The 144,179-nt window shown below is 39.1% G+C and overlaps 8 protein-coding genes across 12 annotated transcripts; 5 read left to right on the top strand and 3 right to left on the bottom strand.

The window, feature by feature from the left end:
* Nucleotides 1–21,378: 21,378 nt before the first annotated feature.
* anapc1 (anaphase promoting complex subunit 1) lies at nt 21,379–58,938 on the bottom strand. Of its 2 annotated transcripts, none has more exons than XM_026309471.1 (53): nt 58,763–58,938; nt 57,557–57,796; nt 57,140–57,304; nt 56,995–57,037; nt 56,798–56,895; nt 55,587–55,669; nt 55,295–55,368; nt 55,061–55,206; nt 54,816–54,973; nt 54,515–54,646; nt 53,848–54,063; nt 53,458–53,553; nt 53,192–53,282; nt 52,716–52,781; nt 52,463–52,600; nt 52,027–52,170; nt 51,573–51,633; nt 50,013–50,068; nt 49,657–49,788; nt 49,483–49,557; nt 48,482–48,598; nt 47,568–47,737; nt 45,734–45,825; nt 45,237–45,385; nt 43,444–43,522; nt 43,140–43,176; nt 42,819–42,892; nt 42,552–42,730; nt 42,314–42,400; nt 41,906–42,045; nt 41,567–41,685; nt 40,823–40,953; nt 40,305–40,445; nt 38,506–38,658; nt 38,089–38,170; nt 37,551–37,642; nt 36,802–36,936; nt 36,482–36,564; nt 35,527–35,605; nt 35,277–35,351; nt 34,303–34,355; nt 34,008–34,155; nt 33,663–33,856; nt 31,026–31,112; nt 30,781–30,898; nt 29,027–29,104; nt 28,824–28,891; nt 28,499–28,637; nt 27,715–27,801; nt 25,524–25,619; nt 25,069–25,258; nt 22,715–22,846; nt 21,379–22,440 (listed from the first exon to the last, which is right to left on the bottom strand). In XM_026309471.1, the coding sequence occupies exons 2-53, from the start codon at nt 57,770–57,772 to the stop codon at nt 22,298–22,300; spliced, it is 5,937 nt and encodes a 1,978-aa protein (XP_026165256.1). In that variant the 5' UTR covers nt 57,773–57,796; nt 58,763–58,938; the 3' UTR covers nt 21,379–22,297. The 2 variants fall into 2 exon arrangements, with proteins under 2 accessions (XP_026165256.1, XP_026165257.1); XM_026309472.1 differs by having other exon boundaries at nt 56,998–57,037.
* Nucleotides 58,939–69,131: 10,193 nt separating this feature from the next.
* vip (vasoactive intestinal peptide) lies at nt 69,132–73,082 on the top strand. Its single transcript, XM_026309681.1, has 6 exons — nt 69,132–69,241; nt 70,065–70,169; nt 70,711–70,815; nt 71,336–71,461; nt 72,020–72,131; nt 72,599–73,082. Coding segments are annotated over exons 1-6 (459 nt in total). The 5' UTR covers nt 69,132–69,239; the 3' UTR covers nt 72,608–73,082.
* Nucleotides 73,083–80,865: 7,783 nt separating this feature from the next.
* Nucleotides 80,866–84,438, bottom strand: fbxo5 (F-box protein 5). The gene is made up of 6 exons (XM_026309453.1): nt 84,315–84,438; nt 82,980–83,605; nt 82,638–82,808; nt 82,340–82,430; nt 81,758–81,988; nt 80,866–81,594 (listed from the first exon to the last, which is right to left on the bottom strand). The coding sequence occupies exons 2-6, from the start codon at nt 83,579–83,581 to the stop codon at nt 81,334–81,336; spliced, it is 1,356 nt and encodes a 451-aa protein (XP_026165238.1). The 5' UTR covers nt 83,582–83,605; nt 84,315–84,438; the 3' UTR covers nt 80,866–81,333.
* A 1,451-nt stretch (nt 84,439–85,889) lies between these two features.
* On the top strand, nt 85,890–89,937 carry mtrf1l (mitochondrial translational release factor 1-like). Its single transcript, XM_026308529.1, has 8 exons — nt 85,890–86,772; nt 87,321–87,400; nt 87,565–87,669; nt 87,975–88,053; nt 88,278–88,441; nt 88,711–88,828; nt 89,037–89,173; nt 89,443–89,937. Exons 1-8 carry the CDS (start codon nt 86,376–86,378, stop codon nt 89,653–89,655), a joined length of 1,293 nt encoding a protein of 430 aa, XP_026164314.1. The 5' UTR covers nt 85,890–86,375; the 3' UTR covers nt 89,656–89,937.
* Nucleotides 89,938–90,523: 586 nt separating this feature from the next.
* desi2 (desumoylating isopeptidase 2) lies at nt 90,524–101,960 on the top strand. The gene is made up of 5 exons (XM_026309000.1): nt 90,524–91,050; nt 97,128–97,200; nt 97,365–97,458; nt 98,453–98,594; nt 99,184–101,960. Exons 1-5 carry the CDS (start codon nt 91,003–91,005, stop codon nt 99,454–99,456), a joined length of 630 nt encoding a protein of 209 aa, XP_026164785.1. The 5' UTR covers nt 90,524–91,002; the 3' UTR covers nt 99,457–101,960.
* A 1,456-nt stretch (nt 101,961–103,416) lies between these two features.
* LOC113131583 (cytochrome P450 3A56-like) lies at nt 103,417–108,927 on the bottom strand. Its single transcript, XM_026308999.1, has 13 exons — nt 108,767–108,927; nt 108,554–108,647; nt 108,406–108,458; nt 107,680–107,779; nt 106,895–107,008; nt 106,243–106,328; nt 106,005–106,147; nt 105,774–105,898; nt 105,196–105,280; nt 104,536–104,696; nt 104,183–104,409; nt 103,890–104,052; nt 103,417–103,793 (listed from the first exon to the last, which is right to left on the bottom strand). Exons 1-13 carry the CDS (start codon nt 108,835–108,837, stop codon nt 103,719–103,721), a joined length of 1,497 nt encoding a protein of 498 aa, XP_026164784.1. The 5' UTR covers nt 108,838–108,927; the 3' UTR covers nt 103,417–103,718.
* Nucleotides 108,928–109,724: 797 nt separating this feature from the next.
* On the top strand, nt 109,725–113,163 carry mrpl57 (mitochondrial ribosomal protein L57). 3 transcript variants are annotated; one of them, XM_026309431.1, is made up of 3 exons: nt 109,725–109,858; nt 110,313–110,392; nt 111,704–113,163. In XM_026309431.1, exon 3 carries the CDS (start codon nt 111,719–111,721, stop codon nt 112,028–112,030), a length of 312 nt encoding a protein of 103 aa, XP_026165216.1. In that variant the 5' UTR covers nt 109,725–109,858; nt 110,313–110,392; nt 111,704–111,718; the 3' UTR covers nt 112,031–113,163. The 3 variants fall into 3 exon arrangements, with proteins under 3 accessions (XP_026165216.1, XP_026165217.1, XP_026165218.1); XM_026309432.1 differs by having other exon boundaries at nt 109,730–109,858; nt 110,318–110,392; XM_026309433.1 differs by lacking the exon at nt 110,313–110,392 and having other exon boundaries at nt 109,742–109,858.
* A 745-nt stretch (nt 113,164–113,908) lies between these two features.
* On the top strand, nt 113,909–143,312 carry kcnh1a (potassium voltage-gated channel, subfamily H (eag-related), member 1a). 2 transcript variants are annotated; one of them, XM_026309397.1, is made up of 13 exons: nt 113,909–114,103; nt 118,459–118,582; nt 123,431–123,537; nt 123,865–123,993; nt 124,866–124,984; nt 125,384–125,776; nt 128,745–128,771; nt 131,059–131,225; nt 132,516–132,787; nt 136,047–136,246; nt 136,939–137,191; nt 139,602–139,798; nt 142,237–143,312. In XM_026309397.1, the coding sequence occupies exons 1-13, from the start codon at nt 114,031–114,033 to the stop codon at nt 143,116–143,118; spliced, it is 2,943 nt and encodes a 980-aa protein (XP_026165182.1). In that variant the 5' UTR covers nt 113,909–114,030; the 3' UTR covers nt 143,119–143,312. The 2 variants fall into 2 exon arrangements, with proteins under 2 accessions (XP_026165182.1, XP_026165181.1); XM_026309396.1 differs by lacking the exon at nt 128,745–128,771.
* Nucleotides 143,313–144,179: the final 867 nt, after the last annotated feature.

The following is a 144,179-nucleotide window of genomic DNA, read 5'->3' as shown; positions in this document are numbered from 1 at the left end:
TCCATAACTGACATTACTGAGTTAGTTTCCTGACCTCACAACATTTTTCTACTTATGCTTCTATTAAAGGTTCTAGTGTTTACAAATCTTTACTTGTATCTACAGTGGCTGTTAGCTGGGCTAGCAAAGCCATTGTTGCTACATAGCAGCCATGTTAACTTTTAAGTGCTCACTTTATTCTAAGGGTAAAGTCCTTGGCCACTAGGGGGCAGAAAAAACAAGCTGCAAGCATCGACTTATCACATGTTTTTAAGTTGATATGACCAATTTATGAGCAAACATTGTTTATTCACCCATCTAGCAGTTGAAGAGCTACTTTACAGGTGTGGTTCCGGTCACAAGTCCAGTAATTATATTTTTAGTTGACCCACCTCTATGGGAAACTGCTGGCTCTTTAGCTGCTAAATGCTCCAGTATGTTCACCAACTACTTTCCTGCTGTATCTGTCTGCTGTTTGGTGCTGACCAGATAGTGTGTAGTACATTTTTAGAGTTTTTGCACTGAAAATAGCCATATGCTGCAGCAAAACAAAGCTGCTAGGAGTGGTCAGAAATATTTTGGTTTACCACAGTTTTTGTCCAGTTGCAGACTGGACAGCTAAACGACGAGCTGAAACTCAACATAATGCTCCATAAAGCTGAGGGGACCTAGATAATCACAGGATCATTCTCCCTAAGTTCAATACTACAAGCGACATTTTCAGCTTATACACGCTTATTCTACAAATCCTGATTATAAAGCACAGAGTTCATTTAGAGTAACTCTGAATAAGAAAAACTTACACCATATAGATACCTCACCCTGAAAATTCTACCCTGGTAGTTTGCATATTTTTCACAGACTCATTTCTAGTCTCATTTCTTTTTCCCCCTTTAGGTCTTCATGCTAAGCTAAGCTAACTCCAGTTCTGACCTTATGATACAAATATGAGGTTAATTTCAATTATCTTGTCTAACTTTCGGGAAGAAAGTAAAAGATTTTCCCAAAACATCTCATTATAAATTATTATAGTACCTCAACAAACCAAGGCCTTGTTACAGCACATGGGGTCTCAAGTGCTTAAGTTTACTGAAATTCGGCAAAGCAGCATCAGAGTCACATGGTGTGGCAAAAGTGAGATCAAAACTGGAAATAAGGCTGATTGTGAAAGTGCGGGTTTTCATAACCTTGTGCCACAGAGTTCAGGCTTCGCAACCAATGACCTATACATCATTACAGATGAATATGCTTGAATATTAGTCTGAATCTGACTAGGTCTGGCCCTACTACATACTCTACGTTCAGGGCACTTAGAGGCTATAATTTCTTTTAATTCATTTTCACTCAAATCGAAAGCGTTTCGTTCTATATCATTGGCTTTATCTAGTTTTTTTTTTTTTTTTGTAAATCAGAGCACGTGAAGCATCTGCAGCCTCAGCCTGACCAGCACTTTCTGTCTGACATTAACTTGTCATTTTGAAATACATACAGATGCAGCAGTAATGAGACAAACAAAGTGAAAACCAAATTGCAGCGTCATCCTGAGAAGCTATCGTATCAGTCTTGTCTTGAGATGTCATGGCTGCCAGACATAACTGTACACCCATGCACATTGATACAGTTTGAAATGCATCAGAGCAGGTTGCAGCCTCACATGCGACAGACCCCAAAATCTCCACATCACCAAAAACTGTGAAAGCCAGATTTGACCACAGCATAAATCTGCTTTTCTCTGGGATTACTGCGACACAAATGAATTCCAGCTTAGTCTCCTATCCAGCGGAAATCATGGGAACTCAGAGCCAGCTTTGTAAATACACACATCCTCCTCTGCAGTTCCCATGCTTTTCACAACACACCCATCTACACAAACCCTCCTATACACAAAGACAGGCATTTCATGCACATCACAGTATGTGCAGTCATACTGGCAGAAGCAGAAATGGGGAACATATACAGATCACTGCACCAGATGCTACTATATTTCAGCTGCCTTAATTATAACACATATACTATATATTGTTGATGCACAGGATATGACAGTTCTGCACTGATACTGATGCACTGCAGACTATGTTTCCAGTAAAAGATAATTTAGTCAGAAGCTACTCTACATTATCAGTAACAGCTCAGTCACACATCAGCTATAGCATTCTTAAAAATACAGCATGCTGTAAAATATGATTAAAAATAATGGAATAAGATACAGTGTTAAGTGTCACACCCAGTGGCTCCTCCTGCAACTACTTCAGCAGAGTTGCCAACAACCGATAAGCTACAGTACATATACAGGTTTTCACAACAATGACAGGTACATATTTGGCAATTTAAATTCATAGAAACTAGAAGTCTACAGCCTTGGGACTAAGCATGTACTCAAGCACAGTGCTGCCCTGAACTAAATGCTAATTTAGTATGCTCAGAGGATCAGGAAAGGCCTCAAGATCCATCCTCTAAGGATCATGCATGTCTGTACGCATACCTGTGATGTACAGAAGTTTTTGGATGTGAAAAGTAATAAAAATAATGATATAATCTCAGCCTCCCTGTGCCTGCGTGGGTTTACTCCGGTTACTCCGGTTTCCTCCCACAGTTCAAAAACATGTATGTCAGGTTGATTGGTGAATCTAAATTGCCCATAGGAGTGAGCGTGAGTGTGAGGTTGTTTGTCTCTATGTGGCCCTGTGATGGACTGGGGACCTGTCCAGGGTGGACCCCTGCCTTTCACCCGAGAGAGAGCTGGGATAGGCTCCAGCTGATCCCCATGACCCTGGATTGCAGGAAAAAGCGGGTATAGAAGATGGATGGATGGATATAATCTCAGTTATGTTTTACAATCAGAAGCCACTAGAAAAGTCATGGAACCAATAAATACCTACAATTGAAGTAAAGTATTTGGCTAGTACACCTTGTACAGCAATTTAATCATTTGATTATGATCTTATATGTCCTCAGTGACATTTTATCTTTCAGTGAAAATAATGTAATAATTGCAACAGCATTTACATAGAAACTGAACCCTTGTCAACGTTATCAAGATGTTTTCCTTATGAAGTGTGACCATATAGTTTTATTGGATATTGTTTAGCCACAGCCGTAAGGACAGAAAATGTAAAAATATTAATTAAAAAATAAAAATAAAGGTCTTTATTGAATCAGTGGTAACCGTGTATTCATTTATCAGAAATATTCCTAGGGGCTCCAACGTTCAAGGTCATGAAATGTATCTGTATGCAGTTCTATCTCACAGTAGTAGGGTCGTCATGTTTGACTTTCTGTCAGGCCATACAGATCTGTTTCAGCCTTATTACTGCCTGGTTATTTCACCGACATGTGGCTATGCAAACTCAGCACACAGAGAGAAATAGAGAAAGTGAGACTTTGAGAAATGCCAGGTCAGCAACAAGCTCACTGGGGGAGGATTGTGGGAGATTGAGTCTATAGATGAGTCAAGAAGAGCCATTACACATAACACAAGAATGAATAGCACAACATTCTATCTTTAGCATTTGTGCGGGAATCAAACCCTCCACCTTTACACATTGCTATGGGTTCAGTGTCAGTCCCTAAATACTGTACTACTGTACTTTGTTTTATATTATTTGAGGTAAATCTCCAACAAACTGCATCAATATACTTTAGATCCATGAGTGAATAAACCTGGTTTCTTATAACCCAAACAGCTGCTAAATGCATGAACAGTTCAAATGTCCCATTGTAATTTTAAATAAATTTAAGATTTAAAAGGACAAGAATGCAACTGATATTGAGTCTTCTAAGGAAATGAGCAGTGTTTTCCTTCTTTAAAATGACATATAATTACTTTGACTACTTAGTCATTACCTAGTAGGCTCTATCTTTTCTGCAGAAACCCTGTGTTCTGCCTGTACGTTCAGGACATTTAAATCAGCCTTTTGACAGGAGTAGGAAAATATTACTTCAGATTGTATCTTGTGACAACAGCAACTTCCCTTTATTACTGCAACACAGCATTTCTCATTAGAGCCGTTTTTCAGTTTGATCCAAATGCTAATAAATAATACTTTGGTATTCATGCTGGGCTGATAATATACAATAAAGTTGAGCTAAGTCAGCAACTATGCATGATTTTGAATCAAGTGATATCAATATGAGCAGAAAGCATCTAAACCTTCGGTGTTGGTTCTCACTACAACCTCTTTCTCATTTTGTCTCATTTGTTATAAAAAGACTCAGCACCCCCTTTTCTCTGACCCAGTTCAGGTACATTATTCAAATTGATAGTTTATTTTTAAAATTGTGTCTAAAATTGCTTAGCACCAGCTTCTCAGTAATAAAAATACAGAGATTGACTTTACTAGTCTCTGGTCTGGTCCTCTTAGATAACTGTATATCTTTCTGAATGTGAAAAACCGTTTACTTCAGCAGAATATTTCCATCACTCCGTCTCGCCACCAGTTTTTCCATCTCATTGAAACAAAACTTCCACCTCTGTCCTCTAAAATATGAACTGGTTGCTGCTGTGCTGACGTAGAGTGGAACAACTTGTTAGGTTATGTTTTACCATGGAAACACTGTTGATCAGGAGGACTCAGATTTAACAGCAAGTGGGAATGCACTAGCACCCACACATCAATTTACTGCATCACTCTTTTCCTGTTAACATCATGCACATGTTCAAGAGTGGGCAAAATAAAATAATGCATAAATCCTGAAGTAAAGACCAATTTGATGTAGGTGTTTCAGCTTCTTTTCTTGTTTTTTTTTAAGTTGGGATGATTTCTGAGCCTCTCCATTGGCACACAGCACCATGACCAGAAATGTGCTGGCACCAGATGATTCTGCAAAATGCCAGATTATGTTAGACAATGTTTTTTGTCTTTGCAGGGAAAATCAAATCCATCCATCCATTATCTATACCCACTTATTCTTAATTAGGGTCATGGGGATCTGCTGGAGCATATCCCAGCTCTCTTGGAGTGAAAGGCAGGGGTACACCCTGGACAGGTCACCAGTGGAGAACAAAATCAAAAAATAAAAGTTTTTAATAAATAATAAAAATAATAAAATAATAAAAGAGAAGAATCATGATATTATAGACAATGACCAGTCTTGTAAATGAATGTCAGCACATGATTCTCCACATTCTTGTGGCCTTCCAACCATTCTTATGGTTGAAGCAATGTAGCGCGGATGATGTGTCATTCAACAGCATCTGACGGCAAAAGTGTTTCTATGAAAAACCTCGAAGGCAGACATGGGGTTCCTGCTCGTTTCTACAAATGAACAGCGACGGAAGCGGTGTGTGTAACGAATTAAAAAAAAGAAGTAAAAATCCTGTATATGCCTCATAAATCATGGCATAGAGTGGGTGTGATTGTTGGATTGTCAAGTTTCAGAAAACTACATAAATTGTCTGCGCAGCTCCGTCAACAGAATGGATTTTTTTATGCTATCTGTTCATCTGAGGAGCCTGCTGAAACTTCCTGCACTGCCACTGGATCCATAAACTTGTCTATATGAGTGTATTTCTGATGATTCTGGGCTTTAGATCACAATAAATGTGACAGTTTTCTGCCACCTGACGTTTAAGCAGCATTTACAGTAAATCACTGTTACAAAGGCACCTACACAAGTGAGTAAGAAGAAGTTAAATGGACAATATGTCTCAGCTTTAGTAGAATTGTAAAGTCATCATTTGCACAAGAGAATTTGCTCAACTAAATAAGCCAAAGAGAACAACAGAAAGGCTGAACAGTAGCTGCCTGTTTGGATATAAACGGCTAACAAAATGTAATATGAAAAGTGGAACATCATCAGGTATAAAACATATTTTTGGAAAAAGACGCCACTTGGGAAAACTGACATAATAATGTTCAACAAAATACATGTAGTGTTTATCTTAGTTTGTCTACCCCTGCAAAATGAATCCCCTGTCTCACCTCCTGGTCTCTCCTCCCACACACCGGCTCCTCCAGCCTTTGCTTTCTCCTCCTTCTCCATCCAGTCTGGGAGCTTGCAGTCATGAACCATGAGTCAGAGGATCTGATTCACTTCCTCATGAGTCTAAACACTATTAGTTTCCAGATGGTACACTGAGACGCTATTGTGTTTCTGATTAGCCAACTGAGACATATGGACAGACCGGGTGGGAGATGAGTGAAGTATTTTTCGCTCTGTTATCCCGTCTCTGTGTGGCAGTGTGTGTGTGTGTGTGTGTGTGTTTTTCCCAATGTCTGCATCTTAGGGGTCTGAATATCAGTGTGGGAGGTTTTTGCATGTGTTTCCAGGTTTGTGTGTGTGTGTGTGTGGTCCAGTGAGCTGAGAGTGTGTGTGACAGAAAGCAAGAAATGTGTGTGATCCCACCATGAATAATGTCTGAGTGGGACCACCTGGGTTGATGCTGTAGTAGGGATGTCTTTGTCTCCGCTGAGGGTCCAGGAGTGACTCAGTCTCATTGAAATGAAATGTTATTAAGAGTAACACACTAATCTGACATACTCAATCAGTATCAGTGCCAGTCCTGACCTCATCAAACTGAGAAGCAGTTAGACATGTGCTGGGTGGAAAATAGTCTTTCATCCATCCATCATCTATACCCACTTATTCCTAACCAGGGTCACAGGAATCTGCTGGAGCCTATCCCAGCTCTCTCAGAAAGGGAGGAGTACATCCTGGACAGGTCACCAGTCCATCACAGAGACTGGAAAGTATTTTTTCATCTAATTTTCAAGCAAAAAAGCAAAACTGTATTTTCATGGTTCCAAGTTCTTAAATCTGAGTAATTACTATTTTTAATTAGTACTTTCTTGAATTACCGTGAATTGAAATCTTTGACTTCAGGCCTGTTGGGTCAGACATTTGAGACACATGTAGGTTGAACTTTAGGGCCCTACTCCACCTCTAACCCAGCTAATTAGGCAGTTAGCAAGTGCTTAGCTTTCATCATTCATTTGAGTTAAAGTTGCTAAACTGACATCAGTTCAGTTTCAAATGGGAATCAAAGAGATTACAGCCGACTGAGCACACGCCCATTTATCAGATATGACCAGTTTGTCATTCCTCATGCTGTATAATTATATTGGATATTATGTGTTGTAATTATATTATGTGTTGATTCAGTGATTGTTTCCAAAATGATGAATATAAAATTCTATTAAGGCAATCATTTTACAGTGCTGGCAACATGGCAGCCATGGTAACATATATCTGTAATCGACAGCAGTGGTTCATGTGGCATTTAAGTGTTTATATCTATATAACTGCTTAACATTAACTGAACAGTAAAATTGGTAAACGCTGCACTAACACAGAAAAACATCAGCTCCTCAGCCTCGTTCCTGTGAACATGCTGGTATGCTAATTTTAGCACTTAGACTATTCATCTCTTTTGTTCTGTGAAAACTGGATAATTGTTGGAGTAACTGACATGAACAACTGCTCCACTACACAGGAATAATATAGGGGGTGCTAGTTTGAGGTAGATTTTGGGTGTAATGTTCTTTTAAAGAATATTTAAAACCCTGAATGGAGGCTGACTATCCCTGTGATCCTCTGATCACTGAGCTGATCTACTGTGTGAACCAAAAACTGTCTTCTTCCCACTGCTCTCCTCCATTGTTGTCTGTAGGTATGCTGATCAATACCACCAGCTGACACCCACCAACTAATCAATGCCTCTCATTCCCCATGGGGCGGGTTTCAAATGCCCCATTGAAATGACAGAGGGTGAAAGAATCCACTGATGGTGGCGATGCTGCAGGGCACAAACACACAGAGGTTTAATTCCAGAAACAGGGGCAGTGGAAAACACTGCCATCAAAAAAAATGAAAGGAATCAATAAAGAGATAATTCACATTCCTGTCTCGAAGCCCAGTGTTTCTCAAGGTAAATCATGATTTTAAGCTTTTAAGAACAAAGATTAATTACAAAACAAGCAATTCATACTATATTCACATAATATATGAAAAATAGCAGGAGACAAAACCAAAAGTGAAGAGCAAACTGACTAATATTGAAAAAAGGCATTTTTAAAAGTATTAAGGGGTACTTTAGGGTTTGAAAGGTTTCATATTCAACAGTCTAACAGAAGGTGGAGGCAGAGTGGTCCTGTAGGTTTTGAGACTGAAGGTTTGACTGACCATAGCAGCTCATGGTCACAGTGAAGTGTAGGCCCACAACTAATGATCATTGCCATCAGTGATTTTTCTTGATTATTTTAGGATCAATCAAGTACTGTTAAGTTATGTCAGGAAAAAATGTTAAAAAGAACCATTACAGATTTCAAGGTGAACATTAAAATTTCTCCACTGTTCCTTGTGCAAGGCAGTGCACCATCAAATTTCAGCAGCCAGTATGGTTGTTCATTGTAATGCATTAGACTTATACAATAAATATACCTAGTTTAATATTACTGCTCGGCTGCAGCAGCAGAGCCCACAGTGTGTTCATGAATATTAAAGCAGGTGAGGATTGGGACACTAAATGTAATGTCTGTGCTTTTCCACTAAGTGGCGATATACACCAGAGTATAGCACAGGGTCATGATATTGGCTTCACAGTCAATTCAAAAGAAAATCTGGTGTACTGAATACTGTGTAGAATCAAATAAATATATATATAATTTTATATATATATATAAAAATATATATATACATACATATACACGCATACATATTTTATAAAGAGTATTTTGTGACTCAGATCATGTTCATCACAAAAAAAAGAAAAAAAACATTATCCCTGTTTCTAAGGATTGAATTACAGGATCAAGTTTTCCAATACATCAATGCTTTAAACAGGTATATTTGTCTTGTTCATTAATATATATCATTGCTTTGACCCTTGACCCTTTTCTTCCTACATGGTCACAGGAAATTCACTGTAGCATTAGCTCCATGAAACAAAAAGCAGATATGTAAATGCATGTGAGCTATAACCCATTTTGCATGAAAAGATAAGCAATTGATACACAAAAACTCGCTTTTCTTTTTCTGAATAGAGTTTCAGGCTCTGCCATCACCACTTCCTCTGCTGTGAAGCCACTGGGTGCAGTTCATTACTGGAAACCAGTAGCTCTGACTAAAAACCCCACAGTAGTAGTGTACAGACAAATTTCACAGTATGAGACGGTTAACCCCTCAGTGGCACCTACACAAGAACTGTCACATATTCTCCATCCTCCCATCTGCACCCCGAAGCAGCATCTTACTGGAAACCAGCAGTTTTAACTGTTTAACTGTAAACCAGCGTGGTCACCCAACAAATCTGCACATAAAAATCTAGATGTGTCATGTGCATGAGTGAACTGTACAACTCTGACAGGTGCAATTCACTGTCACTTCAGGAAGAGGTGTTGTTTCAAAGTTCAAGTAGTGATACCAGACATGAGAAAGTTGCCTGATAAGATACGAAAAATACTGCTGCTCAAGCCACTGTGGTTTCTCTCACTACTGTCCAACTGCTGTACAAAGCTTGTTGTAGGGGTCTAACGTAATAAGACAATAAAACAAGCAACATTAGTTATTACTAGTCCTTTCTGCTTGGACGGGCCTAAAATATGTCATGTCATCACTGCTTTCAGTAATGAAACTGCAATTACAACTCAAATCGCATGCAGAGTCAAAAAATAAAAAATAAAAAGTTGGCATAATTTAACAAAAAACACATCAAAAACAATGGCTGCACACATGCACGGCATCCTGTGTCTTTCTGCTTTCCCCACCAGTCTAAGCTGCAGCTTTGAAAGAAATTAAAAAAGTCATGTCAAGTCAAATTTTATTCACACAGCCCAATGTCACAAATCACAAATTTGCCTTGAGGGGCTTTACTATGTGTACAGCTTAGCACACCATCTGCCCCTAAACCCACAAATCAGATAAGAAATAGAGTCATGTTCTTTATATTTGCTGAGCGTTAATTCTTCAAAAATATTTCACCTCATGTGTGATCTTATCACAGCCCAGGCCCAACTTCAACACCACCCCCAGTTTTTTGTTTGCATCCATATCATGATGAGTGAAAGTTTTTCTGACATAAATAAGCATCAAAATAACAATGAAATTAACCAATGACAGGATGGATCAAAGACAAAAATCACAACCAGTGACAGATGCCCGAGTGAGCTACACATTTGCAAGCAATGAAGTGATAAGATTTTAGAAAATATTATGTAAAATAGCACAGGAAAAAGGAAATGCTGCCAACAAGTTAGGCTCAGTTTGCTTCCACTGTACTTTCACTTTACCTTCAAAATAAAAGGATAAAGAGGTTAGAGCAGGCCACAGGAGCAACAGGTATGCACACACACTGCACCCACTCACAGTGTGCATTAACACAAAGTTCACACACACACAAGCTTTAAAACACAAGCAAGTGAATAACAATGCACATCCTTTTACGCTCCTCCACACACTTACGCAAAGTCATCACTGAACCAATGAGCTTGACCTGGAAAGACTTCACAACACATATTGTTGTTTCCATGTTTTTAACCTAAAAGGCTTAAAAAAAAACACACACACACAACCCTATTGGCTAGTCTGAAATATCTGTGAAGCTGCCAACAGGGCCACTGCTATTAGTTCCTGAAAAGCTGAGATGTTAGAGATAAGACCTTTTATTGCCTGACAGGGCTATTATGTCAAAATCGAGGCTTGGCAGTGACAGAAGAGGAAGTGTGCTGTGTGACGCAAGTGCTTGCATTACATGCACTGTGGTGATGCACATACTGCAATTACTCTATTCTCTTCATTATTTGTGCATGTCTGCTGGCTAATTGTCTTCTGATTGTACCGCACCATTATGACAGATGTGTATTTGACTTTAGGCAGAACCAGGCCAGCTGTTCCACTTGCTTTATGCTAAGCTAGGCTAATCATGCCTGGTTCTGGCTCCACACCTAAAGTGCTTATAATCTACATTTTTATATCAAACTACCGCCTGTGTTGCATCTCAGGCGTCTCTTTACACAGTTTTTTTAAAACAAGTTTCAACTCACTGTTCAGCTCTCGGATGCACAACTTCACTGTTTTATTCTTCACTTTTTAGTTGCGTAACAAGTGCATATCCTTAAAAATAAAAATCCACATTGTGTCTCTGAATGCACTGTGGTTCAGAAAAGGTTTCACAAGACCAAAGGTGGTAAAAAGGGAGGAACACACAGAGGAACAGGGTAACCCCTGAAGTGAGAGCAGAAAATGGAGCAGCAGCTATAAGATTTTTGAATGGTGTGGAAACAGAAGCCTTCTTGAGTCAAATCTGAGGAAAAGTGAACCAAACGTGTTGTGTTAGTAATTCATTTCTACGCTGACCATAACTAGATACATTCATTCAGGGTGCACTGCAGCAAATAAGGATTACAGATGTGATAGTGAGGTGACTCAAGCTAATTTCAGTACTGCATGTGTGTGTGTGATGTAAAAGCTGCCCACTCATTTGTTTTTGTCACTGCACAAATAGACACAAGGTTTACTTTCATTTGAATGAGCCCTCTGTGGTTTGCATCTCTCTCTGCAACATGAAGAGCAGAAGTAGCCTCGAAACACATCTGCTGACTGCATGCTCAGAGAAGTGAAGCAACCCAACTACCGTACAGTCTGAGGAGGCAACATCTGAAGCCTTGAAACCTTTTTCTGTCATTGGCTGCGTGACAGCTGCAAGCTTGGTCGCCTTCTTAGAAACAACCTGGTCTAAGAAAATGCTTCACATATTTTTTACATTCTTTGATGGTCTGAGGTTGTTGGTGCTGGGGAACTTAAAGATGCAACAATATTTTTGTTAACAATGGATCAAATCACTGTAGTAACAAACTCTTATACCCTGGCTCTGCAATTTGAATTAGCTCTATGTTTCAGCATCTTTCATCTGTCCCAAAATAGCAAACAAAGCTGGCAGCTGGCACAAAACTGGCACATTTGGCAGCTAAAGGGTGAATACTTCCCTCATGAGTTGGTAGAGACCAAAACAGAGCTAAAACATAAGTGGATACTAATATACAATTACCAATTCATAGTCTTTGAGAAATTGCTTCAGAAAGCTGCAAGTTGCTCTCAATCTCTGCTGGATTCTTTGCTTTCAAGAGCTTCTGAGTTTGAATTTCTCCTGCTCTGTGGATGCAACATTGACTCAGGTTGTTTAAGTTCAACCTGCTTTCACTTCTAGATTAAACCGATGAACAAATGGTAAATTTAATGCGAATCTCACTCTAACCTAAATAACGCCTGACTGTGACAGATGAGGCTGAACTTTAACTGAACCCGACACCTTTGACTCTCAGCTTTCTCCGCTTCTGCCTGAATCTCCATAGCAACAGCTCTTGTGTACATTTCCTCTGATTTGTCTACATGAATGCACAGCACACAGAGCAGCCTATAATCAGCCAGTTCCTGCTTTGACTTTATTTCCATGCTCACCGGCTCACTACACAATACACTGCCTATACTGGAGAAGGCATTCTTTACTTCTGTTTGTTCATGGTTACAACGAAGATGTGACTTCACCATGGTTAATACATTCTTAGAGGGCTTATGGCTTCATGTTCCAGACACAGCCACAGCTATAACGAAAGAAACGTGTGTGTGTGTGTTTGACAACTGAGCAAGAATTAGAAAAGTATAATGTGTCACACAAGTGAATATAAATACGCTGCACAGGGCTAACAGGTGTTGACACAAAGTGAAAATGTCCACTAAGAGAAAGACATGATTCTCGATGTCTGACTCTTGGCAACAGCAAAAATATTTTTCAATTGCCAGTCTGTTGCTCAAAGGTCCTGCACACCCACACAGCTTTTATCATTTATTGTGCCTGATTAGCAAACTTTGGAACAGGGTGGAGCTACTCAGGGAATCAGATGAGGTTACCAAACTTTATTGTTCCAAATGTTTAATTGTATCCTATGTTAAATGGCCTTTTTCCATTGAAAACATGTTGAAATGTCACTTTAGGAAAAACAACAGGGGTAAATAATAGCCTGATTGATGGATGAACTCCAATTAGCCTCTTCAGCTTCAGGATGCCACCAATGCTGACATATGTGATGGACACACTGTCAAATGGTTGTGTACCTCCAGCACTTACAGAGCAGATTTACTGGAGCTGCATTTCAAACCACCTGTAGAATCTGAGCCCAATATTCGCTCTCTTTAAACTCTGTTTTTGGTCTCACCCACATCCTGAGGAAAACAGGTGATAATCTCCATTATTTTCACCAACTGTGTCTGTCCTGTGCTTGGTGCTGAGACAGTAAGGAGACAATAAGGCAGAGATTCAGGAGATAACTGAGATTTATCTCCACAAGCAACGACTTTCACACTTTTTTCACCGGATATTTGAATCAGAGAGCCACCATTATGTTATTGATTATATCGGTGCTTTTTCTACTACAAGTGTCTGCACTTTGAGGACCTAAGAGGTGCAGGTGCACCATTAATGTGTAAAAACTATCATAAATAACATGCTCATGGGCATTCAAAGAATCACCAATAAAAGCATAACTTATTTTAGTCCAGCGACTATTTTGGAGTAACACTGGCCCCTACACGGGACTATGATCCAAGTATCACAGCATGATTAGAAAATACATCTTAAATAATCATTTTGTAGCCATTGCCATAAGTTAAACTTTGCTGGGGATGCAAAATGGTGCAGGTGACAAGAGGAAGCTTGTGCTGCTGAGATCACTAGGAAGCAGAATGAGGAAATGACTTAGCTACTGCCACACACACACACACACACACACACACACACACACACACCCTCACACCCTCACACACACACACACACACACCTGATATGAAAAAAAAAAAAGGCATCTTTTCATAAGGATGTAAAGGTTGTATAAATAACTCAGGCAAACACAACCCTTCCTATTGTCTCACTCACACACTCACACACTCACACACTCACACACTCACACACTCACACACTCACACACTCACACACTCACACACTCACACACTCACACACTCACCTCTGTCTCCCTCTCAAACACACTCACTCAATATTCAGCCCATATCCGGGTTGACAGCTCTATACTTCAGTCTCCAGCCACATGAATGGAGGAAACAGGGACAGGGAAACCCCATGTCACTCGTTATGAAACTCTCACATATTCACACCATACCACAATACAACTCCATCCTTACTTGTGCCATTACCCATTCTCTACTCCAGTTAGTATAGAAACAATGTGGGGACATGACAACATGCAAAAGGAAATATTAAAAAAGAAAGCTAAGTGAAGTGAGCAATATTATGTCAAGAAACTTCCTGAAATCTTCTGCAAAAGACAAAAACAGAACTAAGACATTTCTCAGTTGGTGGAAATTGTATATTTACAGCAGGTTGACTCATTATGAGGAAAATACTCTCTCCAGTATGGTGACAAGTTCAAATACTGTTGGCAATATCACAGTGAAAAGAAAGAGACAAAGACTGAAGAAACTTCATCTTAACTTACTCTATGTGGTGATGTTAATTTTTGCCACCTGCTATTACCAAAGTAATTTAAACATAATGAGAAATTAGTCATGAACAATGGAAAAACAAGAACACACCATCAACCCAAAAGGAACTTAGACTAGTTTGGAAAAAGACAAAGTCCACAAACTACATTTTCTCTGACTTTTATATAATTACTGTGCAGTTTAAGTTTAAGACACTCACAAAACCAGGTTAAGTAGAAACTGGCGGAGGGAGAGAGTGTGATGCAGCTGAAAGTGCCAGAGTTATGTTATCTTATCAACTTCTAGGTTTCTATTTAGTGTTTCACTGGAGGTTCTAGCAATTTAAACCTTTGGTTGTCTGCTTTTCTCTTTCTTATCTTGATGCAGGAGCACTGAGTAGATTAGCTTTATTCTAGACAACTCAAAGAATTATCTATCAGTGCGTTGTCTCATGTTTTTTTTAAACAAAAGCACAATAAGTTGTGTTTTTTAAGTCTTTATTCTGAGGCCCCTGTGCATTAGGCTGCCTGATCGTTCCCAACAGCACCTGAACGCAGCATCCCAGTGATTTCTCTGGCTAAAGCAAAAAGCTTGAAGTGACGCCCAGTTCATTCTGGTGAGCGTCTTTCCAGGAGGTGACGCTCACCAACCAAAATTCACACGGCGATAAGGATCGGACTATAAAAAGATCAGTGAACTCACAGGAATGTTTTCTGCGGGTCGATGACAACCGGCTGCAGCTCGTCTGTTGTGCATTCCAGACCAGGCTACAGCGCACAGGGAAAGGCAAACAGGGCGCAGCCAAGTCAAAGAAAAACCGTTTCAGGTCAAGTCATTCAATAACTTTTTTAAAAAATACAAAAGGAAGAGGAAGACCGGGTTACTATCTGTGTCTGACACCGCATACTTCCTTCTATCTTTGCACAAACCGCCCATTACGCATGAGCGAGCTGTGCACGGCCCCATAACCCCTCTGAACACGTTCAGACCAGTTAACATTTCTACTGTGTCTAGATTTCTGCAACAACTTTTGAAATATCGTTATGATGTTGCATAGATTCGACCTCAGTGAGTGCGGAGTTATATCAGTCACCAACTTCCTCATTCGGGCTTTGAAGGGAGCGCTGCTCTGAAGTGGAGACCTGCTCCTGGTTTTTTGCCTTTAATGCAAAAGGAAAAATGAAGTGTCGCACTTACCCCCCACATCACTGGCGGTCAGGCGCGCAGTTTGCACCTCTTTTCTTTTTCTTTTTCATCTCAGCCAACATTTGCGAGGCGCGTATTTGCACCAGTTTGACCTGACACACTTTCGCTCACTTTCAGACTTTTACACTGCGAACTAAAACTCATCCTGAACACGCAGCAAACCATGTGCGCGCTTTCTCTGGCTGTCTCCCGTCGCCAACTTTCTGAATTGCCGCAGCAGAGCCGTCTCCTGCAGCTCCACCATTCATACTGATGTGGCTGCGGGACTTGCACTGTAATACGTTTTCGTACTTTTTGGTCACGCCCCCCGGCCCTGCCCTCCCCTGCTGCACCAAGGGAAACCTCGTCTTGAATGGGCTTCTCTGTTTCTCCCCACTGTTAAACTACATCACACACGTAGAGACATATTGTAATGTCCATAGACGCATTCGCTCATTTAACAACAATAGGTAATGGTACAAACACACCTGACCACACTGACCTTTATAAACAATGGGCACCAGTGTTAACTCGCCATGGATCGTCATAGTGGAAAACACACACATTAACTGGTGTCACTGAGAGCAGGAGGAAATAAAAGTGCAGTAAAAGCGTCATTCAGTTCTCTATAGGCAGCCCACATATTCCCAAATGAGAACAAACCTCTAGTGTGATGAACCCTTCATGTGATCATTCTCCCACATCTGGGAGTTTAAACAGTGTGTAAATCAGGCCTAATTATTTTGAAGATAAAATGATGTTTAAGATATTTGTCAATAATGTGAAGAGTGTGAAAGTGTCAAGGATAACACACAGTGAATTTCCATTTTGGTCCTGTTTGAATAGTTAAAACTCAGCACATTTTCATTTTCATGAACACACACATGCAGAGGAAGTAAAAGCAGAAGTTGTGGCAAGGACCTGGGTGGCTTCCCTGCAGCTTGTTCCGGTAAGCTCTTGATGCCTTGCTCAAAAGTAGAAATGGTCGATTAATAGAGGGGGAAATTGTCCATTTCACTGCTATGCATGTTGGGAAGGGTCAGTCTTTGCCTGTAATTGTTCTCATGTCAAGTCTCAGTGAGATGGATGTGATGAGTTTCTGTTATGGACACACTTCTGTATTTAACAGTCAACTGAGATGAACCCTGCCCAGGTCTTGCAAAAATGCTAGTGAGAAATTTCCTGTTAACATTTACATAATTTCTCTGTAAATGCAACATGTGTGGAAACACTAGCTCTGATATAAACGTGGACGTTAGATGAGGAGGAAGTACAGATGTGGTGTCACGGTGGGGGACTCCTCAAATTACAGATGTTTCAGTGCATTTGTTAAATTGACCCAGATGTTGTCTGCTGCATTTATACCAATAATCTGTGGGTTTTTTGGACTGAAATAGTAAATTGAGTTACACAGTGATACCAGCTCTTATTACTTACATCTACACTTGTAGATGACACAAGGTTGTAAGTAGACACTGCTTATATAGGAATTTAACAAGTTGCTATAACCAGTTGAAATATGGGGAAAGTGATGAAAAAGACATGTGCTTGTTATTTAGCAAGATTTCAAACTTCACACTGCATGGATGTATTACTAAATGGGCTTACTGTGCACAGGCCCAGGGGCCTGAACGGTTAGGTGAACATGGGGCCAAAGCCTGTGCATGGAGTGGCTCAGCTAAGGGAACCAAAATGACCGCAAAGAGAAGCAAAATGGTGGCAAACAGAGGCAAAACACCCAGACATCACAAAATGACCAAAATATTAAAAGAACAAAGGAACTGCAAAGAAATAGGCCTTTGACCTGTCTGTGCTGATTGAGGCTATTTTCTCATAATGCACCCAGCTTCACCACTTCACCCTCAGTTCTGTCTCCTTGGTGGCCCACAGTCTGTAGTTGTACTAAGCAGAGTGCTTTGACTCAGTGTCAAACTGTTGATGTAGGGGTTAAAATTAAATGCATGTCTGTGTGTGAAGTTAAGATGTGAGAAAGGAGCAGGACTGAAAGGCGTGTTCACTGTGGCAGGCTTAGATTGGCTTATTGTGGAAACAAACACAACAGGATTTATACAGACAGGCAGTGCTCTTTTTCCCACAGGCTCAGTACAGACAGACAGTCATTACAAATAATGGACTCAGTCAATGCTGTTTTCCCAGCACATGACTCTGGGACATTAATTCACAGACTTATGTTCTGTTATGTTCTGTTAGGCATTTAAATATTGATCCACAGTGACTTACAATGAATGCAACAACAGAAATCCTTTGCATCACCAGTATTTCTGCTTTACAATTGTGATTTTCTATTGGCAGGAAAGCTCATGTGATCAATAGAGAAACTGACTAAACCCAGACAGGTAGTGTGACTACATAGCTTTTCACCTTTTGGCAAGAGCTGTGGTTCCGCTGGTTATGCTATGAAGTTTCTGTCTGTGTATTTTTTGGTGCAGTGTGTGAAGCTAGAAGACAGGAAGTACACTCTGCTTCCAGCAAAAAGAAGAAGTATTGATTCAAAATCCACATATACCAAAGTACCATCCTAATGTTTTGGGACTTGTAGAAACAAAATGAATCATTTACATAGTTAATATGAGGAAGATGTCATGCTTCTGGAGATCCAGGTGCAGCAGGTTAGCAGGCCAGCCCTTAGAGTAGCAGTCAGTCAGTGTGTAAGTTCATGCCTAGTCAGAACGGCCTAACCTTGGCAAGCCCATTCTGGTGTCACTCCCACGTTAGATTAAAAGAGTCAGTATTAACTGTCCAAATGCAAATGAACAGCAGCAGTGTTTGGCTATCAGCAATAATGCTTTTGTCCCAAGAAGGTGAGATTAAACTTGGTGTAGTCTGTACTGGGAGAGGTGAACGCTAAGACAAGGAAAGGGGTGAAATAAAGCAGAGAGCCTGAGACTAACTGTGGCAAGTGGAAATTTTGATGTGCTGGTACTAAAATCCAGCTAAAAATCATAGAGTTGCTGAGCTGTCAACATCTGTTGCTTCAATTAGTGAAACTCTTACCACCAGTTTTACCAGATGTTGCTCCTTCTTTGATAGTTGCAGTATATGTTGGGCTGTGGGCCCCTGCACATTTACTGCTTCAATTCAGGCTCTAGAAAACATGAAGACACATTTGATGAGGCCTCTTCTCCACCCCGACTGTCAGAAAGTCAGTCACTGGTGTCTTAAGAGTCACGATAGTATCAAACATGTTTTCGGTCTGATTGATATCTTCTAATTCAGAAAGCAACAGCTACGAAGACCAGATAAAACCAACTTCAGTCAACTTTCAGTTTCACTCTCCAGTGAATTTCCATCCATCCTGAGTGTCAGTTGGATACGAAAACAGTCAAATACTCCTCTGTGTGTGTGGTTTAGAGACGGAAATGTGAGGGATAGGATTTGAACATATGTTTCATGAATAAGCTCAAAACACACACAAACCAGTATCTTGTAATAAGCTGCAGTTGCTAAATTACTGTCAGAAACATGGATGTGGCTTCAGAGTATGTGTCTCATTGTCAACACAAGGCATTACTTAACTGGAAAAATGCTCTTCCGCAGCAGTTAGTCCTTTACTGAAGACAGAGTGTGGCCCTGGAGACAAATACTCCTTTAAATGGCCTTCACTGGAGGCTGATCATCTTAAAGACACCCATGGGCTGTCCCAGTTCCTGTTGGCTCTGAACTTACAGTCTGCTGGATAATGTCATGTGACATTTCCCTGGATTGTTTGTTAATACATATAGAATGGAACACCATGTGTTCCACGAATCTACATCGCAAGGCTCTGAATTCCTGCTTATGTTACAAATAACCCGTCTGACTCTGGATATCCAATCAAACATCATACAAACAACACACCTGTTTTATTTTCTCTCAAGATAATGCTTTATCCATATCTGCAAATATATTTATTAATATGGCTTTTTACATTTTGGAGTTGTCCCACACTGCATGACACACTTAATGAAATGTGGAACATGCAAACCATAGACACTCCTTAAATGGATGTGAAAGCTCCACAATCCCATAAAAACACCCACAGAAAACAAATGAATATTCCTGTTTCCCACACTGTACCCTGGTCATATGAACTCAACTTTCTGTCACCATTTTTATTTCGGTTCTGTACAGTGTAACTGCAGGGACACGCACACCTCGGTTGTCACATGCAACAAGAAAATGAAGCAGTGGTGCTCAGGTGGACACAACACTCTGAGGAAGACACTTCAGAGATAACCACAAATGTCTTCTTGTTACAAAACAACACTCCAAGACAACACAGTTGTGGCTGTGAATGTTTGCCCATGTAAAGAATACTAGTCATGTCTGGTTGCTACTTTTGGGCCTTTTCAAGGTTAAAGTGTTGAGAAAACTCTTTGTGTAGCACTTTGTTCAGCAGGAAGCTCAATGATGTTTAATGTGGGTGGATCAGTCAGTTCAGAGCTTAACAGATGCTTCAAATCCTGTTTGGTCCACCCAAACCATGGGAATTAGACTTGGCATGAGGAAGACTAGACTTACAACCAGCAGAAAGGACTCTTCTTATTATTAAGACCTGCTGCAACTAATGACAAACTACCATTTCCAAAGTTTGGGTTACCATTTGTAGGCAAAGTTAGAGGATGCAAATACGGTTTAACTATTTACTCCAGCTGCGAGCTCTTAGAAATCATTAATTTAATCTCTCTGTACACATTAAAAAAATACAGACACTTCTTACCATGGTAAAAGATAGATATGAGTGTGTGGAGTTGCTCTGTGTGTTGCAGCTCTGTGAGGAGGGTGTGGGCTGCTTGTTTGTTCGGATGTTTTTCATTTTCTCTGGAATGTTCTCAGAGCTGTTCGCTAAATACGATCTGAGACTCGGAGCTGAACACACACAGCATATCCTCCCACACACTAACTACATGGAATTAGGGTTTTCATTATCGACTGGGCATCAGCAAGTCAGAGTCTGACACAGTGGAACCTTCACAGACACATTTGCACTGCACACCCACTTCATACTAGTGGAGCACTCAGAGCCTCAGCTGTGCCATAAAAACACTGATAATGCAACATGAAGAACAGATCAGTGTTTTTGCCAATTCTGATTTGTTGTCCTAGTAGATAGTTCTGCTTCAAGCTTTGAAATTATAATTCCCATAATTCTTTGTAATTGTTTTTTGTAAACTGGAGTTTAGCTGTAGTTCATTTATCTCTACTACACCACTTAAGGAGGCATGCTTCATAGTTTGAAATCCCATTGGACAGGCATCGGCATGAGAAATGGTTACTTTGTGATGACCATCTGGGATTTCCACCATCAGATAATTCAGGCATTTATGCAGCGTTAACACACTGACAGAAAAGTCCCACAGAACTCCGTCTAAAGGTTGTTCTCAAAACAATTTTCACAGGCAACTGTGTGAGAAGCTGCCTCAGCTGTGTGAACATTCTCCAGAAAAACCCTGATACCATGGACAATATCAGGTTTTATTAGCTTACTCCTCTACAACAGAGCAGAAACTCAGCTGAGAGTTAGTATTTTGAAAACCTTGGTCATTAAAATGTGTGACCCATGACTACTGTAAAAACTGGTCTCTCATCTCTAGTATCCCGACTGAAAAACAGTGTTGTTCTGTGCCTGACAGGCCTGTTGAGTCTTCACCAAATGTTTTTCCTGTTTTTTATTGTTACTGTTTTGCAAAATCTTTTTGATGTTAATTCACAATAAGTAAAATAGAAGAAACTGCTTAATCATAGGAGATCATTGCACCATGGCTGTCATACTGAAAGAGAAAGCAGTTTAAAGACATCATTGGGTTTATTCATCAATGAAAGACAAAAACAGCCAACATTTTCCCACTAAGTGCAAAAAAAAGTCTTATCTGTGGAGGACATTTCCTTTTGACAAAAATACCACTGGAATATTAGGGGATCTCTTTCATGTGGGGAACCACCTGAAACAAACCCACAATCCTTTTTGATCCTTGACTCACTTCAAAAGACCTTCATCCTGACCACAGGGATGCAATGCTGCTGCTACAACAATAGGATCTGTGTTAAACAAAACAGATGGACAATGCAGGACAAAGGCTGTACCACTTTAGCCAATAGGAGAGTAGAGAAAAACAGGAACAGGAAATGCACAAGTGCTTTCTGAGAGATTTTCTGCCTAAGAAGGAAATATTAGTAAACGGCAGCATTCCTAAAGTCTGCAGGTACAATTTTATTGTTTTGTTCAGATCTTCTTGTCCTCACAGCACAGTGCTCTGAACTCAGTTAGGCCCTCACAGGCAGCATGGACACTGGTGCAACTACAGTTTATTTTGTACAGACCAGTTGTTTGTCTTTCTCACTGAAAAAAAAACATCTGTTGCTGGACTTAGCACCCACCAAAAGAACAGGTCTCCTTTCTGGAGTTGCTGTACAACAAAAATGGCACATGTGCTGCATCATCGCTGCAGCTGAGACTTGCTTTTATATTACAAAATTCGAATATGTTATTTCTTTTTCTAGTGGCAGAGAAGGAAAGTCTGTATTCTTCCTCTCAGATGCAGGGCAACGATGCAGAAGGACACATTCTGTCCGTCTTGAGGCACTCTCCTGCAGGTATTGCAGGTAGAAATCTGTCCAAGCTGTGCTCGCTGAGATAGTGTAAGGCTCTGAACTGCATCTCTGCTCGGTTACTAGTCAGTTCACTAGTCATTTCTGAGCATCAGGATCACAGTGCTTGCAAAGGAAAGCCAGGCAGGTTCAGTGGTCCAGATGCAGAGCCCAGAAGGACGGGTACCAAGCTCAGCAGGTCTCTGAGAGGGATGCCCAGCCCGCTGCTGCGTGACAATAAATCCCCAAGTGAGCTGCAGCCTGGAGGGACAGAGGATAAAACTTAAACATCCCCGTTACAAGAAAAACAGTGTCACACAAAAGCACCATCTGAATAAAACTGTGCATTGTTCCATCTGAGGAGACTAAAATTTGACTGGAATCCCCTGGTGGAGAAGGTACAATATGTCTTTCTGAAATGTGCTGAAACATAAAGCAGCACCTCAGAAGTGCAGTTAAGTCAAGTACTTGAGTAAATGTACTTAGTTTCCAGCACATCAATGTGCACAGATAAAGCTGTGCTGTTCAGGCTCACCCTCCAGCTGTGTGTGTGTATTCCTGAGGAAGGGGATTGAACGGTACACCAGGATACAGGCCAACATGATGGACTGGGTGGCCTTAGGGAGGGCCTCGCCCCTCATGTAGGACCTCAACACTGAGCTGTTGTCTGGAGAAGAAAAACATACATGCATTTTTATTTACAGCAGGGTTTTTCTGTAACAGGTTACCTACAGCTCTCATTAATATAAACTTTTTATTTTTTTTACCTGGCAACACACTGAAGCCTAGTGTTCTGTGTATGAGACACATTTAAGACAGAATTCAACAACCTAAGCTGGCCAGCCTTTCTCTGGCTGATCATAAGATAAAAACAAGCAGATAGGTTAGTGTTGACAGACGTCCAGATGCAAAAAGCTTATCTTAACACAAGTCACGAGGAACTGAGAAGCAATGGGCTTCTTGAGAAGTGCCAGTCATGGAAACACAGTTCTTTTTACAAGAGATGTATATTCCAGATTTAAGACATTTGTTTTTTTAAACATAGCTTTCTCCTCCTAAATATTGTCTATAAAATGTCCATTCAAATCCTTCTTTAATGTTTGACCTTTTTTCTTAAAAAAACGCGTAAAACACTGAGGCTCTCAAAAGAGTTGCAGAATTTCTGTTGTTGCAGTTTGACAGTCTACTTCAGATTTTATGGTTTTTTAATGGCCTCAGGGTCTTTATGTAGGTCTCTGTCCCATATCATCCTCTGTGATAACACCTGAGAATATTTTCTCACCTGATATCTCTGAGTCTCACATCCCATCGACTGCCGCTCAGATTATTCTCAGCCCATTTTCGGGAGACATTTTTCCAACTTCACATCTTTCCCTCTTTATTTCTGTCACAGTATGACGCTGCTCTAATGACATGTTGTTGCCAGATGTGGAGCACTCTTAAAGGGTGCCAGATTCCTATCTTTCAAATCAGGTGTGTTTATATTAACATTAAACTTTACTCTGTATTACCTGTGAAGGGGTCGTCTATTACAGCTCTTCTCTCGTCCATTGGAATTTGATGTGAAAAGGTAACGACAATGGATGTGACACCGAGATACACTAGGTGCAATGCATCCTGGATGTTGTAGGCTTTTTTTTTTTTTTTTTTTACCAAACATCCTGTTCCCACATGAGGTCCAATGTGTGATATTATGATGTAGCCTATTTGCACATCTCTGACAGGCCAAAACCTCTACAGACTTCATTCTGCACTCTTCACTGCCTGTCATGCACTTTGAATTTTTTATGTAATTTCAAAAACATTAGGTAATCTGCATGACTTTGTGTATATTTTAGTGTCCAGCTTGTACACAGCAGCACTGACTTTAAGAATAGAGTAGTAGTAGAAACAAAAATCTTCAAATCAAGGATGGATCTAGATGCACATTTCATTCATGGGTGAGTTCCAGAGAACAGTAACATTCCTGATGCTTGAGGTCAACTTAGTTTGGTTTTACTTTGAAATGTCTCCCACAGCCAATAGGCTTCATGAAACATGAAAACGAAGGCACGTTCGAACTGCTTACTGTCTCGTCCAACTACTTCACCTGCTTCCCACGCCTCTCAGTGTGTGTGTGTGTGTGTGTGTGTGTGTGTGTGTATGCATGTACAAGCACTGTTCTGTTGGAATGTGTGGTTGTTTAACTTCCAATCTATGACATAGTGTGCTACACCCTGTGCAGGGTGTGCAAAATGACAAGCAGTAACATATCTAGCCTGTAACACTGCTGCTCAACCGAACCAAACTAAAACTTGGTCTCTTGTAAAGTAAAATTTCATTATATGAAGAAGTGATTCTTCTTTAACCTACTCAGTTTGTTCTCAGAACAAATTTAAATATAGTTGGCATCTGTCCCCTGAGTTTCTAATTCATCATTAAATGACTAGTGGCACCGGATTAACTTTACTGCATATGTCAAGCTGGCTTCCATCCAGGCAACAGAAATGCAGAAACTGGTTGATTCCTAAACTGGAACAAGATAACTTTACTGTCTTCAAAAAACACTGTCTTTAAGATGGATTTATATCTTCTGTAGATATCTGTTGGGGTGAATTCTAACAGCTGAGAGTCATTTATGATCAGCCCATATGATTTAAATATATTCCCACCTAAAACTCACATTCTCAGATTTACTCTATCATGGAAGCGAAATGACTAGTAGACTCAGCTTCTTTCTAACCTCCTTAACTTGAATTATCTTTTGATCTGTACTTTGATAAACAAAAGAGCATTTGTGCAGCCCTAGACATAGTATCATTTTTACTGGACAAATACCTTAAACTGTTGCTAGCTAATCATTTACATTATTATGCATCCAAACACTATGCTCCAGCCATCCATCATCACCTGTGAGCCAGCTGTCCAGTGCAACATCCACCATGTTTTTCATGATGGGCAGAAACTCAGAGGTCAGCAGGGCGTTGTGGCGGTTAGTGGTGTCCTGCAGCACCCTGCTGTCCCACAGCTCCACCACCAGTCGCAGCTGCCACAAAGGGAAGGTCTGCAGCAGGTCACCCTGACGAAGAGCGCCCACCACCTAAGAAACACAGGTGAGGACACGGGACAACATTTCTTATATTCCTTTTGTCACGTTCATCCTGTAATGTCTGTATTTTTCGCCTAGAAACAAGTGTGTAATGCTGAACGCGAGGAGCAACATTCTGTCCACAACTCTAATAATAAAACACAAGAGCAACCAGAGCCATCTAAATCTATTGCTTAACAAGTCAATATATTGAAAATAACAGATGTTTACATACATTAAATTCTACCCTGTCATTTACTAATTGCACGTGTGTTACCTGATTGATAGCGATATATGTGGGCAGCATCTCTGGACACTCCTGTGTCACACATTCATACAACATGGCTGAGAATAATCCCAAAGTGTCACCTCTCTGCAAAAACACACAACACAAAGTTATTGATTATGATCAGAGTTTGCTTTACTGATTTATGTCTTTTTATATTTTGTGTTCCAATATTGATGATGGGGAAATTTGGAAACATTTTCCACTTCTTCATTTAAGCAGATATTATTAGTCCAAGGCAGCAGAAGTCATAAGTTAGAATTCAAACATCCTGGTTTCATTTTCCCCCCAAATTATACATTAGGGTATTTGGCATTTAAATGAGAAAACTCTCTGGGTAACAGAGAGCATATTTAACTTTGTGCTTTTCAAACAACTTCCCTATATACAAAGACTTTCAAATGATTTGAAAGGTTAACTTAATGTAAACAGTAAATAACAGAAACCTGAGAAATTGTGAGTGATTTTAAAACTGTAAACATTAATCAGAGACTAGTATTCATCTGAATCAGATGTATCAATCAAACACTTTCAAGACCATCTGGGTCTAGGAGACATTTAGCGTCAGAGAGGATGCATGTACATTCAGATCTAGACATGGAGCTAGTTCACACCACATTATATAACCAGAGAGTAACAACGCCTTAGTTTAAACACAAAGACATTTCCTCACATAATTAAAAAGGAGAGGCAGAGTGGGTGTGATTGAACTGATAAAAACAGCAAAGAAATCTCATACATTACTGTACGTGAACATACAAAAACACAGAGTCCAGCCAACAATTCATATCTGCTTTTACTTCCCGTTCCTCTCTACTGGAGGATGGCACGGTTGTTTATGGAATTAGTGTCATAAGATCGTACAATGATTGTGTTTATTACAGAAACATGCAGCATTGTATGCTTGTGCACACTGTAATATTCCAATGTTATTTAGAGCAGCAAAGCATTTCATTTTAAAATAGCTGATACTGTATGTTCACCAAACATATGACTATGCTCTGGCAACAATAAAAGGCTTCCTAAGCTCACATTTAATACTCAAAACAGTCATGTGTTCCACATATTTGTGATGTAATATTGGCAGGTATGCAGGGTGCATGCAAATGTGTTTACAAAACAGCAAACATGTCTGAGTGTTTTTCCTGCTGGCTGGAAGAAAAATATTTGGAGTGGCCTTTCAACAGAACGGAAAGTTTCTCCAGTGATAGCCAGACCAACCACTAACCCAAAACTGATGTTGTTCAAAGTGTAAATAACACTCCCTGGCTCTAAAAACATTCGCTGACCTTTTTTGACTTTCCATTATTAAAACCAGAACACCTCCAAGACCTACAAACTTCATTCCTGGTGTTATTTTAAAGGAGAGAACAATTTGCTTTTGTTTGTAATTGGTGCTGTCAATCAATTAAAAAAATTAATCATGTTAATCACAGTCATGAATTGTGATTAATCAAAATTATTCGCAAATTTAAAATAATGGGATTTACCCGTAAATGTGTTGAAGTAAAGAAATGCATGATAAACTAGTTTAAGGAAACAGATCCAAACTTCCATCTGGAAGCTTTTTATAACTAAACTTGCTGTTCAGCAGACCAGGCGTCGTGTCTTCTGCCATCACATTAAATAGTGTAGCATTCACTGTAACTTACCCTTATCACACAACGATAGAAGTTGGGGTCAAACCTTATCAAACTAATTTGCGTTAAAAAAATATTAATAAAGTGCATAGTATCTAAAGTACTAAGTACATTTTCTGATACTCTCATACATGCTGAGAAAATTCACCAAACTCCCCAGTGGTTTCCTGCCCATAACAAACAAATAATCCATGCTTTTACAGAAATGCCAGGGAAATGATGAGTCAGATTCAACCTACTGTTTTGACGTTCAGAGTTATCAGGGCCCAGAGGAGGAGAATCGAGTCATGAGACTGGACACGACACTGGAGTAACTTTTCCTTGACACTGAGATGTATAATGAATCATTATCTCTGAAGTGTTTTAATGTGGTTTCTGGCATCAAGCTCAGTGTTGGTCAAACTGACTAATGCTGTGGGGGAGCAGTACCTTAAGGCTTACCCTAAAGCCTTATATTATGTCATTTATATCAATAAAGCAAATAGCTAATACCAGAAAAATAAGTGTGTACCCACATATTTTTTCTGCGTGTTAACACTCACGTGTTTCATTCCCTCAGATGTTTTACAGAAGTACTCGGCAAATGAGACCAAGGCAGGCTCAGAGGTGAATGCAGAGATGTTTTCAGGCTGCAAATACAATAGGGTTGTAAAATTATTTAGATTAATGGACACATGAATAAGTATAAAGAACCCTTAAAGAATACAAAAAATAAGTAAACATAAAAGTCAGAGGGATGCACTGAAGATAAGGAAAATGCAGTCAAAAAAAGAAGCAAAGAAGAAGAAATGAATGCACATCAGGGAAAATATGAAGGGGAGGAAGGAAAGTGAGGACAAACAGAATAAATAATATGTGTTATGGTTTTTGCCACTGTCTGGACCTGTGGGTGTTTCTGACAAGATACACTGAGGTTGTCAGGAAACACAGCTACTTGCTGAACCTGTGGTGACAACCAGCCACTAGGGAGCAGGTCAATTAATTTCTACACCAGAGGAATATACAGACCCCTTCAGGCTCCGGCAGTTTCATCAATTTAAGGTAAATCTACAGTACATTAAAGTGTGGGGTCTGACTGTCTGTTGTTGTTCTACCGGTTTGTTTTTAGTCAAAAACAAGTTTTTAGTCACAACAAGTCCAAATAAAAACATTAAAGATGATATACACTGGGTCTGGTCTCTGACCATATCGGAAAATTTCCAGCAGCTACAACAGAGTCTGCAGAAAATGGTTCAGTGATCTAAAGCATTAACTACAGCTGCCATAATGATCCTACAGTTATATCAATGGCTCTCTGAAGCTGTCTGTGCCATGTCCTGCGTTCACCTTGAAGGCTCGTACTCCAGAGTTGTGGTGGTTGATGGTGGAGGCCAGCAGGCTCTTCCAGCCCTGGGGGTCATCTTTGTAGGGCAGCTGGCCGGCCCGTAGTTTCACATACAGGACGCCATCTCTACACAAGATGGACCTGTGGGACATGTACAGAAAAGGCTTTCAGATTAATCAGATTAATGCATGAAATCAAAGATTTTCATTAGATACACTAACCCATGTGGTTCCTGATCATTTTTACACACAGTGTATTTAATCTTTTCATTTAATTCCCTTTAAAGCCCTGCTTCAGTTTTGAAGATGACTAAGTTCCTATACTTACTTCAGATGGTGTGTTTCTTTGCTGAGGTCTATGGACAGTTCCCAGTAACGTGGCCCCTTTACCTTTACCTTCAATAAATACACAAAACAATTATCTTATCAGAGTGTGTGTGACTTACTGTTAAGACTGTTTGCATTTATCAATATTCTAAACTCAGCAGAAATGGAAGTACTCATTCAGCATTGGACAGTTTAGTATCATACCCGTTTGAGAAGGTGCAGCTCAGGAAGCATGGTGGGAGCCATCAGTTCTACTGTTGTCTCATCGTACCACTTGGTCTCCTGACACAATAGCAAAACATGTCATTACAACATATACAAGGACAATGGGTCACATGCACAGTTTCACACTCACAGCTTCAGGTTAAAGCTTAAGATCTGTAAGCACCTTATAGCTGCATAAGGTGTCTGCACAAGCTGTGGCTAATACTGAGAGAAGCAACTTTAATGAGTGTGCAGATCATTAGCAGAGTTCAGACATGAGCTGTACAGGCACAAATCCCTTTCATAAGCTTTGATATAGATTCTAAAAGGCCTGAATACTTTCTGATGCCACTGTATACAGAGCAGCAACAAAACCTCAGAGAGTGAGATATATATATTAAAAAAAAAATCACTTCTCCTATAACTCAGGAGATATTTACTGCATCTATAATGAAAACTAGAGTTCTGCAACAAGTCCTTTCAGATGTTTGAAAAAGCCAGGTCACTGACTCAAGGAAAATAATAGCTGAGTAAACGTGAACACTAGAAAATATCTAGTTATTCCTGCTTTACGTGGAAACAGACGTGACACAGCACACATAATCCAAATGACATACTGCAGACAAAATGAATGGACACACTGTGGTCTTGAGGTTTTGTGGACTGTACCATGGTGGCACCTCTCCAGGACTGTCCAAACAAAACGAAAGCAGAACTACAGGCTGGTTTCACTTTTTGTTTTTAGATGTGAAAAAACTAGTTCTGCTCAGCAGTTCTGACCACCTTTACTCAGGGTTACACCTGCCTTGCATATTTGGCCATCTACCAGGCCTGATGTCAGGTGTTTGTTGATATTTCCTGTATTATCTTTGGCAGAGTCAACACGACCGACAATCATTTTATGCTTTTTAAAGTCTTTAATGAACTGAACCCATTGTCCTACATGATTGTGCTCTATATGTTTTTGTAATTAAATTTATACCATGTATTTTCTAGAAATTTTCAATTCACGAAATTGTTTCCTACTGCCATTTATGCTCAGAAGGTTAAAAACCATGTCGTATTATATATTTTATTAAAATGTCATAAATGTTAATGTCTAGCTCTTATCCCATGTATGTGTTTACAGAATCCCAGAAGACAAATATGTAATAATATGACTACATCAATGTAGATTTTTTTTTTTTTACTAAATACTTAAATAGTGAATTATGTTCATCTGATAGCAAAGAGACAGCTAGGCTGGCTGAATGATTTGAGTAAATAGCAGAAATGACATCTAAAGTGTTTGATCTGTGAGGCTGTGGATGCCATCCAGCTGATGACAAACGCTGATGAAAACTGAAACATGGTGGTTTGGTGGACTGGCACTTTTTTTTTTCTTGCACCTCAAAATGAACTGAAATCTGCACATATTGTACATTACACCTCACGGCAATGTGTGTGTCTGCATGTAACAACAGCTTGCCAAGAGGAAGTGTAGCAGCAACCTTTTTTACCAGTACGTGAAACACAGAAGAAAAACAGGAGAGAGAGAGCAAGTCTGTGGCTGTGGGACAGTGAAATGTTAACTGTTAACTGTAGTTTGAGTTTGGGGACTTGAAGCCTCCATGTTCAGTCATGATGAAGCAATAACACAGTCTGTACGTAGGAACAACCACTGAAATCCTAAAAGATTGTAGGCCTGGTAGCTCCTCCTTCATTTCTCAGGTTTGTCACTGCTTGTGTCCATGAGGCCAACCTTGTTAACCTACCCTGTAGGTGACCTCTAAGAGGGCATAGCAGGGCTTCAGTGAGTCCACATCCACAGGGACCAGCAGGCGTGGCTCTGCCGCCAGCACTGCCAGGTGTCGCAGGGCCTGCAGGTGATAGCTGCAACAACATCAAACATACAGGTCAGGTGCACTATAGAAGCTCCCACCGCCAGATGGGATGGTTTGTGTTGTATTGTGCAGCACGTGTCTGTGTGTGCATACACTTCTATGTATGCTGGTCTCACCGGTTGTCAGTGCTGTGAGCAGGGAAGTGTGGGTACAGGGCACACAGCAGAGCAGCGATGGCTGAATTGGAGGTGCTCAGGGTGTACCTAACATAAGAGAACATCAAACAACATCACAAATCCTGAGCAGAGATTCCTCTCATTCACACATATACCATTAAACTCCCATTACCTGCCATAAAAACAGCAAAGACTGCACAAACAAAATATCAAACAATGCTCACACACACGCACACTGACGGGTATGAAAACCATATTTAGGGCAAGAGAATAAAAATAAAATGACAGTGTTCATGATCACAATAAGCACAGGAATGTCTTTCTCATCTTAGACATACAACACAATACAAATTACAAAAAATACTTGTACGTTTTGTAAGGCATTCTGCTCCAAATTAAACATTTCTTTAGAAATCCTGTTTTGTGTTAGTGAAACCAGCTGTACATTGTGATCTAGTTAACTTCATCACAGAGCCTCTTAAACATAATAGTTGGCAGTTAAACATGTACTTTGGCTAATGGGAATCAAACATTTGGACCAGAAAATAAAAGGCTGTTTGCACATGGAAAGTTACTTGGGAGAGCACTTGTTAACGGGCAGCTGAGGTAAATGAAGTTGCTCTTCACTTAAATGGCTGCTTTAAGATTCTCTTTTAAACAAGTTTACAATTCAGAAGACATTGTCTGATGAGAAAAGGCACATTTTAGATAAAATAAGGGCAAATTGAACATCATTAATGGCTGACAAACCTATCATTGGTACAGTACTGGTATCCAGTAGATAGACTCATTTTGACAACTGCATTCACAAGTTGCTCAGTGAGAATTTGTGATAACAGTTTCCTTCCAAAAACACAGTATCTGTTGGTGGTCACTTACAGAAAACTGTACTACCAATAAGACAATAACAGATACTATAACAGGATGATGGAGGCATCAAAAGAAGGAATACTGACCAGTAACAACCAGTTCAACAGCCAGACTCACTTTCATTTGAGATGTTTTACTAATTACTACTACCCATAAAGATGTGTGAAGTTAAACTTTATTACACCTTGAGGGGAAATCTGTCCCCTACATTTAACCCATGCTAACTATATTAGGAGCAGTGGGAAGCATCCAGGGATCAGTTTTGATCAAGCCTGTTCATAATACCTCACATGGTTGTATTTGGTTTGGGAGAAACCCAAAGCACTCTTAGGAAACCCATGCAAACACGTGGAGAACACGTCCCTGTCGATGTAGACCTACAGTATGCTGTAATGATCTTTAGTCTGAAAGTCCTTTGTGACTAAAAAAGTAACTTTCACTTCAGCTTCCTCCAAAAACACTGAATAAATGGGAAGAGAAACTAACTGAGCAACCAGAGAGGGAGAGAGACAGGGAGGAAGGAAGCGTGAGATAAAGAATAAAAAAAGCCACACAACACATTTGCAAGAAGGAAAAATAGGCAAGAAAACGAATCACGTCATTGTTGCAATATTGAATTTAATAGAAAGCAATATGTATTAAAAAGAGAAAAATGTAAGTAGATGACAAAGCAAAAGGGACAGAATGAAGATAATACAGCAATGAAATAGCAAAACTCTGCTCTATAGCAAACATACATCTGCTCCACAGTAGCACACTCACTGTAACAATCTACAGTGCATGACATTCCAACTCAGGCCCTGCAGTTGCGTGGGCTTTCAAGTGGCAGGTCTAAAATAAAATGTGACCAGAATAAAATCCAGACGTTCATCTGACTGTGGCTGCAAGTGGAAAAACATTTGCAAAATGCAATGAGAGGGTGGAAGCTGGTGTTTCTCTTGAAAATACACAGACCAAGGTCAGTGGTTGGAGGAATCTGGCTTTGGGTGTGTTCGTGTCATTCATTAAGCACAACACAGCACTCAAAACTGACTTGTGTGTATTTGTGTGGCAAACCCACAGGCAATGAGTGTGTTATTGATGTACCAGGTCCCTTCTGTTCTATACCCTTAAAGTTTGCCTTGTCACTTGGCTATTTCTGCATTTTGATATTACATACACACATAATGCTCAGGGTGGAAAACTGTCATGTCAACAATATTCCAGCAGTTAGGCACAGTTGACAAAATTCTGCATTGCTTAAATGAGTAGTTACACTCAGTGTTTCACTCTGTGTCGGCCTACAGCACAATTTACAAAATCCGCTGGTTTTAGTGTGGTTAGGAAGTGAGGAATGGTTTTAATGGGGCAGGTGTGTCCATGAATCAGATATTTGTCCATTTGCAGCAGCAGTAACACGGGAGATGTAATTGGGCAGGGATTAGAGTGGGTTGCAGAACAGAAAGTTTAAGTTAGTTGACAGTACCTGCCTTTTACCCTGAACTTCCAAAGTAGAAATAATGACATGGATTAAATAAAAACAATTATAAATGATTATCTAGAATGGTTCTTTTTCTCTGTGTTTTTCTCTACAGACAGAGTAGTATATTTTATTAGTTAATTTTGGTGGACTGATATTTTACCTCATCTTTCTGCCACTACTTTAGTGTTTTTGACTCCAGCACTACAAGGGTATTTACATTTCTGCTGTGGAAAAAAGATACATAGCAGTGCCTAAAGAAAGAGAGAGTGAGAGAGAGAAAGTGTGTGTGTGTGTGTGTGTCTCACCTGCCCCCTCCCAGGAACAGAAGGCCCAGTGCCATGTGATGAGCCATGTGGAAACCGTAGTTCATCTCACCACCTGTTCGTTTATGAAAAAAACGACAGAGCTGCAGGACCTTCAGGTTCCCTGTACCGGACATCACCATGGACATGGCCAGCAGAATCATGGATAGCCCAGTCTGCAGGTTGTAATAACCAGTCTGCCATGTGAACCAGCACCCATATTGACAAAGACAAAAAGAGAGTGCAGAAAGGAAATCTAAGAAAACATTGCCTTAATGATGCAACGCAGCATTTTTCAGTGTGACAAACCCACAGTACAAATATAAACATACATATAAAAAAACTTACCACAGCAGCTGTACCAGAGAAGGACATGATCTTCATGAAAGTCCTGGCAAACTCATACAAGCAATCGAAGGCTTCAGAGTTTGCAGAGCCAGCAAAGCGTAAGCCCAGTGCCATACAGGCCCCAGCTGTAATGTAGTCTTGAGCTTGGCTGAGAAATTCAAATAACATTGTGGAGAACATCATACAACAACCACTGTGGTGGTGGTGACAGAAATCAGTCACAGATTAAGTTAAATTCTCCCCAAAAGATACAGAGTAGAAAGGGAAGGGCTTGTATTTTGTCCAAAATACTTACACCATTGTCTCCATGTTAAAGTCTTCTGAAGGGTCAAAAGTCCCCCGCATGATCTGCAAACAGTAATGTAGAAATCAAAATACAGCAGTAGGCAGCCAGGTTTTAAAAGTACACTAGTTTCCACAGACAGTATGAGGCAACTGGCAGTTTGAGCATTAACATTTAAATCAACAAGACAAGATGCTGTATATGAAAGAGAAACTAATAATCTAGGGCTAAATTATTTAATTAGTCCTGGTAAAGACAGGCTAAAGTAAGAAAGTGAGCTGTGCCTAAATGTTATAAATTCAACAATTATAGGTTCGCTTTTTATGGACCAATTTAAAACTCACTATGGTGCAGGTTTCAACCTGATTACATTGGCAGAGTATTCTGAATGGTATAGTTGACACATTTATAACCAATAGTCTTTACATTACCCTACAGCACCATAAAATTAAGAGTGGGTAAATACACCTGGCATACAGACTTCACTCTGTTCAACAGAAAGAGTTTTCCAATATTGAACCAACACCCTTTCTTGGCAGGACACCAATGAGACAATGATCTTTACAGCACTGTAACTGGAGCATCCGGAGATTCACTGCCTGGCTCTACTATAAGATAGTGCTTAGGTTGCTTCCACATTCCACGTAGTTCAGATAACATGCCAAAAATTCTTCAGTAGATTTTATGCTGATAAAGAAACAATTTTCATGTTTATCCTGAGTGGCTATTTCTGCTCAGGCTAATTACCTAGTTCTTTGTATGTATCAGAAGAGAGCTACTACAGAATGAGTGTGTATGACAGTAAACTGGAAAAAGCTGGATTATTCTGCTACAGCAGTCAGAGAAATGACGTAAATCCACAGAAATGAACCAAACCTCACAAGTGGGTACTGTTTTCAAGTCATAGCGGCTTGTTGCCATGTCTGCAGCATCACAGCTCCAAATATGCCAGCTCAGTATGCTGGTGTGGATGTGCATTTTCTCACCTGCGGTATGTTACTCTTGACCCACTCAGTATTAGGGAGGATTTCATCCCACATGATAATACACCGAGCCAGAGTCTGAGATGGTGGAGGGAGAAAGAAGCAGGAAAGAGATGGGTAAACGAGATTAAAGACAGGTGGGAAAAAAAAAGATCTCTCTCTCTCTCTCTCACACACACACACACACACACGTGCACACACACGCGCGCACACACACACACACACACACACACAACTACTCCCACAAACTAACCCTCAGCAGCAGAAACTCTGGCTTGATGAAATCCAGTAGGAACCATGTGTCTGGAGGCTTCAGCCAATCAGCAATCGACCTAATAGAAAGAACCACGAAGAGATAAGGAGGTGTTAATACCCTCATTCAACAATTCTTCAACTGAGAGACAGTCTGCATCAGATGAGCCCTGAAAAAGACAGGAACCTCTTGACCAATTGTAGAATGCTACGAGATGGAGATGTGTTGTTAGGGGAGGTCTGGACTCACTGAGCAGTGAGATTTTCCATTAGGCAGCGGTGGATGTTCTGTTTGATGGGGGGGACGCTCAGTTTTCCATAAAAATGAAATACTGCCTCTGAGGTAGTATAAGCTACTTTGAATTTGTGTAATTATTATACAATAATTATACAACTATAGGTTTGTTTATATTTGTAGGCAGATCACATGTTCCCATTAGTTAGTGAGGACTAACTTACTGCAGTTACTGCAGCTTCTGTTAATACTTTGGCAAAAAATGACTCATGACTATATACAGACGTATGCTTTGTGTTGCATTACTAAACCTGAATATAATTGACAGGTTATTCGCATTAAATAAACAGTGACTGGCTTCATTTATGGAAGAATGAATGTACTGTTGATGTTAGTGTCACACAAATATTTTCATTGGAGGAAACTATTTTGTCCATGGGCAGCTAGTTGCCTGCTACTCTAATAGACTGTTCCAAGCCTGTGCAGGGGAGAGGTATAGTACATCCAGGCAACAGTAAGTGAAAAGGGATACAAATGAACAAGTACATTAGAGAATAATTACTGAACAAGACACATATGTTCCTATTACTTAAAAGAAGCACTTGTGATGACAAGCAAATAATAATAATAAAAATGCCCCACTGCACAAAGAGTGCAAGAGTTCTTTTGTTTGCTTCTATGTTTGAAAAGATGGGTGGACAGTTGTTTTGTCTTTTCTTACTTGTTGTTGGTCTTGAGGTAGATCATGGCGAGGGCCAGTGTGGCCCCTGGACACGTCACATCCACATTGATTGTGTCGCCCTCCTGGAACAACCATCGAAGGTGTTTGAAGAAGTGCCACAAACAAATCTTATAATAGTTTATTTGTTAAACAAAAACAGTGTTGGTCAAACCAGTGTATCTGTCTGACTCAACAAGGTAGGATTTATATAATAAAACCTTTTACTGTTAAATTCTCTATTGACAGTGCTACAGTACAGAGAATTATTACATGCGAGGATGAACTAAAACAGTATAAAAACAAAGGGATTTGCCATCTACCTTGATTTGGTAGCTGGGGGACTTGTGTCTCTCCCGGTTGGCCCCAGCCTGAGCTCTGCGGTGGCCCCCCACCATGTACTGATACAACTGCTCAGGAACATTCAGGTCTGTCATCCCAATGAGGTTACTGCCATGCTGAAAGGAGAGAGGGGGAAGGGAGGACAGGTAAGGGAATGAGAGAGGAAGATTGGGATGATGAAAAGATGAGATGTGTAGGAAGATGAATAAGACAAAACAGAATGTGAGGAATGACAAACAGGTAGCAGTGAATAAAAGTGTGTGGAGATGGGAGAGAAATAAGAAAAATAATGGTGTAAACATCTGTGGGAAAACCTGATTTTCCTCTTTCTCTGCATGTGTGGACAAAGTATATGGCAACACCTTTACAGGAGTTATGTCTTCCAGAGACTTGCAGTATTTATTTAGTAATATTGAGCTGACATTTTCCCATTTAGATTTCACACTCGAGGAAAAACACTTCAGTTATGATTAGAAAAACAGTTAGAGGTGACTCTATTAGAAATATGAGATGGATCAGTCATTTATATATGGTTACAGTACTACCATAATATATAATCATAAAGAAAAAAATAGTTTTCCTTTCTGTGACCAACGATTTCTCGAAAACTGCCTGACTCATTCTGATATAAACCCCACCCACCTGGAACTTCCAGCAGGTTAGAACAACACAAAGATTTTTCTGCAAATATTTGTTTGACCAGCAGAGTGTTTTTATTAGTGTGACTTACTCCCAGACAGACCATGCCCAGGGCCAGTCCAGCAGCTAGTGAATAGGACTCCCTGTCTGTACAGTACTCCATCTCCGGACCAGGGGGTCGGCCTATAAGACGCAGACAAGGTTTTACCATCTTTCCATGCCAAGAAAATGCAAGAAACACAGTCAAAGCAACTACAGGTCAAGAGTGGGAACACTGTGGTACAGAGGGTCAACCACTTCTAAATGGAAATACAGTTACTGCTCTGGATGTCAACCAACAGAGCTTGAATATAACTTTAAAACCAGGGGATTTCAAAGTCAGAATCCAGAGCAAACAACAAAACCAGTTGTATGAGAGTCTCCTTTTAAGTTATATCGGTTGCATTTGACAGAATTATAGAATGTCTCTGATTATATTTAATATTAATGCTATTTGTGGAACTTTAGTGCTCCTGTTATAAACCAATAATTAATCCTGGTTTTGTTTTAAAATTCCATTGTGTTTTTGCTAATTTTTTGTCTTTTCTACACACAAACACACACAGAGACACGGACACATACACACACACCTATTTCAGACAGCAACACTTCAGCATTGTGTCTGTGTCCTGTTCCCTGGTACACCAGCCCAATGCCAATTACAGCAGCAACCTGCAGAACAGACAACATGATAATTTAATCCTTATTGTTCTTTTTTTATACATTTTGGTGGATATTTGTGATCTACTTGGCCACAGTAATACATAGAGTAGGTGTATAGTTACTCATATAATTACGTACTGCAATTTGTGATTGCACTGGTACACTGACCTATTCTCATATCGTATCTTATTATCAACCTTCACTTAACTAGTTTAAAACAATTCTTTCATTTGTTTTCCTTGCACAAGTAGCTGGAGCAGAAAACATGAAAGCTTTTCTCTTCTCTGTCTGTGCATTAGGCGCAGACAGCAGATATGTCTTGTGTTCTGCAGACTCTCTCTTACCTGAACATTGTGAGGTACATCCAGCTCAGTAGAGGTGGGTGGGAGCAGGGCAGGGATGTGAATACTAAGCAGGCGGGTAATTGACATATCCATGGTGCCCAGTTTGGCTGAAGACACTCCTAGTAGGAGCCCAATACTGGTCATTTCATGGCCCTAACAGAGTGACAGCAACAGAATCATGGAATCATAGATATCAAAGTGATCGCCAGACAGATGTCAATAATAAAAAAACATAACTTACTATGACAAAAACTGTGAAAGATGTGATCTGAGAAACTATTAAAAAATTATAAATTATAACAGTCTTTTCTTTAAATAACACTCAGTTTTAGTGAAACTTATTCAGTTTACATCAGGCCATACAACATGATGTGTGTCCATGTGTCCTAGATGCCTGCTGCAGCAAAACAAATGACTTCCAGTGTAATCAGCTCTAAAAAGTCCAATCAGCTTCTGCACCAGCTAACCATGACTGACAGCTTTCATTAGTCCACTGTAGATCCCCTGTGTGTGTGTGTGTGTGTGTAATAATAACCACAAAGCTAGACCACCACTGAATAAGTCATTGATATATTCTAATCTTGTGTGTGACATGAATATTGGACATTTTGCTCTTTTTAATTTAATTTCTTTCCAATGAAAATTTATTTTAAAAGATAAAACTTTTTCAGTAGGAACCGTCCTTTGTACCCAACATTTTTCAGTTGATTTATTGGGGGAAAAAAATAATACATGGGCTCACTTTGTCGTGGTTAAAAGGTACAACATCAAGGTAATCACAGTGGGATACAGGATGCAGTCACCCACACCTCCACATTCTTGCCGAAACTACAACAGACCCAATTCTTATGAACTGATCTAAAGTATTTCTTTTTGCAAGAAAAGAAACTAACAGAAAACCACCAGCAATAAAGTGGCTTCACTGTCAACCAAATTCATCACATCTACATCTTTCGGTTGCTACACAAATCCTATTGTACTGTGCACCTTTTATATGGACTATAAATCAACAATGAGCAACTATTTCCAATTTTCTGTGCATTAACAACCGAACTGGGTGATTGAGGCTGCACATAAAGCAAAAATCTGAAGCTTTTTTTCCCTGAGATGCTTGATAGAAGTTCGATTTTCTGACTTTAACAGCTTTCACTGCATTTACAGAGAAATGATTAAGAAAGCTCTTTCATCTATGTGAACCGCTGCTTCACTTCACATGCTGAATCAAAATAGGAACTGAAAATGATTAAATATCAAACCCAGTGTGGACACTTTGTGTGGATTTGCTGCAAGGGTTCCTCCTTATCTTTAACCACATCTTTATACTGACTCTTTAATTGAAAATATAAAATACATGTTGGCTTGCAGCATCCTGTTGTTTTTCTCACTTGAAAGTGGGAAGGACTCATCTCGTTTCAAAGTTCTCAGAGGCCAGAGTTTCATTTTGACTGGTTGCCAGATTCTGATGCAACTTTATGTCTCTCATTTACAGTCATCTAGAGAACAGTGTGTGTGTGCGCGTGTGTGTGTGTGTGTGTGTGTGCGTTAATGGGAATGATTGGGAGGTACCTTTGTTGTAAGCCATATTTAAGTTCATTTTTGTTTTCCTTTCTTGCAATTTTTTGTACCACGGGAAGAAAACTGTAATTTAGAGGACTGTCTACCGTAAACATTAAGGCAGAAAGTACTAATTAAATCCAAAATACAGTAAGAGCCCTGTGTATAGTTCAACAGTTATAAATAAAATGTGTATTTACTTTGCTTGTGCTCTAAATATCACCTTTGTGTGCATGTGTGTGTACCTTGGTGAGGTAGTCATGTATGTTGAGCGTAGCCAGCTTGGTCAGGTGTCCATTGAGGCCCAGGGCCATAAGGAAACCTGCATACTCATTAGCCAGCTCAGGGCTCTTTGGCTTGTTGTAGGCAATCCAGGCTGAGTCCACCTTAAACAAAAAGAAAGCATCATTATTTTTACAAGAACAAAGAAGATTTGTTTACTGCATAAGAAAAAGTTTACACTTGTAATTTGAGGAAGCATGAACGAGCTCAATGTGTAGATTTCATGTGAATATGTTTATTAATTTTAATATTAGTTACAATTTCAGCACATTGGTGATGCTAAGGGAGCAATCACCTAAGCATTAAGGATGCTGCTCTTGAATACTGTGAGTAACCACAGCAAAGCGTGTTTAGCAACACGGATTTCAGAATCACGTGAAGAACCAACCAAAGCAGTGTAGTAAAAATCACATGCTCCTTTGGATTTATGTATAGATGAACAGAGGAAGAGGAAGTAGTGCAGCTCTAGTTTCTCACTGACCTGTGAAGCAGGAGCTATTTTTAATCCAGCAGCTACTCCATTATGAAAGCTAGGCCAGCTGGTCATATTGGGAGGAACATCAATGTTCCCACTGTTCAGATCTACCATAGTGTTCCTGGGGGGGGCACGACCTGGGGTAAAAAACACTTCATTAAAAGGAAAATCTAAAAATATAGAAGTATAGGAACTCAATGTAAAGAAAAAAGATTTACTTTGAGAAAGAAAGAAACATAAGTGTACATAATATAAAATATTTAAAGTAAGAATGCCTGGGTAAATATCAAAATTTTCCACAAGATGTCCTTGTTTATTAATGATTTTGCATATTTCAGTACATGCACGCATCAGAATTATGAGGTATGATTCATCCTTCATTCATCATCACCATTCAATCATCCCTATTTTTTTCACTGTAATTTATTGTAATTTAAGTGTTAAGTGAATGGTTGATTATATTTACTTTTTATCTTTAAAGCCTCCCCTATACCCTCTGTTTGCTTTAGTGAAACACTTAATTTTCTTAACACTTTCTCTCATGTCACTCAGAACCTTTTGTGCTGTGTTGTATGTTATTGTTGTAAAATATATCAATTTTGGCATGGAACACACATTTTAAAATTTTACAGTATCTTGTTTATTTAATGAAGTTGCTCCGTGCATCAACACAGGTGAGTGAGTGCATATTGTGAACGTGAGAAATGATGGATGCGATGCATGATTTTTGCCTTTCAAACTCAACATTACCTGTCAGGTTGAGTTTGGGGACGTGTAAAGGCTCAGTCGGTACAGGGTGATAGGAAAAGAGAGTAAAAAGTCCTCTGCCAACTGGGAGAGCCATTGTCCTTTGACACAGCTGCAGGAGTCTGATAAAGATACAGGAACATGGACAAAAAGAGAACAGGGTATGAAAACATTACAGATTCTCATCCAAAATGTATCTAATTTATATAAACCTATAAACACCACCAGAAGACAAACAATATGATGCACACATCCTGTGAAACTTCAGTGTTGCTGTCTGTCTGAGACTTCACTGTATGTTCAGGACCAAAGACAATAAAGAAAAACACACATTTTACTCACTTGTTCTCTTTCTCCTCTATGTACTCGTGGTCGGAAACCTCTGGTAGTTGGACAACACTCACTCGAACCGGCCTGGAGCTCTGGAGCAGCCTCCTCACCTCCTGGACCCTCAGATCCTGACTCCAGATCAGTCCTGTGACCTGGAGAAGAGAGAGAAGGCATGAACATCAATATTTTCCACAGCTGAGGTGTCCGTGAGCAAAACAGCTCATCAAAAAATTAAAAAATAAAAATAAATCAAGAATTAAAAATAATCAGGTTATAATTGTCTGGATCATTAATATACAAGATTTATCCTTGTGTAAACAGGTAACCTTCTCAAGATTGTTTGCAAGGGAAACCTGGCCAACAAAGGATCTTTGCAGAGGTGACAATCCAATAATGCAAGAGATAGTGTTAGTTTGTTACCTCTTGAATTATGTCCGACATCCCGTCTTCCTCCTCATCTGCTTCTGTTGTCGCTGGCGGCTCCAGGGACAGGCCTGAACCAACAGACTAAAGATGCACACAAATGATACACACATTCACAACAATGTGATCATTAAGTAAATTCACTTTTCCACTGAGTTTTACAGTTGTAGTAAAATTGTGGTTTTATCCTAATTAGTTATTTAGAAAAAAGCTCTGAATTTTAGGTCACACTCACTCCTTTGCTCTTGGCCAGGGTCATCTTGTGTGCTTGTCTGGTCAGATCCTGTCGCCCAATCAGCAGACAGACGTCCTCTGACCAATCTGAACACGGCTGCTCCCGGCAGCGGTAGACTGCCTCTCTGATGGGCAAAGCCACACCAAAAGGAACTGACTCCAGGTCCTTCAGGGTGAAACCTAAACCAGAGATATGAGTGTTTTCTTAATAGCTTAGACAAAAAGCTGTGTCCAGACTCAAACCTTCCTCTGGACCTGCTTGTTTTACCTTCTGAGGTGAGCCAGACCACCAGCTTCTCAGCCAGGCTCTCATTGGAAAACCTGACCTTCACACTGCTCCGTCTACAATAAACACACACATAATATAAGTAAGATACATTAGTTAATCTGATGAAAATGAAATATGCAATAAATACAGAACATAATAGAAAGAATACATGCAAATGTTTTTGAATACCATCTCGATTCTTTTAAGAATAGCTAAAAAATATTAAAGCTTCATTTAAATTTAAAAAAAAAAAATTAAACTTGAGTTTCTATAAAAATCACAAAAAACACAGTCATAAAGGTCTTCTCACTGCTGAAGTACCTTCTGTACTGTGGTTCACTGGCACAGGGCTTCTGGCCTGAGAAAGACAAGGTGACAGAGGAGAACGAGGTCAACAAGTTGACTGATTTGTTCTTCTATTCAGTGAGATTTAAATTTCTTATCTAGTTTTCACAACTCTTTAATGAAACTACTTAACTGTCTACTATGCTGGTTGCCAATACGCTCACGAACACACATACTGTATATGCACACACCCAGACACAATCTAGAGATTCAATAAGACACACACACAGTCCTGGTACACAATCCAACACTAGTAAAATGATCACAAAGGAAAACAAACCTGCAGAGAACTTGACCAGATACTTTGGCACATTTTTTGAAGTTGCATTATCATCTCCAAGGATGTAGAGAGCATAACTCTGAGAGAATAAGACAAAGAACCAACGTGAGAGAGAGAAGAAATAAAAAAGCAGGAATCATTTCTATGTCAAATCCTTAATTTCATAACATGTAGCATAATCTCAAAGGTTCATCAACACAATTTTTAGAACAAAAACATTTTAATGAGAAAAATCCCCAAGGACTGATTTAAAACACACCTGCAGCTCTTGTGTGAATAGTAATGATCTAATGTGAAGTGTGCCATGATCATACTGGTGTGTTTGTTTTTTATTTTTTCTTTGGAAAATGTCACCAGCTGCTAGTGATTGTCTTGGATACAATTTCAAGAGCTTCCAGTTTGGGGACTTGACAATCATTTTTGTGCTTTTCATGGATGATGTGGTTCGGTTGGCTTCAGCAACTTAAGCATGCACTGGGGCGGTTTGCAGACAAGTGTGAAACTGGGATGACAGTCCAAGTCTAAGGCTGTGATTCTTTGCCAGAAAACAGTGTATTGCTATACTAAAATCCTAAAAAGAGCTGTTTTCAGAATATCAGTTTTATATTAATGTAAATTGAATAAGTTGGGCTTTTGACATTTATTTTATTGGTGAGATAAAATAAAATCTACATATAGTACTTAAAATATCTGACAGAGGAAGTAGATCTGTAGATTAATCTTCTTTTAACATGATACATCACTGATATGATCCACCCAAATTTTGACTCGCAGCCACATTTAGTGAACTGCAAGCTGCAATGTCAGCAGGTCAGACCTGCAGGCCAGTGCAGCCTGCGCCACCTATAGGTCTAAAAAACAGCAGCAGAGGTTTAAACTGCAGATGTACCAGTGTGAATATATCTGATGTGTATGGTAGAACAGGCACAGCTGTTTGCTCTGCAGGCAGTTTCACAAAGATATTTTGGACTGGCATGAAGTGTTAAACCAGTCTTCATTTTTCTTATTGATAGGATTGTTTTTAAATGCTGCCTTTTCATTGATGAGTGAAGGCTGAATTCATCAGACATCTTCATCCATAGCAGGACATAATTCATTTTTATGTTTAAAAAAAATTTGTCACAGAAAACACAAAACTGAACTTCTCACCCTATCACCAACATACACACCACTTACTCTGATAGGAAGTGAAAAATTAACTTTAGAAAGACAGAACTTTACAATGTTAGACATCACCACAACTCGCTAAAAAAATCTGGACCTGTGTGGATGTCGTGGAAAGTATGGCTCATTTTCCTTTGTGCTGATCTATGATGGAAACTTTTGGACTGTGTGCGTCTAATCAAATGTTTAAGCTTGCCTCAAAAGTCTGAAAAAAGGCCAGAGAGAGTCTTTATTTATAAGTTGCTCTGTTTTCTCCAGCACTATATAGTAAATATTTGTGAGTGACTTATGCTTTAGTAGTGGACAATAGTGGTTTGAAAATCTGTTGTGGGAGTTGCTTGGACAGAGAAATACATCTTGGCACATTGATTTGGATTACTCCATATATACACCTATAATTTTAGTCTGCATTTAGTACACAAAAGAAGACAAAAAAAAGCCTAGTTTTTGGAACTGAAATGGTTTTTTGGATTTTCCTGTAACAATAACGAAAAAAAAAAGAAAACAAAAAACACACACACACGAAACTAACACCTAATTTCATAACAAACTACAAAAATCAATAATCGCAAACCCACTGGAGAATGAGAATTTAAACTTATAAAATACAGAGGAGGATTTGATCGTACCAGAACCATCAGCCTGGTCCTCTGACAGATGCCTAACAGGTATGGGAAAGGCGGGACCTCCTCCCCTCTCAGGCACCTACTGAGCCAGCTAAAAACACACGGAGGCTTCCCCTTCAGGAAGGAGGGACACTGCATCTGACCAATCAGAGCTGAGAAAGTAAAGGCACGGTGGATGGAGAAAACAATGTCCAGTGAGGGAGCAGAGAAGGACAAAAGAAAGGAGAGGGATGACGGCATGTGTAAAAAAACATGATATGGATTGTGAAGATGGAACAAGAAAGGAAAGGAAGGGAGAAGGGTAGGAAGAATATGTGAAAAAATAATGAATTAGAGTTGAGAGTCCTGTTATTCCATCCAAACACTGCGTACATTCACTATTTGAGAGAATCCTTCCATATGAAGGTAGCAGCAGACTATCTTGTCTTGTCTATTCCAAAACATGTCAACTTCTTGACTTGACTTAGTCTGACTTTTATACACTACTAATGTGGACTTACCCTGGTCTATGATGCAGTTCTCAGTGAAGCTACTAATTAACGAAGGGTATTCCCGCCAATACAAATCCACATATTCTTCCAACTGAAGATCCCTGTAGACACAAACAAAATTTTAAAATATATTTATTTTCCTGTATAGAAATACAACACCTCTCATACTGAAAGGATCTACAGCAGAAAAGAACCAGAGGTTGAATTATGTTTATTTAATTAACTCCACCACACGAAAGAAAAAAAAAGAACATCCCCACTCACAAAACAACACTGAGATATGAGTCTCCCCTCTATCAGGTCTTGCCTGATGCTAAACTGCTGCAGCACGTCATCAAATCTAATCTAAAACACAAGGAGGCGCTATTCTTAGTAGAGGCACATAAGGCTCTACATTCTCAGAGCCTATGTGGCATTTCACTTGTTTTTAAGCAGTAATTAAACATATAGCAAGAGTACAACAATGAGCCATTAGCATTCAGATTAACAAGAGATAATCAATACTTTTTAATCTCAGCACCAAACCTTGACTCCCACAGTTTTTTTCCTTGTGGTTAATGAGCACACAATTCTCTAACTTTGCAAAATGTAGGCGAGAAGGTGCATGTATGCCTGTAAAACCAATCATCTGAATTCTTACCTGCTCAGTACTGCTTTTCTTTATGCTTTTATATTTTTATATGGTCTCATCGCTTTATCTTTTAAATATATATACATTATTTAATTGAATATTTCCACATTTTGTCAAGTGAGGATGTATACAATAACCAATAACCACATGATATTATAACAATTTAACATTTTCAGGTCAAAATAGTCAAAAAAGAAAAAAAAAAAAAAATCATCATGTTATATTTTTGCTACACAAAACAGAAAAATAAATAGAATTTAAAAAACTAATGCTTAATATTGCATTTATCTAAATCTGATACAGTTAGTGCAGTAACTACTTGCCTAGTACTTACTATTGGAACTAATATCTTGAAACCTTGTGGGGGTGTAAATGACCTAAATCAATATATCTGACTGGGGTGTAGGTAATCAAAGAAGTTGCAAACTGGGCTACTGATGTAGCCTTGGAAAATAACAACATGTTTACGACAACCTGATATTCTCTATAAATACTTTATATTCCAATTGTCTGTTTTGAAATTTGTTGCAGAAAAAAATCATACACATATAGGGTGTGTGAAAAGAAGTAGAATTTATTCCAGCCCATGGGATTATTCATCAAATCAATGAGATGAAAATTTTAAAAATGTAATCACGCCCAAATAACATCTAATAAACAACCAGGATTATCATTTTAGCCTGGACCTGTTAGTCTAATAAAACAGAAAGAGTGTAAAAATTTGAACCACCCTTCACAACAGCCTACACCCTAGGCCAATTTCTCTGAAGAGCGCTTCACTCTCCCACTCCACCTATTCTGTTAATGCAATTGTCACCAATCACAGTGGTCACTTGACAACTTGTTAAAGTTCATTTCTCAGTACACATCACTAAAGAGCTGCAATTACACACAAGCTTTCAGGGAAAACAATGAGCAATGTGCCTTTTCTTCTCATAATCAGAGTTAAACGTAGTTGGTGGAAAAATAGACCAGGTTTGTTATGATGTCACAAGTCTCTTCTCTATTTTGCACCTTTAATGTATTAAAACAAAGGTTCCTGCTTATTTTTTTTTTTTTTTTACTATTTCACATTCATTCACTTTTCTGTGAGCATTATTAGACTCTACCCACCTGACCGCCCTGCACAACCACATGCTTTTTGCTTTTCTTGCAGAAGCTAATGTAGACATAACACACACACACACACACACATTTATGTTGTGTGGTTACCTGGCAAGCTGCTGAAGCAGGCAGACCAGAGATGACGCTCTTGCTCTCTGCAGCTCATCCAGCAGGAGCTCCTGATAAAGCAGGTGGAGAACGTAGAAAAGCACAGGAATGTGGGGGAAGAGCGGAGCTGAACTGTCCAGTGTCAGAGATGGGCTGGAGGGAGGGAACGCCTGAGACCAAGGAAGAATAGAAAAGCAGAAAAAGAAAAAGTAGAAACTTTAAAATAGTAAAATAGTAACTGTTTTCAGCACAAAGACGAGATAAAAGGGGAAATTTGGACTGTACAATGTAGAATCTGTACTAAACTGGCCGAAAATCAAGAAAATGAGAAGATTGATTTTTTTTTTCTCATTTGTTCCAAAAAATGAAACTTAATGTTCTTTTACTCAGATATACTCTACATGTTTGTTTGTTTAAGAAATGATCCTGGGGTTACTGATGTATATGGAATGTTGGTCTTCATTTACATTGGTACACGTTCACAACGTGTGGCAGAAAGTTTTGACCACCAGTTTCAACCATGTGTTTACTTTTCTCTGAAACAAATGTGTAGACACATACATTCAGATGGCAGTTTGTTAGGTACATCCTCCTTTCATGAATGGGAACTGTTTTGGGTTGTGTTAATTCAGCTGGGGAGTCACTTTTATAGGATGAAGTTTTTGTTGCTTTTTAATTGTACTGCATTAAATGGAGGAGGAGGGGAGGACAGAGAAAGAATAACAAAATGGAGGTGAAGGAGGACAGACAGATGACAACATTCATCCAGCAGTATCCATTGGAATCTATGCAAAATACAGTCCTATCCAAACAAAGTGCATCAAACCCATAATTGACCAATCCAAGTATTCAGAGCAAACAAAATAAAGCACACAACAATCAATAAATGGATCCATGCAGGGTGAGTTACATACAGAGGAAGGGTTCTCTGTTTCTGCAGTGAGAGTATTGTTACTGGAGTCCGCAGGAACACAGACAGGCTGGAAATTCATCTGACGGTGGTAATGAGACCCCAGCAAATAGTCCCAGTCCTACAGTGACAGGACAGAAGAGATAAAATGGGTTAACTCTCTGACCAGTCAATGTTTTGGCCATGGGGCATATAACCACAACTAACTAAAAAAAATTTTAAAAAGTCCATGTGCACAGCAAAATGATCTCCATGATGTCTTAGTCTGACTAATCTGACTCATGCAGTTCCTTGGGCCAAACACAGACACACTGAATAAGTGCTCAGCACAGCTTAAGCCTCCAGCTGATTGACATTTGACAGACATGTTGTGCTCTTATAAGAACATACAAACACAGATTACTTAACAACCCTTCACCTTAAATCAGGTATATCTAAAACTGTGTGTGTGAACTTCATGACTTTAGTAGAGATTACAGGGAATTTTCTCTGTTATGTCAAATGTTTGTTTCACACACAAACTGAAACTGTACCAGGGTTTAAGAGGGTTTGCCTACTGTACTGGGCTTTCCCAAGCCCTGTCAGGGCACATTTTTCTTCAAAACCTGGGCTGTGTTCTGACAAGCTGAAGCAACAATTAAGAAACAATCTTCAAGATGTTTTAAAAAAGCAAAGTAGAGAAAGTATGTAGTTGGTTTTTTCTATGATTATTAAATGTCTGGAAAACTGTCTTTATTTCCATCACTATTATTATACTGAATATATACATTTTTACAGCTTTAGGTTTTTATGTGTTTGAATCAATTTAGAGCATTTATCCAATTGACACACTGTAATTATGAAGCACTGGTGTTTTTATTTATGTATTCAAAATGAAATGCTGCTCAGTCTTTTCCCACAGATGTGCAATATCCTATATAAGTCCACAACTTAAAACTGAATACAGTGATGGTGATTGGTAATTGGGCCACAAACATCACAACAAATCATATTTCAGTCATTCACCTCATCACAGCCTCCGTCAGAGGGACGAGCCTTCTTGGCTGCAATCACTGGAGAAAGAGGCACTTCAAAATGCAGCTGAGGAAGGAGGGGAGGGACAGATAGCAAGGTCAAGACACAGGAATGACTGATCAAGGGTAGAAAAAGGATTTGAAAAGATTTCTACATCTAACTCACATTTCTTGTCCAGGTCAGACGCTCAGTGTTGTAGCCCATCAGTGTCATGAAACAGGTGACAAAGAGGTTCCACTCTGCATGAGCACTGGGACCACCAGGAGCGTTGTAGATGTTATACCACTTCACCAAAACCTACATAATAACACAAAGAGTTTTTATTATGTTAGTAAACGATTCTCCAGTGAGTTTTGGTGTCCTATTATTTAAAAACATAACACAAAAGGCCAGCATGAGATTGCTGACCAACAGACAATGACATGCCAGCATAGGTTTGCCCACTACTGTCTTTAGAAGTATTAAGTAAACTGGTTTCTTTTTTCAGTGTTTTCCTAGAATCAACCACCAATTTCACAAACCTTCATGGCAGCTTCCTTGGGCAAAATGAAACAAATCGCCTGAAGGCATTTCCTCACTGCAACAAACCAGAGAAAAAACGGAAAAATTGAACGTACAAGAAGTGAGAGGTTAGAATTTTACAAAAAGATCAGTCTTCTGTAATAAACAAGATAATTACAGACAAACCATTTTTAGATGAGTGAATAAGTGAGCTAGTCAGTTTCCATAGTACCCTGAGGAAAATATAAATGTCCTCAAGTCTTAATCAGGTCAAAATATACTTCTAGCTATTTTCAAAGCTGTCTCCTAATATCAGTGTTTAAGGTGCTTATCATTAACTCCAACACTGGGTTATTTAAAAACAGAGGTTATATAAATTCTCATCCTGATTTAAAATTAACCATGGACATGATTATTCATCACAGAGTTTTGGGGTTCAAAGTCAAGAAATGAAAACACAAGTTAACAAGTTTTGATCTCTGAACAAGCTGAGAAAACTCAAAACTAGTTTGAAAAAGAGTTAAAATCATTTCCAAACAATGCATGAATCCCAAACCAGTATTTGTCTTGGATAAACAGAACATAAATCATCCAACTTCATAAAACAAAACTCTCTTCTGATGATCATGAGTTTGTGGCCTCTTTCTCCACCACAAAACAAAAAAGGAAATTACCAAAGAACCACTGCCATCACAGTAATTAGTGTTACTGTGTCTCCTAATAACTCTGACCAATCAGATTACTAATCAGCATCACCAGGCTATCTTAATTGGACATCCAGAGTGGTAAAGGTCAGGGAAGAGGTTGATAAATGCCATTTCATTAGGGTGGGAAAGTCTCATCTGCAGGATTGATTACTAAATAATAGGGAGCAAGACATGATAAAGAAGCAAAGATAGGTACACACAAGGCAGACAGTCATAGACGCACCTCACCCTGAAAAATTAAAAAAATAAGTGCAGCAAGTCAGTGCAGCAAAACAGGCCTTTAAATTTGCAATAAAAGCACTGACATTTTTTTATAGACCTCAGTGCAAAGTGACATGTACACAGAGTAATAACCTCCCTACAGACTTGGTAAGGCGCACATTACAAGAGCCCCACAGCAGTGGGGGCTGTCTATTTAAAGCAGAGGTCTGATTTTTCTTAACTTGAGGAACAGACAAGTTGAGGGTTCTTTCGCTACGTAACTGAGGCTCCTATGCAATAGGTTTCTTTACCCATGTGAATATGTCTTTCCATTCCTCAAAGACCTTACACGCTTATTCCCCCAATAGTTACATATTTATTTATTTTAATGGACTCATTTAAAGTTCATTATTCAAATGTAAAGCTCCAAATGAGATGATATAGATCTGAGTTCATGAAAAGTCATATTCAGTAATAGTCTACTTTTAATGAACATGTTTGTCACAGATAATCAATAAGACAAATGGATAAAAATTGGATGGGTTGACAATAAAAAAGGTAGAGAGACATGCATCTGATTTTCTCTCTCAGAGGGACACATGGAAAGATCACTGTATTGATTTAATCACGATTAGTGGGATGGATGGATGTGTGTGTGTGTGTGTGTCTCACCCAGCTCTGAGGTAGCAATCTCTGGGACAGAGATCCTCAGCATTGTGCCACTGCTCAGTTCCTACAGATACAGACATTGTGCACAAACTGAATTTATACACCACCAGTTAAACTGCATATCACACTGGAAACAGTGTTGTGGCAGCGCTATGACAAAATATTTACAGTAAATCTGCTCCTGCAGTGGAAAGTAGAAACAGAATAATGGCTCATTTCAAGTCTTCCAGTAAGGTAATGAGGCCACATTCACAAGACTCTGAAAACAAAGCAGCCAAATGCATTCAGACCTTGTTAAATTTTACACCACTGCTTTTCCTAATGTGATGTGTTACCAGTCAAAATTATCAATATTCACTCCTTATACTCCCTGTAAGAAGAAATGGTTGGAGTTAGCTAAACACCATTCATTTCTTTTTCTTCTTTACTTCTTAAAAACACACAAAAACCAACCAACCAGAGTGACCCGGTTGTAGACAGGATCCCGCAAGGCATGGATGCAGGGCGTGGCTTGTTGGAAAGTGTAATCCTCCAAAAACGAAGCTTCATGGTGTTTAATGTTCGGACCCCTGTGCTCTGAAACTGGTGAAGGCATCGCGGTCTGGAGGAGAGGATGTAAGGTGTAATGATTTTAAGAAATGATTTCCTCATTATTTCAAGCAGAAGTGTGGAATGGTTATTACAGACAGTTACTCAGAAAGTACAAGAATGAATTCCAACAAAGAGGAAGACTGATACCTGCAAGAACTCTATACACAGGTAACAAGAAAGTATACACAGAAGGAGAAATTAAGATTTAAAAAAAAGTGAATTTACAAGTCTAAAAAATAACTAAATTAAATTACTGAAATTATCAATGAATAAAAAGACATATTTTCATCACATGGCTGTACCTCATCCAGTCTTTGGAGGTGCCTGTTGCCAGTGTTCGCCGGCGTGCTAACATTCTCCATTGGTGTGCTGAGGTGAGGAATGTGGTTGGTCAGGCTGAAGGTGGGTGACAGGAGGCCAGGAACAAACACTTTACTGACCTAAAGCAAAGAAAGCAAACTCAGGACCTGATTGGCCAGTAATAACACTTCAGTCACACTGAAATAGCTGCTAGATGTAAAGTTTGCTGTCTTGGTGGTTTTAGTCCATCCCTACCTTAGTGATTCCTGTATAGAGAACCAGACTGCCACAGGCCTCCAGAACCAGCATGACATCTATATTCTGAGGACCAAAGATTTATTATCAGACTCAAGTTAAGTCATTAGGGTTGCAATTAAAAACTTTCATTATCTTTTCATGTATTATTTGCTCCATTAACTGATAAAACATTTGGGCTTTAAAATGTCAGAAAAAATTTATCTATAAATTCCTTAACAGTAGACGACAAAGGCATAACAGCTGTATTGGATTGCATTAGTACATGCATACCTAAGATAAAGATAAAGTCGCCACAGTACAGTACAATGACATTCTATAAAATATGCTTTTATCTGTCCTAATCTGGAAATGATCAAAATAATCTACTTCCTGCATAAACTAGTAGATTGTCTGCACCCTTATTAGAAAATGTAAGTGTCTCTAAAGTTTATTCATCTCTGTAAAGCTCAGAAAACCTAACCACTATAAGTCACCTGCAGAGGTTCTGCATCTTTGGCAGCGATGATTGTAACTGAGGCGAAAATGAGCTGAGATGAATCGTTGCTCTCAATAAATTTCACACATCTGTGAATGAAAAAGATGACATCCAGCGTAAAAGTGGTTTGTCCAGTGTTCTACGCCCATGATTAACTTTTACATTGTTCAGAAGGATTTTACATTTGGATCATAATGACACTTTGTACCACAGAATCCATAATATACAGTGAATGAGAGTGTGTGTGTGTGTGTGTTTGTTGACCTGAGCTGCTGATGAGACTCCACCAGGAAACAGAGGTAGCGGTTCTCACAGAGGTCAGAGGTGAGGAATACTTTAGATGCCTGGCTGCTCAGTTCCCTGCAAACGCAAAAAAAAATGAAGAGTCCAGTCAAACGACAGCAGTGACAAAAACAGACATAAAGCATCACTATAGGAAAACAAAATTAATAAATAAATACATTTTCTAAAAACTACATAACCTTACTTTAGTGAAATTGCTAGAAAAAATGTCATCAATCACAAGACTCAGAGCTGAATTCACGTTAAAATAAAACTACAGATAATTCACCCTCAATAATTGTTTTTAAGTTTGTCATTGATATAAATGAATCCTACACAGACCCAGCATCTGTTTTCAGTCTTGGTAACTACCTGTGACAGGGAGTGGTGACCGTCTCACTCCACAGCTGCTCCATGCAGAGGTCAGGTATGATGGGCTCCATCTCCGGCACCAGCATCGTTTCATTCATTGTGTTGTTAGGAGAGTGTAACAAGCCATAGTGCCTGGGGGATGGGCTGTGGAAAGACGTGTTGAAACGAGATGCACCTGAAAAGGATGGAGCTGCCATGCCCGGAGAGTGGGCACGGCTGAGACAGAACAATATTTAGATCAGTATAGAGGAAAAGAAATTGACATACAGCTTTCCACCATTAGCTGGTGGTGCAGAGCTATGTTTTTATGCTGTACCAGCTATAATTCTGTGCTCTATAAGCAGCATATGCATGGAGGCACAAGGACATGTAGGCACATTTCTGCCATCTGCAGAGGGCTATGAAGTATTGGCAATAATCACTTTAGATTTACAAAACTATTACTATGTAAACTTGTGAAATTAATTACAACAGCTAAAGTTAAATCTTTCTAATCCTAGTCCTGTTTGTGAGCTGACTTTCTACTCAGTTTTCTCCTAAAAATGTTATCAGCTGTGCTAATAAGACTTTTCTGTTACACTAAAGTACCAACATAGTGTTTTTAGGTCATTCTTAGGGTGAAAAGTTGTGTTACAGGCAAACCTAGTATGCCCATATTTAAGCTCACCTGAGGGCAGCCATGTTGGATATACTTGGAGAATGAACACGGGAGTGTAATCCTGGTGAAGACGTGATGATCCTACTTTGGTGGCTGTGCAGAGCACTATAGTGGAGAGGAGAGCCAGTACCAACAGGATAACTAAATGCAGAAAAGCACAGACAAAGCCAGACAAATCAGCAAATCTTTATATTTGAGAAGATGGAACTAGAGAATATTTGGCATTTGTTAGCTATTTATTTTCTGTCTATCAACTAACTGATTAATCATTTCAGTTCTACGTACAACACTTTCACCTCACTTTCATTACCTTGTCCCAGTTCCAGGACCAAGCCCAGCTGCCCCACTACCTCCAGGTGAGTCGAGGCGGGAGGTGTTACGGAGGTGAGATGTCAGGAAGCCTGAAGCCATCAGACCCAATGATGTGCCTGCTGGCTCCGCTGGACACCGCAGGACTGTTGAACGCTCCTAATGAAGGCACAAGGCTCAAGATTAGGGGCAGGTAGACTCTGTGTGGGAGTGTCTGTGGTTTTGCATATCTGTACTATCACTCACGTCATGTGTGACCTTGCGCAGAGCCCAAACAGAGTGTATTCCCTGTACAGTGTCATAGAAAACAACTACAGAGGGTTGAGAGCAGCTGAACACTATCTTCATGGTGGAGTCAGATGCATACTGCACACGGCAGCCTTCAAACAGGCCTAGAAAAACAGGCAGAAATTAGTGTGCGAATCAGAGTGAAGACTAAGACAGAGAAAAGGAAAGTGTGTATGATTGTGTGTATCATACCTGCAGGTTTACACACCACTGGTGCAATCTCATCTAGTGGATGCAGCATGCTGAACACTGTAGGCAGAGGTTCCCTGTACAGAACAGGTGCAAAACCTCAGCAACCAGCCACATGACATTGTGTGTGTGTGTGTGTAAATGTGTGATTAAAAGGGTGTTTACATACATGTTCAATTTTTGAGTTTTATTGTGTGTGACTGTATCACTACATGCTTGCATTCATCTGTATGCCATGCTGTTGGTCTTCGCTTGTGCATGCACAAGTGTAAAAGTGTATTGTTACTGTGTGTACCCAGGGGAGCTGAGCTGTGCATCAGATGCTGTGTTTTTTCGTTCCAGCAACAGCCCAAACTTGGTTGCCCAGACGTTTGAGACCTGTAGGAGACATCAAGCAACAGACAAGTGAAACATTTCAACATACTGTTATATTATTGTGTAAGAATTTTTAGGTTTATGAGATATTTGAAGACATGACTTTGGGCTGAGGGCATCTGTGATGGACATTTTTCACCATTAAAATCTGACAGCTCAATTACTGGGTAAATTGAAAAATAATCTGTAGAATACTAAAAACAATTGTGACTTGCAGCCTCACTCTTAATATTTTATAACATTCCTTCTATTTACTCCTACAGTAATAAGGAAATAAACACTGACACTTCCTAAGCCTTAAACACAATAGCAGGGATCAAAGGGTCCAGTCAGTGCCAAGGACACCCCTGCCATGGGAATACTTCCATCACAAAGGCTGCTCACAACACCAACCTGTTGCCTGCTTGCCTATTTCATTTAATGAAACTGTTTCTGCAACTTGCTGGTGAAAACACATCTCTGAATTGAATTACATTTTGTTGCTAAGCAATAAACGAAAGAGACACATATACACACACACAGACATAATCCTTAAATACATGCACACAAACATATCGGCATGTGTACAAATATACTAACACACTCATCCTAGTTCAATAAACACACAAACACAAGCAGGTATGTCTTACACATTCACACACAATTAAATACAGATGTCTGATATGGATGAGGTTCATTCTCACAGTCATGGATCCTAATTGCCCATTATTATTGCTTAACCAGACACTGGTTCAGCCCTGAGGAATATCTCTAGGAATTTTTTACTTAGTGAAATACAAATATCAGAGAATACAAGAGTATAACACTGGTATATGTTGCACCTACTAAATTTACATGTCGCAAAATATGACTGATTATGTTATGTTATCTTTCTGAAATGGATAATTAAGCATTGTGAAATTCAATTCATCATAAAAGAATTTTTTTTACTTTGTAGACAGAACCGACTTTTGATTCTGAACACAGCACTTTTGACACACATCACCACTATGTCTGTCAGACAGGATAGTCTGTGGTAAACAACAACAAATAAAAAACAAAGTGACAAAAAAGAATAAACGTTGGAAGGGTGGTGAATCTGATGTCTCTCTTGATGCTTCTCTTTTTTCCATCAGTCTCTCTTTCCCTCACCTGGAAGGGTAGTGGGGAGATGAAATCCTTCCCAGTAATAGTGTGAACGTTTATACAGCTGCTTTGGACGATACACACAGTTTGTTCCACTTCTTCATCTGCAACATTAAACACAGTGTATTTTCTTTATGAAATTCAACAGAACTACTATATCAAGATAAAAAAAATAAATGTAAAGGTTTTTAATGATACAGTACCACCTTTCTTGTTTAGAGGAACAGCAAAGTTACACCATAAGGCCTGCAGACAATGTTAAAGACTGTCAATTGCCTGAAATGCTTTGCTCAAATTAGATAAGATACTGTATACAGTCTGACAATCATGATATTCGCTGTAATTCACCTGCTGCACTGGGCTGTCGACAGTGAAAGCCTTGTACACATTGGAGGCTTGAGTTCGGCTGCCCTGGCTCCAGACAACCACATTTCCTGCTGTGTAGAGCTCTTCTTCAAACTCCACATCCTCCTCCCTGGCTCCCATGCAACCCTTCCTAAGCTGCCAGCATTCCTGCCAATGAAAACATATCCATATCTGCACAACAAGAGCTGAAAAAAATGTGAACTGTACATATATTGTGAAATCAAATATGTAAGTTTTTAAATACATTTGCATTAACTATTAAAAGCCTTTTCACTTTCATCTTCTCCTTATGCACCACTGCTGTTATTATTAAGGTGAAGATTTTACAAACAAATGTGCTTCAGTAACTGGAATATCAGTATCATTATATAAAAGCCATGTAACTGCATGCACTCTCACCCTCTCTCTCTCCTGCAGACTGACTTCCTGCAGCGACCCCACCAGGCCAGCAGCACCATCTGATGACCAGAGCTCGGAGGCAGGCTGGAGCTCTCTGAGCTGCAGGTTGAAGGCATTTGGATGGTTCCTGCAGTGCTCGCGGCCAAACGGGACAAACGACTGCAATTCCCCAGCGGCAATCATCGTAGCTGTCTCTTCATACACGACTTCCGACATGAGTTCCAGATATCAGCATTATTTCTGCAAAGAACAGGAGAGGGGAAACAGTCTGTCATCTGCACTTCAGTCACTGTCTGGTCTGGATCGGCCACCAAACTAGACAGGAACAGACTGCAATGGACAATCTGGTCTGCAGAAAAGATCATTTTCCCTCCATCCAGGACCAGCACAGGTCCGTGGAGAGGAAATTGGGAAGGAGCATCTCTGCAGACCCCTCACACCCTGGACACAAACTGTTCAGACTCCTCCCCTTGGTAGGCAATACAGAGTGCTGTACGCCAAAACCACCCCACACAGAGACAGTTTTTTCACCCAGGCTGTCGCTCTCATGAACTCCTAATGTCAGAGAGTGGCAGAAATAACAACCGTCACAATAACACTATATGCATATAGTAACTACCTCATGTAAGGTGTCACACCACTGTGATGCTTAAATCCTCCCATTCTCAATTTGAACTTGTTCACATTGTAAATATTGTATATAGAAAAATATTTATTATTATTAAGGACACGCTGGAGGGATTAAATCTCCTGGCTGGCCTGGGACTGGAAGAGCTAGCGGAGGGACAGGGAGGTCTGGGCATCTTTCCTTAGACTGGTGGTACTTGAGATGGCTAATGTGGTCCACTTCATATAGGCCAGCTGCCCTAAAATGGTTATTTGTTTTTTCTCATCAGTTTCCAAAACCAGCTAATCCAGTAGTGATGGGCAGAAAAGAAGTTTTAGATGAAGTGATAATGAAAATCATCAACAAACAACAAGCCTGGGTGGATCAGACTATGCTTTCTGAATAAGTGTGTGGTTTTCTCTGATTCCATAGAACAAAGACAGCAATGTGACACATCATGAAATAACAGTATTAATTCTGCTGCTACATGCTGCTGCTAACTCTACAGATGCTAAGGTATAACACCGCTGCATTCACTAGCTCGATTAGCACGTCGGCTAGCATTAGCTTCAGCTAACCGCTAACATTTAGCTACTAACCTGATAATAAGGAATAATCTGGCTCTTGCCGCTGAGTCTTTTCTTTATTTCCTTTGTATTTGTCTCGCTTGAGCACAGCGTCGTCCCCTCGTCCAACATAAAACAACTCCAAAGCGGTTCCAAAGTGAAGATTTGGTTACAGGAGGTTTTCAAATGACCGCGGACATCTTTACTGTCCCGACATCCTCTTCCTCCACGAATCAGCCAATCAGGAGTACGCAGAGGATTGGGCCAGCGCTAATTGGCTGATGGGTTTGCGTCATCGGGGTCACCTTCACCCAGTCGGTCCCATCCGTTTTAACAACAACAAGGTGCAGTTCTTACTAGTCAAAATGTAATTGCAGATATCTTAGATAACAAATTGTTCTAGTCATCAATAGACTGCAGATATCTGTAATGTGAAATCCATTGGTCGAATAAATGCTAAAACGACGCAATGACTTCAGTGACGTCATTTCGTATAACCAAAATGTAATTGTGACTAGTCAAAATGTAATTGTAGATATCTTGAATTATAATTGTGACTAGTCCATCCATCCATTCATCCATCCATCCATTCATTATCTATACCTTGTACCTGCTTATTCCTTAACCAGGGTCATGGGAATCTGCTGTGAAAGGCAGGGCTACACCCTGGACAGGTCACCTGTGACTTGTCACGATTTTGACCAGTCAAGATTTAATTCTGATATCTGAAAAGCAATTATGGATAAACACAGAAAAACACTGGATCACTTTCCATAAATAAATAAATGTTTCTGACAGCGTGCAGAAGAATACAGAATACAATCACTGTTACATTGGTATGCACACACAAAATGCACAGATAATTGTCATATGCTGACTACACTGCTCTTTACAGTGGTATTTAATATTGGTTTAACAGTAATTTGGTGCTGACGTAACAATTCAAACATAAACAAGGTATAAGATAATTCCATTCATAATTTTAAAAATGTAACATCAGATATCATAGTTCTTCTAAAGGCCTACTTTAGAAGAGTAGCAGCAATATTGCCATCTCTGCTCACAAGTTAATCTTATCTGATTTTTTTCCCCATCACTGGATTTTGTGAGAACTATACTTTTTCTCACTAACTTAGCAAGTAACAACTTCTAACAGTGCATTGAACTCTATCATATTTAGCTTATTTATAATGAAATAAATTAAAGAAATGATTATAAACTATGAAATGATGTGGCCTCTGATAAGAGGACTGAGGTCTGAATACAGTTTACATTCTAACAGTTAAATGAAGAGGATATGGCAGAGCAACTCTCTGTCACCCCAATTAAGAATAAATAAGCTGATATTTAAAAGGGGAAGTGATGATTAATTGGCAGTTGCAGTTTAAAGTCGCATCAAAATTCACTCAGACAACAATGAATTTACTCTTTTGATATTATGTTTTATTGTATTTTTGAGACAATGATTAGTGAGTACAAGATAAATGTTTGAATATTCTAATGACTGAATATGTATATTTATCCTATACCCAAGGGCTTCTAAAATATAATCAGATCAGCTAACAGGAATTTTTGGTGTAGAAAAGCAAGTCATGTTTTTGACAAAATGCTGTGCTGTGTTATGTAACTGATTCTGCAGCCAAGAAATCAAATTCTGAAAAAGGTGGTCATGAATTATTATATGTGAGGGGAAAATCAGGAGTCTGGATGGTACAGGTGCTGATGGATGTGATGGATGTCACACAACAACATAGTGAGCTCTGACTGGATTAACTCTCCCAGAAAATATCAGTGGCGCTCCCTGGGTGGTGTGTGTGTGTCAGGGAGATAAATACAGAGAGTGAAAATGCTGTATCTATTAAATCTAAAAGCAAATGCTAAAGAGAAAAGACAGAAAACACCAAAAGTAAAGTGACTCAAATTAATAAAACTAATTATTATTTACCCTAATTCATTTTCCCTAAATCAACATCAGACAAAAACTTTTTATGACATGTTACAATAAATATATAACTTGTTATAATGGCAGGTAAATTTGACCTTTTTCTGCAGGAAAATACACTTTATACTGAAACTCAACACCATAAAAGCATGACACACACCATATTATACTCATTTAGCTGCAGCAATTTGGCTGTTTGAGGTGAGGGTATCCTGCTAAAACAGGTGGGACAGAATTTATTACTGCAGGGCTGCTGAAGCATCTACATTTAACCACTGCTTGTGGTGACGCACTAAAATCGAGTGGGAAGGGACAGTGATAAACATTTGCAAAAAAAATTGCAACAGATAAACTAACTACAAACACAAAAATCCACCACACTGTAAATAAACATAGTTAGAATTAAATACATCACTGATTTAAAAAACACAAAGTTTTACTTTGTTCTGATCATATTCGTGCACCAAAGAACTTTCTACAGTGATTTTCGTAATAGTGAGGATTACACACAGTCCATCATTTATGACCCTGTGATTACAATAGGAAAAGATTTCTCTCAAGACATTTTGACATGTCATAGCAGAAAAGCACAGCTGCAGTTAATGACTTATGGGGGCTCTGTTATATGCAGCTCTGCTGGTGGCCCAGCATGCACAATAGCAGGGCACCACCTGAAAGAAATGCAGCCTTCTTTATGTTATTACCTTCACCGGTTTAACAAGTTAAAACGTCTGCAGTGGAAAAGGTGTGTCTGTGTAAATGAACATTTTATTCTGGTAAGACATTATTATATGTTCTCTCCTCAGAGGAGCTTTTAGACAGCACATTTCACATGTTCTGGAGGAATGATGCTCAAAGAAAGAAGAAAGAAAGACTTTGCTGCATAATGTAAAAAAAAAAGATAGATAGATAGATAGATAGATAGATAGATAGATAGATAGATAGATAGATAGATAGATAGATAGATAGATAGATAGATAGATAGATAGATAGATAGATAGATAGATAGATATATTAAATTTATTTTAAAAATTAAAATCTCTGATCAGCATGAGAGCCATGCTCAGTTGCATTATGGGTAGGGTTTTACTGGTTAATGAAAGTTAATGATGGAAATGTTAGTGTGTGTCTGTGTGTGTATGTGTATGAGTGCTTGTTGTGCTAATTAAAGTCTCAAGATGACATTGCTGTACGTAATGTCTGCCATGGGGCTGAATCCAGGCCAAATGTATTTATGTATTTAGTTAATTTAGGATGCAATGAAGAGCTCTGGTCGGCTAATTGATCTGTACAAGGCCTCCATTAAAGAAACCTCCAGAGACTGGGCCTCTGATTGAGTGTGTGGAGTGGTGTCTGTGTGTGTTTGAGAGAGAGGCATGGAGAGTGAGAAAAAGTGGAAATAGCAAAAAAAAAAAAAAGTATTTTATTTGTATGTGAATAAAAGCAGAGGGAAATAGCTATAGACTTTCCAAAGTTGAACATACACAAAACAACACCAGTGAAGCTCAAAAATTAATGTAATGTATTTGTGTGCAAACAGAAAGTGAATGACAATCAGTTATGTGTTGCAATTTCTGATTTATCTATCAGTACTTTTGTGCAGCATCTCCGGTGCAGGTTGCCAGATATGGCCTGCAACACCTTAGTACAACATTCACATTTCATCTTCTCTTGTTAAAAAATAATGTCCAATTTGTAATTCTGTTTCATTATATACTTACAGTTTCTGACAGCAACAAGCTCTCCTACATGGTGAACTGATCTACTGAAGTGATTCTAGCAGTTCTAAGTAAATAAATCTAAATATAATTTGATATCAACTATTGATAAGTATTAATTCAGCCAATCCAAATTTAAGGTTTCACTTAACGATCTGTTAAAGAATATGCAACACAGCAAGAGAAACGTGAGATATGACTACCCAAACCTGTCTGGTAGCTAACATAGTGAAAATTGCATGTATGTCCAGTAAATGCTATTACCCAGTTCAATCATGGAAGAATTACACAATTTGTCTTGTACACGTGTCATTTGCATTACAGCATTAATGATGATCATTTCCCAAATTTCATCTGGCAGTGTTGACCTGATGTCTCCATTTTTAGCTCTGAATGCAGCCTCTCTCCTGCTGCAGAAAACCAGGTTTGGCCATCAGGGGAGTTTAGCTGTAATTTATCAGACTAATCTCCTCTCATTGTTAATGGCAATCCATCACCAAACCCAACTGGGTCCACACCGAGCCAAGAGGAAACCAGTCCTCCCACATGAGAGAAGGAAACCGGTGTGATACCAGTACTGGTGATGACATTTCAGATGAGTGTAAAGGTCTGTTATGGAGAGATGTCTTCATACGGGCACAAACATTATTAGTATGATGGCACAGAGTTACTCATACTGCAAAATACTATTACTACTAAATAATACTGCATATTTAATAGTGTCTTATCACATGTATTCATTGCCATCTGTTACAAAGTGGTGGTGGTGGTGAAGAAGGAGAGGAGAGGACCCAAGTGCAGGACACAAACTTTATTAAGCCTAGATCGACCAGGCTCGGGCAAGATACATGATATCTCCACCACTCAGAGGGCTGGACACAAAACAAAAACTAAACAAAACACACTCCTGGAACATAAGTCCACAAACGTTAATGCTCCAACACTGAACAAAGGAAAACAGGAGATACAAATATACTCAGAACCAAAGACTAATTAAACACAGGTGAAACTGATCAAACCAATGAACACAAATCTACCTACGATCAACACAGGAGGAAACAGGAAACTAACCAAAACAAAAATCCAAAACCGGAACCGAAAATCCATCCCCATAACAGCCATGGACAGTACATTGGAATTGAGCTGCTTAACGAACAGATATCCAGCAGTTGAGCTAAGCAATAATTAATTGTTCAACAAACACAGACGAGTCTATGAGCTTATCTCACTCGGGTAATTTCTTCCAAGATGTGAATATTATACCATTGTTCTCTCTGTAGGCTAACAGCTGCTAATTTCCCTGTTTTTGTACTTCAACTGTTTTATTGCAAAACAAATAATGCAACATTTATGTCACACCTGATTCTTATATGCATGCTATTCATTTCTACTCTGTATGGGCTTGTGATACTGTGTCTGGTGACATTTTGCCTTGTGCATGCTCAACATAAAAAATCAGCTTCTGCCTTGGTTTTCTCTTGAAGTAGTCACTTTTACCACATTCTTCCTATCATCATCTATCGCTATCTCATCTCTCTATCTTTATTCCACCTCTCCACCTGCCATATTCACACACTAGAAAGACAGAGTGAGACCCCAGCATGTCCCATCAGGCTGCCAGCAGTAATCGGCCATCACTCTGTGGTTTTCTAATTGGATAATGTGGTGCAGAGAAGGCACTCAGCAAGCCAGGGGTTTCCCTTCATCACACCGGCTGGTGGTAGAGTCGTGATGCCAAGTGTCTCATTACAGTGACATCCACCTTTTGGACCTAAACTTAGATTCCACTGATGATCTTCATCACATAGTATTTTTCTTTTCTTTAGTTACCTTAAGATAAATCAGTAGTACCATGAACAACAGTGCTAGTAATAACTGTACTCATGGTCTATGTTGTAGAGGTACTAGTAGTAAAAATTCTGGCTTCAGCACGAGAAGTGGTTTTACTAAAAAAAAATTGTTGTGGAAAGTGCAAAGTATCACAAGAAGTTAAGTGCTAGTAATAGAAAAAGGATTAGTATTGGGACTAGTAGCACAATTAGTAAAACTACTGGGTGGTGTTAGTACTAAAAGCACTGATGATGAGGGCAGTATCATTAGTAATATTACTGGTAGCTGTAGTAGTTGTAAAACTAATAGCACCATTGCATTTGTTTTGATAGTAGCTTAATTAGTGATAGTAATAGTGTAGTAATAGTAGTATCTAAAACTAGTAGCACAGTACTTGAAGTGGAAAAGCATCATTGTTCTAGTAATAATAGGAGCTGGACAACAAAAGAAAGGGTCAAAGTCTCAGAACTCCAAGGCCCTCAAGCCCACAGGTCATGTAAAATCCAGGGCGTTTCCCTTTAAGGCTGGGTCAAAATATAGTTTAAGTCCTTTATTATTTAACTGGACATCATGCTTATCTAAATGTTACATTTTTTTCTTGTATTCAATTATCACAAACTAATTGGCCACATGGTAAGCTGATAGCCACGTAATGTCCCAGCACTGGAGTACTGTTTGAAATTTGGGCTCCAGGCAAAGTATAATGGACCTACCATGAATCTGCTGGCAGTACTGCATTAGATGGTAACTGAGTACATATAATGCACAGAGAGGAAAAGAAATGAGGAATCTGTGGGGACCAGGGGGTAGGGATTTAATTAGATATTGATCGTTAATAAATCGTCTTTAAATTTTTTAAGACATCGATTTTTCACTCTCAAACATTACATAAAGCTGATTTATACATTTAATTCAATTAATTGTTCATTTAATTATGGGAAATACCTCCACCTAATTCATTCACTCAGCTCTTTGAACTTGAAGTGAAACTAGAAGAACTCGTGTTTCTAAGGAAATTTTAACTTGAGAAATGTGCTTTCAGAAAGTTGGCTGAGTTCACCAAATCCCTTATGATGTCTCACGAGGAGGGAATAGGGAATAAGTAGGAGCATGAGTGACCCCTAAATCTGGCCATGATGAGCTACAAACATAGTGAAACTGATGATAGGACTTGTTCAGTAATAGTGAGGGTAGGGTCACAGTTCAGTCAAGTACAGTCCAAGTACCAGCTAGGAAAAAAAGACATTACATTTTTGTTGTCGCCAGTCCTCAGAAGTGAGGCCGGCTGTTCCTCATCTATAGGAACGTTTTCTTCCGTACATTCCATCAATATAACATGGCTGACGTTTCCTCCATCAGCTTCCTCTTCCTGCAGGGATCTGTGTCCAATCACTGCTGTCAATTAGACCAGCTCCTTCTCCCATGGACTTCAGCGTAATCTACTTTCTTTCTGGCCTGATCGCATTAAGGTACAGATGGTGCCATCATGGTTCAGAAGGGGGGGGGTATCAAAGACCTGGGAAGGCCAGAGATGCTGTTCTCATGATGTAGACGTAAATAAAATTTGTGATGGCCATCAGGTACACACCCACAAAAACAAGTACAAATGAATCATGCTTTCCCAAAAATGCTTGCTCACTTTGAATTTTTCAAATATTAGTTTTATTGTGACTGCAAAATTTAATTCACCTCCCTTTGTACTTCTATTTTTTATGATTTGTGAGAGCTGACACTTTAAAGTATATGGCCAGTGGTACAGTGGCTTTGATAGATTGGTTTTTTGGCCATGTAGGGGCTGTAATATGCGTTGCCAGATTGAGTGTTCTCCCAGATTAATCAGCGACGTTTTATCTAATCAGGTAAGTAAAAATGTTCTTGTGTGGCTTGAGATCATTTGTGCTAGTTTTTTACCAAGTGGGTGTTTTTTTTTCACAATAAAACAAAACTGTATGTCACTATTCTCCATCAAATTTTGTTATTAAAGTTGCCATGGCATGAACTAAAGAGAGCTGACAGGCAGCTACTGGTATAGTACAGAAACATTTAAGTCGCAAACATTTTTCCCCTTTTAACTTATTATTCAGGCAATGTTGTCATCAAAACCTTTGAAAAGAGTATATTTAGTGAATACCTTAACATAGCACATCACATAGATTTGAATTCACCTTAATAGATAATGAAACATAAAGACATGTTAGGCCTTCAAACTTTCTCCAATATGTTTTTGGGGGCCTTGTTGGGTTTGAGGGGGAGATGGTGCAACTTGTTGTGAGTCAATTCTGGCAAAACTGGCTGCAACCACAACATTAACATTTTATCACCTTGTAGAGTTGAGCTGGCAAATGAATAGAAGTTCAATATTTGCTCTCTTTTTAGCTCTGATTTGGTTCCCACCAACTCCTGGAGGAAATATCTGTTTAGCTGCTAAGTGCTCCACTGTGTTCATCAACTTGTTGCTAATTGTGTCTGTCTGGCATGGTAGCAAACAGTCTATTTATCAGAGCTGACAAATTTACCTGCTGCTGCCAAAAACAAGGCTGATAAGAGCAGTGAAAGTGAACTAACATAGTAAAGTTGCAGGTCGTAAAAAACAAAACAATGAGTTGTCAGAAATCACTCGGCATTGTTCAGGGAGCTGCAGAGTTGGTGATAATTCTATGCTGGTCATTACAAGCAACACCTTTCACATTACACAATCATTTGTTCTAATGTTAATATAAAATGATCTGAGCAGCTTTAATATGTATAATTAATCTTACAAGCAGATCCAAAAGAACTTTATTGCCCTCAGTGTGAAAAAGGTAAAAGGTGATCAGTCTAATGGGGGGAAAGGGATAAACTTCCAAAACAGAAGAAGAAGAGGGATCCGGCTTCTAGGAAGGATAAACATGCAATACATTCTCTGAGAGTATACACACGTATTAATAATGGTCATATTAATAATGCTCATACAAGTCACTTATGCATAATGTTATTTAAAATGAGTAGCTGTGTATCTGTTTAACTGTGATGTTTGATAGTGGTTACCGTCCCTATCACCTCAGTTTTATCACTGTTTTCTCTTCATCTCTCTGCTGTGTCACCTACAGAAGCACTGCAGGCTCTTTTCCTCTATCATTTTGTCTCCCCAGTGATATTGGCTAAATGGTTCACACTCATTCAGATGGATGGATGGACGGACGGACGGACGGATGGATGAGATGCAGGCTGACGTCACTGCTAATTCACTGTACCATTCCAGCAGAGCAAATCAGGCTCATCGGGGACACTGTGGGTGGACTCAGAAGCACTTCAATCCTGTGTGGTGTTCTTTTGTAAATGTCTAGCACAGCCTGAAATAGAAAACAGTGTCAGTACACAATCTAAACCTGTATTGTATTTATTTAAAGTGGTCTCTGCAAGATTATTGTGTTTCTGTTCAGTCTTCAGCATCGCTTGTGGTGCTTGACACTGCCGTGCACATAAACAAATGGATATAAATGGCTACAGTAGGATTTTGATAACATTGTGGAATTAAGAATTTGTGTCATGACAGAACAATGCACGAGGTAAATAGAAGGAAATATTTAAGGCTAGGAATATATTTCTAGTCCAGTATGCTGTAAAAAAAAAAGTATTTATATAGTAGGAATCAAGGCCATTCAAACTGGGATCAACTTAAAAGTCTTGCCTCATAAAATTTGAAAAATTCATGCAGATCTTCTGTCATTGTTTAGTTTTTATATATAATATAATGTATTATCAGCCACATATTTTCAATGTGTCTGGAAATTTAAGGCCAATGATCTATCAGGAAATTGATTGAGGACTTGGAAAGCATTTGACAAAGAAGAAGAAAAAAACAGACTACAAGGTTGCTGTCAATCGTGCACCTGGGAGTGTAGGAAGGGTGTGCAGGGGATTTACATGTCTGATCCCAGGGTCGACTGTCTCCCATAAATAAAGGCAAGCTATGTCAGAGAAATGTTTCATTTTGCACAAGCCACATGTATGCTGACTTATCTTAAAGCTTCAGAACTCATTTACTAACGTGTCTGCTGTGTGCACTAGCATTATCATCCCTTAATGATGAATTAAAACCCCCCCGGCCTATTTGATGGCCACGTCTGGCCCATGTATTTGAAACACAAGAACATACAAGTATATGAAGTATATAGGTGTTCTTATGTTTCAAATACATGGGCCAGATGTGGCCATCAAACAGGCTGGGGGATTCTGGCACCGTGTAGTTCCATGTAGTTCTGCCCACTAATAGGGAACATGAGCTGGGGTTAGACCTTCGTGAGACAGGTTAGTTTTACCCTACTGATGATGTGTTGTTGCACATCATTAAATCAAATCATTAAGGGATGAAAAACTTTTGCAACATTAAATACTGCAAACATTGGTCCCAGTGTAAAATCTTGGTAGATTTTGATATTTATCAAGCAAATGGACATTAGTATTTCTGGAATCCAGTGTTTGCTACTTGAACGTGTATTTTGCTTGTTTTTGACAGACTTCTACTCCTCTATCTCTGCAGAACATGTTGAAATTAACTTCATCTCTCACGTCTTTTCCATTTTGATTTCCTGTCTAATCTCAAGTTTCCCCCTTTCTGGCTTTCTACAGCTGCTGACCCGTACTGTGATGGGAGAGGGCCCAGGGAAAATGATCAGATGAGTCAACGACATCAGCCCTGGCATATAAATTGGTTATTCCTACGATTAATTAGAAAAAAGAAAAAGAATCCCCTCTAATTTCACCACAGGCCTTTTTGGTTCAAACTGTGAGCAAGAGCAATGACGGAAGCAGCGACCTACTGACGTCTCAGGCCCCTGATTGAATCTGATGTCCCCTCCTGCTCCATGAGGGAAATACAGGTGTATAAAAGAGAGCTGAAGGCGAACAGAAAACCACAGAGAGAAAGAGAGTCAGGAAGCACCGGATCAACAGAGTGGACATACAGCAGCTTCTCAAGATCTGGAGTTGGGAGAGCGCAGTGGGAAGAGCCAAAAGCAGATACCTTTGTCTACAGCACATGTAAGACTATTTTTTAATTTTACATAGATTGATTTTAGGTTTCAGTGCGAGGGTACGTGCTCGGTCATATCCGTTTAAGGTTGAACTTTTTTCATTGTTCTTCTTGAGCGCTCCAGCCAGGTTTTGGATAAGTCTCTGAAAATGACTGATCGAACAGTTTTTCGTGTTTTAAGAAGTAACTCGACAATCTGCGTAATTGCGCATTGGATTTCATTAGTTCTCTTTCGTTCATATGTCAAAATTAACCATTAACTGAGGTCTTTGACAAAGACCGATATGTTTGCAGCCTTGCTGCTTTTGTTTTGTTTCTTTTCAGTTGACAAGTAGCTGAGGAGTCCGAGCTGAATGGGTTAAAACTAAATTATAATTATCTGGGAAATTGCAACGAGGGTTTTTCATTGCCTCAGATTTACTGCTTGCTATTGGAGGAAATGCTATTGCTTTTTGGTGGAAATGATAAGCATTTTTGGCAGCAACGTATCTGAGGAATAAGTTGCTCCTGTAGGTCGACATGTTAAAAATGTTTGTGGTTTAACAGCATCTATGAGATGTATAAGAATATTTAGCTCTCGTCGTGCGTAATTACGCACGGGACTCCGCACGGAGTTCTTTTCTTTTCTGTCCAAAATCAGCATCGAGCGGGACGTTTATCAAAGAGCAATGTCCAAACGCTTCCTCTTTGCCCGCAAGGCAATTGTTGCGCGTAATGAAAGGAATAAATGAGTAGAAGAAGTGTATGATCTGTTTTCTAACGATAATCCTGTGAGCTGTTGTGGTTACCGAGTTCAGTGGGAAAATAACTGGTCACCATTTCCATCCTCAGGTGTAAAACGATGTTACAACGGACCGGCCCCCACCTGCTTCTCCTAATAGCCCTGTGCAGTGTGTTGTACTCCCGGACTCTGAGTCTGCCATACACATCCATGAGGTGAGAGTTTCTTTCCAACTGAGATCAGAAAAAAATCCAACGCTACATGATTAGACGTGTGGATGAATTAAGCTGGTTTGTCTCCGGACTCCTGTTCATGTTCATTCATCTTTAAGACGAGAATTCTTAATTTATTAAAGATAACGTCAGAAATATTGTCAGACACCGTGTTCTGCTTATGATGATGCCTTCGGTCGTTTTAGATGACAAAGAAAACTTGCACCAATAAACAAAAAAGCCGTAAATCGCTCTAGTATCGCTGCAGCCTACTTATAACAGTTAATACTGAACCTCTAAAAGAACAACATTTAAATTCTGATCTCTTATTGGTGTATTTGTACGGCATCGACATAAACAGCCTTTCAGGGGGGGTACTCGTGATTTTGTATTTCATAAAAGCATTTGATATTTAAATATTTACTTCATAGTAAATATCGTAGTATTATTATAAAGGTGCACGATTACGTGACAGTTGTTGCTTTAATGAAGGCCCATTAAATATATTCAGCATTTAATGAAACTGTCTTGTGATGCTGTGCAGACCAGCAAGACACGCAGACGGTCTTTTCACCAGCGGATACAGCAAACTCCTAGGACAGCTGTCAGCTCGGAGGTACCTGGAGTCACTGAAGGGAAAGAGGGTCAGGTAGGTGATCTATCGAATGGGAGATGATATGAAAAGTCTTCAAGAATATGAACTGCACCCAAAGCTACACTCAAAGCAAAGCCTTCTAGTGAACAGATAAGAGGTAGAAAATAAATGGAGGCTGAATCAAATGTAAATTAATGTCAGAGTCGCAGGTTTTAGCACGTCAACCTAAAATACACACAAAACAAAAAAAACAAAGATGTAATTACAATATTTTGAAAACGAGTTTCACAATTTTTGATAGAGAGACGTCACAAAATGTTATTAACTTCAAGCGTCATTTGTGTCCATATATTTGAATATAGTAAAATACATACAAAGTTTTTGATATTTGTTGTCAAAATCACATTTTTTAACTTTGACATAAAGTTAGACTTTTAGCAACAAGCCAAAATACATGTTCACAACAAACACACCATGAATCAGATCCTGGAATGACTTTGCATTGAAACCTGCTGCCCAAGATGCATGAACACAGTCATTCTTTGTTTTCCTCCACCATCTGTCTTCTGTCCAGTGATGAGCTGCTGGAGGAGCCTGTGAAGCGCCACTCAGACGTCATCTTTACAGACAACTACAGCCGCTTCCGTAAACAGATGGCCGTCAAGAAGTATCTGAACTCAGTCTTAACAGGGAAGAGAAGGTATACTCACCTATTTTTCTCCCATAAGCTCACACAACATTTCTCAACTTAATGGAAAAAAGACAGAAAATTATTCAGATATCACTTTGCATTGCTGACAATGACATATTTTTTATTTCCTATTTTTGTTTAGTCTCAGTTTTTGTTATGAGATCTTACTAGGTAAAAACACAGATTTGGATCACAGGCTGTAAATAAAAACAATAAAAGCACCACCATGTAGAAGCTTATAATATTTCATATAATAATATCTGATACTAAACTAAAGCCATAAAATAAACAATAAAACAGTAACAAACCATGATTCTGGGATCCCATAAGGTCAAACAGTACAAAAACACATTTGTAGAACATAAACATGTACGTTCACCCACATGTGAGTAATACAGCTAATATACTTAACATAGGATTAAAAATAATAGATAGGAGGCAGGAGGAAAATGCCTGTCTGGTGTTGTGTTATATTTCCTTATGGAATAAAACTGTTCATGCTTATTTATCCTCCATGCTCTTCCACATTCACACCACACACACACACACACACACACACACACACAGCCTAGAAGATCCTGGAACCAGCGACATGGAGGACTCCAGGGACGAACCCACCACCTTCCAGGAGACTTACGATGACATCAATGTAGATCACCTCCTTAACAACTTTCAGCTGGTAGGTGCAGACACACACGTTACTTTTATAGCTGTGGCTCTCATTACTAAATATAACCCTTAATGTACAGGCCTACTTGGCAAGGTCACATATGGCCTCGGGAGCCCCAAGAACAAATCAAAATGAATGAACAACTATTAAGAACACCAATGCAACAATAGAGACACAAAGCAACCAAATAAATGCAAAACAAGTGCAAAGAGACCCTGAAATGTTTCTAAGGAGCAAATGAGGAATTTGGCAAAATCCAAGTAAGGTTCAAATATGATGAAATAATCCAAGAACCAAGTAAATTCAGAATAGACAGGAACAGACAGGTGGAAAAAACATTGTAGCTGAGAAACACCAAAGCTACAGTGAGCACAACAGACAAAAATATAAAGGGTAACTAAGGTTGTTACTGTATACTGTATTTAACTGTCTCTAAATCAATAACACCTGTTCTTCTCCTGTTGTTTCTTCTTCAGCCACTCTGAGGAGGGACTGCTCCTCAAGTGAATACCTCAAGTCATCCTCATGAAACCACCCACTCAAAAAACAACACTGTATTAATTCAAAGGACATTAAAAGTTAAAACAACCAATGATGTGCTCTCCACCATGGTTATGTATCTATCTATCCATCTATCTTTACACACTGTATATATACAGTATATAAACAAAATACTACTCACTATAGATTCTGGCCCAAAGACTCTATGGGCTGCAGCGAGCAACAGTGTGTCCATGTACAGTTTGATCCATCGGTGTTTAAAAACAGGAGCTGGTAACAGTAAATATATAAACTGAAGCACCACATATATGTTCTTTCTAAGATTGTTGTTGTTCCATTATCTTTTAGTGAAACCTTTTCTCTTCTGGTAACCTCTTAAGGAACCACTGTCTAGGCTGAAAATTTGAGTGTAATTTTACCCATTAAATTCTAGTAAAATATTTAACCTACTGAATGTCAACAGAGCAATGTTTACTTTGAATAAAGAAAATTTCCCACTCAATTTCAGTGGATTTGTTGTCATATTAGCTTTAAATGATCAACTTTGAATGAAACATGTGATTGAACTGTGTTTTAACTGTATTTAACCAGTAAATACGTTAACGTTCAGTGGACCTTTTCCATTGGTTAGTGGACCTACTTTATCTTTAGCTGTGAGTGACCTATGTTTGTTTACTCTGAATGGAACTTTGAATGGAAAATAAGTATTTGAATTGTCCTTCATGTTCACCTAATGATTTTTCATAGGTATTTGTTCAAATAATGCTCAGTGAAATGCTTTGTAGAGATTTCAGTGGAACATTTGTCACAAAGGAAATATTTCCTTATGTTTTTATTTATTTATTTTGTCATCAGTCTTTGTACAGTCCCTTTCTGGGATTCTGATATCATTTTCATGAACTAATAGTTTCAATAGAGCAAAACTGGTTTTCAGTACGTAAGTAAGTTCAGTAAGTTCACAGCTTTACAAAATATCTGTTACCTCATTTACATATAACAATGACTTTTAACAAAGGCATTGTTCTATATGTTTTAACAAAAACGTTCTTGTGTTAAATACCAATTAACAGCTATCGCCTTTATTTCCAATGATGGTATAATGATCTAAATGCAGACTGTGTTGTTTTAAAGAATCTGTATGTGGTTTTTTGATGATGAAGGCAGAGGTATATGAGGAAGAGGAACACATTTTCAATGGACACATGCATATAATCACTTTATACTGTACTATTCAATATGTAGAGCAAATAGGTTGTAAATGTGCGTAGACCTGCCTTTAGTTCATATAGTGATGTACACCATTCACCAAATAAAATTTGTTGGTTTATTTTTCAAAGCTGAGTCATTTTGTCTGGCTGATTGTTTGATAATTCCAGGTTTAAGACATGAATTTGATCATTTAGGATTTCTGAAAGATTTTACTCAGAGTTTGTTCTGCAGGTGGTTGATATTCCGTGTTTTTGACACTTCTCATCTTGCCACTGAAAGTTGGTGGCGAGTTCAGTAGGCCCTTTAAGGAGACTACTAATATCAGCATTGGATTTTTTGTGATAAAACTGACCTAAAAATGACCAAAAACATTCCCAACATTCACTTCTTTTAAAGGGATGATTATTTTGGCTGTCCAGCTTTGATAGGCCTTCTAATAAATAAACCGATTCTGGTCTTGTTTAAACTTTTAACAGTAGAAGTAATGAGCAGTAGCAAAGAGAAGGGCTGTGTGACTCTGGATGCATGGCTCCATAACTTTAGCACCATGGACAGCAACAGTTTATCAGCCGTTAGATACTGAGGTAACTATGCACTATGCATGTCTTGTACATCCACTGTAATCAAACATGTTGCTGTTTTCAATCAATTATGATGATTATTCATTTATTTTAGGTGACATACTGCCTCTCATTAAGAAAGAGTTCATAACCAGAAATAAAGTTGAAGATGAGGTTGGTTAACACATCTCTTTCTCCATCTCTGCGTATCACATCATATCTCTTTGTAGGGCTCACTGTGATTTTAGCAGCACAGCAAGAGTTTGGATTTAGTATTGTCTGACAAAGATGTCTAAAGGTACAATCAGCCATTTAAACCATAAATTTGGGTATTTTTTAAAAGTTTACTTTTTATCAGCAAAGTCCATGAAACAATAAATAATAACTGAGTGACATGCCTCCACGTAAATAGCAGTGTTGTAGTTTATTTTGAGTCAGCCCCACATGGAACAGCCTACCTTACTAACTATTCACTAGTGCATCAAATATTTATTGCTCCGTGACACTGTTGTCCAACAAATGCACTATTTTCACAAGTTTGACAGTACAAATCTTTTAGGAAATAATTTAGCATTTAATAAAAATGAAAGTTCAGTATTAGTCCTTTTGAGCCCTATTCAGTCAGTCACTGTTTCTGTGGAACTAGGTCACACTGGAGACTGCTAATGGACCGCAGGTCGGTTGAGTGATGTCCAAAGGTGGGAAAGTAGCTTTAAGTCATGTTGTCATGCTTCCATTAGCAGATATACTCCAACTGAGAGTTTCCACAGATCTGCTGTGAAATGAGTCCCACTGTAGGAGAAATGACACAGGTGACGAAAGATGCTCAAGTGCAAATGGACTGTTCATGTCAATTTTGTTCATCACAATTTTGTGGCATTAAAAAGAAGATTTCTTATTTTCTGTCAAGATTTAACCTTAGCGATCCCAACATCCCTGCTACTGTTAATATTAGGATAGAATCTGTCACTGACATGTCAATGGTTGCTGCTTCTTAATCACAGTGACACAGTAGTGACTGACCCCTTGTGTAGTTCATGAAACCTTTCCTTTTCCCTTTGTGGCTGTAACGCTCAGTCTTTGGAGATATGTTCTGCAGCAAAAGAACTTATTATGTGATGATGCATCTTTTGATGATGCATTTTTCACAAACTTATTCATTCATTTTTAGTGAGGTGCATATTTTCCACAAGATGGCGCTCTGGTCGTTGTGAGATCAGTCCCACCTGTCAAGGTACACCACCATGTGATGTAGCAGCAACTTAGATGCAAGCATGTTGATGTCGCCACCCACTGGCAAAGAAAGGAACTCCTGCTTCAGTTCTGATGCCACCTGCAGGCAATGTGTATTTTCAGTATCTTCTGTGATTTTAACTCCTTATGCGTCTTCTGAGTGGAGTCATGCTCGTGTTTATCTTATCACATCAAAACTGCAACAAAATTAACCAAAGAAATGGAAAACCGCATTCCCACACAACTCACGAGTTTCCATGTAAAAAAGGGTTTCGTCCAAATGACTATGTTCTGGTGTTAAGTTCAGATGTAATTCCTTACTCTGTCTGCTGTGACTCACTTTGTTTCCTGGTGTCAAAATGGCAGCGGATATTTGACTCATAAATGTCATAAGCAATGTTCTGCAGGGCTAGACCCACATCACATGATTTTATAATTAGAAGCCAAGGTGCTACTCTGTGTGGACGACAGACTTAAAGGGCTTTGCTGATTCAGCAACACTTCGTATCGATAGATCTTCATAGTTTCCCTTAGAATTTTGCACCAAAAATAAGTGATGACGGTGACGACAACAACAATAAGGATCTTGAACCAAACTAATCAAACACAGGTGACAACAATTAGAGACAATGAAAAACAGAAATCAGTGAGACATGACCTAAGGCAAAACATGAAAGAATGTCAAAATAAAAGTCCAGAATAGAAAGCACATGACAAATCCTGGCATTATCACATATAGAAACAAAACAAAGTACATTATTAGAATTACTTTACATTATTCAGTAGCATGGCCATAAAAAGGGTAATTAGGAAGCAACATATCTAAAAAAATGAGATGTCATTTTGAGTGTTTATATTTCTTTTTCACAAATATGTGTTTTTAAGTTTTCTATGTGTGCTTGCTTTTAAACACATCAGCCTGGAACATTAATGGTGAGTCATTATCTCCTCTTGTGTGTGTGTGTGTGTGTGTGTGTGTGAGTGTGTGCCCTCCTCACACCTAAGTCACTGAATTTTAGGTTAACTGTTTGGTTGAAGGGCATGTTTAGGTTAAGTGCTAAGGCTGGGCAAGTAATGGCTGTAGTTAAGGTTAATGTAATTTGTAGGTCAATGTGAAGTTCCCATAAAAAATGAAAATAAACATGTGTCTGTGTGTGACCACTCTCCAGGATGTTTGTGATGCCTGCCTGTTATGTGAAGAGGCTTCACTCATTAACTCGCAGCACTGACGATCTTAATGGACCAAACACAGTAAAAATAGACAGAGGGCTGCAGCCTTTTAAGACCAAGCACTATGAGCATGTGTTTGTCTGTGTGTGTGTCTGTGTGTGTTTGTGTGTGTTGGTTTGTATAAGTGTGAGCAGATGTAATTTATGTGAGGACATAAATCCATTTATACAGTCACATTTTGGGGACTCCTTATGGATGATGACTTGGTGTAAGTGTAGAGTAAAGTCAGGGTTAGGCAATTAGTGCTTATGATTAAGTTTGGGTCGAGTCAGTTTAATGTTCTCCTCATCTGCTTAATTAAGCTGTTTGCTTTCTTCTCAGCTGAAAGACACTCGGGTTTATCTACTGAAGACATCAATACATTACTCACAAATCAAACACTTCATGAACTTCTTCAGGTTGTTCTTATATTATAATTCCTCACTCACGGCATACAAATAAATAGGAAAGGCTCTTGTAATTGCAGATTAAAATGGGGAAAGTTATCTAATCCATGATCACATTCATTTATTCATTTGCTGATGGTCAAATTTCATTCAGGATTTTTCATCCATGTTTGCTGTGAAGCTGAGATACAAATTACATTCTTGACCATGAAGACAGAAAAAGATTATTATCATGGTTGTTCTGTCCTTCATTATAAAACAATAACTAATATGGTTATTGTTTTAGAATAATAAAAAATAGAGAAAATGCCAACATAACATCAAATTTCAGGTTTATTGTTGTCTTTGTGTTGGATGTAATACTTAATGAATAAAAGAACTTCTGAAAGGTCAGACATTTTCATCCCAGTTTCCTCAATGATTTCCACCATCTCTAAACCATGATGCATGTTCACAGTGGTCAGTTTGCATAGCCTTCATTTTCCTTTACAGATACATGTAGCTATGTGACGCTATTACTTTAAAAGGATGTGATTGTCTGACCGTTTAGAGCAGCAGCAGGCTTAATTTTAGTCATGTGGCTGCATTCACAGATCTCAGTACGTGACTTGGTGAATACAGTTATTATTACTGACAGAAACAATGACCACATCTACAGTAAGCCAACTACAGCTGTGTTATAGCAGAGACACCCTGTCAAATACCTACTATGGCTAAGAAATAAGGGTTTTTATATTTCTCACAAATCATTTCCAATTAATATTTAGTAACTCCACTAATTGTTCAGCATTCTCTCAAACTGATCACAGGCAGCAAAAGAAATACATCATGTTTTCTGACAGTAGCTTTAAAGGAAAAAAAGTCTCTCCAAACCAAATTCTCCCCATTAAGACATAAATGTGAAGCTGGAGGCAGCTGAAGAAATTGTGAACTTTCATGTCTAAACAAAGGGTAGAAAACACATGAGCTGCCATTAACCCTAACAGTCAGTAAACTGTGAGCTTATTTATTCTGCCTGTTTCAGATTGAAAACATAAAGTCGCCAGTTTTCCCTCCTTGGCTTCAGTCAGAGTTGATTCACTTTCTGCTTTCTTCTTGTTTCTCTGGAGGCAATCAAGTGACCGCTTCATTTTGGGGCTTTTGCAGTTCAGCATTGGTGACATGAGGCTGAATGACACATGGAAGTCACTGCACATCAAATTTGCCAACCTGAAACACAGCTCACATGGTCCGGATGCCCTGTCATACACCAGCCCCTGTGGCTAAAATGAGCCAAAATGAAGATAAAAATGAAGATAATTTATCTTGCTTTCAAAAAAACACTTATGAAATCATTTACCTTTCATTTACATTATAGTTGAGAGAATATTCTGCATTGTGTGAATTGACCTGGAGCAAGTTGCTGTGAATGGCCTAACAACACAACATCAATCCAAAACACCTGTTAACACACACACACACACACACACACACACACACAGAGTGGCAGCCAGCTCTAATGACTTTTACAATTAGCAGCAGGTCCGACTGTGTTGGGGATGTGTCTCGATCAATAAATCTGCCAGAAAAATGATCCTGAGTTGCTGAGGGAGTGAAAGGCCACAGTGCAGATTAATCAGCAGCTGCCGCCACAATGACGCCAGCACATTTGACGTTTTACAAAATAGTTTATTTATTTCCACCATCATGACATTTTCTTACATGTCAAGTCGGCAGCTGCCTCTCTTCAGAAATGATACAGTGAACATCTCAACTAATGGCACCAACAGATCCCAGCAGTCTGGAAACGATTAAAGACTAAATATATAAAAGAAGCAAACAAACTGGTTTAGAGACGGTGGCACTGAGACAAAGACAGGAGGCAGAGCTGGAGGTAGCAGAGCTGAAGATGTTGAGGTTCTCTCTGGGAGTGACGAGGATGGATAGGATCAGGAATGAGTACATCAGAGGGACAGCTCATGTTAGATGGTTTGGAGAAAAAGCCAGGGAAGCCAGATTGAGATGGTTTGGACATGTTCAGAGGAGGGACAGTGAATACATTGGTAAAAGAATGCTGAGGTTAGAGCTGCCAGGAAGGAGGCCTAGAGGAAGACCAAAGAGGAGGTTCTTGGATGTAGTGAAGGAGGACATGAGGATAGTTGGTGTGGGTGAGGAGGATGCAGAGGACAGGGTTAAATGGAGGCAGATGATTCGCTGTGGCGACCCCTGAAGGGAGCAGCCCAAAGGAAAAGAAGAAGAATTACACAGACAAATATTTTTAAGCTGTAAACATTCGGTAGTTACAAAAATACTAAGAGTTTAATTTATTTCTTATATGTTCTGTAGTCTTGGTACCAAATTCACCTATACTTAGTATTCTATACTGAGCTCTAACAAGAACCCACATCTGAGGTGACACATTGTGCTAAAACTACTGCACTGCAACCTCTATGCTTCCTAATAACTGGCAGGGTTTCCACGTCACAGGACATCCCACCAAACAGAAATAATTTCCAAGCAAGAGCTGACAAATGAACGAAAGTTGACTCGTGTTTACATGTGTCATCACAACAAAACACACACACACACACACACACAGAGAAACAGCTCAGACATATAAGAGAGAGAGAGATGAAAGACAAATGGGTCATCGTGCAAAATGTCAGGGGTAATCACCTAATGTCAGTGATGCTATTTGCAGCTTGATGACTGGTTCGAGCCAACATCTTTTTTCAGGGAAAATTAAGAGGCTATTTTTAGCCGTACAAGATTTTTCCAAAACCTGAAGTTTGTTTTAAGGTATTTCCAGAGCTCCACTCAGATTAAGGCATTATTAAGCCTTTACAACCAATGTACACATTTTGACGTTACCAAGGACTGACAGCATGTTTCATTTAATGTTATTAGATGTTTGTGTAAAAATATATATTTCTTTTTGTCTAATTATGGGCTTTTAAAACATCAATTTAATATTCTGTACAAGTGGAAGTGCTTACAAGAGACAAATTTACTAAAATAATCATGTGGTAAGCACTCACCTTATACTTGTCAGCCTCATTTCAATCCCATTGTAAAATGAGTTTAATCATGATTTTATGTGATGAGTAATTGTTAGTGAAACAATGCTGCCCTCTAGTGAAGAATAGCTGGCACTGAATCTGATAAGACTGACATTTTGTGTTGTGTAATGCAGAATTAGAAACAAAATTCGTTTTGAGAAAATAAGATACAAACACCGAAAGCATTCCCATTAGCACTAAATTAGTGGGACGAGAAAGGATAAGATTTTTCTTGCTAGTTTCTCCCAGCTGCTCACATTCTCTTTGCTTCTGTTTTTAAGCAAACAGGGCTGGCATTTACTAAACTTCTCAGTTACAATTAAGAGTGCTTCACTGTATTGTAACTAAGAAAAAGAAAAGCGGAAAACTCACATTTGAGAAGCTGGAACTACATCATCTTTGGCATTTGGCTGGTAAAAGGGCTGAGTAGTCTATTACTCGAATATTAGTGTTCAATTAATCAACCAACCACTGAGCTTAGAAAATGATTTGCATGTTACTAAACAAAATAAAAAATCCAAATTCATGTTGAAGCTCAAATATTGGGCCTACATCCAGTTTCAGAATAAATGAAGACAAAAACAGGTTAAATTTTATAAAACATCTATTTACAGGAAAAACAGAGTAAACCCGGAACCTAATCAAATGATTTTCTGATTATGCATATTTATTTAAAACATGTACAAAACAATTTAAAAGTAACAATATATTTACATTAACTTCATTTTAAAACATAAAATTGGAGATATTTGCACTTTTCTTTTTTGGTTATATTCGTCGCTCGCAGACGACAACAGTTTTAGCCAGAAAACACTTTCTGGTTGACTGTCCCAGCAGTGTCTCAAACAAGTGCTTCAGTCAGTTGATTCAAATGATAGAGCAAAAGTTACATATGTAAAGGATTTATTGCCACAGGGCGCATAAATAACCCATCTCCAAGTGGGGTTTGTGTAAAAACTTTCCTCTATTGTTCGAGCTACTGAAATTGCTGCCAGTGCAGAGAAAAAGGACTTTTCCCAGTTAAAATAGTCAGTTAAAAACCTCAGGGAACCTGTCACAGACGTCTGACATTCCTCTTGCTGCGAGCACTCCCTGCTATGATTGGGGCCTTCTCAGAAGCAGAGAAGTGGGATCGTTGCTGCACTGTTCTGCATGGGGTTGAGCCATGAAAAGCCTCCTTGCAGCGAGTGCAGAAGTCGAAAAGGCAGTTGGACCGCGTGCACATAGCCCTCTGAGCCTCAGTTGAATGCGTGGCTGGTGAACCACACCGTCTGCAGGGATGCAGAGACTCGTGCTGTTTCAGATTACTGGCGGCCTGGAGTCAAAGGAATAGGATGCATACATTAATATTTCTCTGGGTAACACACCCAGTATACCTTGGTTACAAGTAAGGCAATAAATGAATGGGAAACTAATCAGAAACTCATACAAGATCATCTCAATAATAAAAATATTTGCCAGTTATTTTGAACACTCACCTGCACATATTGTTTGAAGCGTGTACACTGTTCGTTGGGCATGCTGCCTTTCTGTGGTGTAGCTGTCCGTCTGCTGACCCTACAGCTTGCAGTGGATGAGGACGAAGAGGATGAAGGTGCTGAATAAGTGTTAGAGGAGGCCAGAGTCTGCATGCAGGACAGCACCACCCTGGATACAGCCACGTCTCTTGTCAGACCACAATCCCTATGCCTCTCAGAGCTCCTTGACTCCTAATAACAGAACGAAATGGTGGTAAATTAGAAAATGAAAGTAACAATATATTTCATATGTAGAATTTCAAAGCTTTTTGACCAAGCATGCCTACACACACACAGGCTTTAAAGTTTTGTGGTATTCCTGCTGTGTATACATACACACATTTATGGTGATTGTCAATTTTCCTGATTACCTTTGTGATTTCATTCTACTACCTTCTAAAGATAGGATTTGCAGAAATGAATTATTTACTTATTTGCTGTATGCCACGATTTTGCTGCTGCAGTAGACAAATTCCCAGTTGGAGCAGCAAACTTTAATTTTTTCTTTCAAATATACTTGTGTAGGTTTGTGTGTTTCCTCACCCTGAGTGCCTCCTCTGCTCTTTGACACCTGCTCAGAGCAGCAGTATCATCACAGATTATCTTCCTCCATGTCCTGCTCACTTTCTTGCAGCTGTGAGGACAGAAAGGGTCAACACATAATGAATACACTGTTTTCCTGGATATCCAAAACAGTAGTTTTTTCGATAGTATCTGCCACTTGTGAGCCACCTTTTGTCAAGTGAGACACCTTCCACCTTTAACACTTTTGAAACAACCAAGATTTCTTGTTGGTCTTCCGGTGAACCTCTCCCTGTATAGTAAAACGTGTGCATCTTACCTAATGAGATCCATGTCTCCCAGAAGGGCCAGGATGTTGGTCAGGACCCTTCTCATATTTCTGCACAGCAGAGAAGTAAAAATGTCGACATATTCACATCCCATCTGGCCTCCAATTACACGATCCAAAAGATGATCCTCTGCCACCTTTGGGATGATGCTCCAGTCATACCTGAGACAAAGAAAAGCAATTATATTTCAGTTATTAACTGAACACTACAGAAATGCAGATGTAATGTATCTAGTGTAACAGAAACAAGGAATCACATTTGAACTAGTTCTATTAGGAGTTGTGAACATTTGTTATAGCTAATAAAGGCACCAGATGATAATGTCATCCTACCTTTTATTCTTTCTGTAGCTCTTAGCGAGTTCCTCACACACAGCCCTCTGGAAACTCACTATAGGCAGGTTTGGGTTGTTGTGGCTGTCAGAGGGGGTGAATGGCAATGAGTAAGCTGCTGTTCTCCTGCTAGGAGAATACACAGGAGAGGAAGCTGCCACCAAAGACATTGCACAGCTAGAGTTATCCCTTCCGTGACATTTAGAGGGTGAACCATTTGGTGATACTGTATTTTCTTGCTGAATTGCAGAATGTAGTGGGGCTGATGTGGGTTTTCCATGAGTGTGGGCATTCTCTTCCTCCCCATGGTGATCCTCAATCTGACTGTTGTTCAAAGACAGATAACCACTGTCCTCCAACCCTCTGTGCAAAGTTCTGCTGGTGCTGTTTTCCTTGTTGTGCACAGCTTTTGTGCTGTTGTTAAGAGAGAACAACAATGTGGCCACTCCAGGTAGACACTCAGGTTTGATGGGGGTGGGCGCTTTCACTGGAGAGGCCTTGAGGTGAGTCTTGAACTCTGCAGAAGAGGATTTTTCCACTTTGTTGGTTCTAGTAGCTTCGTAGCCAGGGCACTTCATGGTGCCTTGCTTACAGTCAAACATACACACTGTGCAGAAAGGAAATTCCTGGGTAAAGGAGACAAATCAATACAAAATGTTAGGTTTCACTTACAATGAATGTGATAGTCCAGCTCGGTAAGCAGCATGGACTCCATCAAGCAAGCTAACTTAGCTAACGTTACTACTAACATTAACAGATAACTAGTTAGCTGCATGCCACGAGAAAGAAATGATGTGTATTAAAACCTCTTAAGATAAACCTTCAATCGCGTTTTAAAGTCTCCCACAAAAGACTTGGCAAAACAAATGGTTACTTTTGGCGCGACGAAGATTTGGCGGAAAGTTACGCTGTGACGTGAAGATTACGTTAATGTTGAATACAGGCAAATTCGTCTTGCAGACCAAAGTGCTTCAATGCATTTCTGTTTGGAATAAAAGTTCATCAGGTTAACATGCCGTGCTAAATAACCTCATTTACTAAACAGCATTTCCGCGCGTGTAACTTTGGGCGTGTATTTAATCAAGACATTAATTTACAGTAGATAGTCTACCAGCTTTTATGCTACAGCACAACCCAAACTATGAATTTAGCATCATTTATTATTCGGTTCTTATTGTTTTCTAGCATTTAACTCATCAAACTTATCTACCAAACTAAGGGAGCTAGCACATCTGAACTAGCATCCTTGCTAGTTATCATCGTTGCTAGGTCTACATAGCGTTCACACTTGCAAAATTACATTAACGGCTCAAAGTATTAGATGAAACCTCTTACCTTGAATTTGCTGATTATTATGTTATCCTAGACGGACTCTTGTTTCCCTCCTTTAACCTACGGACCCCACTTGCAGCAGACCAGTTTTAAATGCTCTACGACTGAAAATCCGCCAGTTGTCTCTTCTTATTTGAAATCCGTGCGCAAAAGGCGCAAACCAATCACAGACACGCTGATGTTTTTCCTTTTAAATCATCAGCCAATGGAAGCTGAGCATGACTCAGCGAGCGTAATTACGTCACTGCAGAGAGGACGTGGTCCCCGCCTGATTTTTTTTCTCTTCCTCTTCCTCTCCATACTTGAAAACCGTAGTTTTGTAAAAAATAATATTTCTATGAGTTTGTATTGCTAAGAGAGTATGGTGAATGTATATAGTTTTGTATTTTTAAATGGGAAACACACTTTAGATAACTGGTTTATATTTATGATACGGTTTCAAACAGTGCACACTATTCATTAATCAAGAAAGTATCATCCTTTAACATTATTGCAAATACTGTATAAAATTTAAGACAAAGAATATTTCTAGCATATAACAACGTGTAATTCAAAAATCACCAGTATTTTTCCATGTTTCAGTTTGCATCATACTGTTAAGCAGAAAGTAAGAAGGATCATTTAGCTCTTTTTATGTACTAGTAACAGGTAATTTTATGGCAAATGCAAAAGATGAAACTAAATTATCCTTCTTAGTTCTCTCAGGAATTCCACAGTTTATAGAAAGAGCTAAAAGCTGGTCATTCAGAGGACAGGCCAGCTCATGAATACGTGAAGTGGCTGTTTGTTTCACAGAAACCAGTTCAGAGCGGATGTTGGGGGATGTGGTAATCTAGGAGCCGACCTAATTTGTTTAAGTCACATACAGTCAGAGAGAAAGGCACATGAATCAAGACATTACTAAATTTTATTAGGGTGTTTTCAATATTTTAATGTTCAGTGTAAGACAGTGTGCAAGATAGAAGGGAAACAAAAACTGAATAGGGAAATGAGAAACTATTTGAGGTCAGGGACAGGGGGAGACGGAGAATGTGTGAATTTGTGTATGTATGGGTCAGTGGAGGGGGGAACCTGACAGTCAGCATCTTTGCATACTGAGGTGCAAAATGCTAATTAGAATGATGATGATCCCAGCCACACTCTTAATTCAATGTCAATTTACAAATCAATGGTTCCAAGTAAGCAGATGTAAAAGCGTTACTCTTTAACATAGTACTTACAGTAGATGGTGAAAATATTTAAATTTACTGGCATTACCAAAAAACTGTCTGACAGAGAAATAATCAACCGCTATTATCTTAACTTATCTTAAAAAGACTGATTCCAGTCTTTTCAAAGAGAAGATCTATTAGTGGAGAAAACTATTCACGAATACAATAAATCTATATTATAGAACTTATGGCCTTTTTTTATTAATCATCATGTCCCTGCACATCAGCATTATGTGTATATGTTCAGTATGTGGCTGCTTGGACGTTTAACTTTGCTGCAAAGTAGAATAGTCATGGTTGGGAATAATCTTCATCCTGCTGTAATTTTGTCTGTAGAAGAAGACGGTTTATCTACTGCGCATGTGCGTTACATTCAACATGTCGGCACCCTCCAGCAAGGTGGTAAAGCAACAACATTTTTCCAAGCATAAAAATCAATTGTTAGACTTTGTAGATAAATTAGGGCTGAAACTTGTGTCGTGTTATCCACATCGATGCTACCGGTAGCAGGAAAAACCTTTTTTTGACTTCAGGATTCAGTGCTTTGTGGTAGCTTTCTGCCTTATAAAGAAGATAAACCAAACATTTAAATACAACATTGAAATTTAATTAAAAGAAAGCACTGCAGTCGTATTACATAACGCCGAATACGAGGTTATCTTCATTGGATGCAAGAAATGTGTTCATATATTACTTGTGTGGAGTATATTAGTATATATATTTTGTAGTTGTAAAGTGGTAACATTTTTCAATGAAGTTTGGCCCGACTGACGCTCTTCGACTCCACAGCATCATGTGCCAAAGCTAGGTAGTGTTTGTTCTGCCACACAGTGACTCTTCCAGTGCATATACAATGGCTTACAGAAGAGCTGTAAACCTTCTTCCAATAGTAAAGGAGTGTCTCGTGCAGAAATCACCAAATGTCATCAGCCGAACTGTTAGATTGAGTATTCACTGTGATAGAATTAGGAGAACTCTTCATACTGGGGCGCCACTGATGGTGGCCAAGTTACTGACAGTGGATGAGGTTTTTGCCAGGAGGTCTCTGCAGGAATACCTGAAGAAAATGGAGACAGAGTACGGCGAATGTTTGAAAGAAGTCAACTGCGGTGTGACAGAGGAGCAATGCAGTGAGGACAAACTGAGGACCAGGAGAATCAGAGTGTCCCAGCTGACTCCTCTCATCCAGAGCATCAGAGAGCTGGACACCAAACACAGAGAGATCGCTGAGACCGAGAAGCTCCTGAAAGGTATCACTGCTCTGCCACAAGGATAAGAAATATATCTAACTGCAAAACTACAAATTTGTAAGCCTGTCAGTGTGTGTACTACTCATGGCTAGCTATTGTATAAAAAGCACAACATGAAAATATACTTGCATTGCAAATTCTGTTTCAACCACCAAGGGCCGGAAAGAGAGGAAGGATGCAGGAGTAAGTTGTGTGCAATAATGAATAAATCACCATCAATGTATTTGCAACTATATATTGCAACAGATATCTATATTGAGACAGTGCAACAAAAAAATCCAGTATTGCCATGAAGCAGTCTAGTACAGTCAGAGATATTAAGGGATGTATACCAATACTATCTTGGCACAAATTTATATAGTTTGAAGGTATAAATCTTTGTATCACAAAAGCAGCAACTATTATTGCTGTCTAATGTCTAAATGTTAAGAAATTTAGTTGAGAGAGGTGAAGACTTGATTGACTCTCACTTGACAAATTGATTAATCAGCTAATCATTTAAGTTCTACATGCTGCACAGTCCTGTGTGTTTATGCTTTTCCTCAAAGATGAAGACCCGGCCCTGCGAGAACTGGCTGAGCTGGAGAGAGAAGGCTGCCTGCAACATATTCAAGATCTCAGACAAAAGGTGGAACTACGACATTTTATTTTCTACATCTGCAGTGTAAAATAAAACAAAAGAAAAGACAAAAGGGTTTTATAATGGCAAATTTTCACCAGAACTGACCTTAAACTGAAGATTTTTTTGTTTTTTTTCCTCTTTATGTCAAATCAATCTGTTTTACCGATCAGATCCTGGATCTGCTGATCCCTGAGGAGGAGGCAGATCTGAGTGACCTCGTCCTGGAGGTCACAGCTGGTATTGGGGGTCAGGAGGCGATGCTGTTCACTGCTGAGGTCTCAAGCTACTTTCTTATATTTTTTTTATTATTTTAAACTGCCATTGTTAAGAGAGAGAACAATAAATACATTTTATACATAAACACATTTTATAATACACTATGACACTATGGTAATTTTGGAACCCATGTAAATTGGTAAGTTACAGAAACACCACATGACTTTACACCAGGACCACAGTAGGAACCTTAGAATAAATAAAAAGGCACTGAAGACGCGGTGAGGAGGAGGGCTCATAATGAAGGCAAAAATAATATGAATACATTTATCTGATGACTAATGGCATCTCCTCTCTTCTGTAGGTGTTTGACATGTACCAGGGCTTTGCTCAGCACCAGGGCTGGACCTTTGACATCTTGGAGCATATGACCAGTGAGATAGGTCAGTGGACATTTAAGATTAAAGACTGATTAAAGGGACAAAAGAAACAGGAAAAGCAGCAAATCTTCACTTTTGAGGATTTAATATTTAATCAAAAATATGTTAAAACAAAAAACTAAACTCAAGAAATCAGTTAATTGAAATGTGTCTGTTGAAGGTAAAAACATGTCTTATTTTAATATAATGCTTAACATCATTTTGATTGATTACTCAACTTCAACTAGGTGGGCTACGTCATGCCTCGGCCAGCATCAGCGGCCCCCAGAGCTACAAAAGAATGAAGTTTGAGGCTGGAGTCCATCGAGTTCAGAGGGTCCCCAAGACTGAAAGGCAGAGCCGAATGCACACTAGCACCATGACTGTAGCTGTACTGCCTCAACCCACTGAGGTTTGACTTCAGAGCATAAGAGTTTGGCACAATCTGCATGTTCATATCTGTTGTTCGCTTCTTGCTGTTAAAACAAGTTTTCTGATGGGAATAAGTACAGATCCATCGAAACTGCATTTTAGGAACATTTCACTCCCATAATATGATGCATTTCCTGTTCAAACAGGATAATGGATGGAAATGATTCTAAATTGTGTAAGAATTTAGTTTTCCTTATTATTTGCTCTTCATTCAAATGTAACTTATAATAATTTATGTGTTTTTGTTAGATCTCTTTCACAATAAACCCGAAGGACCTGAGAATAGATACTAAGAGGGCAAGCGGAGCTGGAGGCCAGCATGTCAACACCACAGACAGTGCAGTCAGAATAGTCCATCTACCTACAGGTAAAAACATGCAACAATCACAGCGTACTTGACAGTTTATACAGGGTTTGGCAGAGATCAATACATGACATTTGCCACTTTTGTGTAAAACCTTTATATACCACTAGAGGGGTTTAGATAGAATGGAATGAAAAATCAACTTTTTCCTGAAAATTCAGTGGGACAGCCTCATAAAAATGGTACTGTAATATGTGTGTGTGTTCATTAGGTGTGGTTGCAGAGTGCCAGCAGGAACGGTCTCAGCTGAAGAACAGGGAAAAAGCAATGAAGGCTCTGAGAGCAAAACTGTACAGCATGAAGCTGGAGGAGGAGACCAGCAAACGCTACAACCAGCGGAAAATACAGGTGAGATGCATATGATATAATGTACAGGTGGAAACATTCAAATGTATTTTAAAAGTGGTTTCTTTCCAAAATATTTATAACATTTGTTTTTAGGGATCTATGTTATTAGTTACTGTCAAAATGTATATCAGTAAAATGTGATTAAAGAGCCAAGCAAGTCGCTTTTTACATAATGAAAGGTTCCATGTATTTGAAAGAATAATCACTGCAAAATAAACTCACATTTCAGTCAATCTGGGATCATGTTCTTCTTTCTTCCCCTCTTCCAGGTTGGCAGTAAAGGCAGATCTGAGAAGATTCGAACCTACAACTTTGCCCAGGACCGTGTAACAGACCACCGGATCGGCATGACGGTGCATGACATCAAGAGCTTTCTGCTGGGTGAAGATCTGCTGGATGAGATTAACTCTTCTCTGCAGGAGTTCTCCAACCAGGAGACACTCATGGAACTGCTGGGAGAAAACAGCCAGGAGGATTCATAAGCTTGGCTCTCCGCAAGATGGATTTTGTGGAAATGGAATCATATTGCTATATGCAGTATTTGAGGAGAGCACTAACACTGGAATATAGGTCAGCTCTACTGTGCTTTCAGAAAAGGACCATGATGGTGACCAAGTCTTGATGCTTCTGCTCATCCCATTAGAAATATTTTGACTTTTATTACCTAAATCTCCACATATAAATATACAGATGGCATTTTTCGTACACTTCACACACAATGCCAGTGCAAAAAATAAAGTGGCTAATAAAGTGTTCAAACTGTAAACTCATAAAGTCTTGTATTTCAATATGAAGAGTAAAAACAAGGATTTAGTACTCAGTTCCTACCAGTATCAGTCTCTCCCCGTTTAATAATAAATTAATTAAACTGCCCCATCTAAGGGTCACTTTGGCCTTGTTAGTGCTACTTTAGGTGTGTTTTACTGTGTACTGAATGGTAAGAATGCATAAAGCTCAGTGTTAGTGCCATCATGAACAACTTTAAAAGAGAACTGGTTAGACTTGTAGCGCTAAAGACACTACCAGAGGACTTATTTTATTATGCCCATTAAACAATGGGTGAACCAAAATAAAACTTAAATTTGTAGCATGTTTGGGCCTCTGTAACTTTGGTTCACTATGTTTTGATGGCTGCAAAATAAATGGAGGGTGCAATGGATTATATAAGATTTGACATTAACTTTCATTAAGTTCACTAGTCAACAAAACATGTAATCTTCCAAACCCTCAGTAAACAATTGTATATTTTTGTCCAGATAATAGAAAGGTTTAATTAAAAATAAGAACTTCAATACCCATAATGCCCCGAGCACCGAGGTTGACTAGTCGAGTTCGGACTCATCGTCCCGCTCTCGCTCATACAGCCTGTCGGCTCCAGCGCTGCCTTTAGCTCGCTAACAGCAGAATAACGTTTCTACTGACGAAATTACGTTTGGATATCTTAGCATTATGTCATTTTGATGAAGAGTTATTTTGGGGAAACGAGTTTGCGCTTTCCCCGAGCTAACACACCAGCCAGAAGACAAAAAAATAAAAAAGTAAGCGTTTTCACTTCGACCTAGCTGAACGGGTTTATTAGCAGAGGCTCAGCTGTCCGCCGCGGTTTGGACAAAGCCAGTCAGATGTTGGACGGTAAAAATATCATCGGAACTCAGACATTTTTACATCGGGTCGTAGAACTGAGTTATCGAGGTGACCCTCGGCCGTGAAAGTGCCAGGATTAACGGGAGGACTAAGGTCTATTTTTGGAGGGCGAGAGTTTGGGAGTAGGGGGTGAGCAGAGGAGGAAGACCCGCAGAGAAGAAGGGACGTAGGGCGAGAAAATCCTGATGCCAGTGATGGCAAACGAACCGATCATCTTAAACGTCTATGATATGGTAAGTAGAGAAGGAAAATTGGTGTGTTTTAACTTGTTTTAATACTTTATCCAAGGACTCTGGTTCTGTTTTGACTAATAATGCCAGGACGCGACACCAAACTCCATTTATAAAAGCTGGTTTTAATTCTTCACTGTTTTAAAGCTTCATTCATCACCACGGCCAGTTAAAGTTTATGCCTTTAAGGCCTTTTGGGGAGATTTTTAATTGTTTACATAGTGTTTATAACCACGCAGTGCAGCGCACTTTCATACAGATGTGTATCAAAGCACATCTGGACGCACCGTGTTTTCAAACAGGCAGAGCAGTTCCAAGAAGACACCTTAAAACCCATAGCTGTCTCAAAAACACACGCCTGTTCAAACATTAAACGTTGTCCTGTTCTTTAAATTGTCGGTTTCCAAATCTGTAGTGGAGCAAAATGATCCTCATTGACTTTGCAAGCTGCTGGTGGTAAAACAGAAAAGTGAAACGCGGTGTGACCCAGGTTCCTTCAACTGAAAACATGGCACTTTAAACCAAACTGCTGATCAACCACAAGGATGTGAAAGTAAACAGATCATTTCAACCACTTGACTCTTCTGCTGGAGAGTAAATGTACATCTGTGTCACAGAGAGGTTGAATTTGAGTCACTGAGGTGTCACCATGCAGGAGTGAGTCAGTGTGGAGTTGTGGGGGTGCTGGAAATTGAGTGATCTGTTGATGAATCATTGATTGATATGGATTCCCTGTGGGAGACAGATTACTTTGAAAATGGGAACTGTCTGGTCGGGGGTTATAAATCAGCCCAGGACAGGTGTTTTTGGGAAAGTGTGCATGGTCACCACGTCTTGCCACAAGTGTTCACCAGGCTTTTGTTCCTCATTGTATACATGACATGTGTTTTTGTCTGTTTCCGTCTCCTAAGCCTGAAAATATCAAGAGTGGTTTGTGGCCTGTGCATTTAAATTCCTGTTTGGTTTCCTCTCTTGAACATGTATTTTTGTTCTTTCCTCATTCTAAACATGAGTGTTTTCCTCCTGCTGCTGTTCTTTTTCGCTCTTCATTCCTTTGTCTCCTCTCCTCCCTCTTTCTTTCACATCGTCTTGTTTTTCCACTTGACTTGATGACAACATTAGTTTCTTCTCGGTAAAGTCTGAAGAGCTCTTATCTGTCTCACTTCCATTCTTGTGAACATCTGCTGACACAGTTCCTCGACACATTTACTAACGTGTAACTTGCTTTTACAGCTTTCAGTTCATCTGAGTTTGTTTTTTCTAACAGCTACAGTTGTTATCTATATAGAAGTTAGTATTTTTACTGCACATAGTGAGGTGGAAGATGAATGTACAATTTATTGAAGGAACTTTGTGGTTTGTGTGTGCATATATTGCAGATGGACTCACACACAGTCACATTTTTGTCTTTAGGCATGCTCAGATGATGTGTGAAACTTAAAAATTAATGATCAAGATGTCTGTACAAGACGAGAGAACTGTGACGGAAAGAGATTGATGATTTGGAAATAGGTCAGGCTGGACAAACAGCTCAGCGATATCTGATTTAAATTATACAGCGGACCTTTGACCTTTGCCAGGAAATACAAAAATAAATAAAAAATCTTGTTATAACATTAGTTCAAACCCCAGCAGCAGTGGCTCCTGTTGGTCTTTTTAATCACACTGGTGGTTGTTGAGTCTTTAAAGTTGTATTTATATTTATATTATACTTTTTATAATTTCATTATGTTTGATTATTGTTATTATTATCTGCTAATTAACTAAATGTTCTACTGTGGAATTAGTGCAGTTAGCACATGCAAAAGTTATCAAAGCTGCAATGTGCATTTTAATGGAAAAGCAGTGTGTTTACTTTATTGCACTAAAGGAAGATTTAAACAACAGTTATCTTTTTTTCTACAATCACTACTGCACCAACATAATGGTTTTATTAAAGTGGGCAGCTGAGCTGAGATGTCTAGCTGAGAGGAAGTCAGGAAACAGTAAAGATCACACAGTGACAGAGGTCAGGACAGTGGCGACACATACTGCAGGATCCCCATGGCGTGAGCAGATGTTCTGAACATGTAATGATCAGGGTGTGCTAACTGCAGTATTGGTCATGTTGTACAGGATGTGGTTCTGCCTGCCCTGTGGTACATCTGAGCAACACATGAACAAAAAGACTGATGAAAAGACAAATTCCCTTTTCCATTTGAGGATCAATACTGTCATGTGACTTTCAGGAATATCTGTGCAGACATATCTGCAGACACCCCCCACCCTTTCTTCTTCTTCTACAATTCTGTCAGGTCCTCCCTTCCATCCCGCTCACATCCCTGTTAAGTGGATTTCCTGGCCAGCTCTGAGTGCTTTAGTACACTGCTCTAATGAGACAGTATTATCTGCACACCACCTGTCTGCTTTCCTGCCAGTCAGCAGCGAGGCCCACTGTATCTGTGAATGTGTGTTAGTGTGAGAAAACGTGTTAAGATATTAGGTCTAACAATGCCAGGTTAGCCAGACACTCAGCCATTCAAGTTGTGTAGCTTTGTGTATTTGCACAGTTTTGCTGTGGATGTTGCTCGGGATCAATTAGGAACATGCAGCAATCAATACATGTCTGCCCACATCAGGTCAGCAACAGCTCCTGATCCCTTTTATAACATTTTTGATTCTGGTTTCAGGACTAAATGTGAATCAGCTCTCAGGATAAGATTCTATCGTTTGTTGTGCAGTGTCCAAAAAGAACTTTATTTACTGTGTTTGCTAGGAATTGTGTTGGCTAAGAATAAATCTGTGGACAAAAGATCTTTGACTAGTGCAGAGGAGATTATTAATTGCAAACACAGAAGAAAACAAACAGTGTTTTGTTTGTGGCTGCCAGCACTTTCCTTTCCTGAATTTGTATTTTCACTTTTGTTTCAGTCAGCATGTTTTTGTGGGGTTCCAAAGCATTAATGCAGATGCAGTCATTTTGTTAAACACTGTTAGCCGTGATAATCCTTTAAGAGAAAAATGATAGGACATAAATGCAGCGCGGAGTGGGATGATTAAATGTAAAGGCATTAAACTGCAGCACCCACTTTCTCTTCATTATTCCATCTGATCCATTGTTCAGTCTTTGTCTTCCCTTCATCTCCTTGTCTTTCTTTAATTCATTCATAAACACAAATTCACTGCCATGTTCTCATGCACAGCTCAACCCAACTCTGTGCTGCAGGAGAGGCAGGTTTTAATGAGCTACAAAGTAATGAGGGTTAAGATAAGAGTCTTATTTCACCACAGAAGCGGAGGAGGAGGTTTAGTGTAGTAGACCGGTTTTCTCTGTCACTGCTGTGAACAGACAGCTGAACAATCTGCTTGAGGTCAATTGCGCAATTTTGGCTTTTTGAGTCTCTGGTAGCTGTGGGTTTTTTTTTGCAGTTAAAATGCTGTTGTGGGTTCTAAGAGTCGTCAGTTTTGTATTTGGGCTGAACCCAAAGCTCTCCTTTGTTACAAACATCACAGACAGAGAATTGAAGAAGTGAAGAAAAGTTGATCTGTTTGGTTCCTGAACTTCGAAAAGACATTAAAGTCAGCAGACTACAGACTATATCTGAGATGAGATCAGATGATTTAATAACCCTGTCAGAGGCAATGATAGATTTATTAAATTATAGACTGATATGTTATACCATTGGAGTTATATACTGAAGGTTGATTCTTTTGAATTTGTTAACAATAACCCATGCTCAGACTGGTTTTGATACAAGTACACACCTTTATATGACAAGTGAAAACTGATTGATGTTAGAAAACAGTTAAAAAATGTTTCATTGTCTGTTTAAGTGGATCTAAAACAATATTGTATTGAAATAGAAAAGAGATCGCCCTTCCCTTCAGGAAACACTCTCTGCAGTGTTATGTCATTGCATAATAAAACTGTCTTGTCTTGGCAGCCTTATGTTGTCGCTGACAGTTTAGAGTTTCCTGCATTTCTTTGTAAAAATTACATCAAAACATGAACTAAATCCAGTAGCTCCAAATCTGAATTAGTCATTACTCTCTAAAACTTGCATCACAGTATGTGTTGGGTAACCTTCACAATTTGCATCTCAAGTTTCCTGCCTAAGTCAGTAAGGGGACTTATGTCTCCAGGATCACTAACCATCAGTACAACAACACAAACTTATATAACATATTATAACTTTATGTGCAACTGAGGTAAAGATCTCTAAAGTCTCTAAAGTTGTGAACATGGATAGTGAAATACTCAGGAAAAACCTTTCTCTCCTGAGAACATTCATCAGACCTGCTCTGTCTGAAACATAATGCAAATACCCACAAGCGGATACAGTGTCCTCATTAGATTTTACAACCACAGTTGGTGTTTAAACACAGCGTTCAGGCGGAATAATTTGCAACCCAGATGTGTGTTAAAGACCGCCTCTGCCACCTCTGATTGTGTGCAGTTACATACTGTATTTCCATACCAATGGACCTGATGTATGAGGATAGTTTTATAACAGTCTGATAACCACTTACTGTGGTTATCAGATTGCTGAATGTGTTTTGCATTGTAAATCAAGAAGAGAACAGTACATGACACCCACTCCACCTCATGTTGCTCCTGTGTTTTAACTAAAAAACAAACAAGTATGGAATTAGTGCTCAATTTGGCATTAAATTGTCTCTGTCAGGCTCATATTCTCTGATTTCTGGTTAGTGGCACAATGGAAATGTAAAAGGAGGAAAATTAAAGCTGTAAAAATGTAATGTCGCTGTTGCTGTTTATCTTCTACCACTTTATTTGTAGTGGAAAGATTAGTGAGTTAATTCACTAGTTGATCAGCAGAAAATCAGTTGCTAATAATTTTGACGATCCATCAATTTTTAAAATTCATTTTGCCAGCAAATATATCAGACATTTACTAGGCTGCAGCAATCTCAGGGTCATAAGTCAAATCTCAACACACCATCCAGAGATGCCAAATCCAGCTCCTCATTCCCCTGCTCCATTCTCTCTCACAAAAACTCTGCCTAGCAACAGCCTGGCCAATCACCCAAGGCCACAGGATGTTAGACACGGTGCAGAAAGGATGAATGGCAACGTTAAAGATTGGTGCTTCTGCAGTTATTATTGATTTTACATGCCATTTTTGTGTTTGTACACGGACTTGTCTTTTATTACAGTATGTGTGTAAGAGATTTTGTGTTATCCTCAGAATCAGAACTAATTTCTACCAGGATTGTTTTTGGTCTCGCTGATGATAAGCAGCTAAGGTTAAAATAGAGCTGGGTTTTTTTGTGCATCATGTGTGGACACTGCATTTTGCGATTGTTCTCTCCTGAGTTTGTGTAGTTATTGAGCACATGGCAAAGTCCAGTCAGACAATAACTCATTTAGAAATAAAGTTTGCATTTGTCAGTAGTCAGTTTTGGCACAGCAAGCCATCATGGGATTTCAAGCGTGATGCAAACAAGGATATGGCCTCTTGAGCTGCCATCTGTGGTGTAATTGTAGTTGGTTCCTAATAAAGGTGAGATCATACACTTCAGATGTTTACATAGGGGAATCATTTTATTTGTGCAGTACAATGGTGAAGAGTTAGTTTCTGTGTGTGCATAAGAGCGCAAGGGCTGTGTCTGAAATAATAGGATATTTCACGATTCATTGTATAGAGAATTATATGTAAATGACTGTATACCGTTGTGTGTCATGTACCAACTTCCAAAAGACAAAAACAGCTGATGTGGAAGTTAATAATCATCTGAAATCTTTTTTTTTTTTAAATTTCCCAAATAGCTATCAGCAGTCTACCACGGTATAGAATCAGTATAGTATTCCCGTCGGTATAGTATTAAGAGTCTGAAAGTCAGAAAACAAATTGTTGGACAGACAGACTAAATATTAATGTACATTTTGAATATTGATCATTTCTGACTTTTTTTTTGTGAAAGACTTAAAATCACTTGAAGGTAATAATTAACCAAGAGCTTAAGTTGATGCAAACCCATTTATGTATCAGGAGCTGCACACGTCATCTTATATGTTGACATTCATTATTTTGCATTAATAATCTTTTGTGATCTTCTCTGTCTATTCCTGTCTTCAGTATTGGATCAACGAGTTCACCAGCTCTTTGGGCATCGGAGTGTTTCACTCAGGGATTGAGATATATGGAAGAGGTAGGATTCCCAGAAATATATAGCTTGAGTGCTGTGTTTCAGATCATACGCTCAGATCATAATATATACTTCCCTGAGTTCCTTTCTAGCAAATCTTGGTAAGCATGACTTTGTAAGAGAATGTTATTTGCTCAAATGTGTGCCTTCATGTTGTGTCTGCTTAGAGTTTGCCTATGGCGGACACCCGTACCCATTCTCAGGGATCTTTGAGATCGCACCAGGTGATGCATCTGAACTAGGCGAGACCTTTAAGTTCAAGTGAGTATGGGATGTTTGGGGTTTACATCCACATAATTACTGTTTTCCAGATGCACATTGAGCAGCAGCTATCCAGCCTGTTGTAGCTGCTGTGTTAGTCTTCATCAGGTAGTCAGCTAGATGTTTTACCATTCAAATAGCCATTATCAGTGAGCTGCTCATTACCTGGTGGGTCAGTCTGTTTAGTTCAACCACCAGCTGTATCTAATGTAAGATAGTCACAGTCCAGCCATGCGGTAAGCTAACCACTTAGTCTCACAGCCTGTGGTTCAGTGACTCCAGCTTTGCCTGAGACTTAATGTGTTTTCATGGTCTTAAATAACTGTAGCAGTGTTGAATTAGAGAGAGACTGTTCTCTGCTCTAAGATCCCAGTCCTGTTTGTTTCTCCAGTAAGACTCTTTAAATTGTTGGTTTTCCTGAAGCTTTTTTTAAAGGCTTCTAGTGTTTCATTGGACTTCACTACAGGGCAATATTCTATATTCTGCATATAAGTGATTGTAACATTACATCTCCGTCATTCAGATGTGATGAGTTTTATTGCAGCTCAGTTATTCTGTTGTAACTCAGACCCCACAAATCCAGGTCCTCACCATGTAAATCACTTGATTTTAAAGAGACATGATTTAAGATGAGGGCGAGGGTGCGTTTAGTTTAAGGTTAGTGCCAGGGTCAGGAAGGTAGTGGTTATAATTGTGGTTAGAGTATGTTAAGTCTCCAGGAAATGAATGTATGTCACTGTAATGTCCCCACAAGGTATAAAAACAAGTCTGTGTTTGTGTGTCTTTTAGAGCTACTGTACTGCTGTGTTTTACTTCTGCTCTAGTTGATCTGCCCTGTGCATTTAGACACACTGTCTGGCACACACACACACACACACACACACACACACACACACACACACACACACACACACACACACACTTGCTTGTTGTCAGTGGGTAAAACTATCTAGTAACACCTGCATCCACACCCTGTCCCCACCCGTCTCTGCAGAGAAGCCATAGTCCTGGGCAGCACAGACTTCACAGAGGAGGATGTGGAGCGGATCGTGGAAGAGATGGGGAAGGAGTACAAAGGCAACGCTTACCACCTCATGCACAAGAACTGCAACCACTTCTCGTCAGCACTGTCAGAGGTAGGTATACACAAGCGCACACACACAGAAATGATAGCTTTAAAAAAGCAATAAGCACAGTTAAATAACTCTAGCCTTTTCTTTCCTATTGAGAACTTGAACTAGGGGTGTGTGTTTTAAAGCAGATTATCCTGGTGTGAGTAATGACGAGAGTCTTACAGTTAGTATCGAGCACTAAGAAGGGGATTAGGACACCATGATACAAGTCCACACATGCAGTGCCAGCTGGCAAAACCACCAGGATCTTACCCTCAGGATTTGATTCTCATGTTCTTTGTAACCTCATTAATATGAGAGGTTGGCTTAAAGAGAGACAGAGGAGGAGAAGATTTGACACAACGATGGCTGTTGCAGCTTTAAGAGGTGAAGTATAACAAATAATTCCCCAGAGAGAATGTTTTGTGTGTGCAACTCTGATGTCAGTCCTCATGTTTAAAAGCAAATCAACAGTGGGTTACTCTCCAGACCTAGTGGAGCTTTCATGTTTTATTTGTTACATTTTTTCCAACCAACAGTATAAAATGTATGATAAATAAAGAAGTTTGTTTTTAAAATAACTCTAACAACCATTTTTCCCGTCTGTGCTTAGATCCTGTGTGGCAGGGAGATCCCACGCTGGGTCAACCGTCTCGCCTACTTCAGCTCCTGCGTGCCATTCCTCCAGAGCTGCCTGCCCAAAGAGTGGCTGACCCCAGCTGCCTTACAGTCCAGTGTCAGCCAGGAGCTCCATGCAGGGGGTGAGCTGGAGGAGGCAGAGGATGCTGCTGCCACAGCCTCCCTGGCCTCCATGTCGCCCTGCTCACCATCTTCCTCTAGCCCCTCCTCCTTGCCTCGTCATCCCCGCCACCAGCCTCGTCGGTAGAAGCTGAGAGGTCTGATCGGCGGAAACTCGCAGCTGGTCTCTTGTCAGGTAACAGAGACTGTCGGGTAACACAAAACCTGCAGCAGCTGATGAGTCCAGCTACAGCCAAATCCTGTCAGACTGTCTTCAAGCAAGGCACTGAACTGCTGCCTGTAAGAATGTCAGCCAAGTCCCTGCAATGATCCAGAGCAGTGTACTGGTTTATTTTTTTTCCTCAAAGGGTGAAGGAACTCTTGCTACTGATCAAGGCGGGATTATCTCAGTAAACATGGCTGATGGACACTAGACCATCCTGAATCCAAACTCCGGGTCTTTCATTGTTTTACCAGCAAAAGTTCAGTGCAGAAAAGAAGGAAAGCTGGTTGTTTGTGCACTGAAGTGTTTCCTATTTTAGGACAATTTACCAGCCTCATCCAGAATTTACTGGCAGTTACTAGGTAGAAGGTGCTAATACCCAGCTTGATGCTGAAAAGGGAGTGCAGGTCTGGGTCAGTTTATAACCAGGAGCCACAGGAGACCTTTAACAACATGATTTCGCAGATTTCAGGTAGAGTAGTTGTCCGTTCACATCATCTTCACTGTGCAGCCATTTTTTTGCACTAAAAAGCTTAAAAATCAGAATAACTGTGGACACACTGACTGATGTTTCTGGGTCCAAAATGTGTGGCTGCATAGATATTAAAGTCCCTGGTCATCAACACTGAGGTTTGCCGTCTTCAGTCACATGAAACAACCTGAGATGAAAAAATGGAAACCACAAAACTTTAAACAAAAAATGCTTCAGCTTGAGTCGATTCTTTCTCAGGTCACAGTGCTTGTGTATGCTGTATAAGGTTTTCTTAAATATCTCTCCCACGTGATGAACATTTCAAAGCAATTACCAACTCAAGATCCCAAAAAATAGAAGTACACAGACAGATTGTCGATACGGCAAAAAATATCAACCATATATGAAAAAAACAGAAACATTTTAAAGCTTTACATTTCTTGTTTTCATACTCTACTGAGCAAAAGGAAATGTTCCCGGACTGACACTTATCATCATTATCATGTGTTTAAATACCCCTAGTCAAGTGCTGGTATAATTTTAATGTGGCTGGTAAATGATTCCACTGCAGCCGACGGTTGCTTAAATGTCCTAAATATTTCTGGCTGGTAACATTTTGGAAGCTGCAGGTGGATTTTGGACCCAAACGCACAACTTCAAAATGCTGTGTGTGCATCAGGACCTCAGCCTAATGTTATTTTTTCTATCACAGACATTTAAGTAGACCTAAACCAGAATTATAGTCAGCCTCATTTTTCTCAAACACCAAATAGACACAAACTAATCCAGAACCAGTGTCTCAAGGGGTCTAAATTCCTAAAACACCTCGGATGGGTCCAATTCCAGGTCGTCTTGCTTCCCAAGCCCCTTTCCTGCCACCTTTGTGTCAGGTATCTGTAGCAGCTCTTAAATTACTACCTGTCCATCATGGAATAACCACATATGTTTTAAAAAATTGAGCCAGTGAAGTAGATTTTACGATCCTGTTAGTTTGTAAAGTAATAAGCATAACAGGAGCAATGGCTACTTCTTCCCCAACAATGTAATCTCATTCATTTTTTCTTAATGATTTAAGAATAAGTCTGTAGTGCAGGCAGTGGCATAGAGGTTTGGGATACTTTTTGTTTCTAAGAAGGTTCTGGGTTTAAATCCCAGAGTGAAACAGAGTAAATTCTTTTGTAGTAGCAACTGCCAAGGTGCCTTTGAGCAAGGTACTTAACCCAGAGTGTTCAGCAGCCACCACCTAGAGGACTGTGGTAGTACTGGACTGCTCCCCTTTGTAGGAAAGAACCTGATGTCAGCCCCGGACCGTTTGTGAAGAAGCAGCAAAGGAAGGGAAAGTTGTGTTTCAGCCTGCACATCCTCACATCTGAATCTAGTTAGGAATGATGCACACTGGTGTTCATTTAGTGCATCAAAAGATTATACTTTATTTTATGTCATTTATTTATTCACACAATAATCACCTTAAAAATATCTTTGCTTTACAATAAGATGCTGCTTTTCCCCAGTAACGAGCGCCTCATTGGAAACTTGTTATATGCTGTCAGCAACACATATGCTGCATAATGTGCTGTGCCCCAAGCAAGAGCCAGGGATGAGTTGAAAACGATCTTCTAAAGTAGATTTTACCTGTTTTTCTAAAAGACTGAGGACTGGAGTATAAGCAGGAAAACTATCAAATCTTGTCTGAATTTATTTTGTATCCTTTATTGTATTTCTACTGTACCATACACGGACTGTGGCCTTTCTGTCCATTTTCTTTATGTTTGATAGACTCAGGTCAAGTCTTTGTAATATAATACTTTTTTATCCCACATTTTATGTTTGCATTGTTGTTGCTTTTTCTAATGCAATTGTCTCTTCATAGAGCTTTTGGAGAAGGCACTGTGGCCGTGCAGTTTTATACTCCTCTCTTTGATTAAAAAAGCTTTTGTTTACAACCTGGATGTTTAAATATGAGCCTGAAACTGCTTTGTTTTCCTGAGTGTGTGTCCATACTTTTATTATAAATGGTTTGTATCAACCAGCTGCCAACTGGGCCACATTTGCAATCATCACACACATACACAAACACACACACACACACACACACACACACACACACACACACACACACACACAGATAGTTGGCAGTCTTTACACATGTAGCAGTGTTTCCAAAGGTATCTTTTCAAAGTATTGTTGTATCTTCAAGAGATTGGATTCAATTTATTTGTTCTTAATCTAATTTTATAATTTCACTAAGATTATTTTTTGTGTAGTGCTGCACTCAAGATTATTTTCAGCACTTGTAACACATAATCAAAATAGAGGCAGTGTTACAGCAAGACACACTGTAAAACTATGACATTTCTCATGTAACCAGCATATTTTTCTGGTTTGCGGTGAAAGGATTTTTTAAAATACTGTTTTAGTAAGTCTGAATAAAACCTAAACTGTAGTTTTAATGCACAGACTCAGACTGACACAGACCCACTTGTGCTACTCATGTTGGCTCCTCCTGCTGGCTGTAATTTATACTGTTACCTGATTGTGCTTCAACATCGAAACCTCCCTTAACTTTCATAGTTTGTCTGCTCTTGTATGACGATCTCTGTCTATTGACAGATAAGCAATATGTTATGAAGTACTAGCTATCCAGAAAGATAAATTGGATTAACCAATATTTGTAGTCTTTCATTTCAGAATGCTGAAGGAGAATTTTTACTTGAGGTTCATATCTAAAGGTAACACAGATCATCATTACTGAAGCCAAAGACAGGTATAACTTCAACAGTCTTCACCTGCTGGATCATCACTGTTTTGGCCTGTGACCATCAGTCTTTGCATAAATGTTGATTTATTATATAATTATGATTATCTTATGAGATGATTATTTGTGGGACATTTGCATCACTTGTGTGAGCTATGAATGTAGACTGGGAAACCTCAGCCCTTTGTGCCCCAACTGACTTCAGCTGTTTTACAGTAAAAACTTCAGTGGAGCCAACCACATTTGTATCCTGTTGGACAGTTATTAAAGAAAAGTCTACAATTTGTTCTGTGTCATGACTGCTTTGATAAATCCATGTGTCAGTTATACCACTGCATTTAGTCCCAGAAAGATGGCTTGGATGAAAATGTGTGTGTTTGTGTTTTTATTTTTTTAAGTTTACAGCTGCACAGGAAATGTGTTAGGGTTCAACAATTATTTCACAACCAGATAAAACAGAAACCATCCATAAAGCTGCATTTTGATTGTAGAAAGAACATTTTCATATATAAATATTATACTTTTACTGCTCTAATGTGTATCTGTTAAATAAACTCTAAAACGGTCTTTGTGGTTTAACAGGATGGACTGAACAAGACTCTAGGGACTCACTGCACCCAGCCAGGACAAAACATCAAAAGTGACATGAGTGTTCAGGTACCTCAGCTCAAAGTTGTCACCATCATTTAATCAGATCGAAAATCATTTTGTATTCATAATAAATGGTCATCAGGTAAATTATTAGCTCTGAATCCTGCCTGAATTTGGTTATCTATTAGAGATTTTATTTGATTATATTTCTCATACATACAAGTGTGAACAGATAGTTTTGGACTAAAATCCTCCACATTGTAAAAAAAAATAAGAGTGGTTTGTGCCATGATACAACAATGTTAGAAAAGGAAGAAAGTTGTCATCAGTTAAAAACAAGTTGAATAGCACTGGAAAAGCAGGACATCTTCACATCTGTCTGGGAACAAACTTGAGTTTTACTGGCTGAATCGGCTGGAACTTCCAGTCAAACTCCAAAGGAATCTAAAGGAAGATATGGATGTACAATCAGGGACTTGGCAGCAGAGTAATATAACAGTCTGAATGTGTAAATTGCTCTGGGTGGGGCCTTAGTCTTACCATGGTGTCTTTGCATGTTTCCAGAGTGTAATTCTGTAGGAGACGGACAAGAACGAGCTTCATGACGAGGAGAGCGTAACGCATCCCAATGCAGTTCCGAGGGCCGATCCCAAATGGCAGGTATGCATACTGGTTCACCTCCTCCCCTCCATTCTTACTGAACCTGCACATACAGACCAGATTAATGGGTACCTGAATCAATGAAGACACCTTAAATATAGGAAGCGACACTTTCCTGTCACTTTTCCATATTCCATACAACAGTTCTCAAATCACTGGCTTACTGCATTTACCTCTCTGGTCTGAAAAGCTCAGGTGAGCTCCAGAAACGTGGGTCCTTGTGTAACAGGCCCAAAGAAATCCCAACTAGGGTTCCTTGAGGGATGGTGATTCCTTGGACCTGGACCGTTTTTTTGCACAACCTCTCAATGCGAGGTGCAGTGGGCATCAAACGCATCGACTCACAAATAACCTGGTCCAGGTACTGCAGACCAATCACATCCTCATATGAAATGGGAGACTAAAGGCCAAAAGGTAAAAGAGGCAACAAAAAGGTGTTACAATATATGATGTCAGCTGCATAGTCAGTTTCTCTTTTTCACAATGTTGCAATGGGCAAAGAATCACATGCAGTAAAATACTGTACATCTCTTGGTACGCTGGCATCAATTTCCTCCATCAAGGTCTGCATTGCATTTGGGTTGGTGGCCAGATTGTAAAAGATGTAAGTGAGAGTGACGCTGGTGGTCTCATAGCCACCAAAGATGAAAACAAAGGCCTGAGACAGGATCTCACTTTCAGTCAAACCTACAAGAAAACAGTGGAAAATCTTTGTCTCTTATTTCACTAGCTTAGTCAAAGTTACTGTACCAGTACTCTGGCAATTACTTTCTCAATGAATCACTTAGTTGTTCAGGTGCAGGGGGAGCGTTCACACACCAAAATCAATGAGATTTTTTCTTTTTATTCAGTTCAAATTGTCACAGCGTAAAAGGAAATGCACAGATGTTTTGGCTACACCGTCTTCAACTTAACAGGTTTAACAAGTGGTTTCATGTTGTCCTCAGATTTACCTCTTTCGAAACTCACAGGTTTAACTGAATACACACAAATTGCAAAACAAAAATTCCTTGAGAGGTGATTTTAATCAGTAATGACTGAATAACTAATTGCCATTGATTTTCTGTGACTAAAAGATTTAGCAATAGTGTAATGATCTGTAGATGTGTCTTTCTTGTGAGTGATTTGCCATTGACTCTTGGTGTTACTTTGACTTTAATGAATTACTGCTGTGGTGAAAACGTACCTTTACTTGGCTGCTCTTCCTCACTCTTTATGTCTGTGTCTGGTATCTCGCTCTGAACCATCACCTGCAGGAAGTCTGCTCGGCCCTAAATCAGCACACAGAACATTCAACACGTTGCAGAACATTGCTATGAAATGTCTTGACTTATTGTTATTATTACCACCCCTATGTGTTCCCATTAAATATGAACCTTAGGCCAATTGGGGTTAGCTTAACTTAGCATTGGTGCAGTGACATCCTGGACTCCTAGGAAGTCTCTGTGCTAAGAAATAGCTCAGTACACACAGCAGTTAGTTGTTTTTACACTTCACTGTTTGTATTAAACACACTGGACCACTTGTTGAGCAGCTTGAGCAGAGCAGAAGGACATTGTTGACTTTTGGACAGAGCCTGGTGAGGCTCTTTCCCCATGTGTCCAGTTTTTGTGAGCTTCATATTTGATGGCTACATGAGACAAAAGAAGGCTGTGGATCTTCTCAGCCATCTCCTGGCAGGAAAGCAAATAAGTACATTTCCCAAAATACTGAGTTGTTCATTTAATTCTAATTGTTGTGTCTTGGTACAGATGAAATGCTTACAGAGTCTTCTGCACTGTGCTGGTCTTTAAATCTCTTGATGATGTTGTAGAAATAATTCACACTGTCTCTGGGCATCAAGCTAATATTCAGGAACTTTAACAGACGTTCACCAAAGGGAAACATCACTGAAAGGAGACCAAAGGGTTGTTAACCAAAATGTGCAGAGTGATACCAGGGTGCTCATATCAACAAATGGTCTCTGCCTGTGACAGAGGTGAAAGAAGTACATACTTATTAAAATAAAAGGCCAAAAGTTCATGTTAAGTATCTTCTTGAGCTGCACAATCAGGGTGTCATCTGGATTGTTTATGGAGTCTACCTCAACACTGAAAGATGCACTGGTCACAGCGTCTAAACTGTAAGGTGCCACAAACCTGCAGTGGGACAAGAGAGAGGTTGTTGGTTAAGCTCTAGATCATGCATTAAGTACCATCACTGTCTGACATATACATATAGAGAAACAACATACTGTTTGACATCCATGGGTTCATCCAAATTTTTTTCTCCAAGTTTCTCAACAAGTCGGTCTGCGTAGCGAGCAACAATAGGAAAAACCTTTAAAATAGAGGTTTTGTAATATTCAATCAGTGGGTAAGGAAATACAGTAAAAGTACCATTACAACAACTTAAAAATACTCCACTACAATTAAGGTCCTGCACTCAAACTCAATTTTACATGAAAGTATTATCAGCAAAATATAGTTACAGTATTAGTACTGTGGAGAAAAATGGCAGCTGTGATTGATGTATGAAAATATACTACACCCTATCCATGCCCCTGGATGTTCCTATTATTTCTAGTCACCTGATGTTTACTGCCCATGTCTCATGTCTCTGTATCTCTTTTTGTGCTGGTTATTCTGTGGATGCCTGTTTTTGTCACCTGCCTCTTGCCTGTTCTGTTTTTGATCCTGAACCTGTTTCCTGCCTGCTGCCATTGTCACTTTCTACCACTGGAAATGCTGATAATCTGCTGTGCATATTTATTTCTATCATTAATGCCATTAATATATTAGTGTCTCTCAGGGGGTCTATACAATCAGATAAATACATGTAGAAACACTGCAGACATACAGCAGATAAAGGCACCTCTGCAAGTAGTTTCCAGAAGTGATACCAACCTGTTTCAGTCTTCCGCTGGTGAAACATGGAGATAAAGTGCTCCGAATTCTTTTCCATTTTTCATCTTTAGTTGTTGTAATTGCATCAGCAAAAGGGCCTGTCACTGGAACATCCTGTAAACATGAGTAGATTAAAGAGCTACTACACTGAGTGTTTACCAAATTCATTCTTTCCAGTCAGAAAGAAACAAGGTGTCTGGTTTGACAAGAGGAAATACTGAGGATTCAAACTGTGTAACTTCTGTACAAATCTGTAACTACATTACACTGAATTTGTTTTCCCCTGAAGTGTCCAGGCAGCAGTTGTGTGTTTGAGGAGATGTATGTAATAATATTATTTGGCATCACCTGCAACAGGTTCCTAATTTTGGCTGCCAGTGCACAACAGACAGCTGACCAAACCCAATCCAATGACAGAGTATTAATGAGAAAACCAGAACCACAGACACTGTCTCACTTCTCCAGTCTGTGTCCTCTAAGGTCACTTGCAAAACAGGGGAGACCATTTCTTGTTTTTTCCAGCTGGGTCTGCGTGTGGGTCATGGTGTAATCCTCGACCATAAATCCTGAATTTGAACTTTTCACTTCCTGTGTTACTGTAATGTCACTACAGCAAGAAAATGACATGGCCCAGCGTTCCTGCAGAGTGCTGCCTGGGACTTCCCAGGGTTTGCAGACTTTGATGAAACAGATCACTTTAAAGACATCTGACTGCCAATGTTGCTGTGTCAGTGACTTTTCAAACACTCTGGGGTACGATAACAGACAGAAGATGAGCCTCTTACCCTGCGGTTGGTAAACACAGAGTAACACTCCTTCACCATCACAGTTTTAATAATCTCAGGGTCTGCCACCATCAGAAGTGGCAATCGTCCATCATACAACCTACACAAAAACACAACACATTATAAACTATGAGCTGTTCTTTAACATCAATATTTACAGTAAATAAATAGAATGAAATATATGTTCTGTGGTGCATTCTAGCCGGTTCCTAGAAGGAAAGAAATATCTTTATGTTCTGGAGCAGATATCCTTTCACAATAAACTGGTTATCATTATAAATTAACTGCTTAATTATATTTCACTATCTTCGTATCTTATACATCCAAATTATGTAACAGTCTTTTATATAAAATGATCCTACGTTGAACATTTAGTGGAAATAATGATACATTTGATGCTTAAAGAGCTTGTGAGAGATGGTATTTAAAGTCAGGACAAGTAACTCTGAGTCTAGTCTTTAAATACTTTCAAGTGCAAAGTATGACATCCAATGGAGGAATGTAAGAAAACTGATGCAATATTTCATCCAGAAAAAAATTAATGAGACACAGATTTTAATTTTTTCTTACTTCCTCGTCCAATAATCATCTTGTGACTCCTCAGATTTATCCCATGACTCTTGCAGTTTGTACTAGTAATTTTACCTAAGTACACAATCTGAGTACTTCTTTCAGCACTGATTTTATTTCCAATGGTTTGCCTTAAAACATGAAGGAACAACTCACCCCCAGACATCCCCATACTTGGCTTGGCACTTAAGATCAAAAGGAAGAATTCCCTAGAAGAGATGTCAAAAACGTGTTAAAAGGTTAAAGGGCCACAGGGCGTGGGTGCCTTTACAGTGTATACTGAGATCACTAAATGATTATATACCTTTTTAAAGTTTAGCATTGTTCCAACAAAAGGCAGTGGCGTTGGCCCGGGAATTCCCAGTTTTTTGAAAAAGCTGTATGGCCAAACGCCGTACCTGTATTATAAAAACACACAGATGAATATTACAGCAGCTTAACGCACAGTCGAGAAAAAACTGCAAAACGACCTAGCAGCACTATGACAGTCGCAGATGCTGGTGCAGACACTACTCACAGCAATAACAGGGTGAAAAAGAGAACCAGTAGAGTCCAGGTGGTCGCGGAAAACAATGGAAGGACAAACATGTTGAGTTTGTGCCGTGGAAGCGCAGGAGAAATAAGGAAATACGCCGCAAAACAAGTCACTTTTAACTAATCGGCTGTGGGAGGAGTCCAGAGCCAGGAGCTGCAGGGAGGACGGATCACCAGTGTTTGTGTAATACACACAGGAACAGAGGTTGGTTGGTTGGTAGTTGTTTACCTGTTTCAGGGGGTGACTCGTGCAAAGCTGTTGTTTATTATTGTTTATTGCTTTTCTACAATATAGGCACGCTTCAGAAGGCTTTGTAATAGATTTTAGATTCTTTCCCCTCATTTAGTGATTTGTCAAACTACAAAGCAGGACTGATTAAAAGTTAATTACAGGTTAATTTCATACCGTGGAGCTTAATTTGAAATGATATGCAAATTCTGGAAATGTAAAAAAATTCTATTAGATAGATAGATAGATAGATAGATTATGTAAGGATTAAAAGTTATTATATGCTTTCTATCAACTGCTTGTAAAAAATGTAGCTTTGAGAATGGTATAGAAACTGTGATAGAATATTAGACGTGACCCCCCAGAACCCCCCCCCCCTATTTCCCGAACAAAGAGAGGTCCATGTACATGTTGATGATTCTTCAATGCAAATAAATCTACTACATTGAGTTACTGTGAAGAACGAACGAAAAAACGAACGCGCTTACAATAACAATAAATACAATAAATATTAATTTCACAACAAAAGTTATTAAGCTGTTACAGCAACTTTGATGGCTGAGGTTTTGTAAAATCACATTACTGTGCAGTATTTGTTGGACCATCTACTATTAGTTGCTTCAAAATAACAATAAAAAAGAGAAAAAAATAAATGAATAAGTGAAGCGTGAGCAGTTTTAAACATTATTTTACCTCCGCCCGCACCGTAGATAACCCGGAAGTACACAAATGACCCTCTCCACTGCCTCTCACGTTTTTAGTTTGGTTTTTTGTCTTTTTAAACAGTATTGACCATTTTTAACATCTTGTCGACGAAAAGCGAACAGCATTTGTGGTAGTTAGGAGGTGAGTTGACTAACACATATGTGGCTTAAAAAATTATCCAACCTGATGCCCTTTTAAAGATGCCCTTGGTTTGTTCGGCTAAAGCTAAGCTAGCTCCTCATTCTGCGTCAGTCTCGTGGATTTAGCAAACGAAAATGAGATTTTTACACATTTTATCATCGTCCTTGTAAGTTGGGGTCATGGTTTGACTTCAGCTGTAACGGGACCTAACGAAAGTGAACGATGTTAGTGAAAACAGGGCTGGATTTTTACTGTTCGTCCCGTTTTAAATAAAAAAACAACAGAAAAGGTTTGGGTATGACAGAAAATAACAGATTTTATTGTTTTGATGTCAACAGAATTATACAACATCTGCAGCAGACACCCATTTAAAATGAGTCATAGCTCGTCCATTGTTTATTCATCATCTTATTGTTTGTCAGCTGACTTTAACCAAACTTTCTCATTATTTTAGTACAGGGAGCCTTTGTCCTGGTTGTTTTCCAAATATCCCTGCGCTTCCTGCTTCTGATTGGCAGCACACACCTGATCCAGGTAATCAGCAGTAAGTAGGACAGGGCAGTGGCTCTGGAGGTCCCCTTATAGGACATTATATGAAGTTGTTGCAGCTTTATATGATAAACAGTTTGTGTGTTACACGTTAACCCTGCTGAGATAAAGCTGTTGATGTGGTGTCATTGCCTTGCACTGCTGTAAAACTGCCATAATCACAGACTGTACTGAGACTGATCCAGAGGGTCAAAGTCTCCTTTTACTTTCGGTGCACGTTCATTACATCTTTGTCTGGTTTCAGTGACAAATGTATAGTTTCTGGTTGCAAATGCATCCAGCCTCGATTGCTTTGCAGAGTTTAATCTGAAGCCCCTGTTGCCTAGGGCTTTATGGTGCATTCATGTCATATTTATTTAACTGTAATTACAAGCATCCAACATGAGTGTTTTACTAGTAAATCTGAGACAGACATGATGTGAATTGCTGGCACCAATAGCGTTTCCCACGACAGATGTCTCAACAAAACACAGCAATACCTGTAGTTACTTTAACTGCACTATTATCATTAATACCATCAGTTCATGCTATAGAATCTATAGACTATTGTATCTGGGTTCACTTGGTAATAAACTGCAACAAATATACGACACAGATGAAGCAGCTACATTTGTGGATTTATCAGCGACAGAGTTAGAAGAACTGGACTAATCTGAACATTCAAGTATAATAAGTGTTTTTTTTTTTTTTTTTCATGTTATTCCGTCCCAATGATGTGTGTGTATGTGTGTGAATGTGTGATAATGCAGGAGATGATATTTCCTGTCTCATCTGTTTTTGCCACAGTGACATGTATAGTTGTTGCCCACACAATTTATTTGTACATGGACTTTGGTTACCTAGCAGAGTAACTCTGAACAAATTCAGAGCAGAGGTCTTAGCCAGTTAACACAAAATATCTGAGTGGTTGTGGGAGCCTTTAATTGGTCTTTTTCATAGAAGACATTTTGACCCGTCTTTACAGGAAAAATATTATATAAAAAGAAAAAAACTAAGGATTGTTGAAGTCTATTTGACTGCCTCAGTTTCAGGTATTGTGCATATCAGCTCACTATGACACTACCATGTCTTACTGGGACATTGGAATCAAATAGATCCAGTGTTTATATTATTATTATTGCCACCTGTGCTTTTCTGATAAGAAAAAGCCTATTATACTCTGCTGCTGTGGTTGTTATGGTTACTATTATTATTACACAATGTCTTTATTGAAAACATTTCAGGCATGAATGGTACAACTATCATTACAGCAATCGCTAATTCTTTTTTTTTTTTTTTAATGTTTTGCCTTTTCAGAAATAATTTGCCGTCATGTTCCTCACCCTCAGCCTGCTGAGGAAAGGTATCCCTGGGAAGCAGTGGATCGGAAAATATCGGCGTCCACGACAGATTACGTGGCAGATGAAACGCAACATGGTGAAGAATCTGGAGCGTGAGGCTGAGAATGAATACTGGATCAGCCGACCATACATGACTCCGGAGCAGGAGTTCAGCCACGCAGCAGAGCGCAGAGCCCAGACCTGGCTTAAAATCAAGGAGACCAAATTCTGCAATTTTCCTGAACACAAACACGTGACAGACCACCTGAGTCATCTAAAAATCACCAAGACTTGGTCGAATTAAAGTGAGCAATGAGTCGACATGCAAAGACCATCTACCATGTGACAATTTAACATGTTGGTGTGTGCAAGAGAAAGCTCAGGTCTGTAAGCTCTGAGTGGAGAAAATATTTCTGTAAACTGTTGTTGGTTTTGTGTCACAGAAACTGAGTCCGCACTGCAGCGGGAATGTAATTTCGCCACATTGAGTGCAGCTTCTTTGGATAAAAACTGCTTAACAGTCTCTACCTGATCTGTGGGTCCTTATTTTAGAACTCATTAACAAAATACACTTTCAAGTTGAGAGAAGCAGAGTTCCCAGTGGTTATAAAATCTCTGTAATTATATGAACTGCTGAAGTGTATTCCATGAGGGAGATGTTACATAAAATTGTGTGGGGAGGTTGAGGAAAGTTATGTAATCCTACAAAGGGTTAATTGTACTGTAATACAGCAGAGTACATTCTGCTATTATACATTTTGTATATTAAAGGGTTTTGACTGTCAGTAAACTCGGATATAGTTTTTTTTAGCCTTTGAAGTTAGAAAAAACAGGAAGGAATAATATTTAAAATTCATAGAAATGCTGATTCAATTTATGAATTTAACATTTTTTGGGAAGCCAATTAATCAGAGGCTGGGTTTCTGTGAATCTGGGGCTCTGGTTACTCAGTGATGGACATTAATGCAGTTTGACCCTCAAACCTCAGTTTACATCTGCAGCCTGGTCACATGAATGATACTGTATTGATAACTTGTCTGATAAGAGTTATTGCCATTAATTGCTACTAATGTTTATCTACAAGATGATGTAGCATGTTATAATTTTCACTCTCCTGCCCCTGATTTTCATAACCTCTTAAGGACAGATTGAAGGAAGTGTGTGCCATAAAACAGGCCCACAATAATCATCAGACCTTAAAAGGAGCCATGAACATGAGCTATTCTGTCTTTTATTGAACACTTCAATGCCTGCATTTAGCATTTACAAGCTGATAAGTATACAGTCATTTCATAATTTTAATTATGACATAGCTTTAAATAGCCTATAAAATAAAAATGTACCGTATTTGACTAGAATATTAAGATACCTATAAAATAATTTCATGCAGCTGTGTTTTTATATATTATCTTTATAAAACAGCCCCGTTTAAAAATGCATTAAGATTGGTGTGATTTCCCCGATGTCTGCACTGCTCCTACATTGAAATACAACAGTCTGGTTCAGCTATTTCGAGCCGCTTTAACTGCTTAAGCATGTAACACTGATATCCAGTACTTCTCTGCAGTGCACAGAGCCCTGCTGGTTTCCATAGCAGCCATCCAGTCTGATGCACACCTGCGACAACAGGTGAACCTAATGAACAAACCGAGAGGAAAGAGAGTCTGCAGCCATGTGGGCTCCAGGGAAACCACATGTTTGAGCAAACCTTTCATGACATTTATTTCACCTGGACTCTTTTATTGTCACTGGAACTCTGTTCTGCACCAAAAACAACTGAACTGATTTTATTCATTAAGGCCAGTGATCAACAAATCATAAACCTGCCTGAAGCCTGTGCAGCACATAACACCCTCTGTTCTTTGGCCCTCGAATCGATAAAGAAAAAAATATAAATGGGTATAAACATGGAAGAAACTAAGAAAGCTGTGTCTGGATCCCAGCCTGTAAAATAAATGTAGAGTAATAAAAAATGCAATAATCTCATCTGAACTGCAGCGGCGCAGAACGTAAAATAACAGCTTTTCCCCAGCAGGTGGCGCTCCAGGTCCTGGTAGTGATAACCGTGGAGGAGCAGCCTGGGCCCCTCCTGAGCGGTGCGCCCAGGCGTTGTTTTCTTCTCCTGGATGATGAGGTGCGTAAAGAGGCGCCTGCTCACCGCACCGGGCTGAGGAGGCAGCTAACGAGGAGTCCAGACAGACAGACAGCCCCTCTCCAACAAATCCACGCAGAGCTGGAGAGACCATGAAGACAAGCGGCAGACCGAGGACTGTTCACCTGCAGACGGCTGAGTGAAGAGGCGGGATGGCGGGGGGTCGGAGGGGACTTGTGGCCCCTCAGAATACTTTTTTGGAGAATATTGTGAGACGCTCGAACGGTAAGGATGAAGATTCATGATTCATACGCTTCGCTATTGAAGATGTAAAGATCCAAAGTAAATGCAGCCTGTTTTGGAAACTAGGCGCGTTAATTGGCGGACAGCCTGTCTAATCAAGCCAATCAACTAATTAACCAAACAGCGCAGTGAAGGAGGCTAATTAGCGATGGAAAGTTTGTTTTTCGTTGAGCTGCGTATAAAAAAGACACTTGAGTCACGACCTACCTAAACCTCATTAATTGAATTAGTGGAATCATTTTCAGGATGACTGGTTTTTCTGACGAAGCTTCTGTTCTCAGCTGGGAGTCCCTGCAGTGTGTGCAGAGCAAGAAGACAGCAGGTTACAACAGTTATTAAATGTATTACTGATTACATAAGACCAAAGGAGCTTTGAGTTAGGAAAGTAGAGTTTGGATACTTGGGATGGCTGCAGATCTGATCTGATCTGACCTGATCTGATCGTCCTTTCTGCTACAGACTGTTTGAAATGAAATCATTAAGCCCATTTTGTTTAATGCTTAATATTAAGCAGCAGCATAAGGATGGGTGTTAAATAGGAAGTTGCGTTTGTCCAACCAAACCTCAGGCTGTATCCAATTAATGCTACTGCATACAGCTCTCTCTCTCTCTCTCTCTCTCTCTCTCTCTCTCTCTCTCTGGATAATAGCAACAGACACTACATCATAACCTAAACACTGCATAGTGTGATCGATGCATTATCAATCAATCAGCCACTCAATTATGGTTAAATTAATTCGACTGTCTTGACTTTCAATTAGGAAATCTGAAAACTCTCAGCACAAACTAAAATAAAACATATTTCATAGAAACTAGTCTGGAACTTCTGCTACTGAGACAAAAGTCATTTGTTTTTGGTCATTTAGGGCACAGTTTGCTGTTTAATTATGATTACCACAGTCTGATGGAAGTCTTACAGTATTTTTGGACATGTCAGTCATATTTTGGTCAGCCTGTTACTAGATCCAATAGGAGGTGACAGGCCAGACTGAATTGTTATGAGCTGTGAATGACAACCAGCAGCTCTGTGTGTGTTTGCATGAGTGTGTGCGGCCACATTTGGAGGCAACTGCTGGATACAGACCAGTTAAACAGTTCAAGCTCTAATGGCTTCTTTTTCCAATGGGGTTTGGTTGAAGTTACTGTACCATAGAAAGAAATCTTTCATTCATTTGATGATTTTTTTTTTTTTTTTTTTTTCAATAATTTGTGCATCTGTCTACACACGCCATGGGCCTCGCTGTCAGTCTGCTACTTTTGCACATTTCTAAATGTTTCGACAGACAGGAACAGCTTGTTCAGAAGGGGGTGACTGCATCTCTCCAGGATGAGGTTTTCTTCATATGAGCAGTGTGATGTGGTTCTTTATTTGTTTTAAAAAAGGGAAATTAGCATCTTAAAAACAAAAGCACATGCTTTGGGTGACATGTGGATTAGCAGTAAATCTCCCCCAAGAAGGAATCCAAACTATAACCTGCAGGAAGAAACACTTAGTGTTCACACGGCAATGACATAGATGCTTCTTTTTTCAGGCTTTCACTGTTAAATAAACCTCTCTGTGCTACATATTTTGTCTTTGTTTTCTCCTTTGATATGTCCCATCGTTTTTGCCTGACATTCAACAAATGTTCCTCACTGTAATCCTGTTAACCTTCTTTTCTTTTCAAACATATCAGTTTGGACACTGTCACATAGACAGACAGGTACTATAAAGTCTAATTTGGCATGCTGCTGTTTTCTTTACAGTACTTATCACTTTGTAATGTACCACTCAATGTTCTATACCAAATGCTGTTAATTTACGAAGCACTTAGACATGTTGAGAATCTGAAACTCTTTGAAAACGTGCTGCCACACAGCAGTGAGTGATCAAATCCTGGGCTGATAAGTCACAGCTTTGACTTGGCTTTAACTTTAACCACCTAATATTCATCTGTAAAATAACACGTTGGCATGGAACGTCTCGTGCATTGTTTTCTGTCAGTGTTCTCCTGCTTTTAATTGTCTTTTACTGTGTGTGTGTGTGTGTGATAGAAAAATGTGTCTTGTGCTAGGTCTTTTGAATAGAGCTTGAACGATACATCGAGTTATGTTGAATGCAGATAAATCGGGGACAGGGCTGTCAAACCCCAGTCCTTGAAAACACTGACCTACTTGTTTTCCAACTGGCCCTGTCCTAGCAGCTTCTGAATGGCTGAACACACTTGATCCAGGTAATAGGCAGTGGGTAGGGCAGGCACAGTTGAGGACTGGAGTTTGACACCTTTGGCTTATAATGATATAGTGATAAATAACCAGACATTAAAAATAGCTGTTTTAGCTCTTTTATTATAACCAGTGTTGCTATTGCACAGTTTGTCTGCTAAAGTCCTGCAATAGCTGTGTTGGTTATAGCCCATTACATTTAGGTTTGTTAGGGTTAGGAAAGTTTTAGGAAGTAAATGAACAGCCCTGTCATTTTCCCTGTCATCAGTAAATGTACTTGCAGTTTATTTTATCTGTAGATTAGTTTTTGAATGGTATCAACAGTATCAGCATAACACAGCCTTTGAAAGAGCGTTATAGGTTATTGTGGCGTAATTATTGGCATGTTGGTGTGATTTCATGTTAGTTTATAACGAGTCAATAAAAGAAGTATTTAACTACATCCCAGCTCATCACATATTTTGGTCAAAACAATGCTCAGCAAGTCTGCATCGGCTTTAAAAACTGTATCTTTCGGGCTCTAGTTTCTAATTCCTTCTCCTGCTATTTCTCCCATGTGTTGTCACGTTGTAGTAATCTGTGCGTATAGAAGTGTGGTGTGCTTTAAGATTTATTTTTGGGTCATTACGCCTAAAATCCCCTCTCCCAGCCCATTTAAAACCATTGAATCTAGATTTTTTTTTTTTTTGCCTTTTGCCCAAAATACATAGATAATAGTTTTTTATTTGATATAAAATCACATGTGGATGTGGAAATGAATATTCATCTAATATGTCTATGACGTGTTTCATAATTGTCAGTGAAGAGATGGTTAGTTGATATAGTTATACTTATTTCTTACAAAGCAAAGTCAAAATTGATGGTAATAGTATTTAAATCACAATCAGTCCAACGATAATAATGTATGTCATCACCTTTTCAATGCATTTCTCAGTTATTTGACAAACATTTTGTGTGTAGCCATTTGTTTTAAATACAGGTAAAAAAAATAGTATTTTTTCAATACGAATGTTACAGAGATCAGTCATTTACATGTTTTATGCTGTTTATTTTGTGCTTTCTTAGTTCAAATACCAAGCTGTTAAAAAAAAACAAAAAAACACCAGCATTACTTTTATTTTATGACATGAGGATCATTAGATAATGAAACTCAGTAGCAGTTTCTATGTTAAAATAACTGATGGTTTTGAAAAATATTGTGGAAGCAAAATAAACCAATACCATTTTCATGCGAGTGATTGTTCAGATTGTATTAACATTTTGACCATGGACACATTTTGCTTGGAGGCCTTGCTAACATTTAAATATGCCAGATGGGAATTCATGTGCTCTCCTTTTCTATGGCATTTCAGTATTGATGACAGTTGATATTAATATTTATAGAATATACTTGCTAATAAGCAAGAATCACTATCTGTAAATTGAACCATTTAATGACGAACACAGCTCCACCTCTGAAATGACTAACTAGGCAACTAGGTCTGTTACATACTCAACATAAGCTAAATATAATAAGGCAACAATAACAGAAAACACATATTTGTATATTTCCTGCATAAACAGATTTGGTGTTTGTGTGACATTTGTGTGTAAGCCCTGTGTCGAGTGTGTAACAGACCTTAGCTCATCATGGACACTAATGAAAAGTGTGTGTTAGCTTGTATTGTAACAATAGAGGAAACATTACAAGTTAAATGTGTATTTCTAAACACAAAATCTTTCAGAAATACTTCAAATACACAGACAGATTCCAGATGGTGAGGGGATTACCTTCATTATATGGTATCCAGTACTGGCCCAGTATAACTGCTCTAATCTTTTCTATAAGTTGCGGTGTGTACACACAATGATACTGAAAGAGATGGTTTTCATTTCCCTGAATAGGATTTGCTTTATGATAAAAATGTTCAAAGTTACACACTTAATATCCTTTGCCCCAAAATTTGCTTCATAGTTGACTTTCTTTGAATTGTTACTTTACTCTAAGTTTCTGTCGACTTTGTCTTAGTTCTCATGTGATGAACACAAACCTTTTCCCAAACCAAACTATAGTTGTACTATATTATTGTTTTAAGAACTACTTTAAACCCTGAAGTGATTTGCCCTTTTCTTTCCTCTTTACTCCCAAACAGACACAAACTTTGTCCTGGGAAACGCTCAGATAGTGGACTGGCCCATTGTCTACAGCAATGATGGCTTCTGCAAGTTGTCGGGATACCACAGAGCAGAGGTGATGCAGAAAAGCAGCACCTGCAGGTAGGATCTGTGTCTGTTCACAACCCGAAAATGCTAAATACAGTCACACGTTTGAGTTTATGGATTAGAGACTGTATAATGCAAGACATTAAAAATCTTGACATTTGCCAATTAGTTTTGTTAGTTAAACAAGATTAGTCAGGGACATTGTAAGAACTTGTTACAGGCACAGCTGTTTTGCTAATCTGAATTAGCATCTTGGTCGAAAAAGCAAGATGCTGCATTTGTTTACAAGGTCTGTTTTAATGTCTAATGTGTATTATACAGGTGTGTTGAGCTCTCACTTCTATCCATCCATTATCTGTACCTGCTTATTCCTTAACCAGGGTCACGGGGATCTGCTGGAGCCTATTCCAGCTCTCTTCGGGTGAAAGGCAGGGGTACACCCTGGACAGGTCCACACAGGGCCACATAGAGACACACAAAGACAAACAACCTCACACACTCACTCCTATGGGCAATTTAGAGTCACCACACATACATGTGTTTGGACTGTGGGAGGAAACCAGAGTACCCGGAGTAAACCCATGCAGGCACAGGGAGAACATGCAAACTCCACATAGAAAGGCTGGGTTACAAACCCACGACCTTCTTTCTGTGAGGCAACAGTGCTAACCACTCATCCACCATGCTGCCTCTCACTTATATCCCTGCATCATATACACACTGTTTTGTACTGTGGTGCTTTGACATTGTTTTATCCAAAAATACAATTACTTTATTTTGAAGTTGTGCTATTCTGTGCATCTGTTTACCTATATTTATGTATACGTGCACCTCCTACTACTATTTTGAAGTAACTGCTTCTGTACAGGCATAGCTGGAGGTGTTGGTACCCTTACACCTTTTTGAAACAGTGCTGCATTTTTCTGAGAAGTGTTTAAACGCTCTTTTGTTCTGGACGTATGCATGTCTTTTGTTTGCAGTAAAAAAAAAAAAAAAAAAAAAACAGCTTTTCCACAAAGATAAATACACAGATTGTTGTGATATTACAAATAACCCTGTCTTCAGTTAGTATCAGCAGCGTTTTCAGTCTTATGTTTAGTATCACTACATGGAACCTGGACAAGACAAAAAAGAGAGTTGTCTGATGACACAAAGAACAACAAAATTCCTAAGTGTGGTCAAGGTAGAGGATGAGAGACCACTTCCCACCTGAATAATATTCCTGTGACCATCGCTGTAAAGTTAAGAGGTTTAAGGTCTATGGGACATAGCCAACCTCATTGGAACTGGCCAAAGGAGGAAAACTGACCTCCAAGACCTGATTTCCAAGATAAATGTACAGCATTGTTCACCATTACTGTCACTTTCTGAATGAAAGAGAAGAAATTCTAGGAAAAGTCCATGTTTTAAAGAGAAACATGAAAAAAAGAAAACTGACTGAGGCTTTAAAATCTATACTGACAAGTCACAGTACTCCTAGGAGGGTGTCTTTTTGGTTAGTCAGCCCTATGTTCACAGAAGGAAAAATAATAAAGCTTTCAACGAAAAGAACACCATCCCCACTGAGCAACATGGATGAGGCTCAGTGATGGGGTTGCTTCACTGAGTCTGGCACAGACATTTCTTAAAACAGTTGCAGGTCATGGCTCTTAGAGCAGGATTATAAACCCTAACCACAAACTGCAAAGCACCCAAGAGTGAATGAGAAGTAAGCACTGGACTGTTCAGTAGTGGCCTGCTGTGAGCCCTGATCTTAATCCAGATAAGCACCTATGGAAAGAGATGCAGCTGGTGGAAGGCCCTCACCAAATGAGAGAGAACTGAGGCAGTTTGCTCAGGGTGGGCCAGACTCGAGAAGTGTACAAGTCTCATTAGGAGCTGCAAAACTGCAGGATTGCAGCCACTGTCTCAAAGGGGTGTGCAGCTAAATATTAAGCCCATGTCATTTTCTTGCCTTATTTAAAGACCATCTCCAGAGATGTAACGTGTAGACATGCAAAGAAAGTGTTAAATGTTTTTTGTTTCAAATGACAATGGTTTAGTTTTCATTCAGTTCATTCAGTTTATATGTAATATCCAGAAAACCAAAACATTGGACAAACCGGCAATAAAGCTAACAAATCAAAGTTCAAAATACAAAATAGTTCATCTGGAGTCAGTTACTTTCATTGAAAATCAGGTCAGCAGGATTCATCCTGTGGGGATCATGAAGTGTATACAAAATTTCCTGGCAATGCACCTAATATTTGTTGAGTTATTGTAGTCTGGACTATAGTGGTGGCCTGAGCTGAGCGCTGAGGAACAACCATTGATTCATAGGACTTCATTTCAAACCTTAGATATACACTAAGACATGAGGGAGTGACCTGATGGAAATATGGGTGCAGGTGTGTAGTTGTTTGGTTTAGGGGTTTGGGGTCAATAGTGACCATATGAGGACCTCAGCTTTTCAGTTCTCAGGGGTCGCTGTTTATTTTAGACCTATATGTGAAGCAACCCTGGATCAACTAAGTCTTCCAGTTCCCTTAAGCAGAGGAAGCACAAGAAATTTTGAATTGAATTTTAATCTTCTCCTAGTGAATGACTTACATTTCATAAGTAAATTAGGTGATATCCTTGTAGTTGAGTAGATTTTTTTTTTTTTTTTGCAAAGCCAGAGCCCAGATCTGTGATGTAATCAGGTTGTAACAACTAAAATCTCTCCCAAATCACCGACTGTAATGGGAAAACTGTGGTCATGCATTGTCTCTGTGGTGCTCTCTTAAAAACTGTTCATATGAACAAACAGAAGGAATAAGTAGTAGTTCAATTTGACTGGATAATTTCAGGACTTGTGTTTATTGTGCCTATAATAAGCCTGTCAGTAACTACTGTATTAATAGGATCACATGGAAACAGTTGGTGCTGCCAGATTAGAAAGCCGTGGGTGATTTCGTCTGTTGTTGGATATGGTGTTTGTCACAGCCAGCACTGCAGCTATTACTGATTTAAACCCTCGGGTCCTGAAGCATAAGCTTCAGAACACTTGCCAATACAAATATTGAACAGTGTGTGTGACAATTTGTTTTAGGTTTATTTTTAGTTTGCTAAAGGGAGTGAAGCCTTGGGTTTATAAGAAGAAAAGGAATATAAAATCTGGTAATCTAATAAAAAATTGTGTGTATTCCATTTGAGAAAATGACTTCTAGTAGAATTGTACGATAATCTGACCTGGAAGCTGGTGTACAGTTTTTCTGTAGTTATCTATTTTATGCTTCAGGGATCTCAGACGCAGTAAAATCAGCTCCTGCTTTGTTTCTCTCATTTCGGTAGTTGCCATGGTCACAACAAGCCACGGCAGTGAGTTGAAAAAGTTGAACCTTTGTGAGCTCTGAATGCGACATCACAGAGTTGTGCACATTAGTGAGAGCCACAGCTGTTCTCCCTCTCCATGCTGCTGCTACCAGTTCCTTCAGGTGCCTGAATGATTTTGTAAATGAGAGATTTTGGTTTTTGATTTGATGATTGATTGGATCAGAAAGTGTTTTTTCACTCCCTCTTTCTTGAGGGCCACTGCTCTGCTTGTTTCCTGGTTATCCCTCCCTACTGATTTTCCCCTGGGTTTCCTGTCTCGAACTCTACTGGGTGAACTGATATTCATGTTTCTCAGGTGAAACTGGCAAACCCTGAACTTCTCTGAGCTCCTTATCGGGTCTGAAGTAGATTGTGTCTAATACTTGGATTTATGCTCACATACCTGCTAAACTAATGGAGAACTAGATACTGACATTAAAATGCAGCTTTAAGTGATACACGCACACTTGCATGGCTGTAAACTCTAAAGTCTCTCAGCTTTTCATTTTCGGTCTTTTTCCACCATCTCTGTTTGCTTTTCAGCAGTATTTGAACCAAGTTGTACAGAACCAAGTGCGGATTCCTTTACTGTCATAAAGGCTGATTATAAGGACATTAAACATTCACAGTGTGTGAATATTTGATGTTTTTGATGACGACTCAAACATAAAACGTATCCTCATTTCCTCAAGAAGCAAACCTCTTTTACTGTTGGTATGTTTGAATCAAAGATGTTATTTCCACCTCGACTGCTCTTACCGTGTTCTGTGGCTCTTGAATTATGTATGTTTTTCCATACTGAACCTTGTAAACATACAGAGGCTGACCTGTGGGAATTTATTACACACGATTTTAAAAAGTCATTTGAGGGATCTTTTTTTATCTTTTTTTCTTTTTTTTTTTTTTTTACTAAATTCCTCCCAGCACATAGAGAGGAGACATTCATCAGTGATAGAGCATTAAGCACTAGTCTGAAGAGCCTTTGCAGCATCAGAATGTTGTCTCATTAAATTTAGTCTTCCTTTTGTATTTCATAATAAACTCAGAGTTATATTTAGACCGTGTCTGGAACAGGCTGCTGCTGAGGGTGGCAGTAACAAGCAAAGTGAGATGAATGTCTCTGCAGCGTGGTGAGATGTGCTCATGGTTGCTTGACCCATCTTCAGGTTTAATTTCGTACTGAGAGATACTCTGCATTCAGCCAGTTAAACACAAGGCTGTATTTATCTTTTTTATGCTTTCAGGATCCATTTCAATAAGTTAATCTGCCTCTACTCTATATTTAATAGAGACTAATTTTGCAGTGTAGCACTCTAGAGGTCTCTTAGTAGCAATCAATAACTGAGCTGCAGAGTTCAGGTGTAACTTTTAATAATTGTATGTCATATTCTTGTGAAAATATGTAATTAAATTTAAGGTTAAAAGGTGGAGTTTAATACAAACACATAAAACAGATCAGTTCACACATTTGAGAATTGTTCTGCACTTTTCAATGCAAGAACAAACTTGCTTGTCCAATATTCAGCTGTCTATTAAATATTCTGGTTGTTCTTTCTTTGTGTTTTCCAGCTTCATGTACGGGGAGCTCACAGACAAAGACACGACGGAAAAAGTGCGGCTAACATTTGAGAATTATGAGATGAACTCGTTTGAAATACTGATGTACAAGAAGAACAGTAAGTAGCAAGAAAAGACAATGTGAAATTCTACTCTGTTGTCATGCAAATGTAGTCAGAGCCTCTTTAAAATACCGCTGAGTTCAAAGACACCCCAGAACAGTTCTACCTCTCTAGGAATGTGCTAATTGGTGGTGAGCCAGACCAGAGAACCCCTCCTCAGGAGGATGCAATGCTGCGTTTCTCTGTTTGCAGGTGTTATAGGAAAACATTGGAAGTTTTGAAAGTCCAGAATATTTCAGTTACCATAGGGTATTATCATTTCATGTAATATCTTCCACTGATGATTTCGCTAAATGCAAGTTTTCATGTTTTTTATTCTTTCAGGGACCCCCGTTTGGTTTTTTGTGAAGATTGCACCCATTCGAAATGAACAAGAGAAAGTGGTCCTGTTTCTTTGCACTTTCAGCGACATCACGGCCTTTAAACAGCCCATTGAAGACGATTCCTCCAAAGGTTAGAGCCAAGCGATTTAAAATATTCAGCTTTAGGCCTTCTGTCAAGAAGGTGGGAGCTGCCAGTGGAAGTTAATTCTACTTCAGTGTTAAATGCATTTATATCCATACTTGGGAATGAATTGGTCCACTAAAGTCTATTACATTTTTTTTCTCACATGTCGTGGCATGATGTGATCTAAACCTTTTCAGACAGATTAGCCCATGAGAGAAGCGGAGGTAACATTAGTCTGCTGGTGGTCTCCTTTTGACACTGTACATTGTGCATCTGCTCTTGCAAGTACTCACTCAGTCAAATGCACACGCCATCGTAATGTTTATTAGCACACAGCACAGGTAATTACTCACTGGACTGTATAACTGGTGAAGCCAAAATAGAAAAGGAATTAGTTCAAGTGAGCAGCTACAAATAAACAGTACTAATGACAAACTGGATGTGGAACTATCATAAAATTGAGGTTGCAATTCAGGCTTCAACATCAACAGGTAACATTGAGGATTAAAGGACTTTAGCCTGGGCCCTTTATCTTGCATGAGACGTGACCTGCAGGCAATAACAAGAAGCATTTGGTTCTTGTGCCTGTATGGAGAGTGTCTGTACTTAGGCAAAATAAAATGTAGTAGCCCACGTAAGCAAGGCTGGGTCTTTCCTCGCCAGAAGCATAACAGTAATAGTCTTTAGTTCATATGACGCGTGTACAGCCTGCAGCTGAAAATGAAAAAGTAATGTGGCATCATTATACAGCAGCATATCGGGGAGAGTTCCGGGAGGGTGGGTGGATGCATCTGACTGAGGTTTGTTATGTTATGTTATGTTATAAAATGATAAGTAGTCACTGTTCAGTGCAAACTGTCTGCTTTTATGACCCTCAGGCTGGGGAAAGTTTGCCCGACTGACTCGAGCTCTGACGAGCAGTAGAGGAGTCTTACAACAGCTGCAGCCCACAGTTCACAAAGGAGAGAACGTCCACAAGCACTCTCGCCTAGCTGAGGTACGGAGGGTACCAGAGATTTTATTCCTGTTTCTCCTGTTTATTCCTATCACGTAAAAATAAGCTCAGACCTGTCACTTTCTGTATAAATGATCGTCAGTTATGGAAACTGTCACTTTGAGAGGTGTGTTTTTTCCCTAAAGATGTAAGATGCTGTGTAAATGCTGAAAAACTAGAGAGAAAACAAGTTCTGTATACTAGAGAGCAGACTTTTGACATGGAGGAACCTTAGATAAGGTGAACCTACAGGGACTTACCTAGCACTTGTTCTGAGCAGGTGAGGTACTCGCTGTCAGAACGACATATTGGAAGCTGCAGTCTAGAGTGTATTTTGACCTCCTGCTGTGTGTATTTATCTGACTGTGCTTCTGAGTTTTGCAACACACTGTTTTCTGGCAGGTTCTGCAGCTCGGCTCAGATATTTTACCTCAGTACAAGCAGGAGACCCCCAAAACTCCTCCTCACATCATCCTGCATTACTGCCTCTTTAAGACCACATGGGACTGGGTCATCCTCATCCTCACCTTCTACACAGCCATCATGGTGCCCTACAACGTCTCCTTCAAGACAAAGCAGAACAATGTGACGTGGCTGGTGGTGGACAGCATCGTGGATGTCATCTTTTTGGTGGACATTGTTTTAAACTTCCACACCACGTTTGTTGGACCCGCTGGCGAGGTCATCTCAGACCCCAAGCTGATTCGTATGAACTACCTGAAGACCTGGTTTGTTATTGACCTGCTGTCCTGTTTGCCATATGACGTCATCAGCGCCTTCGAGAATGCAGATGAGGTGAGTGTGCTGGTTTTTTACATAGAGCTGAAATTATTAGCTCACTAACAGAGCTTCTTAAATGTGATGATTTGCTTCTTTGTTGAAGGTAATTGTAAACCAAACACAAGTTATTTGAATACAACACTTTCAGGTCTGGGAAGTCATGACGGCCAAGAGTTGAATGGCCTAGTCAGTCAATTGTTTTCTTTTTTTTTTTTCTTATATCAGTCAACTATCAGTCTCCAGCCTGGTACTTTCTCACATCTAATTACCACTGTACATGTGCTGTTCCCTGGTTGTTGTTTTGTATAGTGACATAGTGAAAAACCGAGTTTGAATGAGCAGCATAATATACTAGTTTGTGTATTCATAAAAGAGGAGCATAATGAGGAGTGTTTGCTGGAGAGCTATCACAGGATCTTAAAATAATTGGCACATTTTAATTGGGGAAGAAGCATTGCATTATTAAACTGAGGCTCATCAGTGCTTTGCTGTATCACTGATGTCCTAAAACCATTAACACCTTATGACAGCTGACAGGAGGACTGAATCATGGGAAAACATGCTCTGATTCAAACTAAGTTGTTACTTTTCCAAACAAGCATTTTGAGTTGGTGACTTCTAACTGAATAAATTAGTTTTACCATCTACCTAAATATAGTATGTGAATAAAAATGATGTATAGTTTACTGAAGATCTGTCTCTTACTTTGCTCAGTCTTATGTTTTCTTATACGCAGTGGAAGAAAAGCAGGTTATTTGTTGTTCTGTTATGACGTAGTATTGTTTACCTGCATTTATTTCATCGAGCAGTGAAATACTGAATAACATGTTAAAATGTTGTGTGCTTGCTGATGACATCTATCACTGACATTATCTCTTGCAACTGCAGCTTCTGTGTCTGGTCCATGTTTTCTGGAGATCAGTTTGTTTTTTTTTTACCGCACACATACAAACACATATTGATTAATCAGAGCCTCAGGGTTCTGCACTTGCCAGTTTTCATTATATCAATCCATCATTGTGTGGGATTGTGTGTACTTAAATGTGTCATGTTGTATAGTGCGTGGGTGTTATCGCAACAATGGTTGTGTAAAATGCTGTGATAGCATTTAACACCTCAGCGTGTCACACGGCTCTCGTGGGCTGTCGGGTAGCACATACAGATAAAGGAAATCTGAAATGCTGTGATAATGCCTTCAAAAAGCAGCTTGTTGATGGGCAGCAAGCTCTGAGTTGTTTTTGCCGATCCAGCGTTTTGTCCCTTTCTACTCTTTCAATACTTCAGCATCATAAATGCTGACAGGTTCATGTGGCTGGAGCAGAAGCCGTCTGGGGTCAGCAGGAAGGAGAAACATGTGATTGTGATTTCAAGGGAAGTTCTGGTGTTATTTGATCTTTTTAGTATTACCAAGCAAAATATAAATCCAAACATGTATTTTAATAGCAAATCTTATTTGAAGACCTTGAGGTTCTTGTGCAAAATCTGTTAAAATTTGTGAAAGAACCAAACTATTGCTATTTGGAGACAAACTCCTTCACTGTGATGAAAGTAGGCAGTCTGAGTTCAGGGAAATTATAATATGCATGTACTTCAATTAAGTTTTTTGACTATTTAATAAATAAGTAATTTAATAAAGTTATAAATTAGTAAATGAGAGTGATGATGTGTCATGGTCACATTGTCAGTATCTACCTGAAAAGGAACTATAACCTGCCAGAAACTGAAAATACAGAATAAAATACAAAAGCTATGAAATCAACATGTCGCCCAGTGTGGCTCTAGTTTTTGAAGAGTAAGATCAAACTACATCAGGCTTTTGGCTACATATACTACATAGCTGCTTTTGTCTTTTAGAAACATTGATGAACTTAAAAGCAAAATCACCAGCTTTACTCTGTTACATCATGTAGGTTCTTATTGCCAGGAAATCCTGTGACGAACGCTGATTTTGTCAATATGCTCTCAGGCGTAATGTGTTTCTTTTGTCCACTGAAAGAATGTCATTTAGGTGATCATTGTTTGACAAATGATTAATCATTAGTCATTGTTGATTCAATTTTCTGAATTATTTATGAATCTGAAACACCAAACATTCAGTGATGGCTGTTTTTCTATGATCATTTTTTCAACGTGTTGTGTACTTCTAGTCGGACAAAAGAAATTTTCCATTATTGTCTTGGACTCTGGGGAATCGACTTAGTGGTGATTAGGTGATTGGAAAAAGGAGAATAAATACAGTGAAGTACAGCTTTAAAATTTTGTATTACATTATCAGTGGGGTTCAAGTGTATATTTTGCCTATGATAAGGTTATGGACACATTTCCTGTGAACCCATGACCATCCACCTTCACTATCCTCTTACAGTGTGTCTGCAACAACTCAGTGAGTCCAATTTGCTCCAAATTGCTTTGAGGCGATCCGTGGCAAGGGTGAATGAGAGTGAGGAAACAATTGCCCGTGTTATTAAAGCGGCTGAGAAACATCTTGCTGCTGCTACTGCTCTAACGACTGACATGAATAACTTTGATGGCTGTTTTCCCCCAACAGGTTTCTAAATAGGGAAGGGAAGATCATTAACAAAGAGCATCTGTCAGATATTTTTCCAGTTTTAAAGCGCTGTACATCACCTTGAGACCAAACCTCAGTCATTGTCATTTCTCTGCTGACCGATATCCCAAAACAACAAAAAATTGACCACTTCCTGTTGCAGTCCAAGTCCGTTAAAGAACCGGCACCTAATGGAGCTTTCAGTGCATGTTTGGCCATACAACACAGATAAGGCTGCTTTTGTACATTTCTTTTTATTTTAAAATCTTTATTTATTATTGAGTTTCCTATATGTTTATTCATCGCTTACTACTGATCAAGTGTCTTCTCTTAATTGTGCTTCGTTTTTATTTTTCTTCTTTTTCATCCCTCTGTTCTGTTTGCATGGCCCCCTTCCTCTTCTGCCTGTGTTCATGCATGGGACGTGATGGGAAGAATTGGAACCCCGGAGCTGTCACTCAAGTAGGCCTCAGTTTGATTAGAATATGATTATGAACAGTTCTGTGTTTTATTTCACTTGTAAACACACTCACACACACTTAACAAACATGTTACATAAACTCTCTATCAGGCGTTAACAACAGACCCTCTGACATTTATCCTCGCACCAACGTTTTAGCTCTACTGCTCGATGGCAGAATGACAGCAGAAGCAGCAATGCATGAAATAAATGTCACAGGAGGTTAAGATTTGTGCTGCTTGTGTTTTTTTTTTCCTGCTAAGGTTTTTCATTGCTAATAACATGGTGTGATACAGACAAAGGCATGTTAGGTCTAAGATTTGTGTTCAGCGGTTTGTAAATTAAACAGCAGCATCATTAAAGCTTCATGAAAGGAGATTCAGTCCTTACGTCAGCAGTAATGTCATTAGTAACAAATTGACTGTACTTATGTGGCACAGTTAAAGAAAATCAGCTTTAATATAGGGAGTTTCCAACATGATGTGCTATACGTTATAAAAACTATGTATATTTTAGTTGCCCTTTGGAGAAATTGGATGTTAAAGTAGAATTTTTTTTTTTTTTTTTTTTTTTTTTAAATTGTACCTTGTTGTAAATATATTAAATGTAGAAATATTTATTTGTTGTTTTTATTAGTTGTTTTCGCCTGTATCCAGTCATTCTAAACTAATTTGCTGGCTCTAGTGGTATATTGAAAGCACAGATATGAGAATAGCACAAATTTCATCTACTTGTTTTTGTTTTTTTTTTTTTTTCTTTTTTTTTTAGCCTGGCTTATTGTAAAGACAGATTGCTGGCTGTAAATGGTTAATATAATTTCTTCCCATAAAACCAGAAGTCATCCTTTTCTTTCTTTATGTGCAGATAAAACAAATACGACGTGTTGTGAGAGCTGGTGAACTTTAGAGGTTCTATAAAGGTGTGTTAAAGAACTGTGGATAAAGCCTGGCTAAATGTTCCCACTGTTCTTATGCAAAGCTAACGTTGTTGTCTCTAGCTTCACATTTAGGATGCAAACACAGGAGCCTCATCTAACTGTCAGCAAAAAGCAATAAGCACATTTATCAGACTGCTCCTTTAATGAGATCTGTTTCATATCTGTTCAATGATGAACTTTTTTCTCGCTTGTGCTTGTAAAGTTTGTAGCAGAACCCAAACACGACTGCACTGATAATTGAATTGTGCCGAAGCTCCGGTCTGTAAAGTGATTTTATAGAAGCTGAGGGGTCTGGTAGGCAGCTCAGATCAAGTGACGGTGAGCGCTGCAGTTGTACTCGCATTGCAGACCACAGCACATTAGTAAAATCAATACCCCTCCCAGGCCACACATACAGAATAGCACCAAACTGCAAAGCAGACTGATGGGATTGCAGTTGTCTGTTTGAATTGAGTGGGTGTTTCAGTATACACTTCAGCAGAGTAGACATTTAGCTGCTGGTTATGTAACTGCCAGAAGTTGTAAAATATCATTTCATTGAATGAGGACGTTTTTAAAATCAAATCTGTGTAACACTTGTTTTGCCTTGTTTTCTACATGTATTCTGTTTTTGCTTTAATGGTAACATCACATTACAGTAACACTTTGACTCTCATATTAATTATTTAAAATGCTTTGAAGTATTTCCTTTTCATTGCACTTTGAGAAACACATGGTATAGATTGTCTAAAATCTGATGTAGAAGTCAGACCCTGAACACACACACACATTAATTCATCCTATTTATGTTCACATGGGGTTTCATTGCTACTTTTATATGATAAATATTATAGTTTAGTGAGTGAGGTAGTGGTGTGTTAAATCTGGCACACATGGGTAGATGGCAAAACATAACAAACCTAAACAACTACATTTTTAACTAAAAAAAAAAAAAGAAGTCCAGCTACAATTCAACCACCCCATACTTAGCATTTAGTATAGAAACATTTTAAATGGATTAAAATACTATTGGGTAGTTATAAGCAGATATAAATGTTAAGTTTTAATTGCTGAGAAGTGTTGTGCCTTATGAACACTACAGTCACTTATGCATCCTTGCAGCTACATACAACTACAAAATATATTATTGTAAACCAAGTTTTAATTGTTGATGCTGCTCATGAATGTTGATTTAGGGAGGTGATGGTGTATTAGTGGCACCATCTTGGTATCATTATATTTTCAGCTGTTTTCCTTTTAAATCGTGAACTCACAGCAAAACCTACTAGTCCAAAAATATATTTAGTTTCTCTCTGTCTTCGATAAATATCGTTTCACATGTCTGTCTCTCTTGTCTTTTATTTCTTTTTTAGGGGATCAAAGGGATCAACAGTCTGTTCAGCTCCCTTAAGGTGGTCCGGCTTCTCCGTCTGGGTCGGGTTGCTCGTAAACTGGATCACTACATTGAGTATGGGGCAGCTGTACTGGTCCTGCTGGTGTGTGTTTTTGGCCTAGCTGCTCACTGGCTGGCCTGTATTTGGTATGTTCATGATATTTATTTTTCTTATTAATTTATTGCTACTTACAACTTGGTTGCATTGTATAGAGCATATGTATTCCTGTTTGGATTTCTCATTTTTATTCCTGCACAGTTGTCAAAGGGATTTTTAAAAATGTTGCGGATACTGTACTTTCACAAATTATGTTACACAGATAGACTTCTACCTTCTGCCAACACATTTTTATAGCAGAGCCAGTTAATATAATGAGGCCATTGATTAAGCTAATTAATGCATTAATTAGCATTTGTGTTCGTCAACATACTTAATTTCACGCAATAAAATTGCATGTTTTTTTTCACACCTTCAAGCCAGAAAGAGTTTTTTTTTTTTTTTTCCAAGAGGATTTGTTTTTCCTCATTAAAATGCTAATTTATGGAGCATTGGCCTCCAAAATCTAATCAGATCAACTACTCTACAGGGGGCAAGTGTGGTGGAAGCATTAAGTTTCCATCATGTGTTTTCTTGATTTATTATGTTTATGAATGTCTTTAAAACCACAGAATGACACAGATGCCACAGTGATAACTTCATGTCCAGCAGACCTAAAAATATGTTTAATAATTAACAGAACTTCTTTTTGCAGATGTTCTTTCGCTTTACACACATTCACTGACTTGAATTTTTTTTTTTTTTTTTTTTGAAAAACACAAATAAAACAAAACAAAAAACATGAGCTACAACATTGTGTATGTCTTCAGCATTATAATGTCTTCAGCATTATAACTTATAGTCACAGTTCACAGACCAGGAGTCAGCACTCCACAAGAGGCTTTAGGCAATAGCATCAACATTGTATACTGGAATAAAAGGAGCTGGTGTTGCTCCAAAACCAGGCTCAGATACCAATAAAAATAGCTCCTGTATACTTTTCCTCAGTGAGGTTTCTGTGGTTGCCATGGTCACACGCTGAGCTGTGCTGTCGAGTTGAGAAAAGTTAAACCATCGTCAACTCGGACGACAGCAGCAAATAACCAGGCCTGCTCTTAACACTGGCAGTCTCCACTTTGAGTGTCTCATAGGTGGTTATGATATTACAGGATCACCAGTAAATAAGAACAATTAAAGCTTCTTACACAAAATGCATTTCAGCCACACGTCCAGCCAACACGGTACATGGTTTGTGGGGACATTTTGTCATGTTAGTGTCTGTGATTATAACTGACCACGCATTTTCTGTTTCTTTTATCTGTCTGTCTGATAAAACCCAATCTACTAACTATTTGTATGAAATGCGATGTCTGGTACGTAACTGATGACTTGCACTCCAGGTACAGCATTGGTGATTATGAGGTTATTGATGAAGAAACCAACATGCCGCGCATGGACAGCTGGCTCTACATCCTGGCTGAGACGGTGGGCACACCGTACCGCTTTAACACCAGCGGCTCAGGGAAGTGGGAAGGCGGGCCCAACAAGGACTCCGTCTACATCACTTCCTTGTACTTCACAATGACCAGCCTGACGAGCATTGGCTTCGGTAACATCGCCCCAACGACAGACGGAGAGAAAATCTTTGCAGTGGCCATGATGATGATTGGATGTGAGTGGACACATTTTTCCTCTCTCTAATGTAGCAGATAGACGAGATACACGAGAAGCTTAATTATGCTCTTTAAAGCCACATTCCATTGAAGTGGTTGAATAATATGGATACAGCTATTAGAGAGTATCCTGAAGCCGAGAATATGCTGCTCAAGTTTAATATTGTTCAGTACCAGAATTATTCACTGCAGTTTTTATTTAATTTGAAGTATCACTGGCCTGTGTGGTGATTTCACTGTCTACAACCTACACTACTGTATTCCACATGAAAATCTATTCAGACTAAAATAACGTGTGTTTTTTGGCCACTGATTTAGTTTGAATATGTCTTTTTGTTTCCGCTTCACTTCAGGTAGGGAAAATTCAAGATTATCTACAGTATGAAAATATAATTTCTAAATGTGAGATCTCAGGTTTCAAATGTCCACATATTAAAACTGTAAACTGATGTCTGTTGATAGGGATGTGTGTGTGCGTGTGTGTGCGCGCGTGTGTGTGTGTGCGCGGTACAAGAAGGTGGCAGCTCTATTTTCAGTCCTATGAAGGAGTAGCCCAGTTGTCAGGGAGCACCACACCAGAGTTGGTTGAATCATTGAATTATCTGAGATGAGTGTTCACGTTTTAAGGCTCCTACGTCACTGCTGTGACCAGTGCAGTGACATTTATATTTATTTATATATATATATATATATATAGTACAGTAGGAGCCCTGTTTTCTTACCTACCTAAGACTCATCACCTCAGTTTGCTGGAGTTTGTGTTAAGCCTGTAACCATGTGTGTTTTGATACAGTGAAACATGAGTCATATCAGAACAAAAATACATAATTATATGAAAAGAATGACATTAACAGTATTAAAAATATCCTTTTATGGCACCTACTGTGTGTTGTGTGACAGAATCAGCCAGCTTGGCTGTAGACATAAAAAAAAACAATGAGCAGGTTAGTAAAGAAACCAGCCCTTACTACATAACAAAACAGCTCATCTGCTAAGTAGGAGGCAGATTTGCGTGCCCTTCTTTCCACATCTTAATATAAAACATTTATTGGGGTTTTTTTCCGCTTGTGTGGTTCACACTACATGGTACAACATTGTACCATTATGTGTGACTGCACATGGAGAGCAACACCTTAGAGCAATAACTGACACTGCCAGATCAATTTAGCACAGCACTGCCTCCAATCCCTCTGCAGTCTCTCCTCACCTCCCTTGTACTTTTTCAGCCACAATCTCAACCCTGAGATGAGAGGATGATTGCCCCGCTCTCTTCCCATTTGGCTCTTCGGCCTTATGAACACACTCTTGCAGGAACTGGCAAAACTCATCTGCAGACTTGCTTCTGTTTTAAATTTTTCATTGTGAGAAACAAATCATCTTAAAGCATAAATATCTAAAAACCAGACACCCTCAGGAGGATTCGGTTGTAGATGCAATCTACTGTAGTCCATGGCTGTTCTCTATGAAATATGGATGCCCTGATACTGTTCTATTTTTATCAGCACTGGATCGGTGCTGGCAGCAGAAAATCACAGTGTGACAAGGGATTGGGGGGTGGCATGGTGAAGAGGGGGCACTATACATATGTCTTGTTTCTATAGCAACGGTCAACCTGGGGCTTGAGTTTTCCACCAACTGTCTTTTAACTACCTTCAAACAAGGCAGCTGCCGGCTGCTGAGGCAGGCTCTGATGAAGTTGTTTACATCAGCAAGTAAAGAGCGATGTTGGGGACTAGATGAAGCTCCGTTCCACAGGGACCGATTGAGTTTCCTTTGTTACAGCATTTTCTGCTTATCAGACAAGTGAGTGTTGCCATCTGTGCACAGGCTCGAGGTAGCAGTTATCCCAAAACTTTGGCAACTTCAAAAGTAGGCGATTGTCAAATCATCTCAGGTTAACTCAGTTGAAACCTTTTAAAAACTTTCCCTGATCTATTACCTGTGCAGCAATAACAAAGACATAGGCTATAAATAGAACATAAAGAATATCATACTACACTGTAATGCTTGAACACAGCAGTATAAGTGAGTAATGGTGATGAAAGTTATAGCTGTTCTTGCCCTTAAGGAGTTTTGAGCTCTTTTTAATTAGTATTATTCCCTGTGAAATTTTTCAACACTTTGATTCAAGGTTGTGCGGTATGAAATAAACAAACACTCATAAACTCATGCACAGGTTACTGTCATCATCTGAGGATAATTGAAATGTGTGGCTGGCATGTTTCCTCCTCGTCCCTTCTAGCAGGCTAATTAGGGCTCTACTGCCAAGAGAACACCAGACACAGCAGACATCTAATGGCTTTGATCCACACACATACACCAGCTGTTGCACCAGTTCAGGCTCCCAGCCACCACAGAGAAGCACTGCTGTATTCTCTCTTTTCCTTTTCTTTAATTTGTCTATCACGAGACAAGTTAAGAAAAAAGATCTTTATTTAGTAGCAACTGTGTGGTGATGGATGGTTACACATGCACACTCAATCTGTAATTATTTTGCCCTTTTGGTAAAAGTTCTGTGTGTATTTGGAGGCAGTGATGAGTAGTAGTGGTTCATTTCCACATGATTAAAATGCTTATTACATGAATCAATATTAAGTCCTAAGACACATTTGATTTGATTGTGTGTGTGATGTAGTGTGTCCAGATTTCTTGTAAATCCATATTCAAATGTTATTGTAAATCCAGCTTTTTTTTTTTTTTTATCTCAAGTTTTGAAAATGATATTGTCTTTTAGTTTACACCTTTGTATATAATCATAATATACTAATAGGTTTTGTAGATTTGTATGTCCTCAAAGTATGTTTTAGTTCTTTGACAAACATTTCATGAGGACATTTTTATAAACCACATTTTGGACATTTTTATGTCCTTGTAAGTCTAGTCTTATATATTTTAGCTCTAGCTTTAGAAGCTTTGGAAACCAGGTATTTGAGATTTTTATGTCTTTTCGTCTTCTTTTTAAAAATGCATGAGATCATCCTTAAAAAAAAAAACAAAACGTCTACCTCAGTAGTATTTTTTAAAACACTGAATCTTATTAAAAATGCCCAGTGTAGTATTAGATCTATAAATGGGTTGTATGGCTTATTGAGCAAACATGTCAATTTCATCCATACAAGTGTTATTGTATGGATGAAACAACACAAAGTCTGCAGAAAAATAATAGTATGAATACTTTGACTTTTCACATCCATCATTTCAGCCTGAACAGCAAAGAAATGTAACTTCTCCCTTTTTATCCTCACTATATTTCCTCAGCTCTTCTTTATGCCACCATCTTTGGTAACGTGACAACGATCTTCCAGCAGATGTACGCCAACACGAATCGTTACCACGAGATGCTCAACAGTGTCCGGGACTTTCTCAAGCTCTACCAGGTGCCCAAGGGTTTAAGTGAAAGAGTTATGGACTACATCGCATCCACCTGGTCCATGTCACGGGGAATAGACACTGAAAAGGTACATCACCTTGTTCTAATAGGTCAAGGGTTGTGCCGTCAGGAAAACTTGTGTACTAATGGTTGATTTTAAGTCACACAATTGAACTGAGATGTCTTGTCGTCTTCATACATTAGGCTTCACACTGCTATATATCATGTATTTGTCTGCCTCCAACCACACTAAAGGGTCTAAAAATGGCACCTAATCCCTCTCTGCTTGACATTCATCTTCAAAGAGATTTGTTTTAAAGGCAGAGCCCTGTGACCGCCTGGCATCCTGTTGTTTTGGTGTGAGTGAACAACACACTGCCACTCGCTGACACTGAGCAGAGAGGTGGCTGGACTCTGAGATAGTAGCAGCTTCCACGTGATCTTCATGTAAAACTCCACCATAAAATATACGTGACATATTCATCCTGTCCAGCAGACAGGTGGACCTTTGGTGAAATACATCTCAAAGCTACTAAAAAGAAATGTATCTGCTATATAAGAAGATGGCAAGTTATGGTTGTTGTAGTACAGAGTGTAGTTGATCACACTGCTTGGTCAAGTCATCGCAGCAAAGTATATGATTAGCTAACATGACAGAGTGCCCATCTAAAACCTCTAAAATACTGTGGAGTCTGATCAGCTCTAGATTGTGTATCAGCTCTTTACTATAATTCAGCATGAACCTGATGAAAGCTCATCTCTCTGGTTGTTTCTCTGCAGGTGTTGCAGATTTGTCCGAAGGACATGAGAGCAGACATTTGTGTTCATCTCAACCGGAAGGTTTTTAAAGAGCACCCAGCTTTCCGGCTGGCCAGCGATGGCTGTCTTAGGGCGCTGGCCATGGAGTTTCAAACCATCCACTGTGCCCCAGGCGACCTGATCTACCACGCTGGTGAAAGTGTGGACAGCCTGTGTTTTGTGGTATCAGGATCACTGGAGGTTATTCAGGATGACGAGGTCGTGGCCATTTTAGGTGAGTGGGGTGCTTTTATATAAAAATCCTGAAGTGTAAATTCTTTTCTCCTCATGTTTAAGAGTTTAAATGTGGATCATGTACGTGCTTTAATGTTCAAAAATTATTGTGGATGATCTTTACCTTTATCTTTCACTTTACACTTTCACTTTCATCAGTTTACTAAATATGGGCACACGACGTCTGTGAATCTGTAAAAGAAAAGGCCTCGATTGCTGATGTACATCTTCTAACCAAACCACGCTGAACGTCTTAACACAATTAAAGGAATACACTACATATGTTTGTTTCATGTCAATGTTTCCTAACCCCCCAACTGTCAAGGGACCTGACCCAGATCTGCTAAAGTGTTTAATAATATAAAATGATGGATTTTTCTTAAGCTTTAAAAAAATAGGACACACAACCAAAGGTTTAATATGCAGATACGCTGCTTCAGTAAATTGCTCCTATCTGAATTTATTATCTTAGAGACTCCAAAGATCCAAAAACTGACAGTGAAGATGGAGAAGTCTTTCAGTCAAACTGTCTTCAGGCAGTTGTGTCATGTATGTGCATATAAGACTTTTGTTCAAAGACATCCTGAGAATCTTTTCTTTCTGTGCTGCAGCACTTTCCACTTTCTGACTGCAGTGAAAGCTGAGCTGTTTGTGAGGTGTTTTGTGCAGAGTCATGAACTCGGTCAGGATTTGGACAGGAACGTGTTTGTCAAACACAGTCCTCTCTGTGACATTTAATACAGTCCGACTTTTCCAACTTGATCTTAGTCTTACAAATGACCACAGATCTCATCTGTCTGTCCTGCTTAACTTTGTTTGGATGCAAATGGTTATTACTAATACTAAGTGCTGTACACACTTGTTACTACCTATTTCTGGAAAGATGTATTTGAGTGTTAGAATACAGTTCACAAAACATTTTTCCGTCACAGATCCTCACACACAGTACACACAATACATGCCTACACCCATGCCCATATTAATTATATCAGCAGAAAAAAAAAAAGCCTAAACGTGTGAATGCTCATCTGTAAGCTATCAGATAAATCCAACAAGAAATGTGCACAGTGGTTCAATCTTTTTCCATCGTGTGTACAGAAGGTCACAGGGACGGCTTGGTTAGATATGCTCTTTAAGTCCTGTGTGGGTGTTTGGGTCATGTCTGAATCTTAAGCAATTTTTATCTATTTCTGGAGGAAAAATGGCAGATTAAAAGAAATTGGAAAACTAGCTGGTGAACATGCAGCTAAAGAGCCAAATGTTTGCCTCAGGAGTTGATAGAGACTAAGCCCAGCAACAGAGCTAAACTTTGGACTTAAATTCATCAGGTGGCCAGAATTCCAAAAAACACACATTTTTAAAATGGTTCCCAATTTCTTTAAATATTTTCTCCCACTGTGGTTATGATGTTATCAGTGCTGATTGAGTACATAGACACACAGACTCAAGAGCCATGGCATTAAAGTGAGACCCTACCCAGAACCAGACCAGTTCCAAACTGTCATGATGATAATATTTATTACTCTTACATTGCACCTTAACTTGATTTACATTTTTATTTCTCTGGATACTAAAAAATATGATCCAAGCTGGCCTGGTAAAATCCCTGCAGAGGATTGTCTAAATGTCATGCTTTTAATTTGCTAAATGATTGATTTGGTTATCAATGTATGTTATGCTCTACGGCCCAGTGACACAATCAGCTGTTTTATTTATTTTTTTTGTCAATAATTATAATCAGTTCCACTTTGCAGCGATCAATATACTATCAGCCCAATTTCATTGATCCAGATTGAGACTGCAATAGGGGCTGAAGTGATGAACAAGTTAATACCATGAATCAATTTCTCATTAGCCTAATAGGGCACAGTAGAACAGAACCAGATAAAGTATTCCTGAAAACAAGACGACCATCTCATCTCATTTACTGCTACTAGTACCACACCTCTATTTAAGGGTTACTGATCACTTTAGCTTGTTTTGACATCAGTGATATTTTGATTCATGACTAATTTTTAATAGGATGCATGCTGTGCTCGTGGTTCAAAGTAGTAATCAGATGTTTTTAGTCATGTACAACCAAATTCATTAATATTTTTTGTGGTCATGCTGCGTGGAAAGCTGTTGAATTAAATGTTGATTACAATGAGTAACAGCACCTCATGGTTCATAGCTGTTAGATGGTCTTGAAATAGTGAATCTACATTACTGATCTATTGGTTGAGCTCCGACTGTGCTGCACCCGACAGTAAATGGAGCACCTCCTGTAGCAGTTTCTGTCTAATAGTTGTTTTTATGAGCTAAAATTAATAGCTTGTTAATGAGAATTTGGGTTTGTCAACATTATTATCAAAGAGAAAGACCAGGTCAAACCAACATTATGAGAGGATTACCTGCTCTTCATTCTGCAGGTAAAGGAGACGTATTTGGGGATGTTTTCTGGAAAGAGGTGACTCTGGCTCAAGCCTGTGCCAACGTCCGAGCTCTGACCTACTGTGACCTCCACGTTATTAAACGTGACGCTCTGCAGAAGGTGCTGGAGTTCTACACTGCATTTTCCAATCACTTCTCAAGAAATCTGCTGCTCACGTACAACCTGCGAAGGAGGGTGAGTGGCCCTTCAAACAACACCAGGAACAAACACGTTATAGTTCATGCAGCTCAAATTTGGCCTTTAGACAGATTTTCTGAAGACTTCAAATATGAGCTCGTTTCTACAGCTGCACACACAGAGCTTATTGGAACTAGTTATATATGTTATTACAAACCACTGACTAAACTATAGCGATTTTTAAAAATACTTTACAATGTGGCAGATGAGGGGTCGATCTTTATATCTGATTGGCTAGTCCTATAAAAATACTGTACATGTGATCAATCATGTGATCACCGGAGAGTTGCTTATTAAAGCTACTTCTTCACTTATGGTTTAAGAAGTCACTTGAGAAATGTGATTAAGTGCTCACACTTTGTGGGGGCAAATACCTTTTTTACTCTCAAGTTCAAATCCAATAACACATGCCTTGATTATCAAACGCACACTGTATATTGTGTAGTCCAGTTGGTGACCCGTGTCTGCAGCTGTTCACATTCAGCTTTTTATCTGACACCTTAATGTTGGTGGACACCTTAATGCTCATCTTGACCATATTTTTTCGTAGACATATGTCTGATATGTTATGTTTGCAGCCCTAAGCTCAGCAGCTAATACACTTTCCTGTGGCTCCTCTATAGTAAAAGCCTCCCTGCAAATTGCTGGTTGAATGAATTTAATGCGGAGCAGAAGCTGAAGTAACTTAATGCAGCTGAACAATATGGCATGAGTGGAGTCAACAATAAACCACAAGGTTGATATCACTGGAATTTAGTGAGGAAGGAAACAATAAAATCTGCTATAAAGAGAGACAATTACTGAATATAATTACATTGTCAAGCTGATGCTGAAAAACTCAGACCATAAATAATATTAAAAATGGGGTTTAATCTTCAGTATTACTTTATGCAAGGCTTGGGAACATTTCACATCAACAAAACCACATGCTTAGAACAGAATGTACACTGTAATAAGAACAAGATTTGAATTGTTCCTTCTCCACACTGTTTGCCTGCTTCTCAAAATAGGAATAATTGGATTTTTACCTCCTTCTGACCTGGTACTCTTCATGTGGACAGACTATTATTCCATCCTGTTTTTTTATTTTGGTGCTGAGTCATAATTGCTGTGGTGTTTTTTCACCGTGCTTCTCACAGTTCACATAGTAATAAGTGTGGGCACGTACAGTGACTGCTACTCTTCCTACAGTTTCCACATGTGCAGCCTTTTTTCTCTCTCTCCTATTTTAACATCATCATGTTAAACAAATTGTTTGACACTGTGGGGAATTTCTGAGTTAGATGAGAAGACTGATGCTGTATTTCCTCTAATCAAAGGTGGTTCCACTTTGACCTGCTGTTTAAATGTTTGCATCACCATAATATCATCAGCTCATGATACATTTATATAAGTATTTTGTCCTGTAAGTCTCAGAGAGAAAGGGAATATTCCCTAAAATGTATGTTTATTATCAGTTCAAATTGCTGCTACCAGGAACATTTCTTCAGAAAATGTAGAATCACACAAATTGACCAACACTGGTATATAAGTATCTGACTGGGAAAGAAAACCACTCTCTCTCCTTTTGTTCAGCTGTTATCAACAACACAAGTGTAGCTACCTCATTCGTAATAAGGTTCGCCTGCCCAAGAGACTGCAACTGAGATTGGACTGCCTGCATATGGGGAAGCAATCTCCTGTGCTGCATTAAAGTCCCTATTCACTGGTGTCCCATACTTTAATGTGTCCCATACACACGTTATGGTGTCCCATACTTTCTGAATACATACAGCAAGAAAAGAGATGGTCTGAATAAGGAACAACACATTGGTTTGTTGTATTACTACTTTTTTCTCATGAACACAGTGAAAACAATCTCTAAAACCCTAAAAATAGTCTGACATTTTGGCAAATTTGCTTATCCAAGAGGTGGAGCTAGACAAATAATATCTGCTTGTTGCAGACATATCAATATTAGTGCTGTCTGATCATTTAAAATTACAGTACAGAAATGCCAAACTAATTTGAAGTCATTTAAAAAGTGTCTTTTTCAACTGTGAAATTTACATTTCATAAACTTAACATTTATCAGTGTCATAATTCTTTAGCAAAACCAATTTAAATCCAGTATTGGCTGTTCTATAATGAGACTAAGATAAAGAATAAAGATAATGAGTTAAATTATTTTTAGCTTGTAATAAAGACTGGAAAAAGGGGCAAAGTTTGTGGGAGTACTCAATTCTTTTTTGTATGTTTAGTCTTGTAGCCTCTGATACATTTAAAATATCTAGAAAAATGTAATAAATGGATCTGGAGTTGGTTAGTTGTTCATTTTGTTAGCATTCAACCACTACAGTTCAGTTTCTTTAAGAGCCTGTGGATAAGACAAGTGAGATTTAGTCGTTGAATGCTAACAAAATGTGATTCATTTTGTTTTTTACATTCTGTTGTAGATCGTCTTCCGAAAGATCAGCGATGTCAAACGTGAGGAAGAGGAGCGACAGAGGCGTAAAAATGAAGCCCCTCTGAACTTACCACCCGACCACCCTGTACGAAAACTCTTCCAGCGCTTTCGACAGCAGAAGGAAGCTCGCATGGCAACTGAGAAACCAGAACTGGATGAACATGATATCGAGAAAGGTCCCCTGTATGTGGATGTCCCATTAGCTAAAACAGCCATTACAACTACCAGCATTGTCACAGTAACAGAAAGCCCAGCAACACCCTCATCTTCAACACCATCTTCCACACCTTCAGCTTCAACACCCCCGAACTGCACTCCAACAGACAAGGCAAAGCTGCAGGTGCCATCTCCCATTTCTTTGGTAGGAGGCCGCTCTGCTGAACCGGTTAAAGTCAAAGGTTGGGGTCGTTTCAAGGAGTCCATGGCCAAAGCCGACAACTGGAACAAAGTTTCTAAAGCTGAATCCATGGAGACTTTACCTGAACGGACCAAGGTGCATGAATCACAAATGTCTCTAAAGAAGACAGATTCATGTGACAGTGGTATAACCAAAAGTGATCTGCGCCTGGACAAAGTGGGCGACTTCCGCACGACACCCCAGGATCGCAGTCCTGCCCAGCTTCCGGAGACCAGGCACACTTTTTACCCCATTCCAGAGCAAACGCTTCAGGCTTCGCTTCAAGAGCTCAAACTGGAGCTGAAGGACGACCTGAAGAACCTGAATGTCCGAATGTCCGACCTGGAGGCACAACTTGCAGAAGCACTGCGCCTCCTCAAAATTAGGAAATCAAGTGCTGGTTCTCCACAGCCTCTTTTTGACATTTCCAGACCTGCTTCACCAGAAATGGACAAAGAGGACATCTTCTCTTGAAGCACTCGTCAGGCAACTCGTCAGGCAACAGTTAACTCTGATATCAGCTGAAATCCAGTAATATCCCAATTACTTGGAAAGCTGAGGCTGCACTGGGCACAACATTTAGATGAGGCAATGTGTGGTCTTTGAAACACACCAGCCTTTACAGTGGCGTGTACGTACTGGTGGACAAACGAATGTCATGTGGAGAAGGCGAGATTGAAGCCAAGATTTTGGTGTCATACCTTTTGAACACTCTGAGGTTACATAAAAACTTACAGCTCTAGGTTTGTACATATGCTTGATTTGTTTTTCCATTGCACTATAATGGAAAAATAGCTAGAATGGTTTGATTATATCTTAAATCTGTTCAGATTGTGAGAATGTCGACAGAAAAACATAGTTTTGGCCTATATCTGTCGAGCTCAACAGACACAGCATGACACACTGGTTTGTTATAGAATCATTTGTATGAGATTCTTTGCATGTTGCATCAAATAGAGACATGCCTCAAATTGCAGATGGTGCATATTTGATTAATTGAAACGGCACAGAGTCATTTGCATTATGTCACAATGACAGTGAAAAGGACAGTTACAGCAGATGCTCAGAGTCATTTCTTCCAACAACTGATGAACCCTTGTATCAATATGAATTATACAATAGATAACTCCGACCAAGCAATCAGCTTTTCACAAACATCTTCTAGCAGAGCCCATCATTTCCATAAACCATGGATAGTATAATGAAAAATGAAGGCAGTGTGAACTAGCAGCAGTGAGCAATGTCCATCTGTCTTTATATCTAGTCCATTTGTTATCCTGATGCATAAACACTACAGCTTACACTACATACATGATTTATACAGTATATCCTGTAAGGGAGCCATGTATTTGCAGCTGAGATAATGCAGATGGCAGTGCCCTTACTGCATTTTAAAACTGTTATGAACATAAAAAGGAACTCAAAGTAAAACTATAAAAAAAAAAACTTTTTGTGTAGAATCCTAACAAACATCTAGAGCGTGCAGGCTGATAAGTGGCTCCAGATAAGGGGACTGAGATGTTAATGCTTTTCTT

Source organism: Mastacembelus armatus, chromosome 15 (assembly GCF_900324485.2).
Source record: "Mastacembelus armatus chromosome 15, fMasArm1.2, whole genome shotgun sequence".
NCBI classification, from domain to species: Eukaryota; Metazoa; Chordata; class Actinopteri; order Synbranchiformes; family Mastacembelidae; genus Mastacembelus; species Mastacembelus armatus.
The sequence above is the reverse complement of the archived record's forward strand: the minus strand, read 5'-3'. Positions and strand labels throughout refer to the sequence as shown.

Bases quoted from the DNA above. Each gene is read 5' to 3' on its own strand.
- anapc1 (XM_026309471.1), bottom strand. From the start codon at position 57,772: ATGTCGGAAGTCGTGTATGAAGAGACAGCTACGATGATTGCCGCTGGG. The intron at 52,782-53,191 runs GTGACTTATAGT...TTTGGTCCTCAG, and splicing joins AAGATGCAGAACCTCTGCAG to AATATAGATGTCATGCTGGT. The intron at 45,826-47,567 runs GTAACCACACAA...TTGTGTCTACAG, and splicing joins CTGCTTCAGCAGCTTGCCAG to GGATCTTCAGTTGGAAGAAT.
- vip (XM_026309681.1), top strand. The intron at 70,816-71,335 runs GTAGGTGATCTA...TCTTCTGTCCAG, and splicing joins CTGAAGGGAAAGAGGGTCAG to TGATGAGCTGCTGGAGGAGC. The intron at 71,462-72,019 runs GTATACTCACCT...ACACACACACAG, and splicing joins GTCTTAACAGGGAAGAGAAG to CCTAGAAGATCCTGGAACCA.
- fbxo5 (XM_026309453.1), bottom strand. From the start codon at position 83,581: ATGTTTGACTGTAAGCAAGGCACCATGAAGTGCCCTGGCTACGAAGCT. The intron at 81,989-82,339 runs GTGAGGAAACAC...TTCTGTTATTAG, and splicing joins GAGCAGAGGAGGCACTCAGG to GAGTCAAGGAGCTCTGAGAG. The intron at 81,595-81,757 runs GTGAGTGTTCAA...CTTTGACTCCAG, and splicing joins GCTTCAAACAATATGTGCAG to GCCGCCAGTAATCTGAAACA.
- mtrf1l (XM_026308529.1), top strand. From the start codon at position 86,376: ATGGCTTACAGAAGAGCTGTAAACCTTCTTCCAATAGTAAAGGAGTGT. The intron at 87,670-87,974 runs GTCTCAAGCTAC...TCTCTTCTGTAG, and splicing joins CGATGCTGTTCACTGCTGAG to GTGTTTGACATGTACCAGGG. The intron at 88,829-89,036 runs GTAAAAACATGC...TGTGTTCATTAG, and splicing joins AATAGTCCATCTACCTACAG to GTGTGGTTGCAGAGTGCCAG.
- desi2 (XM_026309000.1), top strand. From the start codon at position 91,003: ATGCCAGTGATGGCAAACGAACCGATCATCTTAAACGTCTATGATATG. The intron at 97,201-97,364 runs GTAGGATTCCCA...GTGTCTGCTTAG, and splicing joins GATTGAGATATATGGAAGAG to AGTTTGCCTATGGCGGACAC. The intron at 98,595-99,183 runs GTAGGTATACAC...GTCTGTGCTTAG, and splicing joins TCTCGTCAGCACTGTCAGAG to ATCCTGTGTGGCAGGGAGAT.
- LOC113131583 (XM_026308999.1), bottom strand. From the start codon at position 108,837: ATGTTTGTCCTTCCATTGTTTTCCGCGACCACCTGGACTCTACTGGTT. The intron at 108,648-108,766 runs GTGAGTAGTGTC...TTTATAATACAG, and splicing joins TTTTTCACCCTGTTATTGCT to GTACGGCGTTTGGCCATACA. The intron at 107,009-107,679 runs GTAAGAGGCTCA...TCATGTTTACAG, and splicing joins CTGTGTTTACCAACCGCAGG to GATGTTCCAGTGACAGGCCC.
- mrpl57 (XM_026309431.1), top strand. From the start codon at position 111,719: ATGTTCCTCACCCTCAGCCTGCTGAGGAAAGGTATCCCTGGGAAGCAG.
- kcnh1a (XM_026309397.1), top strand. From the start codon at position 114,031: ATGGCGGGGGGTCGGAGGGGACTTGTGGCCCCTCAGAATACTTTTTTG. The intron at 118,583-123,430 runs GTAGGATCTGTG...TGTGTTTTCCAG, and splicing joins CAGAAAAGCAGCACCTGCAG to CTTCATGTACGGGGAGCTCA. The intron at 124,985-125,383 runs GTACGGAGGGTA...GTTTTCTGGCAG, and splicing joins AGCACTCTCGCCTAGCTGAG to GTTCTGCAGCTCGGCTCAGA.